The following is a 136060-nucleotide window of genomic DNA, read 5'->3' on the forward strand; positions in this document are numbered from 1 at the left end:
CTGGAAGCCACATCCCCAGGATCATCTGGTGAGACCCAAAGGGAAGGAATGATGGAAAACACAAATTGGAGAGGGGGCAGTGTTTTGAGCTGCTGGTATTAAGTAAGGACAGAGGAAGGATGGAGGGACACTTGTAATTATTACAGGTATCTAGATTTCCCTTGATCTTGAGTAATTCAATATAGCCCTATATGGGAATTAGTCCTTTAAGCCCAGTGGGCAAATCATACCACATGGGCATAACTTGCTTGATGACAGGTCACTTAGGCCCCTCCTCACCTCTGGGAAGAAGGGGTCCACCTCTGCTAGGACTATGGAATGAACAAGTCAGGGCTGCCTTCTCCCATAGTCCTGCAGCCCAGGGTTTCTAGAATTCTCAGAAGCACTTAGGCCATGATTCCCAAGTTGTCCCTCTCTACATCAAGGACAACAGCTCAAAGTAGTGACTGGCATTTCACAGGTACAGTTAGGATGGTTTCAGTTTGCAAGAAACAAATCTGACTCAACTGGCTTAAAACAATACAAGAAATGTATAGACCCACGTAATGGAAAGTCCGCAGGGAGGCCTTCCTTCAGTTGTTCAGCAATGTTACAGGATCTATTTCTATCCTTGGTTCTGCACTTTCTTGTTGCTAGCAGCATCTTGGTTGGATACCTGGGGCTGCTGCGTGCTTCCCTTTGCATTGTGGTGATAATCACACAGCAGAAATCCCCCCAAAAAGTCCTGAGATCCACTCTGATTAGACCACACTTGTTCACATGACCATCCTAGAAGAAAGCAGAATTGGCTTGTCTTCATTGGCCTAGAGCTGGAACCACTTATGTCCCCCGCAGAGATCTGGGGCTGCTGGGAAGGGGGAAAGGGAAGGAGGGAATGGCTACGGAGATGTCCTAAAGTATCCACTGCACCTCTTCCTGAAGGAACTGGAAGGGAAGCAGCCTGGAGCCTAGATCTTGAAATCTGGTGATAAATCTTTGTGTCATCGGAGGAAGTTTGCCTCCTAAATCTTAGATGGACCCATAACATCACTTGTCTTTATAAACATCCTTATAATATTTCCCAAGCTCACGATTCAAAAGCCCTTGTTCCCCCCAGTGTAAGGCTAAAGAAAGGCCCAGGAAATACATGTGACCTAATCAGGAACTAGAACCCCAACAGCAGGGAAGCCAGGTTCTCTCTCATGCCTATTCCAGCCAGTCCCTCAATAAAGGGCACATACAAGCTCTAAGTAAGGGGGCTGTGTGCAGTGTTTTGTGTCTTGGGACACAAGTTACAGAATGCATAAAGGGCCCTGGTGATGCAGGCTTGCCTGTTAATGGCCACTGTCCATCCTGAGGTACTTGGCTATTCTGTGGTTGCCAGGAGGGCTGCTCGGGGAGAACCAAGCAGGAAGCAAGCCCTAGTATTAGCCCAGCAGCCTCACAAAGGCAATTCCAGAAACAGCCTCTCTCTCTCTCTCTCGTTCCAAGCAGATTCTCATCTGCTTGTACCAGAAATTTTATATCAAGTAGGCCAGTGAACTCTGCCGTTTGACAGAAAGTTCTGCAAGGTGGGAGCTGGGAGTCCCCTCTTTCACGCAGGGTGTGGGCAAACTCAGGCTTGTCATGGCACCATCACAGTTTCCTCCTGCGGTCAGGGGAGACCAAGCTGCCATAGACCATGGGTTTGTAACAGGAAGGCCAGAGCTGCAGGCACCGCACCGCGTGCAGGAAATGGCAGCATTGTCTAGATGATTGTTAACTATTCTTACAAATCAGACTGTTTTAGTCCAACACTCCACCTTGGTTCATATGGTTGATATGGAAGACCTCATTAAGGGTACAAGACTCCAGGGGCACCTAGGTGGCTCAGTCAGTTGGGTGTGACTTTGGCTCAGGTCATGATCTCACGCTTCAGGCCCCACATGGGGCTCTGTGCTGACAGCTCAGAGCCTGGAGCCTGCTTTGGATTGTGTGTCTCCCTCTCTGCCCTCCCCTGCTCACGCTCTTTCTTGTTCTCAAAAATGAACGGACATTAGAGAGAGAGAGAAAAAAAAAATAGGGTACAAGACTCTAGCAATAAAACCCCAGAAGTGGGGAAGAGGCATCTCCATCTACCACCTACTAAGCCAACAACAACCTCACTGTTCTTCAGTTTTCTTCTTTCACTTATTTGTATGGGCTTGAGGACCCCGAAAGCACAGGTCACAGGTTTTAGTAAGGACTCTTTTCTCCAAGCACATGCAGAAGTCTCAGTGGCATTGCCTTTATGGTATCCAGATCTTCTGCTGGCTGCAATTTTCTGAAGGAGCTATTGCCAAAGCACACAGCCAACATTTCCACACTCCTTTACTCATTTTCTTAGCACTCCTCCACTGTAGGAGCAGTCCAACTGGCATCTAGTGGTCCATTGAGCTCAGATTTGGGAAGGCTCCCGCCTCACATGTTGAATCTATTCTTTGCGGGCCCCAGATTAAATGTCCCTTTTAACTTTCTCCATCACCATAATGTCACATTCCCTAGTGTACTGTGACCTTGGATTGTTTCCTAACCCTTAGAATGTCTTAGTCTTCTCATCTGTAATATGTAACTTCCTGAATTATTGTAATGAGTGAAAGCAAAATGAGTGCTAAATCAATGTGAGGTAGGACTAATTTTGTACTACCCTAATATTGATTTCCCCTTGAAAAAAATCTTCTAAAGATTATGACACAGAAAATCTAAATTGCATCTATTTCATAATTACATATTTAATTAGAAATTAAATATTCCAGGGGTGCCTGGGTGGCTGTTCAATTAAGCGTCTGACTTCGGCTCAGGTCATGATTTGCAGTTCGTGGGTTCGAGCCCCGCATCAGGCTCTGTGCTGACAGCTCGGAGCCTGGAGCCTGCTTCGGATTCTGTGCCTTCCTCTCTCTGCCCCTCCCCTGCTTGTGCTGTGTCAAAAATAAATAAGCATTAAAAATAAAAAAAAAAAAAATCAAATATTCTGGGGGCGCCTGGATGGCTCAGTTGGTTAAGTGTCCGACTTCAGCTCAGGTCATGATCTTGTGGTTCGTGAGTTCAAGCTCCGCATCAGGCTCTGTGCTGACAGCTTGGAGCCTGGAGCCTGCTTCGGATTCTGTGTCTCCCACTGTCTCTCTGCCCCCCCCTGCTCGCATTCTGTCTCTCAAAACTAAACAAAACATTGTAAAAAATAAATATTCTGTTATAGCAAGGACTAGAACAGAAATGGAAAAATGAAAATAGTAGATTAGAAGTCATGGGTAGTTGATTTTATAAATGTACTATTCGTAGAACATGAGAAAAGTGAACTCCAAACAGCAGTATTGAGTGGATTTAAAATTTTGAAATTCATTAAATATACATATTTGTCAATATCCACGTAGGGTAAGAAATGTCTTCCCTTCAGTTTCTATCTTAGCTGTAGCTCTGTGTATCTATTATTATGTAATAATGAACACAAGTAGTTAGTGGCTCTAAGTGGAACAAAGGGAAAACAATCCAGACCCTAGAACCTTTTTTTTTATTTTATTTATTTTTGAGAGAGAGAGAGAGAGGCAGAGAGAGAGGGACGCAGATAATCCCAAGCAGGCTCTGAGGTGTCTGCACAGAGCCCAATGTGGGGCTTGACCTCACAAACCATGAGACCATGACTTGAGCCAAAATCAAGAGTCAGATGCTTAACTGACTGGGCCACCCCGGCGCCTAAGGACCTGAACCTTAAGGTACACTGTGGGTAAAAAGTATTCATTATTTCATTCTTTACAGAACCTTTTCCATGTCTTAAATATTTCACATCAAACCTTAAAAGTTTTAAAGACCTACTTTATATTGAATATGTAGCACGTTGCTGGGGATGTGGCAAAGGCTCCATACACAGTAGCAACTTCTGTCATTTTTCCTCAGACATTCCACCCCTTATATGTACTCACCTTTGGGAGTCTCTCCTCGCCCCGTGCATAAGATACAAAAAAGGTGTTTCCGCTTTTATAGATGCTCAAATGAATTTGTGACTAAAGTCCTAAGAATCACTCTAAATCTGGTTGCCTGGATCTGGACTAGCCGTGTCAGGTTGGATTTTGACAACTTTAAAAAAAAAATTTTTTTTTTAACGTTTATTTGAGACAGAGACAGAGCATGAGCAGGGGAGGGTCAGAGAAAGAGGGAGACACAGAATCCGAAACAGGCTCCAGGCTCTGCGCTGTCAGCACAGAGCCTGACGCGGGGCTCGAACTCACGGACCGCGTGACCTGAGCAGAAGTCGAACTCTTAACCGACTGAGCCACCCAGGCGGCCCCCCCCTTTTTTTTTTTTTTTTAAGGAGAAAAGTCAAATTACAAATATACCACGTGATCAAATGCAAACAGTGGGCAGATTTTTGAAAGTGCTGATTTGAAAGCAAGGCATGCCAATACCTAGTTCAGTTCCTTCATTCTTGTCCAATGGAATGGAACAGAGAATACAAATTTATCCCATGTGACCAATTTAGGCTGCCTGTTTCAGAGCCCTCAACTCTAGAAGCACTTTGGAACCAACAGAGATTCTGATGACCAGGTCACACCTATACCTATGAAATCCCAAAATGCCCCTGGCTGGAACCCAGGCCTCACCTCTCCAGGCGAGTCCAAGGTACAGCTGTGGCTATGAACCACTGACCCATTTAGTCCTCTCAGGAGAATGAGGAATGACCCTGAAAACACCAGAGACTATGGGTGAATTCAGGCTGTTTCCCTCATCCTTCCATATGTAAAACACTAATTCCTTCTTATTTTTTCTGAAGCTTTTACAACTCAAGTCAATTATAGATTCAACTGCAGTATTAAGGCTGCTTAGGCCAGGAACTGTGACAGAGTGCTAGCTGCCTACACCGGTGTCTGTTCTATCCCAGCTCTTACTTAGTATTACAACTCCAGCTCTTAGCAGGGTATGTGGCCACCCAAATGAAAACCACATTTCCCAGGGAAAGTGATGAGGGAGAAGAGAAAGCTCTCCTTTACCAAAGAACACCAACTAATAAACACACAAGGAATGAGAAAAATAGAAAAATCACCATTTTACAACCATCTTAGTGATAACTGATGCCAAGATTCACCAGGGAATACTAAGGCAACTGGGTGAAAGACTGCTAGGGCACAAGACAGTCACACAATCTCACTTTCACTCCAGCGATCAGGTATTAATTCCAAAGATTCTTTTAAAATGGAGAAATCTGGGGTGCCTGGCTGGCTCAGTTGGTGAAGCATGCGACTCCTGATCTTGGGGTTGGAAGTTGGAGCCCCACGCTGGGTGTAGAAATTGCTTGAAAATCAAATCTAGAAAAAAATATTTTTAATAAAATCAAGTCAAATGGAGATATCTGGCAGGCACCCCTATGTTGGTTAAGCTCTCACACCTCAGAGCCTATAAGCTTTGTGGCGACACCAGGGCTGGGACTGGCCAGAAGGCATTTGTTTGCAGCTGCCTCCCTGTTGCAGTCTGTCACTAGCGGGGGCTGAGGAGACCACAGGCGAAGGAACCTACTTCTTGCTGGCTTCCTATTCCTGTGAAGGTCACCCTCACATTTCTTGACTACAACAGCAGCAGTTCCCTTCTGTACAGCAGCTGAATACTGTCTGCAGCTTTTCAGCCCTCACAGAATCCGCCTTTTCACATACCTTAGTCACTAAGCATGCCCTCCTCACTGGTGCAGACCTGGCACCAGCCAATAGCAACCCTTCCTCAGAGGTCGGAGTTTCAGCTTCACAAGGTCTCTTCTCCAAGCTTCTAAAAGTTTTAATAATTCCACCATCTTATCTTTATTGCCCCAGCCTCTGTAGGTGCTACTTCTACGATACCATAGTTGTTTTTTGCCATTTCAGTTGCAGGTTAACACTCTACACCTAGTTAACTCTTTTATTAAATTCTCTATTAAAGCACCCATGACTTCTTTCTTCTGACTGGATTCAGATGCAGAAACTAGAAGCAAGAGGGGGGCTTATAGCCCACCCTCCAGGATGTGCACATATCTTCCCTAAGGCATCTAAACTACTTGCTATTTCCTGCTCATCGGGACTGAGTGATCAAAATATTACCAATAATGAGAAAACTGATATGTTTGGGTCTTCAAGTCCTGAGGTAGTAATCACATGCTGAAGACGGGGCAGACAGAAAGAGTCTGTCTTTCTACCCTGATGACCATGATGCCACTGTAACAGTCCTTGGGCCTCTTTCACCTGGGAAAAAAATAAACTTTCTTCTCTGTTCTTAGGATTTCCTTTCATTCAGTTTAACCTATTCCCTTTTATACAGAGTCCTATATACTTTTCTTCAAAGACACTCCACCAGAATTAAATCCTTTATTTCAGACTTAAGAAATAAAGGGATAGTCAAGGAATATTGTCACACCAGTCAAGGAAAGGTATCTACAGAATTAATGTCAAGTTGAAAATTACCATGTCAAGAAAATTACATATGTTTATTTGGAGGATGAGATCAGTTAATAAACCCTATTTACAAAGTGCTTATGAAGTGCCAGGCATTGCACACTTCACATTGCATTATTTCATATAAATCTCATGAAAATCCTGTGACATAAGTACATTATCACCATCTTTAGACAAGGGAACTGAGGCTTAGAAACAGCCTCCAGGATACACACAACTAGCAAGTGCTAGAGCCGGGATTAGAACCCAGACAAATCTGGCTCAAATCTTATGTTCCTAACCACTATTCTATACTGTACACATGAGGCAATCAACTGTCTTTAAGATCTCTGATTCCAATGGAAACTTTGAATTTAAAGCCCTTCTCTATACTAGAGAGTGACTCTATACTAGAGAGTGAACTCTGCGAAAATCCAAAGATTCTAAACAGAAGTATCACATCAACTCTATACACACAAGCTGACAGTATTTCCAAAAAGCTGGCAAGGCCAACCATATTTGATGTCGACGGAGAGCCTGCCAGAGGCCGAGACCTTAGCTAAAAGAAAATTATCTCCCTTCCAAATCAATAAGGCACACAAGGCCCACCATAGGACCACTCAACTAATGGAAAATATGGACTAACACTTCCAGAACCTGCCCCGCCAAAAAAATTTTAATTGAAATTAAATTTAATAAAGGTTCCTAGATAAAGATACCATTAGGCACTAAGCTCTTATGGGCCGAAGTTTGATCTCTAATGGTACTTGTACACAGCATAAGCTCTTCCTGGAATTTCCAAAGGTCCATTATCCTTACAGCTAACATAAAAGTACCACTTTGCTTTAGGAACCAAACTGGCAACTCGGCTGCCAACTATTATTTTGCAAAGCAGGACACAGTTAGTTGAGAATTATATTTTTCCAATTAGCACAGTGGGAAACACTATTGAGGCATTCAGCCCAAGCCTGCAATTAGAGAACATTTGCTTGCTTCTAGAAATAGAATGAATGGGAAGTAGAAACCTGCTATCTAGGTCTTTAGCAATAATACTCTGGGAGGGAAACCTTGCTCTATCAGCAATCCCCAGAAAATAACCATCTTGTCCTTCTAATAAATAGCATTCTGCACCGCACAGTATGTTCAGATGAGAGAAATCCAGCATCATCTCTGAATGTAACAAAAGGGGTTTACACTACAGCCCAATCATTAGAAAGGCAAGGACTACTGCCAATGAGCAGCTCCAGTGTTTTGTTTTAGTAGTTATTTTTAAAAATCTATTCATAAGCTTTCAAAAGTCTCCATCTGTTACAAAAGGAATAGTTTGGTGTAAACACCTCAGCAACCTCCAGCTAGATGACCCTCTCGGCTTTTCAAATATCTGTGTCTCAGGTGAAACAATGGACAGAATTTACATCTCCCAAGTAGAGGTGAAGAGAAAGGCAGAGAACAGCTCTCCCTCACTCTCTGCCTCTCCCCTGCTCGTGCCCTCTCTCTCAAAATAAATAAATAAACTTAAAAACAAAAAAGAGAGAGAAAGAGAACAGTATTACAGAGAAACCAGTTTCATGTCATGGGTACAGCTCATAACCTTACCAAAACTGGGGCACTGATCAGAATTTTGGCGTCAGGCAAGGGAAAACAATGGGCAATTAAGGTGTATGAAAATCTTATGCACTGCACACAGTGGGAGACAGGGTTTTAACAGACCAGGCATCCTGACACCACATTTCACAGGGAACAAACACAACCCAGCTTTTAATGAGCAACAATCTTAACTTTGTCACCTTGTGTCTCTAAAGGTTTTATGTTGCCTGAAGGTGAAGGAGTGGGTGAGAACAAATCCTTTTATTTCCTACCAGTCAGGAAATGCACTGTTGAAAGCACTAGCTTAGCCTAAAGCTTAGCCCAGGTTGCAAAGGACACAGCAACTTGCCAGTAAACACAAGTAAATGATTGTGTAACATTTATCTAGTTCTCTGCACAACAGGTTAATCAGGTGACTCAACGTTGCCCTGTTTATTCTGTGAATGACACCATTTAACTTCTAGACACCAAGGGGGATTTACCAAGGAATAAACAGCTTCATGTCTCAAAAAAAAAAAAAAAAAAAAAAAAAAAAAGATTTTTCTTGTGCGCTCACACACACCTGCGCATATATGCATAGGCGAAATGCCTAAAATATGCAAGCCTTTGACAGTTAACTACAATTTACTGATATGCAAGCTGACAGTTACCTTTGGGTAATGGGACTGAGAAAGGGGAAAGCAAGTGAACTTCATTCTCTACCTTCTATGCTTAATTGTTCAGAATTCTTTTCAACTTAAACATTCCAATAAATTTTCCACTTTAAAAAAAGTATTGGGCACCTGGGTGGCTCAGTTGGTTGAGCGTCCGACTCTTGATTCCGGCTCAGGTCATGATCTCATGGTTCATGAATTCGAACTCCACATAAGACTCCAGGCTGACAGCGGAGCCTGCTTGGGATTCATTCTCATTCCCCCCTCTCACTCTCTCTCTCTCTCTGCCCCTCCCATGCTCTCTCCCTCTAAAATAAATAAACTTAAAAAAAAAAAAGAATTAAAGTATCAATGAGTCAAGAATTCCTAAGTAAACACAGACTGAAATATTAACCTTCATTCCCTCTGAAACACCACCAAAGTGGTAGTAAGGGACTACTGTTGGGACACACAACAGCCGTGATACAAAACCACAGAACTCGGCAGCTAGGCAGCAAAGGCAGCAAAGGGCAGACCTGAAAAGGCTGAAGCTAAGACGGCCACTAAAAAGCTAGGAAATTTGAGGAAATGGTACCTCCAGAAGAGACCATGGAAGAGAGGTTAAAAACAGAAAGACTAGGAGTCTAAGAAGCTGTTAGGGCACAATACGATAACATTTAAAAACAACAAAACACTATCTTTTAGGCATGTCCCCGAGTATTTCACAGGTAAGATGCTATGTTTGGGATTTGTTTTAAAACACTCCAGTAAAGGGGCACCTGGGTGGCTCAGTTGTTGAGCATCTGACTCTTGATTTCAGCTCAGGTCATGATCTCATGGTTGATCTTGAGATGGAGTCCCTACCCGTGTCAGGCTCTGCACTGGGCCCGGAGCCTTAAGATTCTCTCTCTCTCTTCCTCTGCCCCTCCCCCATTCATGTATTCCATTTGCTGAAATCCTCCCAACAACCTCCCCCATCTGGGGTGCCTGAGTAGCTCAGTCCTTCGAGCTTGGGTCCAACTCTTAGTATCAACTCAGGTCATGATCTCAGAGTCATGAGATTGAGCCCCATGTCCAGCTCTGGGCTGATTGTGGAGCCTCCTTGGGCTTCTCTGCCCCTGCCCTGCTCACACAGGTACTCTCTCTCTCAGAATAAACTTAAAAAGAAAGAAAAATTTTCACATTTTCATTCAAACCCCCAAGAGAATCTGGAGCATAACCAAACAGGAGTGCTAAAAGCTTAGGGTCTCTGCCACTGGGGGGAATCTTGTCCTCAGTGAGTAAACTAACAGATGAACAACAACCAATCACCAACAGACTTTGAAAGAAGTGATCTGGTAAGCCATTCATGGAGCTGCACATCTTTCTTTTGTAAATGTGATTTGTGGACTGAAGAACAAGCGTTCAAGTTTGTAACTTTATGCAATCACTCACAGTGAATATACCATGGCAACTGAAACTTGAACCATGTTGTAGGGGGACTGGTGTTATTTACCTAAACTGTGGTAACCAATTCGTACATAATTAAGCCACACAAAGCAAGGACTGCCTGTACTGGACACAGGATTAAAATACATAGTGAACTCTTACCCCAAGGAAGAGTCAGAACTTGGAGCAGTCAGGCCTTTACCTTTCTGATTCTCCTCTGGGATTCTCCCAAGGAAACTGTCTAACTAGACCAGCCTAGACCAGGACTTCTCAACCTCAGACTTTTGACATTTTAGGCCAGGTAATTCTTTGCTGTCGGGGGACACCCCTGTGACTGTAGAATGTTTATAGCAATATCCTTGGCCAGGAGCAACCCCCTACTTTGACAACAAAGAAAGTCTCTAAATATTGCCATATATTCCGGGGGGGTGGAAGAACCACTGCCCAAGACAAAGGCCACACAGTCTCACAAGGGCCACCTACACACCCAGAGCTTCCCACTGGCATCTTAGTATTTCACTCTTACAAATAGGAGATGACCAGAAATCACCAGGTTGCAGAGAAAAGCCACTTGGCATTAAGAGACTAGAGTGAAAAGCCAGAGTGAAAAATAGGTAGAAAAATATTTTAATTATCATTAATATCCTCAGAGATACTGATTGCATCCACTAGTAGGATGCTTTTAAGATTTTGGAAATTAAAAAGAAATTTTAATAGGATCAGACAACAAAGTTGAGGTCATCTCCCCCCAAAAAAGGACAAGGTCAGAGAAACAAAAATGTACTGAGCAAAACACTCAGAAATTAGGACTAGTTGGGTAGCTTAAAAAGCTCAAAACAAAAACTGCAAGAAGGATATCAAGGTAATTCAGGAAATTCCTAGAACTTAAAACTGTAATTTTCTGGACTTAAGAGTGAAGTACTCAGTTCACTGAAAAGCAAACCAACTCTTCACTGTCAGGTTTCTAACACTAAGAACTAAATATCCTAACAAACTTCCAGAAAGATGGGTCACACACACATCAGAAAGGCTTCAGACTTTTTCCACAGCAGCACTGAAAGCAATGCCTTCAATATTCTTAATGGAAATTATTTCAAACCTAGTTTTATATGCAAATTATCAACTAAATGTGAAGATATAATAAAAGAAAAAACACATTTCAGCCACGCAAAGTCCCCCCAAAATCCTCCCCAACACTCTTTCCAGGAAGTTGCTACAGGGTGTTCTCCATAAGAACAAGCGCATAAAGCATGAAAAACGAACACAGGACTACAGAAAATAGTAAACCTAACAACGGCAGTAAAGCTCCCAGAACGAAGAGGGAAATTTTAGGATGCAGATATGAAACTTGTCTAGATTGGAGCAGATAAGCTTTGAGAGGCTTCCCTAATAAATTAGTAACATTCCCAGTGCTTCCAGTAAGTCCTAGGAGGAAATCAGACAAGTGGTACTAAATGGATTAGTGACAAGAACCTAGAAAAGACCACTCCACAGAAAAACAAAAACTTGTACAGGAAAAGTGATTACAATATATTAACTGTAAGACTCGACTTTTAAATACTCTGAATATTATTCTTATCAAAATTAAGACCCAATTATACAGTTAAGGTGGGAGGTTAAGGTCTGTGTATGGTAAAAGTTGAAGACAAGTAGAACTACAAATCATTTTCCACTATGGGAAGTCAAGAACCGAAAGCTGGAAGGGCCAAGTGGTTACAGAAATGTGTACTACACACAAATACTCCAACAAAAGAACAGAGTGGAGTAGCATGAGGAAAGGGAGAGATGGTGGTTGGAATCCCATTTCTGTTACTAGCCTTGCTGAATCACGGGACTCCTTAATACGCACACATACAGCCTTGATTTTAAAAACTTTTAAGATTTCGGGGCACCTGGGTGGCTCAGTCAGTTAAGAGTCCGACTTCAGCTCAGGTCATGATCTCACAGCTCGTGGGTTCGAGCCCCGCATCAGGCTCCGTGCTGACAGCTCAGAGCCTGGAGCCTGTTTGGATTCTGTGTCTCCCTCTCCCTCTGCCCCTTTCCCACTCACTCTGGTCTCTTACTCTCAAAATAAATAAAATTGAAAAACAATTAAAGTTGGAAAAAAATTAAAAATCTTTTAAGATTTTATTTTTTTAAGTAATCTCTACATGCAGTGTGGGGCTCAAACTTACAACACCGAGATCAAGAGTTGCATGCTCGGGGCGCCTGGGTGGCTCAGTCGGTTAAGCGGCCGACTTCGGCTCAGGTCATGATCTCGCAGTCTGTGACTTCGAGCCCCGCGTTGGGCTCTGTGCTGACAGCTCAGAGCCTGGAGCCCTATAATGATTTGTAGTTCTACTTGTCTTCAGATTCTGTGTCTCCCTCTCGCTGACCCTCCCCTGTTCATGCTCTCTGTCTCAAAAATAAATAAAACGTTAAAAAAAAAATTTAAAAAAAAGTTGCATGCTCTACTGAGCCAGCCAGGCGCCCCTAAAAATTTTTTTTTTTTTTTTCAAAAAGGCAATGGAGCACCTGGGTGGTTCAGTCAGTTAAGCGTCTGACTTCAGCTCAGGTCGTGATCTCATGGTTGAGCTCCAGGCCCACATCGGGCTCTCTGCACAAAGCCCACTTGGGATCCTCTGTCCCCCTCTCAAAAATAAACATTAAAAAAAAAAAAAAGGCAACATTGGGGGCACCTGGGTGGTTCAGTCAGGTTAAGCATCCAACTCTTGGTTTTGGCTCAGGTCATGATCTTGCAGTTCATGAATTCGAGCCCCACGCTCTGTGCTGTGGAGGAGCCTGCTTGGGATTCTCTCTCCCTTTCTCTTTGCTCCTCCTGCTCCCTCTCAAAATAAACTAACTTTAAAAAAAAAAAAAAAAGGGAACATCAGGTGACTGGACAGCTCAGTCAGTTGGGCATTCTGACTCTTCATTTCAGCTCAGATCACGGGCATGCAGCCTGCCTGAGATTCTCTCTTCCCCTCTGCTCCTTCCCCACTAGCTCTCTCTTAAAAAAAAAAAAAAAGCCAACATCTATTCTCAAGAAACACAGGCCAAGGTTCTGTCAACCACATATCCCTGGCCCATATCAGACATTACTATACATGGAAATACAAACTCCCTCTGGTTTCTTCCTAGCTTTTGGGGTTCCTCTTCCCCAGACCTGGCTGCTCTTCCTAGAGAAGCACATTTTTGATTCAAGTATTTTTTCCGCTGTTCTCTCCTGAGCCAAGGTGAAATGCTGAGGAAGGTTACTATTCTCCATTTTATCACAGGGAAGATAGGATCTGGGCTTGTGTGAGGTCATATAGCGCCAGGAGAGGAAGCCAGTACCAAAACACAAGAGGGTCTCCTCCAAAACCTTCAGTTCAGAGATTAATGCTAGGTTCCCCTTTACCATACATAGCCTCCTCCCTCCTTCCTCAAACAAAAAGTTTCAAGACTACTTTCAGCCAGTCCCAAAGGCTAAACTGATGTTCATTCTCTACTAACATGTAATATTGGGAAAGATACGGTTCCCCGAACAGATTCTATCATCTGTGAAAGAATATTAAGACCTGTTTGAAGAAATCTTGAGGATTAAATGTATAAAAAGCTGAGCACAGTTCCCGACCTTAAATGGTGAACGCTGACTGAGCCATTCTATGGCATGTATCCAACCAGTGATCTAATCTCTTTCAGGCATAGGTCAAGCAGGCATAACTTCATCTGGTACAGTGTAGCTTCTCAAAAGCATCCTCCTAAAACTTAACTCTCAGGACAGTAACTATCTACCTAGTTTGCAAAGCAATGCACTTTTCACTAACTGTTCTGACCAAGGGTAAAAGAAAGGGTCAAGACTCAAGAACAGAGAGAATTTTTAAATAAGCTGAGCTACACACCACACCCCCCATCTGTCTTAGCATCCTTCATAATAGCAAAGCTAGGAATAAATATTTAGTAAAATAGTCCATCCAAACAGGAAAACAATGAGTAGATTTATACATGCTAACATCGAAGTGTCTAGGTTGTGCTATTGAAAGGAAAAATGGGGCACCTGGGTGGCTCAGTAGGTTAAGTGACCCACTCTTGATTTTGGCTCAGGTCATGATCTCAGTTTAGGAGTTTGAGCCTCGTGTCAGGCTCTGTGCTGACAGCCCAGAGCCTGCTTAGGATTCCTTCTGCCCCTCCCCCCACATGCGCTTGCAAACGCCCCCCCCCCAAAACAAATAAATAACCCTTTAAAAAAAAAAAAAAAAGGAGGAAAAAAAAAGGAAACATGTCAAATAGTTAAAACAGTGCCTATGGAGTTATGTCATGTATATTCTGGGATCCCAAGAAACTTAACAGGGAGGAGTGGGGAAGTTTAAGTTGGTCGGTAGTTCTCATTTACGATATCCACACTCTGCTAAGAATGGCATATGGCTAACTGATTTGGAGCCCAGATGCTTCAAATATGAACAAAAACCATGAGAACAAAATTTTCTAAAAACTGTAGGCTTTTTTTTATTCAGTTTAGAGGTAGACAGATGAACATGGAAGGCTGTCCATTTTACTTGCCCCAAAGTTCCTATTCCACTTCATTCAATCCATCCCACACTTGCACAGAACTCTTAAATAACCACAAACTGCCAGAAGGCTTTTTATTCCTACTTCTTTTTAGCAATAATAGTCAATGAATGCTTGCAAAGAAGTTACTACTAACTTAAATCTTCACCGTGTCCAAAGAACCTCGTCCCTATAAGAAGTTCCCACATATGCCAATGGAAACTGCCACTACCGGACAGGGAGGGCAGAGTACAAACGGCTCTATTTCTCTAAGAGGACTACAAGGGAAGCTTCAGTATGTTCTGTTGTTAAGTCCCTGTGCATGTTAGGGCAGAAGCTGGTGAAACCACCAATGCAGAGCACACTGTGTCAAATGGCTCTGAATGGGTTTAAAAAAAAAAAAAAAAAATCACAAGTTATCTTCAGAGACAACATTAAAACATAATGGAATTGAAGCCTGATACAAAAAGTAGAGAATTATGTACAGGAATTCACAGCCCAGAAGGAAAAGGGACCTTAATAGGAACCAGTGGAAACCTGGCTATTTTACATAGCTAATTTTGAGACAAGTCATATTTAGCACAAAAGCAATTATAGCACAAGTAACACTTCCCTCCCACAGCTCCCAAACTTTAAAAAGACTCTTGTCGGTCTTCTGTAACACTGTGATCATTCTTCAAAGGAGCAGGAATGTGTAAGGTGGCCCCAAACATTGACAGGAATTTTAATCTCAAACAGCTTCACGCTCAGAGGATGACATATTTGAAGACTGCCATAATAGCAGCACTGATAACGCCAGAAATGGGGACTGTAACAAACCAGGCCATAAAAATGTTGCGGAAGAGTCGCCAATCAACAGCCTTTTTGGATCGGAGCCAGCCAACAGATACAACAGAACCCACCTAGCAGAGAAAGGGATCAAGGAAACTGATTAGTAAAGGCCAATGGCATTTTGGTAACAGACACATAACCTTATTTATGTAGATAAGGAGCCCCAGACTGCTGGATGAGACTGATTCCATCAAAGATGGTTTGTATTAAGAAGATTACTAATAAGAAGATAAAAACAATATAAAAATCCAATCAAGTCTGTGCTAATTGGGGTAAAATAGGAGAACACTTCCTTTTTCTCTTCTGAGCTACTGGAATTTAATCAACTACTTTAATGAACTACTTTAATAATATTGAACCACTTGGGGTGCCTGGGTGGCTCAGCTGGTTAAGCATCCGACTCAATCTCAGCCTTGGGTCATGATCCTGCAGTTCGTGAGTTGCAGCACAGAGCCTGCTTGGGATTCTGTCCCCACCCCCCAAATAAATAAACTTAAAAAAATATATTGAACTACTTTAATAAGAAGTTATTTTAAGTTTTAGGTTTTCCAAATATCATTTCAGAGGGAGACAGATATTAGACCTCATAGCCAGTGACCTGGAGATATCCCGGAAAAAAAGGATAACTGACAGACTCCATCTTTTTAAGATCAACCAACTTAAATTGCCTTAAGGAAGCCAGTTTCTTCCTCTTCCCACAGTTAATGCATGGCCATCACGCAAAGTCTGAATTCAACAAGTTTCTTCATACTTCGATTCGGAGAGTCTCTGAATATATTCTTTCCATAAATAAACTGCCCTTCAATGTCCAATAAGCCTCAAAGACTTGCTAACCAATACAAAAAGGGCTTTTGCATCATTTGGGGAAAGCCTACATCATTTGCTTAAATAAGCATACTAGACCCAAAAATTGTAAAATGTAATAAGCCTTTACATTCTTACAGTCTCGTCCTAAACTTGTGAACTCTTCAAGACTCCAACTGTATAAAACTTTCTAAACCACAGTTTCACACTTAAAAACTCTCTCCATATTATTAGAGCCATTCAACAGACACAATATGTTTACTTACTTTACAATGCGTTGTACTGATGGGAAGACCAATATTTGATGCGATTACCACAGTGAGGGCAGATGCCAGTTCAATACTGAAGCCACTGTAAACATAGAAAGATTAGTTGTCAAGAATAGAAATTGATATTTTAATAAGCTAACATTATCTCAAAGTTAACACAATCTTACTGTGCTCTGATACTCGGTGACAAAACCTTCACTACCAATCTTTAATTCGCTATAGCTCCTGAAATATACTTTAAATCAAGCTCTCGGGGCACCTCAAGCCCCACATCAGGCGTGCTGTGCCAGCACAGAGCCCACTTTGGATCTTTTGTTCCCCCTCTCTCTGTTCCTCCCCCATTCACACTCTCACACTCAAATAAAACACTAAAAAAAATTAATAAATCAGGTTTAGGCGCCTGGGTGGCTCAGTTGATTAAGCATCCAACTTCGGCTCCGGTCATGATCTCACAGTCCGTGATTTCGAACCCCGCATCGGGCTCTGTGCTGACAGCTCAGAGCCTGGAGCCTGCTTTGGATTCTGTGTCTCCCTCTCTCTGACCCTCCCCTGTTCATGCTCTCTCTGTGTCTCAAAAATAAATAAACATTAAAAAAAAAATTTAAATAAATATATCAGGTTCTCTTCCCTCTTCTCTAATGTTTTGAGGTTTTAAAGTTTTCTGGAAGCTCATTATTAAAGTTTGCACTTTTATTTTGAAGAATTTAATAATCAGTCTCAGCTCCCAAGTAAAGACAAAGTATACATAGCTATTCACTCCACACACACCTTTCTCAGAAAAGCTGTACTGTTAAGAAACCACTGGAAATGAATATTTGACCAAAATTATGTTTAAGGGCCAGACAGTATGTAAAACCTAAAAGTTCACACAATGAGAGTAACATCAGGAACTTATATAAGCTTGGGTTACTTTAGATGAAGAGTTGTGTGGTAACACTACACAGTACTATGAACCTTAAGAAAATGAGCATTAATCTTTCTAAGACCTGCTTTGCCAACTTACCTAGAAGGTGTGATCGGTGTCAGATCTTTCCCCATGGTCTGGATAACTCTCCTTCCCCAAACCCACAGACCAATACAAATACCAACTCCACCATAGAGCAGAAGCCATATCGGTGTTGCCACTTTTGAAGAAACATCTCCTGTGTCATAAACCAGATATAAAGCAACCAGAGGACCGATGGCATTGCTGAAAGAAAAAAAGAGGATGAAGATGATTTTTCAGGCAGAACTAGAATTTCGCAAGATCCAGTTTGCTAAATGACCTACTAGATTATTCAAAGCAAAGCTGGCAAGCTCATCCAAAAGAAATAAATGAAACCCCAACATACACAGCAGAAGAAAATAAAAGCTGCTCTCAGAAGAATCCCATGCATTTGGTGGCCTATCTTCCAACAGGTAGCCTAAAAAAAACGCAGGTTCCAATGGCCAGTTTACAAACCACAAGACTAAGGCTAACAACTAAGTTATCACAACAGTGATTAAGTTTTTCATCTTACACTCAGAGAATTTACTATCAAAGAACTGGATCCTATCTCAATAGACAAGACCATTCTTTGTAATCTCTCTAAAGAAAAAAATTGTACTGCCTGTTTAATAAGTCAATAACTCCTCTGACCTCATCCTTTTTTTTTAAAAAAAAATTTTTTTTCCAACGTTTTTATTTATTTTTGGGACAGAGAGAAACAGAGCTTGAACGGGGGAGGGGGCAGAGAGAGAGGGAGACACAGAATCGGAAACAGGCTCCAGGCTCTGAGCCATCAGCCCAGAGCCTGACGCAGGGCTCGCAGGACTCGAACTCACGGACCGCGAGATCGTGACCTGGCTGAAGTCGGACGCTTAACTGACTGCGCCACGCAGGCGCCCCAGACCTCATCCTTTCTAGAGTATTTAGTGTCCCACGGGGTGGTATGAGCAGCACAACCACAAGCAGAGCCTTATAAAAGGGATAACGTGATATAAAAATAGAAAGTGTGGTGGGGGGCACTTGGGTGGCTCAGTAGGTTAAATGTTCAACTCCTTTTTAATTAAAAATTTTTAAACGTTTTTATTTTTGAAAGACAGAGCTCAAGCAGGGAGGGGCAGAGAGGGAGACCCAGAATCCGAAGCAGGCTCCAGGCTCTGAGCCGTGAGCACAGAGCCCAATGTGGGGCTGAAACTCACAAACTGTGAGATCATGACCTGAGCCAAAGTCAGATGCTTAACCAACTCAGCCACCTAGGCACCCTTAAGTGTCTGACTCTTGCTTTGGCTCAGGTCATGATCTTATAGTTCCTGAGTTCGAGTCCCATGTCAGGCTCTGTACACTAGCCAGGAGAAGCCTGCTTGGGATTCTCCCTCTCCCGGGCCCTCCCCTGCTTGTACTCGCTTCCAAAATAAATAAATAGGGGTGCCTGAGTGGCTCAGTCGGTTGAGCGTCCGACTTCAGCTCAGGTCATGATCTCATGGTTTGTGGGTTCGAGCCCTGCGTCGGGCTCTGTGCTGACAGCTCGGAGCCTGGAACCTGCTTCTGATTGTGTCTCCCTCTCTCTCTGCCCCTCCCCTGCTCATGCTCTGTCTCTGTCTCTCAAAAATAAATAAATGTAAAAAAATTTTTTTAAATAAACTTAAAAAAAGAAGAAGAAAAAAAAAAAGAAAAGAAAGCGTGAGGCTGAGATTCCAAGTCAACTGACCTGACATCATTTCCACCATGGGCAAATGACCCAAAGCAGGCTGTCAGGATCTGCAGGAACTGGAAGAGGAGAGATACCTCCGGTTTATCCTGGTCATACCATTCTTCTAGAGAGCTGCTACTTCCTTTTCTGTCACCCAGACCCATCTCTGCCTTGACACTCATGTCCATCTCAGATGCCGAGTGAATATCAGACACAGCATTGCAGTAACTGGTGTAACTATCCATTCGAATTCGCTTCTTGCTCTCCGCGTTAGGCCATGTCAGCTTCTCCATTTCTTCACCTTTCTGTTCACCTTCTTTGGCACGGAATGAATCCAGAGGCATGCCACAAATTGCCATGGTGTAGGAAGTATAGCTATTATTGCGCCTCAGGGGTTTGTCGCCAGAGTCTCCCATGCAGTCTCCCACCTTGGCGAGATGTAATTTATGCAGCAGCTCTTTGTATAAGCCAGAATCTTTATGCACGGTATGATACTGATAGTGGCCACTGGAGTTCATCTGGTTACTGACGGCTTGATTGAACTGAACAAGGTTCCCATTAGGCAACTGAACTGCTCCTGGCCAAGACCAAAACAGTCACATTAAATACAAAGACCCATCAGGTCCAAACAGTGAGCCCCCTCACCAGTACAGGTAACAAAGTAAAACCCTTATTTTCCCCACTAAGAAACCACTCACCATTCATGGCGCTGTCTATGCTGGTTTCCTCTTTCAGGTCCACACTGGGAAGCCTCTCTCGCTCTGGAGCTTCCTCCAAGTCTCCAAGTTTGAATGAGACCGTTCTCTCCTCCACCACAGCCCGGAGGGGCACAGTGGCAGATCCTACCTCAGAAACGGGACTCCTGGTTTCAATATCACTGACAGACAACTTTGTTTCTTCATGGTCTTCTTTCAAGCTATTCTTTTTTTCCATTAAGGGGCTTTCAGAAGGACTAGACTTTATTTCTCCTAGAAAAAACGGGGGATTTTTGTTTGGTTTGAACCAAACTAACTTGTTCCCCATCTCCCCTTTCCCCCCACCTCAAAAAAATCCATCTCAAAAATATATTTCAGTGAAAATTCTGGATAATATTCCTGTCTACTTCATTTGCCGTATCTCCTATCTTTCCTTTGCAAAGATATAGCAATGCTTCAGGGGTCACACGCTTTTTCAGTAAAGGGCCAGAATGTAAAATATTTTTTTAGGCTTTGTGGGCTCTGTTGTGTATTCCTGTCCTTCACAAGACAAAGATTGTTGTTTTACAAGGGTAAAAACCATTCTTAGTTCCCTGCTGACCCATTCTGAGGTGAAAGATACCTCAAAGCATGAGGCTGACAGACTGAAAGTTTAGACTGCATCTAGTTTATGTTCTTTTTAAAAAAGGAATGCCCCCAAATTTCAGTCCAGGAGTTCAAGCAAAGCAACAGAGCTCAATGCAGGCAACTAAAGATGACAACTTGAATTCCCACCTCCTGAAAGAGAGATGCGCCTTATGGTTCTACCTTATGGTTCTAAATGCCATGACTACACAGGAATATTTATTTTCTGCCCATCCTACCGATGCCCAGTATGTTTACATGTTCATTCAGGCATCACAACTAGGCTACAGACTAGGACCGAAAACATTATCAAGACTTGTATCATCTTCTCCCAGACTGGGGGGAAAACGAGGTCAGAAAGTGGTACAAGCCTCGTTCCCACTGTGCGCTCAGCACAACCAGACTAGCAAAGACCAGAGCCTCTCAGAGGCGTCTCAGTGCAGCTGCATGACGCAGCACTCTTCCTAAGGCCTCTGCAGTCTGTGCATCCGTCCACTTCCAAACAACAAACTTGAAATCACTAACCAAGCATTTGCAGATAGAAAGGGCTGAGAAGATTACTTTAAAAGCTCTCAGCCAGTAAGGAAATGAATACAAGGTTTAAATAAGACTGATGCTAACCAAAATTTATTGTATTTAATTATACTCTACTACCGTGTGATAGTAATGATCTAAATGATTCCTTCACATTAACACTGGAAAATGTCTACCTCTAGAATCTGTGCTATAATTCTGAGAATTAACCAAATCTAAAGTCAGATATAAAAATGTGACTTAGCTTTACAGGCCCAAATCTGAAATTACACACAGAAGTAGTTCAGATAAATGTTTCTTGAAAATATTTTGTATCTACTCCTTATTTTATATTAAGATATCCTCACACTTCCCAATTAATGTAAGCTACGTCTATATATTTCTGTCACCAGCAACTGATGTACGGTAAAAAAAAAAAAAAAAAATTACATTAAAGGCCCAGTTTGCCCCTAGCATATGTCAAAAATCTCTTTAACTAGGTCTCAGGTCATTTCAAGTCAATAAAAACAGTTTGGGCAGGGGCACCTGAGTGGCTAAGCCAATTAAGCGTCCAACTTCCACTCAAGTCATGATCTCACAGTTTGTGAGTTCAAGCCGTGCATCAAGCCCAGTGTCAGACTGCTTGGGATTCTCTCTCCCTGCTTCCCTTCGCCCACTTGCACGCGCTCTCTCTCTCAAAATAAAAAATTAAAAAACCTAGTCTCTCTCTCTCAAAAAAAAATTAATAAAAATTTAAAAACCTAGTTTAGAACAATAAACCCATATTCTGAAATCTCATTTAAATGTGTGACTTCGCCAATCTACCCAAATAGTGAGTTTTTGTACACAAGAAGTTAACAGACACATTGCCAGTTAAAACGATCTGCTACAATTTGTTACTTACGTTCAATTTTTCTCTTCATCCTGGGACATACAAAGAACCAGACGATAAGGGCACAGAAAACTGCACATCCCACCGAGATGAGGATGGTGCCCCACAGAGGAAGTTTGTCAAAGCCCAGCACTAGGAGATAAAATGGTGCATCTTGAAAACCCCAGGGCGACAGCCCCCTGCAACAACGTGTAAACCCTCCTCGGGGGGACTCTGGGGTTCCCCCCAAGCCAGCCCATCACCCTTTACAACTGCTGCCAGCCTTAGGTCCACAAGGTTTATTGTACTGACTATACAAATTCAGGAGAAAAATCCAATGGTCATCTGAAACCCACACCTCCACCTCTGGCCCACTCTCCACACCTGCTGGATTCAAGTCCCCCAAGTTCCTTCAAAAACTAGCTTTTTTTCCCTTTGTTTAGAAGATAAGGATTACTATACTTTGAGGATCTGCAACTAGCTATGAAAAAAAGGAAGCATTCCACTCCCTAGCCTCCACATGGTAGCTGCCACACATTATGTTTGCACATACAGATTTTAATGTTAAAAAGGGACTAAGATCACATTTGTCATACTGATAAAATTTTCTGTGGAAGTTATCGAATCCATTGTACTAACCTCCAGCAAAAACCTTTAACAAGATTATCTCTTAGGATACATTATCAAACTAAGATACAGAAAACCGGAATATTATCTATCAAAAGATAAGGATAGTTCAAAGGACCATCTTTCACAAAAATAGTTCAGTGGTAATTTCATTAACAAGGCATATCTTAGAGACATGCCTACTTTTCACATGGCTTTGGGATCATTAATATCAGTCCTCATGTGCTTACCCCTTAAATGCCAATAGGCTTCAAGCCTAGCCTATACTAAGGACAGAAGCAAAGCACTACAGAATTCTATTTAAGACTGTAAGATGTTATAATGATCTGTAGTTCATCCACAAATAGCTTGGCTACCTGCAGTTCTTTTGCTTTATTCTGATAGGAATAGATTACTTATAAAATGGAAAATCTATTGCCCCCCAATGATTAATATTTAAAAATCAGATGTAACCGTGGTCCTTTCAAAACTAAAGTTCTATAGTGACTACAAATCCTTCCATTTTAATTCCTATCAATTCTGACCATGTAGTCACACAAACTAAAATATACATGAAGCTTAATTAATCTCTATCACAGTTTAAATCTATGTTACAAGCCAAAAGGGGAAATGAGAAAGGGAAATTTTTCTTGTATATGATCCACAAAGAACAGAACAAAAATATCCCAAGTTCCTTTTTCAAAAATGATTGCAAGTTTAAGTTTCTAATTTCACTGAACTATGACCTTTGCCGCTACCAGATAAAACATCTGTGCTTAGAGTGTCACAGGAGACTTTAGTTTAGCATGAAGAACTCAATTTAAAACATAATTGGAAATGTAGCATGCAAGCTTTTCTTTGCCTGTACCATTTGGTGAGGAGTCTGGTATCCCCTAAGTAAGATCAATATTCTCATAAAGTTGTCCATTTTCTTCCCTAATTATTCCAAGAATAAAGACAAGGTTAAAAATACTTAGCTAATTCCATTTTTGGCCAGTGACTTACTACTTCAGTGAAGTTTAAGAACCAATTTACAATCCATTAATCAGAAACCAATTTAGTGGGCTCCAATGAGCATTAAAAAAAAGCTAAAGAGAAGTATCTGAAAACATGAGGACACAGCACATAGTAAGGGTAAGTAGCTTCTAAATACTATTCTAGTTTTCTTTCCCTCTCTCTCTGTCTCTACGTGCACATATGTCTTGGGCAGCAACGTACAGTGTATTTTTTCCAGTGGGTCACAGTCAAAAGATCAAAAGCCACTCGCCTGACCATCAAGTCAAAAGACCCTAGAGAGCGAACCTGAACTGATAAAAAGCAGGTACTGTCAAGTTACAAGTTAGTAATCTTTTTCAGTTGCTAAATTGAACATGGATCATATTTTTATCCATGCTTTGCCTTAGTCCCAAAATAAAAGTAATCATCTGAATCTTTATATCCTCACAAATTATTTTTCCTCTTAGCTGCATGAATTTCTTCTTCCAAGTGCACTTAGATCAGGTGTTTAAACATCCCAACTCTTCTCATTCAAGCAGATTCAGGGAAGTAAATTTAGTGCTTAGAAACAAAAGTAGCTCCATTTGGGAGAGAAAAAAGAGAATATCCAGCAAACCAGTCCTAAATGACTGATTATTGAAGACCAAATATAACTAATTACTCTTCAGCAGTTGAGGTATCAATTCCAGTTATTTTTAGCACAGAAAGGAGAAAGGGAGGGAGAAGATCATATTATCGGTGGATCCTGTGAAGACTATAAAGAGTAAAGGTCTGTAGTGATTTAGAATCTGAGCAGGTCTCTTTGGTTGAAAAACTATCTAGGTTAACTCAGCATACACTAGCCTGCAGCCTTCTGAAATGGGCGCAGGCCAGCCACCTTCTAGGAGATTTCAGCCCTGTAAAGCAAAAAGGGGTAAATTGGGCATTTAATGCAAGTCTTATAAACAACGTTAAATTCACATTTAAATATTTTGGTATGTACTTACAAGGTGCTCCAGTATACATGATGGAAAAGAGGTTTATTCCAACTGTGCAGGCATAGAAAACTGGCAAAGCTCGCAAACCATTAGGAACGGGATCTGTCTAAAAAAGATTATCAAGATCAGTATCTTGAAAGGTGTTATAAAATTATGTTAACTAACTTGAACTTAAATTTTAAAAAAGGGGGGGGGGGTTAAGTTAACTCATTTCCATAGAACTTTGTAAAAAGGGCAGGTTCAGGAATTACATAAGGCCAGTTAATGGTATCCATAGTAGTAGGAAAAGCCCAGTTGGCCTCACTCCTGAAAGTCTCCTTACCAAGGCTGATCTCATCTTTTACATCTACCTGAATTTAAATTTGTGTTTGTTTTAGGTTTTTTTGGGGGGGTGGAGGGTGGGGGGGGTGCTATTTCTAACAAAGTCACCTACACCAGTGACTGGTAATGCCTCAAATAATGTTTCAATACCCAGTGTCCTAAGGTACCCGATTGTCCAGATGTAAATCCGAGCATACACCTGAGATGTACTATACATTTGTAAAGGATATCAAGAAATAGACTATGAGATGTCAGGACATTTCTCACCATGCCTGCAAAGATTTCTTAAAATCAAAACATGTAGAATTACCTGCAACAACAATCTTATCTAGACATTAACAAATACACCACTATTAATGACTTACCAAAGAGCTAAGATAAAAATCAATTGTACACTAAGTTACCTCCTCATTCAACAGACTGTACCAAACACCATCCTGGGCACTAAAATATGGGAGTGAATGAGAAAGTTCCTGCCCTCAGAGAACTAACATTTACATTCTAATACAGAATAATGTAAAGTAGCAATAAATGCTATGAAGAAAATAAAGAAGGGTAAGGAAGAGGCAGTGATGGAAGGCAGAACACACTGGGAATTATCAGTGGAACAAAGACACAAGCCTGGTAAGTCAACAAGCCATGTACATACATGGGGGGGGGGGGGAGGTGGGACACAGAATATTGCAGACAGAGATAACAGCAAGTGTAAAAACCCTGAGGCAAAAACTCAGGAATTGCAAAGAGGCCAGTGTGACTGGAAATAAAAAGAGCTCCACTTAGAACAAATGTGTATTAATTCTACAGGAAAACACCCAGGTCAAACACTTAAAGAGAACACAAACTTGAATATATGGGAAGGCTAAACTATGAAGATGTTATCCTAAAGGTTTAATGCTGTCTGGATAGCAATCCAAAAGAAAATCTTGGGAAAGAGAAAGATCCAAAGTGCTTCTAAAGCTTCTAACTAGGATAATCAACAGTTGGGAAGAGGGAGATAGTGGCTGAAGACAAACACAACAGAAGAGAAAGGAAAGATGCCATTCAAAATCAGTAGAGATGGGCCCTCACTGAAACACACTTTGAATTTTAGCTTCCCATGAGGTGCCTGGGTGGTTCAGCTGGTGAAGCGTCAGGACTTTTGATATGGCTCCGGTCAGGTCGTGATCCTACCGGTGTTGAAATCAAGCCACAAGTTGGGCTCTGTTGGGAGCCTACTTGGGATTGGTCTCTCACTCTCTCTGTCCCTCTCTCCCACTCTCTCTCTCAAAATAAATATTTTTTTAAAAAAGTTGATTTTAGGGGCACCTGGGTGGCTCAGTTGGTTAAGGGTCCGACTTCAGCTCAGGTCATGACCTCACAGTTTGTGAGTTCGAGCCCCGCACTGGGCTCTGTGCTGGGCTCTGTGCTGACAGCTCGGAGCCTGAAGCCTACTTCAGATTCTGCGTCTCCCTCTCTCTGTTCCTCCCCCACTCACACTCTGTCTCTCTCAAAAATAAATAAAGATTAAAAAAAATTCAAAAACTTAGAAAAAAAAGTTAATTTTAGCTTCCCTATCCATACTTTAAATATATATAAACACATCAATAAATACACAAATAAATAAGTGCTACATATAGAGAAATAGCCAAAATAAAAATGATAGCCTATACCTAGAACTATTCAGCATCCTGGAATAACTCAACAGTGTGGGACACACTCCAAGGGCAATCAATAAGCTATCAATTCATAAGATCCCCCCAAAATCAAAACCCATTAGGGATCTATAAACATTATGTAGGGACTTCTCTTAACAGATTTTCAAATACAATTTGGTAATATGGTATCAAATCAAACTAATTAGAGTTGAGAAATAATAGGTTTTATTTTATTTTTCTGGGTTTTATTTTTCTGTACAGTCCAATTATGTATTCCCTGAGGTAACCAGTATTTAATTAGTAGCAGGGAAGGTAGTGAATGAATGATACTTGTGGTTTATTATGAAACACAAGCTCATCATCTTTTAAAAAAAGGCAAAGTTCATAAATCTAGGAACTTTTACTCCCTCCAGACTCGTCTCGGTCACTCGCAAGAGATAACCAAGGCTAACAACTTTATAAGATTTGTATTACTGTATGACCCATCTAACTACACACTTGGAACTTTATCTGGAAATAATGTAAATATCTCATCATCCAGTCATGTGAGATGGGAGGGGGGGGGGGGGAGTCTTGGTAACTCCCCATCCCCAACCAGAATAGTTCATTGTTTACATACTGGATGTTCTGATAAGCCTCTAAAGAAAAAGGCTCCTCTGAGTTTGAAAAGATGTCCTAGATTTAATGTGATTCCTAACAAAAGGGAGACTGCTCAAAGACCCATTTTTCTCTGACTAGCATTTAAATAATAGGATAACTTTCCCTTTTCCCCCATTCCTTTATTGCCCTAGCCTTTAAGGAGAAGTACCTCATCTCCACTCTGGATTTTCCTACTAGACTACCCAACACCCTTGGCACAGACATCAGAAAACAGAAAATTTTAAAAAAGCAATTTTAATGTTAATTTCCAAAACAGAATCTTAAGTTGAAAAGCAGCTTAATGGTCAAATATTCAGACTTTAACAGCCAGTACCCCCAAAGGTTACCAGCATAAGGATGTTTTGAGATTTAAAATCGAACAGTAACCACAACTATTCACATTCATCACCCAAAAACTCATTAGCAGATTGGACACAAGACTATGGGTCACAGGGAGGACAGGGGAGTTTGGAGGTAAAAAAAAAAAAAGTCCTCAAAGTCAATACTGCTAAACACTATTCCAATCATTCTTGATCATGCTCTTATCCTCATACCTACTAAAGAATATATTGTTACAAAGGGAATATATTTAACTCCAGCTCTCAACTGTGGGTAGAAAAATACCTGCCATGCAGTTCTCAAATGAGAGATACTGAACAACCTAAAAATCCCTCTTTGCACCTCAGAGCACCACCATTTCCCCTCCAAGAAAGAAGACAAGTTTTATCTTGAGACATACAAAGCCTCTCCAGAATCAGAACAATCTGCTTCCCAATAAATAATCAACAAAGACCCAGTGTAAAGTTTCATAAAGCAGGAATCCATAATACAGGATCCTATGTATTCTCCTTGTTCTCTGGTATGGAGTAATCTATATGGCTCTAATAAAAATACTGAAAAATCTGATCTGTCACTACCAGTAAGCCTTGAACCTAAGCATCATGTTATCTATCATATGCTACAACAATTCTGGGGATCCGGCGGGTAGCTCATCAAATCTGCTTGCTAAATAAAACGATATCAAACTTCAAGTCCATTAGTAGTAACAACGAACTATTTACTCTCAAATTCTAACCAATCTATAAATATTTCAATTTTCCAAGTATTCAACTGCTATATTCTGGCAGACTCAGGTGATAGGAAAGAACAATTAATGAATCAATTTACCATAGTGTTTCTACAAAGGCCCAAAACCTTCCCTACAAAAGCTTACAACTAGACCGAACAAGTGGGTCTGAATATATTCTTACCCCTTGGGACTAAGCTACCTATCTCTCTTCACTCAGATGTCTACAGTTTAGGAGCATTTTACAAACTTACAATGGGCCGTTAAGAGGCATTCACCTCAGAAAAAGGACAACTTTGTTTCCTCAGAAAAATGCATTTATTCTTACCAAGTAATTCAGTCCAGTGACAACACCTTGTCGTCTACATTTATTTTGGAGCCAGCATCAGACTTCTTGATAAAAGAAATGCTATTGGGTCCCTCAAAAGGGATTTTCAATTGGACAGGAAATTAAATGACTGTCTGGAATTTTTTTTTTTTTTTTTGAGGGCCAAGGGAAAAAACAAAAAAACACCTTTACGGGCTTTTTTACCCCATCTGGGAAATTAGAGTCAAGTCACTGTGAAAGATAAGAGTCCCCACCCTGAAGCTTATAACCTGGTTATGCTAATCAGCACGACAAAAGTTAACTGCGTGGAAACCCAAACTACTCAATTTAACTGTCGACTAAAAAAACATTATGTCAAGACACATTACGACTTACGAACCCCAAGCTCATAAGTCAAAATGGTCCAAAAAAAAAAATAATAAGTCAAAATGGTCCATATACGTTGCTGATTTAGAGAAAACAGTATCTACAAACACCTGTACAAAATCACCCTGAATAAATTTCCTTATTTTTTCATTCCCAGCTTCTCCTCTATTTCTTGGCACACCATATATTCATTCAATTTTTCCTTCCTGAATGCATTCTGGACTATCGAAAACTTGACTTTTTCAGAGAGCTCAGCAACATACAAGAGATGTACTGAACACAGATGTATTTTTTAACTTCCCAAGGCCACACTAATCACATCTACAAGAAGGCTAGCAGTCTGAATACCATTGGGTAATACCAAAGGTCATAAAAGAAAGATTACCTTACGGAGGATGAATGCACGAACAAGGAAGAATAAAATTCCAGACATAATACCAGAAAGCAGTGGAGAGATGAACCAAGACATCACTGGAACAGAACACATTGAAAAGAAAAATGTCAACTAATGAAAATCAGGAACCAAAAAAACTTTAAATTTTAGTATTCCATCTTCAAAACTTTCCATCCCTCCATTTTACACCATTTATTTCATACAATGCCATGGCAGCACATGACAAGAATAAAAATTTTTAAAAAAGCCATTTAAAATTAAACATACCAATTTTTATCAGTTCAGACCACTTGACACCCTCCTGCCCCTTTGCCACAAGGGAGAAACCGATGGTTGCACCAACAATACAATGGGTTCCAGAAATGGGAAGCTTCAAAAACGAAGCCACTAGTTGCCACACAGCAGAACCTGAAACACAGGCAAGTTTTATTAAATGGCAAAATTCTCAGGAATGCAGTGCCTTCCGAAGAAGAAAACCTGAAAGGGAGAGCCCAAGTATGGAACCACCCACTTGCTCACCGCCACCAAGGGGGAATACATAAAAAGAACTTACCAAACATAGCACTGACAGAGCCGGCCATCAACAGCTGTTGGGTCGAGTTGTACATCTCCACGTCGATCAAGCCCTTCCTGATTGTTTCGCTCACTTTGGCTCCCAGAAGGACGGAGCCCACGGTTTCAAAAATACTAGCTAGGATGCAGGCTTGCTTGAGGGTCACTACACCTGAGCCCACAGCTGTACCAAACGAATTTGCTACATCATTGGCTCCCACGGAGAATGCCAAGACAAATGCAATAATGAAGCCCAGGATCAGCATCCATAGGTAGTCCATCAATGGACCAGAAGCAGCAGTAGCAGCAATAGTACTGGTAGTCAGCGTTGCCCCGGTAAATGCCATTCTCTAGACTAGTGGTTTTTATTAATTGTAAGAGAATTACTGAGCGGCTTTCAAGATGTGTAAACAGAATATGAGGTATCAAAAATGCTATAATAAATAATATATATTATATAAAATTAAATACTGTAAACTACGGCACAGAAACCGAGCTGGGGAGTTACTGCTATACGCTGCGTATGAGCATCTGTTGTCTGGGGTTTCTTTGGCTCTGGAGGGCTAAAGCAAGGAGAATTCCATGGCGGAGAAGAGAAAGGACGCAGTTCATCTGGGGGGGGGGAGGAGAAAATAAAAATAGGAGCGGTTGGGGGGAAAAACTTGAGGAGAAAAAACGAGGATGGGGGATAAGGAATTGTATATGAAGAAGAGGAAAAGAGAAGGAGAGAGAAGAGGGTGGATGGGGGGTGGGCACGTGGCGCGGGGACCTCCTCGTCAGCGCTCGCCCAGCCGGAATCCCCCACCCCCACCGCCCGCCGCCGGCCCGCGCGCGCCCTCCCCGCGAAAACCGGAAAAGGGCCGTTCCCGCGCGCGCCGCCCGAGGACCGCCAAAAAGGCCCGCGGGCGGGCGGGATGGGGGAGGGAGGCGAACGGTAAGGAAGCCAGAATCCCAGTCCGCCGCCCACGCCGGCCCACCAGACCGCCTCCCGCTCGACGGCGTCGGCGCCTGGTCCCGCCGGGAAAGAAAGCCTTTCCAAGGTGGCGCCACCACTCACCAGAGGAAACCAAGGGCCGAGCGGAAGACCAGACGCGCAGGCTGCGGCGGCGGCACGGACGCACGCACCTGTGGTCGGTGAGCAGACGGCCTGGGGCGGAGGCTCGGGGATGGATCGACAGGGCTGGCGACCCACCCAATGAAGCACCCGCGGCGCCTCAGCGGCAGAGAAGAGAAAGCACGCAGCGCGCGCCGGCAGCCATCACTCTGGCGGCACACGCCGCCGGCCGCCACTTATAGCCGGCGCCGCGACCCGCGTGACCCGCAGCGCCTCGCCCCGGCTCCGGAGCCCCGCCCCCGGGGTGGTGCAGCCCACGCCTGCCCGGCGTGCCCAATCGGGTGAGCCCTTCGGCGGCGCTCATTGGCCAGACCCGCGCCCGCGGCCACGCCCCCGGCGGGGAGCTTGTCCACGTGGGGAGGGCCGACCCCCTTTCTGCAGCCTCGCCCTAGCGTCCGTGTAGCGTCTCGCCGCTCGGGTTAGTTACTGGTGGAGGCCGTAGGGGACCCTAGCTGTGCCGCCAGAGGTCGTCGGGCCGACTTATAGGGGCGGCGACCAAGGTCATTCCTAGTTTCCCTTTTGCGGGCCCCATTTCGTATTGCTGACCGCTTCTCAAGCCTTCTTTTCAGCTTACTTAATGACCTGCCGCGTCCAGAGGCCACACCTGGCCGAGTTCCCTCCCGCCCGTCCAGTGACGCTGCGGGGGAGCTCGAGCCCTCTGGCTCTGGATCCAGTCTTGGCACGTTGTCGCACCTGTGACTTGCCCTTGGCCAGACAGGCACGGGGGGAGGGGGGGAAAGCTCACGTGGTCGCTTTGCTCCCGCAGTCATGCACTTGGGAGAAAACGGAAAGAGTGAAGAGTCACGAGAACCAGGTTGTCTCCCCGATTATAGCGCAGAGCCTCAGGAAGGCTGTGGGTCATTAATTTCCCTCTAGTGGACCTGTGTTTTCTGCGTGGTGGCTGTGGCGCTGGGAGGAAGGACAGTGCTTCAGATTCAAATCCTGACTTCTGCTGCAGTGTGTCACCTTGAGTAAATTCCAGATCTTTCAGACTGCATCGTCACGAATGTAAAACGTTAACAATCAGTACCTACCTTGTGGCAGGATTTAAATGAGTTAACGTGGGCGAATGAGACCAGAGCTGTGTAGGCACCGAACTCTAATTTCCGGTTTGCTCTTAATGTAAAAATGCCTGTTTTAGGATGTAGGAAAGGGTGAAAGGGGATGTTCTCTTTGCATCCCGAAGCTTTCCTATTCTTTTGACATAAAAATTGATTTCTGGTCTCCTACAGGGTATATAATGTAGTTTTGACATTAATAAGATTTGCTGTGCACATTTGAGGGCATTCTGTCGTGCAGCTTAAGATCAAAAGTAATCATGCCTGGAGATTAAAGTCGTGGTTTCTTGTCAGGGTTGTAGTGAGATTGAAGAATTTCACCAGAAATACTTAACAGGCTTAGAATGTTCTGGAGCCCTCCCCACCTTTTTGCCATCTCTAGCAGCAGGGCACTGAATAGCAGAAACAAAGATGCTGTAAATCATTGCTATGTCTGGGACATCTATGGAGGCTTGAACTACACATGAGTATCCTCTGACCTACCTCGAACATCTGATGGAGTTCTATGAGTAACAAAGTTACAGAGTTACAAAGCTCTTGGTCCCAAGGTCGTGTCTGAAAAAGAAAAGTGCATGTCCGGGTGCAATGACCCTACAATGCAATTCTGATGTAATTCTGGCACCTTAAAATGTACTCCTCCCTCAACCTTCAGTTCATTTCAAGGTTAAAAAAAAATTGAATAAAAGGACTGATCTGTTAAAGGTGCTTAGTGTTCTGCCATTTAAAACAATAATTTGGGGGGGGGTGTGTGAAGTAGTTGAAGGGGATTAATAGTACACTTATGATGAGCCCTGAGTAAATGTGTTAAATTGTTGAATCATCATACACCTGAAGCTAATGTAACACTGTATGTCAATTGTACTTGAATTTAAAAAATAAATAATAAAAATTTTAAAACAATTTTCAAAGCAGTTATTTGTAAGGGAATTGTTTCACAGTATGTTTTTTGTTTTGGGTTTTTTGTTGTTGTTGTTGTTTTGTTTTGTTTTCATTTTGTCCATGGGCGTACTTTTGCTCATCTGTGGTATTTAGCCCTTCAAGTTGGCAAATACTTGCTAGACAACCTCTTTGCGGGGAGGGGGGGGGTGGGGGGGTGGGGGGTGGCAGCCAGAGTGAGTAGTCATCAATGAGAGAGCACAGTCCAGGCCCTTTGGGATGGGCTTGCAGAGAATGGGAGAGCCCTGGGGCAGAGACTCAGAGAATTCGTCATTACAGATGAATTCTGCCAACATCTTTAAGCTGGTCCTATCCTTCTTCCTTAGGACAACAGAGCGCCTCTGCCAACCAGACTGTAAGAAGAGAGAGATGGGAGATTAGGGTGGGTCCTGGCCACCTCATCAGGGGAGAGAGCATCAGTGGAGTACGGCCCTTAGAGACCTGGACTTGTCTTGGTCCTGATAATCTTCATCCTCCCATAGGGGAGAAGAGGTAAGGCTCTGCCTATGAGAGAAGTTACAGTGCCTTGATAATGGAAAGAGGAGGTAAGAGGACCGCCAGTTGACACACAAATGGCACTGGTTCTGACCTTATCGCTGGACGTGGGAAAGAGGGCAGAGAGCATTTGGTCTAGTGGTTAAACAGACCGTAAAGCCATACTATTTGCTCTGCTCTTCACTAGTCCTGTGACCATAGGCAAATTAATTCTCTGCCTTTGTCATCTGTAAAGGGGAGATGTTGAGAGTCCCTACTGTTACAGGGCCATTATGAGGCCTCAAGTTATGTAGAGCCCTTCTAAAGTTTTCGCACATGGATGGTCCTCTCTCGGCATTCATGTTCTTCTTAAACTAGCTGAAGGCCTGGGGTGTGTGTGTGTGTGTGTGTGTGTGTGTGTGTGTGTGTGAGAGAGAGAGGTGTCAGAGCTGCCATCTGGGCCAAGCTTTTTCACACTTCTCCCACTGCTCAAAAGAAAATGAGGGGCCACAAAAACCTGGGACCTTCTGCCACAGGGGGAGGAGCAGTGTGTAGCAGAGGACACATCGTGGGCTCACTGGCCTGGTGGTGGGAGGCCTGGGCCTGGCCCCGGCCCTGACTGCCCACAGGATCTTTGGTAGATCAGAGTTACTCCCACTAAGCTCACAAACCCAAGGGTCCCCCACCCATCCTCATCCTCAAAGAGCACAAAGCAATACAACCTACCACATGCTGCTAAACACCAACCTGGGCACTGCAGGTTTGGAGTTTTCTTGGAGGTGTTTCCATCTCTCACTCACTTGGTGGAGGCTAAGCTTTTGAGATCTGGGAAAGCAGACCCACCACCCCCTGCAGGCCTGCAGAAGTGGGACAAGAGGAGGACGCAACACCACTTCTGCACTTTCAGAGCCCGAGAGACTTGCAGTCAAGGAAATGCTTCTGAGGTCATTGTTCAATGAGCATGAAGTAAGCATCCCGGAAATAGTCTGCTTGGAGGGGACGAACTGCAGTGGAATGGGAACATTGTGGAACAAGACCAGGTTCAAAGGCAATTTCAGAGGCTGTCCATTAGGATTTGGATGGAGCAGGGAAGAGAAGGCAGGAGCCTTTGAATAAATGGAAACTGCCTCCGCTCTACCCACAACTCCCACTTGGTTATGCTTACACATGAATGAGGTAGGAATTACTGTGATTGCGACGGATGGTTTACAACTTGCCAAGCACTGTTTCAGGTGCTCTGTGTGTATCATATCATGCAACACTCTCAATAAACTTTAGGTTGATGCACCTTGTTTTGCAGACTAAGAAACTGAGGCCCAGAGAATGAAGCAACAGTTAAAAGAGCGAAGCACTTAACAAACTTCAAGTCCGTAGGTGCCTTTTCTCCGGCTATCAGTAAGTGCAGAGGCAACTATGATGCCCTAGGGTGTTAACTGTTGGTTGTTTGCACTTAACACATTTACTTCCCCCCTTCTTTCTTTCTTATTTTTATTAACTCTGTTGCTTTTACAGCCAGCATGTTAAGCTTCCTCAAACCCTGTTGGAATAGAAAGGGCACATCTAGGAGAGCTGACTCCAAGATTGTCCCCAGTTTCTCCAGCACAAGAAGAGGCAGGAAGTCAGGGGCACATGGTCTCTCCAAAAATAAAGTTGATAAAGTAGCCTGACCATGTCTCAGAGTTACTGAAAACTCTGTTCTCTTGAGACTTCTCAAGAAAGGAAGTCTGTCTTCCACACACCTGTAGTCAATTCCTATCGGCAATAGGTTCAGAATTAATTAATAAAAATAATAAGAACCACACATCACCATCACCACCTCCACTTTCCTACCTGCTGTGGATGTGGCTGGCCTCTGCCTTCAAACATTTCCTCACTTCCCATCAAATAGGACTGGGCACCCAGTATCCACAGCTCTGCCCTCACCAGGTCCAGGAAAAGTTCCAGACAAAGAGGGAATGTTTAGGGAGGGTGTTTTCAAGCACCCAGAAAGCCAAGCTCTGATGTGGAGACACTGGTTGAGACTGGTCTCAGGCCAGTGTCCCATAGCAATAAGGAGCTGGATTTTGGTTGCATCAGGCAAATGGGTCAGTCCATTCCTCTGCCCACCCAAGGAGTGGGGGACAGGGCCACCCACTCCACACTTTATGTGGTTCCTCCCTGACTGCTCATCGCCTGGTCTCTTTCCTTTGGTTTTAAGTTCACATGTTTGGGCGTGATGTGGCTTAGGACCCAGACAGGGAGCAGAAGGACAGTTCCTAGAGTTTAAATGGTCCTGAAGTCTCTGGTTTTCCCTTGAGCCAGCTTCAGGACAGCCCGGTGTTTTTGAACACTTGTTCAGAAAGACCTCTCTGGAGACCTAAACTGGGTCTCCCATTTTCTCCAAGGCCCACATTTCTCAGCTCTTACCCAGGAAGCAAGGAGGAAGGGCAACTTGCTGGAAACTTAGGAACTGTGTACAATGAAGATCCTGTGGCAGACAGGGAGGGTTGGGAGGGGAAGGTCAGCTCACTGCCACCACACCCCAGGACATGTGGTTTTAGGCTAAGAAAGTGAGTGGGCAGCAGGACGTGAGTCATTCACACAGCCATCCCAAGGACAAGGTAGAGGGAAAGGGCTTTAGGCACTGCATTGCTCCCCCTAGCTCTTCATTTATTCATTCACTCAACAGTCTGCTATAGATCTGGCAGATCAGCAAGCTTGACCAGCCCATGCCTTCACGAAACACAAACTCCTTAGATCTAGAACTTCATGCTGAGGCCCGGCCATGAACGTAACAGCCAAGGAAGCAAAGTCAACCTTCTACTCCCCACCCCCCCCCCGCCCCCACCATGCACACCTCCCACTACTGTACTCTCATGGTTTATTTTCCAGTACACCCTTATTATCGTTCATTCTCTCACCAAACATTTCCAGAGTACAAGAGAGTGCCAGGCCACTCATCCCAGAGTCTACCCCACACGGCATAGCCTCCTGCTCTCCATAGGCTCCCTGCTCAGCTGGCCCAGAGCCCCCTCAGTCTTCTGATTGCTTCAGCAAGAGAAAGCTCTCCAAGAACTCCACAGGGCCCCATGGGTAAAGCTGAAGGAAAAAGCTGTCTGACTTGGGGGAGAGATCAGAGCCTGGGCAGGCCCAGAAATTCAGGTGTTTGGAGCCTCAAAGTGGGACTTTAGCTGTTGGAAGCGGCTTCATGGGACACTGAGGTTCTGAGCAGAACCCAGTTTCTTCATTTTCAGTGGGCAAATCCTTTTCTAATGATGGGCACCTTCTTGCCCTCTGCCCAGAGCCTGGCTCCTTAAAGTGTGGTCTGCAGACTAGGAGCAAAGGGGAAGATGCATGGTCTCAGGCCCCACCCAGACCTACTGAATCAGAATCTGCATTTTAACAAGGTCACCATGTGATTCATATGTACATTACAGCTTGAGAAGCAATTACGGGAAGAATAATGATTCTTGTTACCTGGTAAGTTTAGAAACAGTATGTTAACACATTCTTTTTCAGTTGGATATTCAAAGGCCACCCCTTTTTTCTATATTAAGTCCTACTTTCCTGAGCATGCGCTCCTACCGCTTCAGCTGAGCAGTCCGTTCAGCACACAGGCTCTGAGGTCAGACTATCTGAAATTAGAATCCTGGCTCTACCATTTCCCTGCGATGACCTTGGGCAAATCACTTCACTTCTCTGTGCCTCACGTTTCTCCTCTGTAAAGTAGAGATAATAGGGTTGTTATGGGGATCAAATAACTAAAGTGTTTGCATGGCACCCTGCATTTAGCAAGCACGCAATACATTTGGATACTAATTGGATTTGGGTGTCTCCAAATTTCCAACACACAACATTTGCTGTCTTTTAGGATGAAATGCTTCTGGAGTTGATGGTCTCATCTATTATGCACAGATTCTTTCCCATTTTCCAAAAGTGACTTTATTTCCTGAGGGCAATTTCCTGTTACCCCAAAATACATCCATTTCGGGACTGTCCATTTAATTTATTCCATACTTGCCATCTGCAGGGAACTGAACTTTTTTTTTTCCATGTTTTTTTTTTTTTATTTCCAGTATAATTAACATACAGTGTTATATTAGTGTCAGGTGTACAATATAGCAGTCCAACAATTCTATACATCACTCAGTGCTCATCATAATAAGGGTACTCTTAATCCCCTTCAGCTGTTTCACCCAATCCCCACCCACCTCCCCTCTAGTAACCACCAGTTTGTTCTCTATAGTTAAGAGTGGGGCACCTGGCCGGCTCAGTTGGTTAAGTGTTCGGCTCTTGATTTCAGCCCAGGTCATAATCTCATGATCTGAACTACTTGGGATTCTCCCTAGCCCCCTCCCCAGTTCATCTCTCTCTCTCTCTCTCTCTCTCTCTCTCAAAATAAATAAATCAACATTAAAAAAAAAAATACTGTCTTGTGGGGCACCTGGGTGGCTCAGTTGGTTAAGTGTCCAGCTGTAGCTCAGGTCATGATCTGATGGTTCGTGGGTTCAAGTCCCAGATTGGGCTCTGTGCTGACACCAGTTTGCATTCCCACCCACAGTGCACAAGGTTCCTTTTTCTCCACATCTTTGCCAACACTTGTTGTTTCTTGTGTTTTTTATTTTAGCCATTCTGACAGGTGTGAGGTGATATCTCATTGTGGTTTTAATTTGTATTTCCCTGATGATGAGTGACATGGAGCATCTTTTCATGTGTCTGTTGGCCATCTGTGTGTCTTATTTGGAGAAATGTCTGTTCATGTCTTTTGCCCTTTTTTAATTGGATTATTTGGTTTTTTTGGTATTGAGTTGTATAAGTTTTTATATTTTGGATACTAACTGCAGGAAATTGAACTCTCCTGGGGGGAATTGAACTTTTTTGCGGGGGAGATTTTTAAGATTTTTTTAAGATTTTACTTTTAAGTGATCTGTACAGTTAACGTGGGGCTCAAACTCACAACTCTGAGATCAGGAGTTGCACAGTCCCCAAACTGAGCCAGCCAGATGCCCTGGGAATCAAACATTTTTTTTTGTTTGTTTTTTTAGTTAGTTAATATACAGAGCAATATTGGTCTCAGAAGTAGAACTCAGTGATTTATCATTACCTACAAAACCCAGTGCTCATCACAACGGGTGCCCTTCGTAACACCATCAACCATCTAGCCCATCCCCCACCCATCTCCCTCCATAAACCCTCAGTTTGTTCTCTACCATTGAGAGTCTCTTGTGGTGGGAATTTAATTTTTTACCTGTGACCTTGGATAATGCCCAACCATGATTTATAAAAACTTCAAATTTGTATGTAGGGCCCTTACCCTCCTGGTTCCAGATACCTTCAAAAGCATTGTTTCATTTCATCTTTATATCTGTGTATAGGTGTTGGTGAAAACCAACTTCTGTGCTTCGCAGCAAAGATGGAGTTTGGAACAAAGAGGAAGGATAATATCTTTATTGCTTTGCAGGCAGCAGCTCTGGCCTTCAAAGACTGCAAGCCTGCCCTGAGGAAGGGTGGGCGGGGGGGGGGGGAGAAGTGGGGGCGTGGGAGTTACAGGGTAATATAGGATCTAGCCAGTTTTCACAGGAATGGTGCATGCGCTGCCCAGGCTCCTTAGTCAGATTTTCAGGATGTTACCAGATTCCTGAAAGAAAAGGCTCAGAAGGGAGGAGGGAGGTTTTCGGAAGAGAGAAGGTTTACTTTAAAATCAAGCTTCGCTGAAGCATTAGTGCAGCCATTTTTATTTTAGTTCAGCTTTGCTTTTAGGAGGGTTCATAGGCAGAGCAAGTATCATTACCCTATCTTACAGGGATACGAAAGACCGAGAGCCCACAGCCAGATAGTAAGTAGGAGAGTAGGGCTGGAACATGGCAAGGTGGGCCCTGGCAGGCATTCAATGAATGAATAACTCAAAGGCCAATGTTCTTCCCTCTAGATTTAAACCAGAGAAGCTGTTTACAGGAGTGAGGCTTTCAGGCAGATAAGGGAGAGAAGAAAAAGTTACTTCACTTTCTAGGATGACCTCAATTAGAAAATATTTTATTCCATTGTCCCCATAAAAATTCATATTTGTCAGCCTTATGTTCTGACTAGTTCATAAATTGTGGTCACTGAAACTATCAAGCTGAACAATAGGCGCTCCTATTAAAAACCACACCATGCAAAAACAAAAACAAAAACAAACAAAAAACACACCATGCAGATACTAAAAAAAGAAAATCCACGCCCAAAATGGAGTCACTTATGCTAGGCCAAGTCACCAAACTGGGGCTTAATCCTTAACCTAATGGCATTTATAACTTTCCCCAGAAATGTAGTCTTAACCAGTTAGTCAGGAATTTTCTGGTAAGCGCCAATGAGGTCATCTGTCACATGGGCCCTCTCTATCCCCCAAAGGAAGATGAGGTAATCCACCTAATAAGACCCTTGCTCTTACCCCAAGGGAAGATGACCTTGCTTCACAATATCCTTTCTTTTCTTTTGCTAATTGTTCCACACACCCTCACCCCAACACAATCCTTCCACCCTGTTTCTGCCTATAAAATCCTTCTATAGTAAAACCTTGGATTGAGAGTAACTTGTTCTGCAAGTGTTCCACACAAGCAAAATTTCTAATAAATTTTAACTTGATAATGAGCAATGTCTTGCAGTTCGTGATGCGGAACGTCACATGAACACAACTGAGCCAATGGTTCTTGACATTCCCTCTGACATACAAGTGCTTTAGATTACAAGCATATTTCTGGAACGATTTATATTCACAAACCAAGGCTTTACTATATTTTGTGCAGCTCCTTGGAGCTCCTTTCTATTTGCTAAATGTGATGCAGCCCAACTCATGAATTGTTGAACAAAGCCAGTTTGATCTTTACATTTATTTGGATGAATTTTTTAATGTTTATTTAGTGAGAAAGAGAGCACAAGTGGAGGAGGGGCAGAGAGAGAGAGAGAGAGAGAGAGAGAGAGAGAGGAAGAGAGAGAATCCCAAGCAGGCTCCACACTGTCAGTACAGAGCCTGATGCTGGGATGGAACCACGAACTGTGAGATCATGACCCTGAGCTGAAATCAAGAGTCAGATGCTTAACTGACTGAGCCACTGGCACCCCAGGTGAATATTTTTTTAAGTTTATTTTTTTAGTAATCTCTACACCCAATATGGGGCTCAAACTCACAACCCCAAGATCAGAGATCAAGAATTGCATGCTCTTCTGACTGAACCAGCCAGGGTGCACCCCAACTATGGGAGGGGTGATATGAATTTTGTGGGTTTTTTAACATTTTTATTTATTCATTTATTTACTTATTTATTTTGTGTTTATTTATTTGGGGAAGGGGGGCAGAGAGAGGGGGAACAGAGGATCCGAAGCGAGCTCTGTATGGCAGGTGCCCCTGAATTTTGTTTTTTAACACAGAAGACTATCAAGTTAAAAGTGCCCCTCCTGGGGGCACCCGGCGGCTCAGTCAGTTGAGTGTCTGACTTCAGTTCAGGTCAGGATCTCGTGGTTCATGAGTTTGAGCCCTGCGTTGGGCTCACTGCTCTCATCATGGAACCTGCTTCAGATCCTCTGTCCCCTTCTCTCTCTGCCCCTCCCCCAGTTGTGTGCGCACTTTCTCTCTCTCTCTCTCTCTCTCTCAAAAATAAATAAAACATTTTTTAAAAAGTGCCCCTCTTAGGACCCCAATTTTCTAATCAACCCTCAAAATAACTACTATTACCAGTTCCTTCTGAATCAAAGTTGGATCATTAAATATGTACAGCTTTTTGTAGATCAGTCATACTTCAATAAGTCATTTTTTTTAAAAACATTCCTGGGGTGCCTGGGTGGCTCAGTGGTTAAACGTCCAGCTTCCGCCCAGGTCATGATCTCATGGTTCATGAGTTCGAGCCCCGCATCGGGTTGTCGCTGTCAGCACAGAACCTGCTTCAGATCCTCTGTCCCCTCTCTCTCTGCCCCTTCCCTACTCACACACTCTGTCTTTCTCAAAATAATAAAATTTTTTAATTCCTTGTGATACACACAAACATGTAAGATATTTATATTTTCTATAATATATAATATACATCATTGTTCTTCTTTAATCAAATAAAATACTACCATGCACATTATACAACTTGTTCTTTTCACTTAACATTGTCTTAGATACCTTTGCATGTCATTTTGCTCTTTTAATATCTTTTATTTATTATTTTTTAATTAACTTGTTTTTTTTTTTTTATTTTTTAATGTTTATTTAGTTTTGAGACAGAGAGACACAAAGCATGAACAGGGGAGGGGCAGAGAGAGAGGGAGATACAGAATCCGAAGTAGGCTCCAGGCTCTGAGCTATCAGCGCAGAGCCCGACATGGGGCTCGAACTCACAGACTGTGAGATCATGACCTGAGCCGAAGTCAGACGCTTAACCGACTGAGCCACCCAGGCGCCCCAACTTATTTGTTTTTTGAGAGAGAGAGAAAGCAGGGAAGGGGCAGAGAGAGAGGACCAAGCAGGCTCCACATTGTCAGCGCAGAGCCCAATGCAAGGCTAGAACTCACAAACCATGAGATCATGACCTGAGACTAAGTCGGATGCTCAACCAATTGAGCCACCGAGGTGCTCTCTTTTAATATCTTTTAATATGTGTGTCTTAGTGTGGGTAGAATAAGCTGAGTCATAGGCTATGTGAATGTTTCTTTTTTTCTTTCTTTTTTTTTTTTAAGGAGATAGAAGTTTATTGAATACAGATACAGGCAAGAGAGCAGCGGGCAGGACAACAGAGGAGAGGCTGTCTGCCTTCATTTTCTATGATGTTGCCAAACTATACCAGGTAGATGCCCAACCCAGCATATAAGAGAACATGCCAGTTTCAAGGCTCAGGATGTTTTAAATCTCCTTCAGATGACACGTCCCCAGATCACCATCAACACAACCTCCCTCTTAATGCTCAGTCAGAATGAAACCTTTCGATTCAGCCCCAGCAATGGGCTTTTCCCCCTTCCACTTTAGCCCCCCTCCTTTGGGCATCGGCTTCTTGTCCCTTCACACCATCCCTCCCAGCCGAGATCTGTCTGTCTTCCCAGCCTGCACTCTCCAGAACAGTTCCCCCCACAGCCCAGCAGGGAGCAAGCCCCTCCTTCCCCTCGGGGTGTGTGTTTGCTTTTCTGGTGAGGTCATCCCCACAGCCACCTCCTTGCTTTGTGATGCTCCTACCCTCCAACCAGGGCCTGCTGGCTTGGTGGTTGTTTTGTGCTCGGCGTAGGTGACCAGACTCTGAAGGGACACGACTTTGCCGCTAAAAGCTTTCAATCTGTAGTTACTCACCATTTCAGCAAAGGCTGGCTGGGAGCTTGCGGCCAAGAATTCTGATGGATTAACCCAGTCCTCGCCCCCTCTTCCTCGTGGTTACCCCACTTTCACTTCCCGTCTGCCTGCTGGTGCCTACGCACCTAAAACAGGGGCCAGAGGCTTCACTACTCTGTACAGCCCTCTGGGATGGCATCCAGCTACGAGGTCTGCCAGGGCCCTGTGCTAGAGAAAAGAGAGGGAATCCATGGCAGAAGGGGAAAGGGTAACTGCTGGTGCTTTGGGTCCCAGTCCCGAGGGAAGAACCCCTCACCATCCCTAGAGAGTATCCAGTCTGGCCCCACCGACTTCTGTCTGCTGCCTAACCACAAGAATGTGGACCATGGACAGTGGAGGGGTCCCAGGACCTGGCACAAGATTGAGGGACAAGGACACGCAGTACGTTGCAAAATCCAAGATGAGCATCTCTGTCTAACCTCCTCCACCTCTCCTGGGTCCTGTCTTCATTCTAGCCTTTCCCCTTGAGGGACTCAGTACCCGTTCTCACCTCTATCTCCTTCCTTCTTCTTCTTTTTTCTTTTTTAAGTTTACTTATTTATTTTGAGACAGAGAGAGAAAGAGCACAGGCATGAGTGGGGGAGGGGCAGAGAGAGAGGGAGAGAGAAAGTCCCGAGCAGGCTCCATCCTGTCAGTGCAGAGCCCGACTCAGGGCTTGAACTCACAAACCGCAAGATCATGACCTAAGCCGAAATCAAGAATCAGAGGCCTAACCAACTGAGCTACCCAGGCACCCCACCTCTGTCACCTCTGTCTCCTGGATTTCCTTTTGCTCCTACGGTGACTTCTATCTGCTACATACTCCTTGACATAATGGTTTACACCTGCTACCTTCCTCTCCACCAGGTCTCCTTGACCCTGAAATAGGTCACCCCCCTTCTCCACAGCAGCAGAAATCCCTGTCACCTCCTAGCTTCAACCTCCCGGCTTTTTCTGCTCTGTTCTTCCTGAGCTCCACTGCGGATATTACTAACGACCTCGATCTTCGCTTGTCTTCTCTGCCCACACCTGTGTACTCTCCAACTCTCCAATCCCACTTTAGTCTCCTTCTCTGGTTTCTCTTCTGCCACTCTCCCCACCCTGCCCCACCTCATCTCCCTCAGGAGTCCCATCTAATCCACTGCAGCCCTAAATCACCACCTCCATCTCCTGGTCCTAAATGCCAGCTGCATATTTCTTTCATCAATGTAACACATTTAAAACCAAAATTTCTGTCAGCTTCTCACACCCCACCCAAGCAGCTGCCTTCTTGTGACTTCCCTCTCAGTGACTAGAGCAGCATCTCTAAGATGCTCTGAAGCTTGAAGCCTGGCACCCTGTGGATCCTTCAACTCCCACTCTGCGCCAGTATTTACATCTTCAAGATTACTCCCCAGTTCAGCTCCCACCCACATTACCTTTCCTGGATCGTCTTGTGCCTTCATCATCACTGCCCTGTGCAAACACCTCAGAGGTCCCGTGCTGCCTGCGCACCTTCTCCAGCTGACCTCCCCTGGCCTGTCCCCATCTGGGGAGCATCCCTATCTCATCTCCATTGAGACCTCTCTCTTCCAACAAGTTGCCCCTGACTTCTACACACCCTTTTCTTATGACCTCCGTGGGAAAAGATCTCTTATGTAGACACAACTCCAAAATACAGGTGTCTGCCCCACACACTGGGTCTGGCAGGCTCAGCCTCTTGGCCTGTGTATTTGTCTTGTTTTCCCAGCAATACAAAGCTCCCAGAACATCTTTGTATTCTTTGTGCCTTCTAGGATGGGGTTGATAAATTCATAAGCTCAGGGGGAGACTAAGAAGGCAAATATATGAGGTAGAGAGGGAGAAAAGGGGGAGTATAACATAAAAGAGAGTGGGAGGGGCCTGAGTTGGCCAAAGAAACCCATATGCAGGGTAAAAAGACCTGTGGGTCACCAGTTTGAGATCCTCAACCAGGTGCCTTGTCCTGGCCACTCTTCCATGAATACTTCTTTTTTGGTTTGTTTGTTTGTTGTTTGTTTGTTTTGAGAGAGAGAACACGCATACATGCACACAAGTGGGGGAGGGGCAAAGAAAGAGGGAGAGAGAGAATCCCAAGCGTCTCCACACCCAGCACAGAGCCCTACATGGGGCTCGATCTCACAACCGTGAGATCAGAACGTGGGGCTCGATCTCACAACCGTGAGATCAGAACCTGAGCGGAAATCAAGAGTCAGACATTTAACAGTCTGAGCCCCCAGGCACCCCATTCTACAAATACTTCTTTTTTAATGTTTATTTGTTTTTGAGAGAGAGAGAATGCAAGCAGTGGAGGGGTAGAGATGGAGACACAGAATCTGAAGCAGGCTCCAGGCCCTGAGCTGTCAGCACAGAGCCTGACGCGGGGCTCGAACTTCCATACCACAAGATCATGAGCTGAACCAAAGTCCCGCGCCTAGCAGACGGATCCCCCAGGTGCTCCGTTCCATGACTACTTTGTGGTTGATTCCCCAACGGCAGCAGTGGGTCCCTCAGTGTCTGGCAAGCAAACAGGGTGACCTGATTTCCTTGGCCTGGAGTAGAAGGAGCAACGGGCCCCAGCAGCCCTAGGGGGTCACCTCTCTTCTCACCCACCCAGCTGTCCTGCACTTGATGTCAGGTGCTGTCACTTGGCTCTAGCTTCCTGTGAGGTCTAACCTGCAGCGGCTTTTCTCACTCCCATACTAAAGAAAAAGCAGGCCTGCCCTCCCTGCTCATGACCCAATCAATGCCCACCAGACCAGCTGTACCCAGGGAGGCCCACCGGGCAGCATCTTTATCATCTGAAGCATTTGCTGAGCCTCATTTGCCTGCCTCCTTAGGTGGTGGAAGGACACAGGGCTGATAAGGGGTGGGGGTAGGGGTGGTGACAGAAGGACCAGGAGCAGAGGGCAAAGACTGGGAGAAAGAAGCAGTGGAGGAAACATCCGGAGCATGCAGAGACCCCATTTTGACAACTCCTAGGGCTTGCCTCTCATACCTGCTGCCCCTTCCTCTCTCAGCCTTCTAAGTCCAGCTGCTCACCCCTAACCCAGCCTCCAGCCTCACTCAACTTCCAAGCAGACTTTAGGCCAGAAGAATCAGCTAAACCATTACTTTTATGAAGTCTTTCACCTGCTCTCACTGCCTGCAGAACAAAATGCAGCCGGTTCCAGCTGGCTGAGGTTTTCCATGACAGGGCCCTCTAACCATCGGCTTTATTTTCCACGGATTGACAAAGGGAAAACCCTACTCTGCCCAGTCTGACTCATCACCTCCATCTCCCTTCTGTGCACTGAAGCCAGTGTGCTTGTATGGTCACCTCACAACGTTACCAGCTTCAGGGTGCCTGGGTGGTTCAGTCAGTTAAGCGTCTGACTCTTGATTTTGGCTCCAGTCATGATCTTGCGGTTCGTGGGTTTGAGCTCCGTGTTGGGCTCTGCGCTGACAGTGCAGAGTCTGCTTAGGATTCCCTCTCTCCTCTCTCTGCTCTTCCCCAGTTTGTGCATGCAAGCTCTCTCTCTCTCTCCCTCCTCTCTCTCTCTCTCTCTCTCTCTCAAATAAATAAATAAGGGGCACCTGGGTCGCTCAGTTGGTTAAGCATCTCACTCTTGATCTCAGCTCAGGTCATGATCTCGCGATTTGTGGATTCGAGCCCCACATCGTGCTCTGTGCTGATGGCACAGAGCCTGCTTGGGATTCTGTCTCTACCTCTCTCCTCTCTCTCCCTCCCCCACTTGTGCTCTCTCTCTCTCTGAAATAAACTTAAACCAGTAAGTAAACTTAAAGAAAAACTTCAAAAATTATTAGCTTCATGAATGTTAGCTGTTGCCACGTATATCCCCCTCCTTCCCTCCTCACAGAGGCTTGGGGAACAGTATAGTTATCCACATTCTACAGATAAGAAGAAACTGGGTTCAGGAGTCCCTTCCCAAGACCACAGGGCTTGTGAATAAAGGTCTGAGCTCTGACCTTTGTCCTCTGCAGGCCAAGGCTTCTCACTTTACCTTGGTTACGAGGAAGAGGTAAGCTCCGGGGAATAAGGGCCAGGTTCTCTTTCCCGTGTGACAAATAATGCTCACAGTGGGTTACAGCTGGGGTGCATAACAGAAAGCAGAACTAGGCAAATAGTAAGAGGAATTTGTCTTTGTTTAGTTTTTAACCTACAGAGTTGCTCAAATCCTTTTACAAGTTAAACTTCTTCCCTTGTGGTAGACATCACAATGCTATCCTGCTAGAAGGCATTCAATAAAGTTGAAAGAAACAAAGACACAAAGGGAATGGGGCCCTGATGCAAGCAGAGACCGGCTGGAATGTTCTGGAATCAGATTCCAGGTTCCTTTCTGAGGTGTTGGTGTCTCTACAGAAGAGAGCTCTCGATGTTTGTTTTTTCTTTCTTTGTGAAAGTGTGGTCACAGCTATCGTAGAACAAGCAGAACAATAACTTATGTTTCCCAATGTCATGTTGTGATTTATGTGCTATTGATGTTTCATGATCTGTGTCATTTCCGACAGTTACAAGAAAATTTTCCACCAGGACTATTAGCATGTTGGTATGACAGGGTTGGGGAGACACAACATTCACCACCCTCCTTCCCTGTATTCTGCTTACTCGCTCAGGATGAGAGGCACAGCAGAGAAGAGGCCGAAGCTCCAAGGCCCTAGGGTTGTATTAACTAGTGGGGGAGGGACTTCCATCACCTTTGGGCTCTCGATGCCCAGCCCTGAGTTGGTTGCCACCTGCCACTTAATTAGTTTTTTTTTTTTAATGTTTATTTTGAGAGAGAGAGAGAGAGAGAGCCCGCACACAAGCAGGGGAGGGGCAGAGAGAAAGGGGACAGAGGATCCATAGCAGGCTTTGCGCTGATGCAGGGCTCGAACTCAAGAACTGTAGACCATGACCTGAGATGAAATTGGAGGCTCAGCCGACTGAGCCACCCAGGCGCCCCTCTAATTATTAGTTCTTTAGCAACTGCAGTCCCAGGAGCCTGCTTTCGAGTGCCAAAGTTCACCCTGAAGCTCAGGTTTATCGTCTTCATTTCTTAAATTATGGGGTTTCTATCCAAAGTGAAGAGATAACTGAGTTTTGTAAATTCCCTGTTGAATCCCAGCCACTGCTTCCTGCCTCTGGGCAGTACCTGCCCGTCCTGCTCCAAAGTGGCTTGCCCTGGCCTGCTTCTCCCTCCTCAGCCCACGGCACCCCCTGACCCAGGCCACAATCTGGAAGAGATGGGTGCCTGCAGACCCCAAGAGAGAGCAGACATTCGTCTCTTCTCAATGCACCAAACCCTTGTTGACAGGGTTCCCCAGGCCAGGCTCCCTCCAGGAATTCAGTTGAGCGGCCAGCCACGTCAAAAAGACTTGCAATACGGTCTGGCGCGGTAACAGCAGTCACAGAGGTATGCACAAAATACAGCTGGGGCAGCAAGTGCAATGCGAGGAATTCTTGCAAGGTGGGGATGGCCGTGTTCAGGAATGAAGGAAAGCTAGGAGGGACTGAACAGGAAAGCTGCCAAGGGCCGTTGGTGCCCCAAGCTGAGGTCCATCACATGGTCAATAAAGCCCACCTAGCCCTCTGCTTCATGATACGGCTGAGACCCTTATGGCCCGCACATCAGAGCTGGCTGAGGCCCTCATTTGTTTACAGCTTATCCTAATCAGATCCTGGTTTGGAAGGGAAGCTCTTCTCCTTTTAGCTTTACCAGCTTCTCTTTATACTTTAGGACTGCGGCTTTCTACCTGAGGTCCCAATGAGCACTTAAAAAAAAGAGAGAAATAAAAGAGAAAATATCAGAGTGCATCCAACATAGTAAGTATTATTTCTCGAACCTTCTGTTTCGGTTAGGTATGTGTGTGTGAGAGTCTGTGTAAACAGGGTCATGGTGTGAAAAGTATTTCCTACCGAGAGCTGTGGCTAAAAAGTGTATGAAACATTGTTTTAAGGGAAATATCCATTCCTCAAATATTAAACGAACACTATCAAAAACCGTATCTTGTTCTAGTAAAGAAAAAAAGCAAGACTTGGGTCCCACACTTAAGAGGCTCTGAGCCCGGCGGTGGGAAGACACACATGTCACCAGGACAGGATGTGCAAACCACACTGACAGAAGGGTGTGCACCCCCCCTCCCAGTTCAGAGGAGGGAGCCACCGCTTCGCCTCAGGGCCCCATCTAGGAGATGGTGTGTGGCTGGTCCTGAAGAGCGGCTTCTGGGGGAGGAGAAGGGAAGTGGTGTTCCCGATTGGGGGAGGGTGTGAACACAGAGCAGCGAGAGGGGCTGGTGTGGCCCTCGCCCAGGCTTGGGTGTGGGTGCAGGGAAGGGAACGGGGCAATGGTGACAGACAGCAATGAGAAGATCAGAAGGGGCTGGATGATGACTTTATCCTCTGAGAGACGTGGGATTAGTTCTGTTGTTTCAAAAGGGTACGGAGGGCAGCAATTTGAAAGCCACTGTTCAAGGATTTTTCAGGCTTATCTGAATATTGGTGCTGATGAAGACCCTGGAGGCAGTTAACCAACCGATAGTCTGATAAAAATGTCCATATTTTGATTTTCTTCCTGTTTCTGCTTCGCTGGCCAGCTAGAGCTCAGCATCGGTGTCTGCCCACCAGACTCAGCCTGCTTCCCTCCCTCCTCCTCTTCTTGCTCTTGCTTTCTCCTCTCATTTCCTCTCATTATCCCTGCTGAGCACTAAACCCTCCAGCTGGGGAGGGGACAGGAAGGGGAAGAAGTGCTTTCCCTCGACACCTCTCCTGGCACAGCCTGGGGGCTGCCCGCAAGTTGGCTTTAGACAGATCTGCAAGGCTACTGTCTGACTTTCAGCTCAGCCAAGGAACAGGGAGTGGCTCCTCTTTCTGCTTGTAAATCTCCGCTGAGAAAGTAGACACAGAGGAGAAGAGCAAAAGCAACCAAAGGAGCTAGCATTTTATTTCCCCTTAATGCAAAAAGAGTTTTTAATCTGTAGATCCAGCATATAGTGTCTATCTTTTCCGGTAATCTCTCTGAGCCCAGTAACCAGAAAGGGATGAGACAGATATCAAATATCAATATGCAGCTATGTACAAAAGGACTAACGTTTAGGGCCTGGGTATTCACCGACCTCATCCCAACCTCATTGTGGACACCTTACTCTCTTGATGTTCACCTTGACTTTGAACTCCAGCAGATCTCCAAGAAAGTTATGTATGTGCCCGTCTATGTTGTCCATTCTTCTGCAAAAGCTGGTCTTCTTGGCTCGCCACACACCAAGCCCCTTTCTGCACCTCTGCCCCCGGTGGGTTCTGTTGCCTGGAATTCCTTTGCCCCTTTTCCACACCTACCTGAGTCCTACCTATGAGGTTTGGTTCAAATCCCACACACATCCTCCAAGGAGCCAACCCACAAGGAATGCTCAGAATCCCTGAAACCTTTATGGCCCTTAAATCTTTGTGAATGATAAGGGACTCATTCATTTCCCTATTTTTATAGCCTCGTGGTGTTAAATGTTTATCACGAATGTTGTAGATTCTTGGAACCCAGGGGCTCTAACTCATACTTCTGTGCCTGGCACAGAGCTGAGTATATAATATGATCTCAGAACTGAGACCTCATACAAATCTGATACAAAATCTGAATTCAAGTCCCTGGGACCTTGGCAGCTCCCTGAATCCCAGTGAAGCATGACTTCCTCCCTTGTAAAACTAGGAGAGTAATAGTACCTACCACTTAGAGATGTTGCAGAGATTAAGTGAATTGCAGGGAAATGTTTAACACATTGTAAGGGATTAATTATTTTTAGTAGAATCAAAGGAAATCGAAAGGAAATCAAAATTTCTTATTTGCTTATTTCTAAGTATATTCAGTTTTAGCGTTTTCCACATCCTTGTGAGTTTTGTTTTCATTTATTTTGAGATGGAAAACATTAAAATGGTTCCAAAAGCCAAGTCAGAACAAGAAGATATTTCAGAGACCTGTCATCGGCCTTGTTCCCTCTGGCCTTTCCAACCTGTTCCATCCTCTGCCCTCCAGCTAACTAATGTCACTAGTTGGTGTTTTTTACTTTTTCTCTACGTTTCCCTTGAATACATAGGTATATGCCCTTATTTCCTCCTCTCAATATTATTTTTTTAAGTTTTATTTGAGAGAAAGAGAGAGACGGGGGGGGGGGGGGAGAGAGAGAGAGAGAGAGCAAATCCCAAGCAGACTCAGCACTGTCAGTGCAGAGCCCAATGCAGGGCTCGAACTCACTAACTGCAAGCCCATGCATGACCTGACCCAAAATCAAGGGTCAGACACTTAACCAGACTGAGCCACCCAGACGTCCCTCAAATGGTATTCTTTTTATTAAAAAACATTTTTTAATGTTTATTATTGAGAGGGGGAGAGAGAGAGAGAGCAGGGGAGGGGCAGAGAGAGAGGGAGACACAGAAGTCGGAAGCAGGCTCCAGGCTCTGAGCTGTCAGCACAGAGCCCGAGGCGGGGCTCGAACTCACAAACTGAGATCATGACCTGAGCCAAAGTCAACGCCAACTGACTGAGCCACCCAGGCGCCCCAAATGATACTCTTGAGACACTGTTCTTTTGAGATGGCATTCTCAGGACCGTAGTCACCTTTTGTACAGCTGCTTGGGGGGTGCTGCAAGTGGGGTGCTCCCTGACAGAGGGGATGGTCGTTCCTGCTCCTCACCTGGATTATCAGGGAGAGAATGTTGGTGCTCCTCACATGACTGCCTCTATCAAATACTTGCCCCAGGACCCAAAGGTGTCTTTACGACTGGTAATGGGGCCACAGCCCCATTCCTGTGACTCAGGAGACTGAGCCCTAACGCAGCATCCCCACCAAACCTGCCAATTCTCTTGGACAGGGTGACAGTGCCAGCTTGCCTGAGTAGAGCATACGATTGTATAAGACTGGATTTTAAAAAAGTTTTCTAATGTTTATTCATTTTTGAGAGACAGAGTGTGAGCGGGGGAGGAGCAGAGAGAGAGGGAGACACAGAAATCAGAAGCAAACTCCAGGCTCTGAGCTGTCAGCACAGAGCCCAGTGCAGGGCTTGAACTCATGCACTGTGAAACCATGACCCGAGCCGAAGTCAGGCCCTTAACCGACTGAGCCACCCAGGCGCCCCTCCCGGTCCCCTGCTTCACACAATATGGGAAAACAACATTTTATGCTTCCAGTCATTACTGCTCAGGGAGATTGGGGGAATCAGGGTTGAAAGTCTCTTGGGTACTTCTCCATAGGACCTCATTTCAAGGAGGAAAAAAACCTGAGTAAATAAAAGTTCCCGGCAGTAGGGAGGTGGCCAGAGGAAGTGGAGCGCCACAGCTGGAGGTATTCATTGGAAAAAGCAGTGGGAGGGAAGGATTCTGTCTTGGAGTCAAGCTTTCCGCAAGTCAGCTCAGAGGCTGTGACTCACTGCGAGGAAAAGGAGGGCCCTGTATCTGGGGGAGGCTACTTTCTCCAAACAGGAGATGGTGGCCACAGGAGGGAAATGAAGTAATCCAACATGAAGCAGCCGCAGGGCAGACAGAGCTGGAAGTCTAAGTCATCCTCAACTGTTGAGCTTGATATTACCACGTGTCCCCACGGTGCAAACAACACAGAAGGGACCAGGATGGGGAGAAAGGGAATCGGGCCCTATCTCACCCAAGTCTTTTTCCCTTCCTGGACCTCAGTTTCTCATATTTTTTTAAGAGGAAAGGGAGACCTGGCAGCCGCGTCCCAGCTCAGCGAGTGGCCAGGTTTTCTGTTCCTCTCAGTGAGAAACCCAGTGAACCTAGGCGCTCTGGCACAGGTCTGTCTCCAGTTCACACAGCCCCTGTCACCCCCCACCGGCCTCATCCTGAGTCCATGAGACACATGTAGGCTCCCTGCCTGCCTTTGAAGTTATTTAAAATGGTAACTCCCAGACAAGCAGCTCCCAAGTCTCTTCCAGCTCGCCTCAGAAAAAGACAGATTTTGAACAGTGAGTAGAAACGGGGCAAGCAGCCTGCCCTGGGATGAGAAGGAAATGATCCTTCGTCCCAGGACCCTTGAGAGGGTGAATGTGGCAGAGTGCCAGAGCCGAGCATCTGCCGGGCAGAACAGACACAGCTTAGAATTGAAAACAGCCTTTTTTTTTTTTTTCTTTTGGTACAGCTTCCTGGTGCATCCTGTTTCTCTGGGGCTGCTGCTGCCAGCTCATGGGCATCATGCCCAAGCCTCAGTGGGCAGTGAGGGGGCTAGGTACCCATCTGTCCAGTTTCCTAAGCAGGTGGCTAGGAAAGTGGGGGCCGGGCTCTGGCTGCCCTCTGCTGGGCAAGTACAAACACTGCTGTGGGGTCAGAGGCAACAGAAAGATCCAGAGGGGAAAGAGGGGCTCCTCTCCTAGAGTCTGTGCACCTGTGAAGGGCAAAAGGCATCATCGAGGAGGTGTTCCGCTGTTCTGACACTTTCCCAGGGAAGGCTTGGTCTTCTTGGGTATCAGGGTCTCTTAATAGTTCTCCAGTAAGACAGTCTCAGGTCATATAAGTGTTCTGTATTTAGTCAAATCAAATGATATTCTGACATGGGGTCTGGTACAATGATAAATATTTTTTGTAATTTATTTTAAAATTTAAAATTTAAATTCATAATTTTTTAATTTTTTAAATTAATTTGTTTATTTTTGAGAAAGAGTGCACGAGCAGTGGAGGGGCAGACAGAGAGAGAGAGAGAGAGAGTCCCAAGCAGGCTGCACTGTTAGTAGAGCCCAGCGTAGGGCTCGATCCCATGAACCTATGAGATCATGACCTGAGCCGAAATCAAGAGTCAGATGCTTTACCGACTGAGCCACACAGGCGCCCCCTGATAAATATTATTGAATAAATAATTAGGTCAGCAGTCACCTAGAAGGCAGGTAGAGACTGCTCCTGGCTTTGTTCAGGAGAACATTTATAGTTTATTGTCTCTCTTTCCGAAATTCTTCTAACAGACCTCTTGTCTGGATCTCCCAGTTCCAAGAGATCCTACCTAGTGATCTTAGTGATCCTACCTGGGCTTCCTCCTTTGGTCTCAGGGACCTCTAATTCCTTAACCTCACTCCGGTGCCCCAGCCCAGGCTGCTTACCAATCATGTGAGACCTAGTGCATAACTTTCTCTCCTTTCTCTCTAAGTATTTCTTTCTGTCTCCTTTCTCCACACCTGCATTCACATTTGGACTTTAGTTCATTGGACTTAGAGATATTCTCTCCTTCCAGAAGCAGCCACAGGCAATCTCTCTTTTCTCAATTAACTACTGGCTGTTACTTGACACTTGCAGCTAAGATGGGTGGGTGGGAAGGGCTAGAAACTTCTGGTTTCCAGGAGGGACCTCTGGGAACCATCCGGATTAGTTTGGGGCAAGGCCAGGCTCAGGGAAGGGTTGAGGTGGGGCCTCAGGTCCAGGCCATGTGGCAGGATGCTCAGTAAGCACTGAGCTTTTCTTCAGGCCTGTCTGGGGCATTCTCACGCAGCCTCACGCATTGATCTAACCATACCTAGTGTGTATGTGGTCCTTGTGGTTTTCGCCATTTTGCCTATTTCTCTTACAACTTGATTTTCTTAATCAATAATAGGAATCTAGGGGCACCCGTCTGGCTCAGTTGTTAGAGCATGCAACTCTTGATCTCAGGGTCATGAGTTCAAGCCCCACATTGGGTGCAGAGTTTACTTAAAAAAATAATAATAATAGGGATCTAACTTATTTTTGGTTAGCTATGTAAAATATATAGTTTTAAAAGATAAACTGAGGCACATTAAAAATTAAGTGTTTATTTGAGCAAAAATCAACTAGAATCGGGAGACCCAGACAAGAGGTCTGTTAGAAGAATTTCAGAAAGAGAGACAATAAACTATAAATGTTCTCCTGAACAAAGCCAGGAGCAGTCTCTACCTGCCTTCAATCTAACATGTAGAAAAGAAGCTCCGAGGAGCTATACAAAATGAAAGCCTTTTTTTTTTAATTTTTATTTATTTTTGAGAGAGAGAGAGAACACGCAAGTGGGGGAGGGACAGAGATGGGGGGGTGGGCAGAGGATCTAAGCAGGCTCCAAGAGGGCAGCAATGGGTCTGATATGGGGCTCGAACTCACAAACTGCAAGACCATGACCTGAGCCGAAGTCAAATGCTCAACCAACTAAGCCCCCAGGTACCCCAAAAATGAAAGACTTCTATAGCCAGATGGGAGCAGGAACAAGGATGAAAGTCATAGTAGGCAAAAAAAAAAGTGGATTGGGTAGTGCAAGGTTATTTTCCCTTAGGGGATGATGGGGTCTCCCAGGCAGACAGTTTAGTGCTGACCGGGTGACTCCTGACTGGTTTAGTATTTCCTTTCTGGGAGAGGTGACAGTCCATCTAATCTTGGTTTCGTGACACAGCGCTCAGCATGAACAACTTTATTTGGGGACTATTGTGTTGTATCTAACAATTGGTAGCAAAAATTCAAAGGCGAACCAGAGTCAGTGAAAATTATGCTCACTTCCACTTTTTCCCATTTCCCTTACCCACAGAAAGTCTGCTGCCATTTTCTTGTGGATCCTTATAGACATAGTATTATGGGGGTGCCTGGATGACTCAGTTAAGCATCCGACTTCGGCTCTGGTAGTGATCTCGCAATTTGTGAGTTCCAGCCCTAAGTCAGGCTCTGTGCTGACAGATCAGAGCCTGGAGCCTGCTTTGGATTCTGTGTCTCCCTCTCTCTCTGCCCCTTCCTCTCTTTCTCTCTCTCTCTCAAGAATAAACATTAAAAAAATTAAAATAAAAGAAATAGTACTATGAGCATTCAGATGCATGTGTACGATCATTCATTGAACAGTACTTATTGAGCACCTGCTATGATCCATGCATTGCTCTTGCCCAAAACACACAAAAATTCTTGCTCTGGGAACTTACGCTCTGAAGAGGGGCAAAGGAGTCGGACAATAAATGAGACAAATCAGTCAAATCTGTGATATGTTAGATGCTGATATGGGCAATGGGAAACACTTTAGTAGGGGCTGGGGCGTGATCCCAAATGCCTTTCCTCTCTGCTGCCTCAGCTGCACCCTGAAAACCTGGGGCTGCTCCCTGCCCACTGAATCATGCCTCCACTGTGCTTCCTGGGGGGGGGGGGGGGGGGGGGGGGGGGAGGAGATTGCCCCGCGTGACTAGGAGGGGCTGTGGCAGGCCCTTGGGGTCAGATGGGGAGCATCCAAGGCAGGTGTTGGCACATGGGCTGCTCATCTTCATTTATCCTGGGTCAAAGTTTATGAATATTTTTCTGGCTTTAATTAAATATTACCAGAATACTCTACATCAGTAGTTCTCAAAGTGTGGTCTGTGGACCAGCAGCATCAGGATCAGCATCATCTGGGAACTTGTCAGAAATGCAAATTATTTGGCTCCACCCCAATTCTACTGGATCGTAAACTAAGAGTAGAGTCCAGAAATCAGTGTTTTAGCTAGTCTTAATAGCTAAAGAAATGCTTTACCAACTCACATTCCTACAAGCTATGGTTACAGCACACATTTTCTACAGTCTTAAGACTTTAAAAAATCTTTTCCAAATTAAATCCTAGACTAGGGGTACAGATTAGATGTTAAGTAAAAAGGTATTTTAAAAAACTTATTTAATGTTTATTTATTTTTGAGAGAGAGAGGCAGGAAGAGAGGAAAATACAGAATCCGAAGCAGGCTCCAAGCTCTCAGCTGTCAGCACAGAACTCGATGTGGGGCTGGAACTCACGGACCGTGAGATCATGACATGAACCAAAGTCAGATGCTTAACCGACTGGGCCACCCAGGTGCCCCAAAGATATTTTTTAAAAGAAGTAAAAGATAACTCTTACAGCTCAATTATTTGAAAATAAGGATCAAATCATCTGATTCTCTGGGCCTTAGTATCCAGTCTGTCATATAAGAATATCCATTCAACCTGATGATTGACCTAGTCCTAAATTTCTATCCCTAGATTCTATGTTGTTAAGAAACAACAAAAATTGGAAATAAATGAGAAATAATTAAAATGCATAAAGTGAGCTATTAAAATACTGATAGTCATACATATTTCTATTCTTCTTTACATTTTCCAGAAGAAGTAGAAGCCGATAGTATTGACGGATGTTAGGCTGTATTCTAGGCAGCGTGTAAAGCACTTGGTGTGTAATCTTATCACATCAGCACAAACAAGAAACAATCAGAAGAATATTTTTGGCTTTAATTTATGGATGAGCAAACAGGCTCAGGGAGTTTAAGGATTTTGCCCAATATACGCCTAGCAAAAGAGAGGATATACGCCTAGCAAAAGAGAGGATCAGGAATCAGGTGCTTTAATCTCAGTCTGTGCTCATTTTCCTGAAAGCCACATTTGTAGATACGGGTGCTTATCTGGGCCTAATCCCTGGAATACTGTGATTCTTTGGAGAGAGGATTAGAGGTCAGTATGAGGATAAGTGTTGGCCAGAGTCCATCTCACAGAAGGTCAAGTGGGATCCCAGACACACCGTGTGGTTATTTTGCCAGCCTTCCTTCCCTTACCAGAGGAATAGGTCTATTATGGTAAGAATGGCCAAATTCCTGCCTTGAACAGGCCTCCTATAGCCAAGATAATACCTAAGAATTCTGTGCTTGTGGAACAGTGCAGAAATGAGTTCCATAAAGATTTGAAAGAGGCAGGACTAATGATTTTTACCGCATATGCATTTACCTCCCGTTTGGTGAGTGTAAAAGGCAAATGGTGGTGGGGAATGAAGGCAAGGGAACACAAACATATTCTGGGTGTGGATTTGCCTACGTGCCCACAGCACTTCTGTTAACACTGCTGTTCATAGACTTACAAACGCTTATTCAATTACAGTGGTGTCTCACAAATTATTTGGCCATGGGATACTAATTTATGACAAAAAATGTGGGCAGTAGGCCCAAATCACGAAATTCCCTGATGTTACCACATGCCATATCTCCTAGAAGCAGACAGCTTCCCAGAATGGTGTGACCGCCTACTGGAGTCTCAGCTGTAGTGGCAGTGTGAACACAATGACTTTAGGGTGCAGAGTAGACCTGTGGGTACCTCCCCAAATCCCCCATCAGGACCAAGGTGGTCAATCCTCAAGCTGCCAGGGTTTTAACTGCTGGTAGCTCAGTGCTGAGTCCCCTTCCAAGAATGACCTTGGCCCACGGGCACAATTTCACCCCGGGTCATGCACCCTCAATGGTGTGGGGACACGCAGCGTTTCAAGCGTGTGTAGAACTTCTCTTGATGGTAAGAAGCCCTGTGGGGAAAACGCTACAGTGAAGACAGGGCCAGGGGGAGCAGTACCCATGCGGGACCCACCAGGCGCCCCAGCCCAGGCCGGTGGTGTGGGTGAGGTAGTGCAGGACATGGGGAAGAGACCACCGCACTGACGGAAGAGCTGACACAGGCAGGAGTGCTTCTGACCACCTTCCTGTGGGCTGTCCACCCTGCCCTCCCCCTCTGACCAGTTAGTCCCAGTAAGCCTTTGAAACTATAAAAGTCAGTGACTAACTGCTCTGCTGACTAGAGCCTCCAGGCATCAAACGAGTCAGATTGTTGCATAAAAATGTGGCCAGACATCCCCAGATGCGGCAATCCCAGAGGGAAAGTTTGGGCCAGCGCCTCCAGCTTCTTGGGGGCACTAGTCCACCAAGGTCTCTGAGGATGCCTGGGCCTGGTTCACAGATGGATCAGCCAAGTTAAAGACCAGTGGAATGTGCTTGGCCCCTGCAGCTGTGCAGCCACAGAAAACAGCTGTTTAAAACTTTGCACGAAAAAGAGAACTCTTCCCAGTGAACAGAGTTGGAATCAGGCGTGCTTGTCCTGAGTAAACCCTCCAAAATGTACCTTGCTATATCTTTATTGATTCATGGACAGTAGCCAATGGATTGCTGGATATACCAATCCCGTGACCATGAAAGGAGAGCAACCACCTGGGCTGGTGGGAAGGAATACCTTAGACCTCTTGGTTCCTGCCCGCAGAACACCTGGTTTGTTCTGTCATCTTGGAGTAACCTTTGTACCACATGGTCCCCACTGCCTGTGCCCTAACTGCAGGACACCCATTCTAGTGGACATCTTAAGTTATAAAAGTAGAGAATCTTTGCCCAACACATCAAAAAAATTAATTTTCAGGACACTTATGGTTCTACTTAGGCTTATCTTATTATTGCTGATCTCCCTCTTCCACCTAAATACACACACACACACACACACACACACACACACACTTCCCTTGGATTGCTGAATCTGTCTCACCCTCTTGACCCTGCTGATAGATGCTTGAGAGTTCCTTCTTTGAACACTTTGGAAGTATTCTTCTAGAAAGTATTCTCTCTTATAGGTTCTTTCTGGTACTTAAATTTCCTTTACATGGCTAATCCCAACCCCCAGTCTTTTTTTTTTTTTTAACATTTATTTATTATTTTTTGGAGAGAGCAAGGGAAAGGGGCAGAGAGAGGGGGACAGAGGTTCTGAAGTGGGCTTTGCACTGACAGCAGAGAGCCTGATGTGGGGTTTGAGCTCTCGAACCATGAGATCATGACCTGAGCTGGAGGACACCCAACCTGCCACCTAGGTGCCCCTCCCAACCCCCCGGTCTTGCAAGAATTAGACCTTGACCTCACATAAGTAAAATGCTGCTGCTGAGATGACTCAAACCTTCTATTAGCAGAATCTAAGTAACCATGGGCAGGACACAGTATTGAGGTTGGGCTGGGCTACGATAGCTAATATACCTTTGCCCCAAGTGAATAGTACTGTTCACAGTTAATATCAGGTATATAATCACCTGCCACTCATAAACAGTCCAAACTATCCAGTGTCAGTGGTGATGGATGATCACATTGCCTGCATTTTCTGCTGACCAGTCAAGTCAGGGTATGTGTAATAACCAACACCTCTTCTGGCACTGAAATTAATGACATGTTAAATTAGCCTGGGCCTGGAAGGGAAGCCTGGTTGCAATCCATCTTCTTGTAAGTCAGCCTGGTTGTCCTACGAGGAGTTACGGAGGTGGCCATTCTCATTCATTGTTGCCTAAAGTAAGGAAAAAGGATTTGGTCTAAGCTCTTATCAGTACAACTAACTATAGTATTTGATGGCGTGGTTTATATTTCTCTTTTTTTTATTTTGTTTTGTAAGTAACCTCTACACCCAGTGTGGGGCTCAAACTCAGAACCCCAAGATCAAGAGTTGCATGCTCCCTGACTGAGCCAGCCAGGAGTCCCTAAAAAGAATTCTTAGCCATGATATATGGAGGTCCAGAGGTGGTAAGGTAAAACATCTCCACTATCGTGCCCCGGCAACCTTGCATGTCTCCACATAGGCCACGTAGGCAAGACTAAACCGAAGTCTGATGCATGTCGTGGAGGAACACCTTCTAACCCCCTAAACTATGGCAAGATAGGCAGTCTTCTGAGGAGCTGTCATGAGACAGTTTATCATCTGCCTCCCTGGTTCCAGAGAGGCATGGGGCTTTAGGTCTCACCCTCCTATGAGGACCACCACAGACTATAAAACACTGGCTATAGTTTATAGAGTTGGCACCAACATTCAAGGGGTGAGGATTAGACAGGACATTATGGCAGGGGGTGGGAATCTTGGAGGCCACCTTCAAATTCTGCCTACCACCGCTCTTGCCACATCACGCATCCTTAGCCGCAGTCTGGCACAGTGCCATCCATCATCCACATTGCTGTCATCTGGCCTCTTTTGTTTTGGTGTCACCCTGCACAAGGGCCATAGGGATCTGGCACTTCTGACTGCTCACACTTTCACTCTCTATATAAGTAATAAAGTGCCCAATCTGAAAAAGTAGCTCATTGTTTCTTTGCCCGCTAAACCCGTCAGCCAGGCCTTACCTTGTCTTGATCCCTCCCAGCTGGAGCAACCACACTGCAGTCCTCTTGGCCACAGCGGGAAGACAGCAGGCCTACCAAGTGGGAGAAGGAATCGAACACCAGTGGAACTGCAGGACATGGCCAGTGAGTCCAGCAGGAGTTGGAGAATTGACATGGGACTGGATTCTCCTTGTGTTGCATCAAGGGAGGCAAACCATGAAGTTGGATGAAGGAGAGTGGATTGAATTGGGAGCACTGCTATGTGGTACAGGATGTAACACCCTGGCAAGGAGCAGGCAGTGGTATTAATGCTCTACTTGGTTGGCTCATGGAAGCTTAGAAAAAGCAATGGCTTGCACTAAATGAAACAGAACTGCCAGCACTGCCATGGCAAATAGTGGGTGAAGGGATCAAAAGACTCAGAGAAATGGGCATGCTGGTGTAGACAGGCTAATGAGGACAGAAAACCCTCCACCAGGCGGCTGTGGTCCACAGGATGACCTGAAGAACATTCTATTTTTCCCAAATGATAAGGAATGTGCTAGTGAATATGGCCACCAGCATGGGTAAAAAGTCCAGTGGCTGCTCCTCTCTAGGCCAGGGCTGATGGGAGATGCCCGTGCAGAAAGAAGTACGCTTCTAATTCTGATGAGGATGACAGAATCTCAAAATAATAGAGGCCAGTGATGGCACGCCACTGCCAGCAGCAAGGTGGGTAAGATTACTATAATACATGACAAGAACAGTTGTAATTCACAGCAGCCAGAGGAGTCTGTTCCCATAGAGAATTATGGAGATGGTATTAGAACATAGTATTCCTAGGGGGCAAGATATAGCTTAATTTATACAACTAAAGGGAATCAGATGGATGATAAAGGCTCAAGGCAGCCATCCCAGTAAAAAATTATGATCAGTTGCCCATCAGACCTCTGACTGAAGGGAGGCTGAGCTGCATAAGGAAGGATCCTACAATGTCATGGCAAATGTATATGGTAGTGATGGTCCCTCTCCAAATGGACCTCTAAAGGGACCTCAGAAGAAAGGAGAATAACCAGATATTTCAAGGCCTGTCGGACACAGGATGAGTTAACACTGAGAAGCAGAGACCTGAAGTATCATCATTATGGAGCCCAGCTCATACATGGCATCCTGGGCCAGGCCAAGTCATAGTGGACCCACTGTGCCCATAGATCCACCGGATGCTCATTTCCCTGATCCACAAATAGATCACTGGAATGGACATGTTTCCCAATCAGAATAACCCCATATGGTCCTCAGCCTGTGGGGAAGAACCACTGTAGGGGGAAAAGTCAAGTGGAAGCCTCTGAAACTGCCTCCCCGACCAAAATAGTATGTCAAAAACCATATTCCATCCCAGGGGGGACTGGCCTAACAAATTAGCGTCACCCATAAAGATGCAAGAATGTGCAGGTGGAGGTGCCTATCATACCCCCTTTTAAATCACATCTGGTTCCTGCACAAACCAGATGTATCCTAGCAGAAGGCAAGTAGACAACTGTGAACAGAACCAAAGGGTAGCCCCAGTGGTTGGTTATCACGGCTTTGCCTGAGAGGTATCCAGAAGATGTTTCTTGGTTGAGCTTAACAGGCTATCAGGAATGCAGTACGCAGTCTGATCTGGCAAATGGCTGTTTTGCATCCCGATCAGGGGCCATTTACAATCTTGCCCCAGGGTATAACTCTCCCAACCTCTGGTTGTTGTCAAAAATGCCTTGGGGTGGAATTAGGACCCCTGAGAGCAAGTCTGGGTTAGGTTAAAAAAAAAAATCTTGTAGGGTGAAGAGCAGGAGTAGACCAACTAAAAGTGTTTACAGAGAATTGCAGTCATATGCAACATAATGTTGAGCTCCCTTTTGGAACACAAGCTCTGGGAATCTGTACTCATTTCTGGTACTCCTTTCCTCCCTCAGGATGGACTGGGGCAAGAGACCTTGGAAGCAACGAAAGGGGTTACTTCCACAAGCCTCCTAGCCTCTCTCCAAGACCGACTTGGCCCACTTTTTGACCCCGTCCTGCAGATTTTGCATTTATTGTACCTTCCTTCCCAGCCATTCCAAACAAGAGACTTGCTCTTTCTCACCTAAAACTAAGCAGGGACCTCCAACTTCTTCCACCTGTTGACCCTTAAACTCCACTAGCTGCATCACAGGTATCTTAGGAATCCTTGACCCTCAGCCTCTAAGGCTCTCAGCCTGTGCCTCCCACAATTGACCTGTGAGTCCAGCAGACCCCACAGGTGCCTCAGAGCTGCCCAAGTTCCTCTAAAATAATTTTTTGTATGTATATATGTATTGATGTATTGTATTTAAAAAAAATTTTTTTTTCACTGTTTATTTTTGAGAGGCAGAGAGACAGAGCACAAGCAGGGAGGGGCAGAGGGAGAGGGAGACACAGAATCCGAAGCAGCTCCAGGCTCTGAGCTGTCAGCACAGAGCACGACACGGGGCTTGGACTCACGAACCATGAGATCATGACCTGAGCCAAAGTTGGACGCTTAACCAACTCAGCCACCAGGTGCCCCTATTTATGTGTTGTAAAGAATCTTTCTTCCTGGAGAAAGCTTCAATTCCAGGCCCGAGTAATCCTTCAGGCAGCCTGGGTCACAAGTTATGATGAACAGGAACATCTCTGGGTATTTAACATTCTAAGGCCTCTTCTTGTAGAATCCCTTCCTTCACCATTTTTGGGCAAGTATTTGAGTTCCCACCGTATGACAGCCACTGTGCTTGAGCTGAGAGTATCAGAATAGCATCTAGACTTTCAGCTGACTTCTCACCAGCAAGATCGGAAGCCAGAAAATGATGGAATATACCCAGTGTTCTGAGGTGAAATGACGGTGTGTCAGGGCTCCTTCAGGTTCAGCAATTCACCAGGAGGTCTCACAGGACTCAGCGTATAGTCGGACTCATTCATTATAGTAAAGAGACATAAAGCAAAACAAAAAACAAGCAAACAAACAAACAAAAACAAACAACAAAAAAGGAAATGGTGCGTGGGGCACAGTCCAAAGGAAACCAGGTGCAAGCTTCCAAGAGCCCTCTCCCAGGGGAGTCACACAGGACACGCTCGATTCTTCCAGCAGAGTTGTGACAACATGTGTAAAATGTTGTCCACCAGGGAAGCTCATTAGAGGCTCGGGGCGTAAGATTTGTACTGGGAACTGGGAACGTAGGCACCTCTGTCTAGCACAGATCAAAATTCCAGACTCCCAGTAGGAGAGCAGATGTTCAACATAGACCATATGGTACAGTTTCGACACAGTAAGCCATTCTTGTCAGTCAGGGAATGATGGGAACACTTCTGAAATCCAAGGGCCCACATGCCAGCCGCGGGCCATCCTTGTAAGCAGTCCTTTCTAAAGATAGCGGTCTTGAGCCACCCTGTTAATGCTTTTTTTTTTTTTTTTCACAGACTGTCAACTTGGAACTTTGTAATCAATAAAAGTACCCTTGAAGAATGAAAGCAAAATGAAGACATTCCAAGCTAACAAAGTAGAGGGTCTGCCTCCAACAGAGCTGCAGTACAGATGGAAAGCAATCCAGAAAAAAGATCGAAGGAAAGAATGAAGAACACTTGTGGTGCAAAACATAATAAAAATGTCTGCCAGGCTTAAAATAACAAGATGAACAACAAAATAAGGGGGAGAGGATGTGAGGTTAGTGTATTCAAATATCCTTGCATGATGTGAAGGATGGTAAAGCTATTCACTAATTTTGGACTTTAATAAGTTAATTGTGAATGTCAAAATACCTAAGGTAAAAATTATTAGACTAGAAATAGAAATCCCACACTTGTACAAAGGAAAAAAAAAAGGAATTCTATAACAGTATTTCACCAGTACAAAAGAAGCCAAAGATGAATAGAACTAGAAGAAAAGGCAAAATATAAAGCACAAAAGATGACCAAAGTATTCCAAACGGGTCACTGATTATCATGTAAATTATAATAGAATATACATAATATAAATAACTGAAAATTTTCACTTAAAAGATTTATAGTAAAGGAATGCAAAAGGATGTATTTAGACAAACTAAGGAAAAGAAAGCAGATGTGGCTATGCTATTATCAGACCAAATAGAATTTAAGGCAAAAAAGCATTACTAGAGATAAAGAGGATCACTCCATTATGATAAAAGGTTTAATTCACCAGAACATGAAATAAATACAAACTTCTGTGAACCTAACTGAATAGCATAAAATACTGTATATAAATAAAAAATGGGCCGAACTACAAGCAGGAATTCACAATGCTACTATCTATGGGATATTTTACACATCACTTTCTGTAATATTTTGATCAAGATGTTACTATATTGACTAAACTTGGCAGCCAAAGGCATTATCTTTGGGGCAAAAATGGAACAACAGTTGTGGAGCACACATTGTTTTGAATTTCACATCGAGCTTTTACAAAAAAAGATCCCACGTAACATTGTTCACCAAATCTCAAAGGATTGGTGTCACTCCTTGACCATAATTCAATTAAGTTAGAAAGTGTTAACCAAAAGAAAAGTAGAAAAACACCATATTTGCAAATTCATGAAATAACTTCTATTTTATTTATTTTTAAGTATGCTCCATGTTCAACGTGGGGCTCAAACTCACCACCCTGAGATCAAGTCACAGACTCTACCCCCTAAGCCAGCCAGGCATATCCTCATGAAGTAACTTCTCAATATTCATGTGTCAAAGAAGAAGTGGAAATCACTTAGGATGCAGAAATGAAAAACAATGATAATGCTACCATATCACAAACACTGTCTAGATATTATAGCCCTAAATGCTCATGTTAGAGAAAAATAAAGGCTAAAAGTGAAAGATCCATGTAAGTAACTTAAGTTACAAAAAGGACAAAATACATGAATTTCTAGACGATGAACTGCTGCATTAAAGTTACTGGTATTTTTCTTGGTTGTATTAAATCTTGCAGACATGCTTTCCCAGTTTATACTCCTAGTAGCTCTGGTTGGAGCAAAATTTCTTACACTCTCACCAACTTTTTTTTTTAATTTTTAATTTTTTTTTTAACGTTTTATTTATTTTTGAGACAGAGAGAGACAGAGCATGAACAGGGCAGGGGCAGAGAGAGAGGGAGACACAGAACCGGAAGCAGGCTCCAGGCTCTGAGCCATCAGCCCAGAGCCCGATGCGGGGCTTGAACTCACAGACCGCAAGATCGTGACCTGAGCTGAAGTCGGATGCTTAACCGACTGAGCCACCCAGGCACCCCTCTCACCAACTTTTAAAAGAAATAACTTGCTAAATTAAGTTCTAGGATAGGAGTACAAATGTATTTTCAAAATGTAAGTTAAATTGTATGGCTCATTGTGTGAAAATAAGGAGCAGATCATCTATATTCTCTGGGTCTAAGTATCTAAAATCTCAAGGGGAGTTTGTACCAGCTCAAATCTACTTTCAAGAAATATTATGGGGGCGCCTGGGTGGCGCAGTCGGTTAAGCGTCCGACTTCAGCCAGGTCACGATCTCGCGGTCCGTGAGTTCGAGCCCCGCGTCAGGCTCTGGGCTGATGGCTCAGAGCCTGGAGCCTGTTTCCGATTCTGTGTCTCCCTCTCTCTCTGCCCCTCCCCCGTTCATGCTCTGTCTCTCTCTGTCCCAAAAATAAATAAACGTTGAAAAAAAAATTAAGAAATATTATGAATAATTAAGTGATGTAAAACCTTTGAAATTAAATTAGAAAAATGAAAATGCTATAGAATGTAAGTTATCAAAATATTGATGAAGGAATGATAACAACTCAGGTTTGCACTCTCCTTCCAAAACAAGTAAATGGGGGAGCCTGGGTGGCTCAGTTGGTTAAAGTGTCTGACTCTTGATTTCAGCTCAGGTCATGATCTCACAGTTGGCGAGTTCGAGCCCCATATCAGGCTCCATACTGACAGTGCAGAGCCTGCTTGGGATTCTCTCTCTCTCCCTCTATCTCTACCTCTCCGGCTCTCTCACTCTCTCTCTCTCAAAATATAAACTTAAAAACACATTTAAAAAAAAGAAGTAAATGGTATTCATGGTCATTAGACTACATTCTAGGCAGCACTTAAAACACTTGATGTAAGTGGTCTTGCCATATCCTCACAACAATCTGATGAGTATTTTTAGCTCCATCTTACTGATAAGCAAACAGGCTCAGAGAGCTTAAAAACCTTGCCTCTTCTCCTCCTCCCCTTGCCCTCCCCACTCCCCCCCAAAAAAAAACTGGAAAAAAGTGAGGCCAAGAATCAGATTCTGGTCATTTTTAAAGCTGTGCTCATCCCACTAGCTGCCATATTGTGGATATTGCCTCATATCTGAACCTAATCTTTGGAAAGCCTAAGTGCCCCATCATCCAATGGAAAGGAAAAGAGCTTATGGAGATCAGCAGATAGAGTTTTGGCTGAAGTCCATCTCACAGTGGGCCAGCTGAGACCTTGAACTAATCTTGTGGTTATTTCCCCAGTCACATCAGATATATTTCCCAGCTGGTGAAATCCCCACATTTCTTTCCTGACCCAAAGAATAAAGCCTATTGTGATGGGACAGGCCAAGTGAAAGATTCTAGAACTGCTCCTCCCCACCTCTACCTTAAATACTCAACCAAAAATCAATGCCCTATCCCTGGGGGAATCCCTATCTCTTGCTACCACCATCCAGAACCACCACCATCCAAAGCTCAAAAGATGCAGACCTGGTGATCCCCAACATATTTTCATTTAACTTATATGTTTGGCCTGCACAAAATTCAAATGATAGATTTTCACAAATTTAATCAGGTGGTGATGCCAATGCTCAATAGGCCCATGTACAAGTGAGAAGAGTGTACATGGAATAGTCCATGTATGAGATGGCTTGGCCATAGTGGGTAATGGAGTCCATGCCTGGGTTCAACAGAATGGCTTTTCCCTCACAAAGGCTGGTATGCTATGACATTGATGAGTATCCAATCTGCCATCAGAGGAGGCCAACACTGAGCTATGGGAATTCAGAAATATGGTTTAGTCTAGCCAAGCTGACATACTACAAAAACATCACAGTGACCAAACTGCCTTACTAAGGTATTTAGACAAGGAGGAGATGAGAGAGGTAGAGTCTGAAATCTTTGTGAGTTGATTTCCGAGGAGAGTGTTTCAAAGCTCAACAATACCAGAAGCCTGTGGATGATAGAGAGCATATAGATTCATTGAATACTTGGACTCTCAGTCCCTTGTTGGGTGGCTTTGCAGGCTTTGTTACAAAAGGTGCACCACTGTCAACCTGCAAATGATCCAGAAAGCCAAATACATGATAGTCTGGTTTCAAACACCACAATGGTATGCCTAGAGTCAGCTAATGAGACTGGACCAGCAACATCATAACCTAAAAAAGTGTAACAATGGTGAAGCACTGTTGGAAGCCAAAAAAAACGAGAGTCAAAGGTCCAATGTAGGCAGTCCATCAAGAATGGGTACAGCCAATGCCCCTGTCCTGTGGATTCCTTCACTGTTAAATAAAGGGGCCAACTTTTGGCAGAAGTCACAAGTCTTGCATGTAGTGGAGGCTTCTGCATCAGAAGCAGGGTCCTCAACTTTGTGTCCAATATAGGATGGTGGATGTAGTGCCATGTTCAGTATGACTGTGGGTTCAGGAGGCAATGTGGACCACACAGGGTGGACCAGCACCTTGACTCCAATCAGTCTCCTCAGAGAAAGGGTCCTTACTATGTGTCCAGTATGCTGAATCATTAACTACAATTTGTTCTCAGTCTGCAGCCCAAAGAGTCAGTAGTTTTCTAAGTAACAGAACCGATGGCTAATCCACTGGGGACAGGCCAAGAGTCAGAAAAAACATGACTTAGAATATCATCTAAAGCAATGGTTCTTCCCTTGTGCATGTTGGGTAGAAATCTAAATTGGCGTTGCCACTGTGGAAAACAGTATGGAGGCTCCTCAATAATTAGAAATACTATGTGATCCAATAATTCCACTATTGGGTATTTATCCAAAGAAAACAAAAAAGACCCATTAGAAGAGATATAATATGCACCCTGTATTTACTGCAGTATTATTTACAGTAGCAAAGATATGGAAACAACCTAGGTGTCCACTGAGAGATGAATGAATAAATAAGATGTGGTATAGGGACACCTAGGGGGTTCAGTTGGTTGAGCATCCGACTCTTGATTTCGGCTCAGGTCATGATCTCACAGTCTGTGGGTTCGAGCCCCACATTGGGCTCTATGCTGACAGTGTGGAGCCAGCTTGGGATCCTCTCTGCCTCTCTCCTGCTCGCTTGCTCACTCTCTCTCTCAAAATAAATAAAATAAACATTAAAAATTTTTTAAAAAGATGTTATACACAATGAAATGTTACTCAACCATAAAAAATAATGAGATCTTACTATTTGTGACAACACGGATGGATGTAGAAGGTATTGTGCTAAGTGAAATAAGTCAAACAAAGAAAGACAAATACCATATGATTTCACCTATATGTGGAATCTAAAAAAAAAAAAAAACAAAACAAAACAAAGCAGAAACAAACTCATAAGTACAGAAAAAAAACTGATGGTTGCCAGAGCTGAGGGGGTGGGGAGATGGGCAAAATGGAGGAAGGGGGGTGGGAGGTACAGACTTCCAGTTATGGAATAAGTCGGGGATGAAAAGTACAGCATAGAAAATGTAGTCAATGGTATTGTAATAGCAATGCCTGGTGACACACGGGAGCTACACTGTGGTGAGCACAGCATAATGTATAAAACTGTTGAATCACTATGTCATACACCTGAAACTAATGTAACATTGTGTGTCAACTATACTTCAATCAAGAAAATAGTAATACATTAATTTTAAAAATAAAGTGATGGTTCTTAACCAAGAGTGATTTTTTTCGTCCAGGAGACATATGACAACGTCTGGAGACATTTTTGATTTCCATGACTGAGGGTTGGGATGCCACTGGTTATCTAGTGGGTAGATGCCAGGATGGTGATAAACACATTACAGTGCCTGGGACTTCCCCACGCCCCTGCAAAGAATTATAGTGCCTAAAGTGTCCATTGTGATGAGGTTGAGAACCTTGGTGAAAGGCCCTTCAGCCCTTATTGCAATTGGTCTTCCAGAGTTGTCACTGGGGCTGGATGGGTGTTCCCCATTCTAGCCTACCTTTGTATTTGTTTTAAATTCTCCATAATGAGGGTGCCTGGGTGGCTCAGTTGGTTAAGAGTCCAATTTCAGCTCAGGTCATGATCTCACCATTTGTGAGTTTGAGCCCTGCATCAGGCTCTGAGCCCTGCATCTGAGCTCTGAGCAGCCTGGAGCCCGCTTCAGATTCTGCATCTCCCTCTCTCTCCTTGCCTCCCCTACTCACATTCTATCTCTCTCTCAAAAATAAATAAACATTAAAAAAATTTTTTAAATACATTCTCTGTAATGAAAAGTGTAATTAAATGTAGAGGCCTAAGGAACCAGAATTCTGGGCAATCTCCATTCTTATTCAGACTTTCCAGAGATTCCCATGCTTTCTGAAGTCTGAGAACATGACTATAATTGTCAGGAACGCTAGGAGGATTGTTTTTGTTTTTTGTTTTTGTTTTTTTCTGGGCCCAACAGAGACTCAACAGAGACTCTGTTATGAAATTTCCCTCCAATTTTTGACAACACACTTACTTGCAAACATTTTACTTCTTCCAGATCCTCTTTCTAACACTTGAACTAAAATTTTCTGCTCGTGCTCTCTTCTAATTTATCACCTTCACAAGGGCCGGGAATTTTGTCTGTTTTGTTCACTGATACAGGTAATCCCAGCACTTAAAACACTACCTAGCACTTTATAGATGCTCAATAAACGTCTGACTGACAGACTGAATGGATGAAGGAGGGAACGAGCTAGCTTTTTAAAATTTGTGAGGTTTTTTTTTTTTTTTAATGTTTATTTATTTTTGAGAGAGAGAGACAGAGCATGAGCAGGGGAGGGACAGAGAGAGAGGGACTCACAGAATCCAAAGCAGGCTCCAGGCTCTGAGCGGTCAGCACAGAGCCTGATGCGGGGCTTGAACTCATAACTGCGAAATCATGACCTGAGCCAAAGTCAGTCACTTAACCGACTGAGCCACCCAGGCACCCCAAAATTTGTGGACTTTTTTTTTTTTTTTAACGTTTATTTATTTTTGAGACAGAGAGAGACAGAGCATGAACGGGGGAGGGTCAGAGAGAGGGAGACACAGAATCCGAAACAGGCTCCAGGCTCTGAGCTGTCAGCACAGAGCCCGACGCGGGGCTCGAACTCAGGACCGCGAGATCGTGACCTGAGCGAAGTCGGCCGCTTAACCGACTGAGCCACCCAGGCGCCCCTCACCCCTTGTTATTTACGGCTGAATAATATTCCATCAGACAGAGATAGTTCGTTCTGTTTGTCTATTCATCAGTTGATAAATACTTGGGTTTTTCCCACTGTTGCGCTATTATGAATAATGTTGTTATGAACACTCTCGCACAAACTTTTGTGTGAACATGTGTTTTAAACTCTTTCGGGTGGGGGCGCCTGGGTGGCGCAGTCGGTTAAGCGTCCGACTTCAGCCAGGTCACGATCTCGCCGTCTGTGAGTTCGAGCCCCGCGTCAGGCTCTGGGCTGATGACTCAGAGCCTGGAGCCTGTTTCCGATTCTGTGTCTCCCTCTCTCTCTGCCCCTCCCCCGTTCATGCTCTGTCTCTCTCTGTCCCAAAAATAAATAAACGTTGAAAAAAAAAAACAAAAAAAAAACAAAACTCTTTCGGGTGGAATATACCTAGGAGGGGAATTGCTGGGTCATATGGTAACTCCATGTTTAATTTTCTGAGGAAGTGCCAGGCTGTTTTCTGAATCAGTGGCACCATTTTACATTCCCACCAGAAATGTATGATACCGTGACTACCATGGGTTCTTGCATAACAATGTATTTCACAAGAGTGAAAAGCACCCACTTAGCACCCAGTTTCTTGCTTCTTCTCAAATTCAGTAAAAATCCTGATTTTAACAAGTCAGGGATTTTGCTGAAATGAAGGCAAAAAATAATATAACAAAATATTTAATAAATCTGAATTCTACTTGTCTTGATTTTATTATTCCTCCAACCATCATCAATCACCCAGACATGAGCAGTAAATGTTAAATGGAGTCACCTATGATATGCTGTCAACTTTTATCGTCTATAGCCACAGCTTTATACATTGGGGTGTTTTTTTTTTTTTTAATGTTTATTTATTTTAGAGAGAGAGAGGAAGTGCATTAACCTACATGTGACCTGAGGAGGAGCAAAGATAGAGGAAGACAGAGGATCCAAAGCTGGCTCTGTGCGAGAGCCCCATGAGGGGCTTGAACTCATGAACCATGAGATCATGACCTGAGCTGAAGTCGGATGCTTAAGTGACTGAGTCACCCAGGCACCCTATACATGTTTTTTGATTCTGTTAATGTAAATATGTGTTTATCATGGGAGGAGGATAAGACATATTTCATTTAGCATCTTGTCACTTTGACTTTGTAAATATTGGATGTATTGGTGCAGGGCCTCCGTTACACTCTTGCCTTGGTTGCGAATGTTGGGGGCCAGCTGGTAGCTGCCTAACTCTGCTTTGTGATCTAAGCAATTAATCTCTTTTTTTTCCCCTTGCCAAATCTGGTAGGTAGAAATGCTGGATAAGACCTATGGTTTATTTTGTATTAAAAAAGAATTTTTTTTAACAATTTATTTATTTTGAGAGACTGGGAGACAGAGCATGAGCAGGAGAGGGGCAGAGAAAGAGGGAGACACATAATCCGAGGCAGGCTCCAGCTCTGAGCTGTCAGCATAGAGCCTGATGCAGGGCTCAAACTCACGAACTGTGAGATCATGACCTGGGCTGATGTCAGACGCTTAATGGACTGAGTCACCCAGTGCCTCAGGATCTATGGTTTAAATGGGAAGTAAGAGAACAGCTCTCCCAAAGGAAGTTAATGAGACCAGGTCACTATCTGCTCAAGTTGAGGTGGACTTTCAGCCTCTCCTCAGGGCTGGGGACATTACCAAGACAATGAGTTTAAAGTGGTTTAAAAACAATAGGCAGACTTACTCTTCTGGAAATCTGACCCCTTTATGTGAAAATGCGGGTGGGGGGAAGGCCATGTTGCTCTGTGCAGCTATTACCAAGCCTGTTTCAAGTGATTCCACTTGGTGTTATTCTCCATGAACACAGATTATGAGATGTCTTCTCCATGAACTGAAATTTTCTTGGACTTCAATCAAATGTAGACAAGTAGAATGAAAGCATGGCCCAGCTGATGCTTCCACCTCTGGCATTTCTCCAAACCAAGGTGGCCTTGATGCCTAGGAAGCCCCATGCACATGGCAGCCTGGGGAGCAGGGGCAGGAAAGGCATCTCCCCATGAGGAAGAACATCCACATAATTTTTTCCTGTGTATGATGTGAATCCATAAATTCATGAGAGACAAAAACCAACATCCTCTAATGAAAATTTCGGACTTAGAGGACATTAATAAAATGCTGCCATAAAATTCCCAAATTCTCAAGGAACACTTAAAGGTTAAATTAAGATCTGTCACAGGTACATACATGCAATTGAATAGAGGACAGGCATCTGATCAGAAAAAGCGGAAATATAAAATTTTAATTTGGTGGGTAAAAAAAAATGTGGTATTTCTGTCCTCCTATTATCATGCCTTCCCCCTTTCCTATCTTGTTGGGAAAGAAGGTTGAATTCTCCATTCAGTGCTATGGCAGTCAAGGGGTGGGGAGTGGGTAATCCCTTCACAACAAAAAGAAGAAAACCAACTCTCTTCTTCACACGCAATGGTTCAGGAAACTGTAGGGGTGAACTGCAAGGAATTAAAAGCCTGAAGGATGCAACCAGTGTGCAGAGCTCATAAACATGACATGATGTAAGCTACAGGATCTGCATCTGAGTAAATGGTTGCATATGCAGAAAATGGGAACCGTGTGAGGGATCACAGCAAGGGTGAAGCATTGTCCCTCCCCAGACAAGACTAGCACAAGATTAACAGAGTCCTTGTTTCATCTTTAAAATGAGCAAAACGAGGGGCGCCTGGGTGGCTCAGTCGGTTGAGCGTCCGACTTCGACTCAGGTCATGATCTCACACTCATGGGTTTGAGTCCCGCGTCGGGCTCTGTGCTGGCAGCTCAGAGCCTGGAGCCTGCTTCCGATTCTGTGTCCCCTCTCTCTCTGCCCCTCCCCCACTCACTCTCTCCCTCTGTCTCTCTCTCTGTGTCTCTCAAAATAAACATAATAATAAAATAAATAATAAGTAAAATAAAATGAACAAAAGGGGAATTGTATACAGTCAAGGCTTAAGACACTGGGCAGCAACAATAATGCCACCAATCTTTTTCCTTTTAATTTCTTTTGAAAGACAAATGTGTGAGTGGTACTTGGCCAAGTAGAGAGTTGGAATATTTGATTAAGAAATGATGTTATCCAGAGTTTGTAAGGCTACTGGATTGCAGTGATGTTGAGCCATTTAAGTTAAGGTGTTATCAGTTGGATTGTACTTTATATTATGTCTTAGATTTTTTTTTTCTTTCTCTTTTTCTTTTTTTTTTAGAAAAAGCAATTTTTCTGGACTGTAGCTAAAAACAAAGAGGATGATAGGGGCGACTGGGTGGTTCAGTCGGTTAAGCCTCTGACTCTTGGTTTCAGCTCAAGTCATGATCTCACGTTTCGTGAGTTTGAGCCCCGCATTGGGCTCCACACTGACAGTGCCGAGTCTGCTTAGGATTCTCTCCCTCTCCCTGTCCCCCTTGCTCTCTGCCCTTCTCCCCCTCGAAATGAATAAATAAACTGAAAAAAAAAAAAAAAAAAAAAAGAGGATGATGATGGCCTGAACAACAGTCATCAAGAAGTTCTTCTCCAACGCTTCTTGTACTTTATGTGATCACTCATTTCCCCCCAACTTTTTATTTTGGAAAATTTCAAACCTACAAAATGCTGCAAGGACAGTAAAGCATACCCTTCACCTTGATTCATCAATTCTCAGCCTTTTTCCGTATTTGTTCTTTCTAGACAGATATAGCTGTAGATACCTGTTTATATGTAACATGTATATATACATGTACTTATGTATAAATATACATGTATATGAAGGATAGGTATAGGCACATATCTAAACTTAGATATAGGTATAGGGATATATAAACACACATTTTTTTCCTGAACTGCTTGAGAGTAAGTTATGAGACTTCAACCCTATACACTTCAACATGTATCTCCTAAGAAGGACATTCTTCTATGTTAACTCAATATCATTATCAAACCCAAGACACTTAACATTTCTTCAATACTTTTATCCAATATCCAATCCTTATTCAAATGTCCCCAGCTGTCCAAATAATGGCTTTGAGAGACTGCCCGCACAAGGGTAATATCTCTTCAGTCTCTTTTAATCAAGCACTGTTCCGTGGGTATTTTCTTTCATGATACTGATGTTTTTGAAGAGTCCAAAACAGTCACTTCACATGGTATCTCTCAACCCAGATCTGGCTGATGTTTCCTTTTTCAAGGGAGGTCACGAATGAGAGGTTTAGGTATTGCTATGAAAACACACAGAAATGGAATCTGGGCCTGTGAAGAGGGCAGGGACAGGGAAGACTCTGAGGGGCTCTGGACTGACTGAGCTCAGGTCTGAATGATGAGTAGCAATTAACTGAGCACACTGAAGCCATCGAGAGCAAAAGCACCCGGGCCCAGGGTCCACGACGCTGTAGCAAAAGAGAGCGTGGCGGCCAAGGGAAATTACAAGCTTGGGAAGACAGCTTGGGGCTGAGTGTTCCCGTCAAGAAATCTAAGAAAAAAAAAAAAAGAAATCTAAGGAAAAGTCTATGCAGTCAAGTGAAAGCCCACGGCAGGGGCCTGGGCTAGTGATAACTATCTACGAGCCAATGATTTAATATGCTCTATAATGAATGAGATCACTGCAGAGAGTAGAGAATAGAAGAGATGGGGTTTAGGCCCTTGAAAAATACCACCACATGATGGCTGGGTGGGAGAAGGAGGAGGAACAGCCAGAGAAGGAGGAGGAGACCTGCAGAGTGAAGAAAGACAAAGGAAGAAGGGGTTCAAGAAAGTAGTAGGGCAGTTAAAGAAAAGATCATCTGACGCTTGTTAAAACAGTAAGGAAGACTTTATTTGGGCTATTGCAATAGGGATATGGCAACCGGGGAGCAAGATCTGGCTCAACTCTGAATCCAAGGCCAAGTGGGGATGTGCAGCCAACAGAGTGTCGGTGGATGGAAAATTACTAAGAGGGGACATCAACAATTCTTGCCTTTACCAAGAATCAAAGGTAGGGCGTGAGGAATTTGAGTAGATATCAAAGGTGGGAGATTCTCACTAAACCGACTTCGTAGAATTCTTTGCTGAGACTGGGCTGGGAAGGCCAGACACAGGATGGGGGGTCAAAGCTGAGATTTAGTCAAAGAGAGGCCCAGAGGAACCTGATTAAAATTTGATCAAGGAGAGAGTCCTTGTCAGGGGTCAGCCGTCCAGAGCTGCAGGGATGAGGACGGAAAAAGTATAACCACATGGACGTCATTTGACTTCTGCAAGAGCTATGAAGTTTGAGGATACCTTTTATACAGTTCTATGTAAAATACTTATTTTTAAAAGTAATTCCTTTTGTATATCCATATGTGGAATATGATGAAGCCATAAAAAGAACGAGAGAATATTTATGTAGTGATATGGAATGGTGCCAAGTTAATCTTTAAGTGATAAAAGGAAGGTGCAGAAGAACATGTGTAGTAAGTAGCATTTGTATAAAAAAGGGGGCAATAAAAATACACAGACATATATAGGGGGAGTGTGCCCCCATATAAATGCGTTTGCTGGTGTATGTGTAAGATGTTTTGCAAGGAGATACAAGCAACTGGTAGCACTAGGTGCCTGCAAAGACAGGAACTCAGTGACCCAAAGCACGAGCAAAGACTGTGCAATGCACAGCCTTTTGTACCTTTGGAATTTGGGACCACATGCAAGTATTACTTATTTTTAAAATTGGTGTATGAATATTCTGAGATATTATAATTTGCATTTCGCTAGACATATGTTCAAATGATAATATAAGGAGATCTATCTTCATTTCTAAATTATTATATGTATCCCATTTTATAGACAAACCATTATTTGTCCAATGTTTCCAACTATTCATTATTAAAAACTATACTGCAAGGTCTTTCCTGTACATTCATGTTTGTACGCACGTTTCTGTTGCATAAATTCCGATAGATGGAGCAAGACAGTTCCACATTCCCTTCCAGAAAGGCTGCTCTAGGCCACACATCTCCTTCATCCACACCAGTGGATGCCCCTTGCTCCATGTGTTTCGCACTGAGTATCCGCCCCGAATTGTGCAAGGTCTCTAGTGTGGCAGAGACGAGGCCAAGTGCTCACTCACTTTTCCTCTGGAGCACACAGGTAGGCCACATTTCCCAGCATGCCTTGCGCTGAAGCAGGGCTGAGTTCTGGTTGATGGCAGTAGTGATGTACAGCAGCACGGCTAGAGCTGGCCCCTAAAAACTCTCCCTGTGGTCCTCAAGCTCTCTCTCTTCCTTCATCTGCTCAATGGGTACAGAAGGTCACATGGAGGACTCTGAGCTCTAGAGCATTACTTGTCGAGCAGAGAAATAAACTTACCATATCCCATTGCTGCCTCCCCCCCTCCTAACTAGGATTTGACCCCACACCCAGGACCTGTCACCAAGTCCTTTGCTCAAATGTCATCTTCTCGGGGCACCTGGGTGGCTCAGTCAGTTACGCATCCAACTTCAGCACAGGTCTTAATCTCAGGGTTCCTGAGTTCGAGCCCCACATTGGGCTCTCTGCTGCCAGTGGAAAGCCTGCTTTGGAGCCTCTGTGCCCCGCACCCCTCCTCCCCCCGCCGCCCTCTGCCTCTGCCCCTCCTCATCCCTCGCAAAAATAAACATTTAAAAAACAAACAAACGTCATCTTCTCAAAGGGCATTCTCGGGGCGCCTGGGTGGCGCAGTCGGTTAAGCGTCCGACTTCAGCCAGGTCACGATCTCGCGGTCCGTGAGTTCGAGCCCCGCGTCGGGCTCTGGGCTGATGGCTCAGAGCCTGGAGCCTGCTTCCGATTCTGTGTCTCCCTCTCTCTCTGCCCCTCCCCCGTTCATGCTCTGTCTCTCTCTGTCCCAAAAATAAATAAACTTAAAAAAAAAAAAAAAAAAAAAAAAAAGGCATTCTCTACCACCCAACCTAGCACAACCTTCTGCCATCACTCCGCTTATCTGACCACCTTTGAGGGATCTGATTGTCTTCTAATACTTATATTTCCTCGAACCTTCTTCCCCAGACAATGCTGCAACCTGATCAACCTGGCTAGCACCATTTAGGGCAGGAGGTGAGACATAGCTGCAGGTGACCACTAGGCCCCTGACTCAGCCCGCCATCACCACTCTTGGGGAACCCTGTACCTCACGACAACTAACAGCTGCACTTCCCAGATATAATCCGAACAGAGATGGTGACCACCTTCTTCATTCATTCTAAAACACATTGAGCACCTACTATGTACTAGACCTATTCTAAATGCATTGAATATACCAGGACAAATGAGACAAAAATTCTTGCCCCATTTGGTGGACAGACAGACAATAAACAGTAAGCCCAATAAATAAGTGCCTTATATGAAAAGAGGGGGGGGTTGAAGAAGTTCAGGGTATAAGAGGTAGGTGTCTATGCTAAGTCGGATGGAAAGAAGGTGACATCTGAGAAAAGACCTAGAGGTGACAGTCACATGTTTATCTGGGAGAAGTTTTCCAGTGAAACAATTATGCAAAGTCCCTGAGGCAGGGCCAAGTCTGCAGTGTTCAAAGAGCAGGAAGAATTCCATGTGGCCGGGAACCTGGAAGGAAACGAGGTCAGAAGTAATGATGAGGAGGGTGCCCAGATCACACAGGTTTTAGAGGTGAGTGTAAGGACTTTGGCTTTTGCTCTGAGTAACATGACATGCCTTGGCAGTTTTAAAGAAGTGACATCTATTCTGACTTACATATTTTAAAGCAATTTTTTTAACGTTTATTTATTTTTGAGAGAGAGAGTGTGCATGCGTGCATGGGGGAGCAGAGAGAGGGGGGACAGAGGATCTGAAGTTCTGTGCTGAAAGTACAGAGCCCGACGTGGGGCTCAGACTCACAAACCTTGAGATAATGACCTGAGCCGAAGTCAGAAGGTCAACTGACTGAGCCACCCAGGCGCCCCCATTCTGACTTACATATTCAAAGGGATCCCTCTGGTCATCGTACTAAGAACCTGCCCAGGGGTGGGAGCTGAGTAGAAATTGGGAGAGCAGGGAGGAGGCTGCTGCAGAAACCCAGGGAGAGTGACAGTGGCTGGTGCTGGATTTGGTAACAGGAAGTGTGGCTCTGTTTGAAGATGGGGCCAACAGGATCTCCTACCGCACTGGCTGCTGAGAAAACAGGAATCAAGGAGCCTTCCAAGCCGGCCTGAAGAGCTGGAAGAATGGAACCACATGAATTAGGGAAGGCTGAAGGTGGAGTGGTTCTAGGAGCAGCATCGGGGGCTCAGGTCTGAACTTGGTAAGGCTGAGAAGTTTCAAGACATCAAAATAGAGACACTGGGTAGACAGTTGATTGCAAGCGTGGAGTTTGGGAGAAAAGTCTGAGTGGAGACTGAACTTCAGAAGTTGACTACTTTCCATAGTTGCTGTTGCTGTCCCCACCCCCACCCCACCCCTGCTCTATATTTTGTGACTCAAAATAATGAATCATGCATGGCCACATCACTCTGAATGATGGGACTTATGTGTGCAGCTGAGGAGCACTGTAGTTGTGTGTTAATAGTCTTTTTTTTTTTAATGTGTATTTATCTTTCAGAGAGAGAGAGAGAGAGCGTGTGCACGTGTGGAGAGGGGCAGAGAGAGAGAGGGAGAGAAAGAATCAATCTCAAGAAGGCTTTGCACTGTCAATGCAGAGCCAGATGCCAGGCCCAATCCCACAAACCTTGAGATCATGACCTGAGCTGAAATCAAGAGTCAGACGCCCAAGCAATGGAGCCCCCCAGGTGCGCCAACAGTTTGTCTTCGACTGTGGGTTAACTGTTGTGCTCTCTAGAGAGACCACACTAGTCTAACTTTTAGCACTTTGAGTAGCGTGACTCTGTTTTCTAGGAGTTCAGACAATGAAAATGAGAATGATTATGTAATAACACCAGCATGACATAGATGTCACTGAAACACAGATCCGGTGATTGAGGCAGGTGAATGACAAATGGGAGGATGCGGATAACTGGATTAGGAAAGCAACTGCGCAGAAAGGAATGTGAGCTCGCGCACGGTGAGCAGACATGAAAGCACCCACGGAGACTGAATCTCACAAGTTCAGGATAAGACAGGCGAGGACTTCTAAATCTATCAAAAATGGGGGCTTTTCGGTCTCCCCCAAAGACACCAATGCTTAGTGGAAACTAGCCGCCACTGAACTGGGGTGGGCACACCACACAAACAAGCAGGCATTATCATACAGTATCCTTCCCTTAAGGATTCAGATATTGCACATTTCCAGATTCAGATAGTGCAGCTCAAATGTCCTGTGGGCTAACAAAAGGGGGAAATTCTGGAAACAGATGTGTTGGCCCCTGAGGGTGCAAAACCGATTCTGTCAGGTCTTCCTGTAGTTAGTTATTCATGCTATAGTTAGTCTTCCTATAGTTAGTCCACTGCAGCGTGGCAGCAACAACAAATGTGCCCCCTAGCTCTCAGGCACTTCGATTCGAAAAATGGAGTTTCAATCAACTTTCTCAACTCCTATGACTACTGCAATGCAATCACAGAAGACGTAGAAGATTGCTGATCCTTTATCCAAAGACAAACTAGACTTTCCTTATTTCTCTGCATATTTGGCGGGCATGCAACCCATCCCATTCAGTCTCTGTTTCTTAGCAAGGAAAATGAAAAGACCTTACTTGTCAGACATCCTAGACATCTTCTGTACAACATTGCTAAAACAGAGATGTAATTTACTTACCTGTGACATCAAGGTGTTCATAATGTGCATTTTGGTCACATTTCCATTTCCTCAAAATTCACAGAAGCATTTAATGAGATTTTTTTTTACTTGATCGCTTTTACTTCATTACGTAAAATCTGCTTTGACGCGCGGCTCAGCAAGCCCACATAGCACTAATTCCTGGTGTCAGTCCAATGTGATGACATCAAGCTCAGTATCCTCTTGACAAAAGCACTGATCATGGAATAATTAGGATTTTCGGTTTCACCACCACATAGAAGAAAAGAAGGGTGTCCTCAAGACTGCAGGCAGTTTAGAGAATTCTTACTGTAAAAGGAAAGAGAAAAAGCAAACTTACCGTGTTGTCAGAAGAAAAAAATATGTCGTTATTTTTTCTTCAACCTAGATAATTTGCTTTTTAATCAGTACTATTGGGTTTACATTCTCTTTTTTAAAGTCTTTCATTTAAAGGGGTGCCTGGGTGGCTTAGTCAGTTAAGTGTCCACGTCTTGATTTTGGCTCAGGTCATATCTCATGATTCATGGGAGTGAGCCCCAAACTCAACTCATATTGAACCCTCTGTCAGCACAGGGCCCGCTTGGGATTCTCTCTCTCTCCCTCCCCCACTCATGCTCATGTGTACTCTCTCTCTCTCTCAAAATAAATGAACATTCATTTATGTATCTTAAGAACATACACGTTTGCCTGGGCCTGGTTCCATGGGACTTGTGCTCTGCTGGGTACAGATGCTTGGGGTTGTTCTGGTCTTCATTTTCTGGTCTGCATTTACCCCTTTTTCTCAACAGCACCGTGCACTGCTCCTCCACAGTCCTGGTGTTATTCTCAGTGGCTTCTCCTGGAAAGTACGAGATTTGCCTTGGACTAGACTATCTGCCCACACTCTGCAGCAAGAGCAGCTCCATCAACCGTCCAGGCATCTGCCCTTGGGAGCCTCAGGAGGGCAGATCCCTTTGTTACACAATCTTGTCCATGTCCTTGGCATTTTTTATTTATTTATTTTTTTTTATTCTTGAGAGAGAGAGAGAGAGAGAGACAGAGTATGAGTGGGGGAGGAGCAGAGCAAGAGAGGGACACAGAATCTGAGGCAGGCTCCAGGCTCCAAGCTGTCAGCGCAAATCTCGATGTGGGGCTCAAACTCACAAGCCGTGAGATCATGACCTGAGCTGAAGTCGGCCACACAACCGACTGAGCCACCCAGGTGCCCCACATCCTTGACGCTTTTGGCCGCTTCTTAATACTTTTCAAAAGTGACACTCTTTCCTTCTGTCCAGCTGACCTGACATACCATGCATCCCATAATGTCTGGCCCATCAGAGAAGGAAGAAGGGATTCAAATTATTGGGTCTGACCTTGTTTCACGTCACCACCTCACTGGCAAATATTTATTGGGTTAAAAAAGAAAGACTACTGTGACACTCGTCAGCTCTCTGTGTCATCAGGGCTTCCAGATAGGCTCAACAGCTTTCAAACCTTAATTCCAAGCACGTTAATATTATAGAACACAGTCAACCAAAATTGAGAAATTCCACTAGGACAGCACTTCTCATCCTTGCCTGCACATTGAAATAGATTTTCAAATCAGTATATACATTTTTTTAAAGTAGGCTCCATGCCCACATGGGGCTTGAATCCATACCCAGAGATCAAGAGTCACATGCTCTACTGATTGAGCCAGCCAGTGCCCCTTGGTATATATTTTTTAATACCAAAGTCCTGGGTCTCACCCTAAGACATTCTGATTTAATTGCTGTAGGGTGTGGGCTCAGACTTTTTAAAAGCAGCATACTTTATGGTAGAAGCCAGCTGGCTTTTTTTTTTTCTTTCTTTCTTCTTTTTTTTTTAAAGCTTTATGCCCAACATGGGTTTGAACCCATGACCTTGAAGATCAGAGTCACATGCTTTACCAACTGAGCCAGCCAGGTGCCCTGCCAACTTGCTTTCTTTCAGGGTTATAAACTTCCTTAGAGAATCTGGTTCTATTTGTGCATATCCTGACTGAAAGCTTTTCACAGCATAAATAAGGTGCTTGCTTGCCCACTGAAGGGAAGTACTGACTGAAACACTTCTTATTCTGATGACTTTATCAACAAAGTCAGTATATTCGAAGGCAAGCACAGATCCTCAGTTCAACCACCAAGGTGAAATGGAGATTGCTGAACATCTGCTTTCTGCTTAACAAACCCTACCTCCTCACCTCTGCACTCCCTTGACTGCCATTTTCTGCCTCCTCAGAATCCTGAGGGTCATCGGCTCACTCAGCCACTTCAGCATCTGCACACGTCCCCATACACCGCCACCTGTCCCTCCCCACACTGTTCTCAATACTCCCTCAGCCTTCATGCCCACCACTTCTAGGTGGCCTACTTGGTTGAAGGTAGTCATTCTTTGTGAACTGAGTCAAGCATTTTGAAAGCATTCCTGTTATTGCAATACCTCCACCAATGGCAATTGTGACAGGATGCAGTGACGGATGGCAGCAGCAGCGACAGGCAGCAAAGGAAGTTGAGATGATGGTGGCTGCTGTTAAGGCAGCCGTGACAGGCTGGGGCAATGGCGGCTGTGGCAATGGGTGGTGGCCATTGTAATGAATGGCCACAGGGTGGCTACCACTGAAGTGAACTGCACTGAGGCAGCTGCTCTTTGCTAGAGAGCTTTCTCTCCACCAAAGTCCACTCTGCCTCTGTAACTGACAAACAGGAAGCAGCAGGGAATTTGAAACTCCAGTCCCCTAAGTGACCCTGAACTAAATGACTGATGGGGGTTAGTGTATAAATACCCCCCACCTCTTGAGTGGGAAGGTATGTTCTCCACTGTTTCCCAGAGTTCCCCAGAGAATTAAGCTGTTGCCCAGTGATAATCTGCTTGATAATGCAGCCTTGATGTACTGCTTTCCCTTCCTGTTTCACTTCCCTCAGCCTTACCAGTGCTTTCTGGGGTCATCTCCCAATGCCTTGCCTCAAAGTCTATTTCTGGGGGAACCCAACCTAAGATAGTGCATCATGAACCAAGGATTATGATCCAAGCACAGATGGCACATTAACAAAAGCTGACCCTATGCCAAGCCATAAAGTCTCAACATATTTCAAAAGATTGAAACCATATAAAATGTGTTCCCAGCCCAATTGCAATTAGGCAAGATAACTAGAAAAATCCCCATATGCTTAGGAATTTAAAAATACAGTTTTAAATTTCTAAATAAGCTGGGATCAATGAAAATGCAAAACAGAAAGGCTTGCTTTGTGGGAAATTTAAATACATACATTAGAAAAGAAGAAAGATGAGGTGCCTGGGTGGCTCAGTTGGTTAAGCATCTAACTTCGGCTTAGGTCATGATCTCACCGTTCGTGATTTCGAGCCCCGCATTGGGCTCTGTGCTGACAGCTCAGAGCCTGGAGCCTGCTTCAGATTCTGTGTCTTTCTCTCTCTGTCCCTCCCCCACTTGTACTCTCTCTCAAAAATAAACATTAAAGAAAAAAAAGGCTAAAATTCAGTGAGCTAAGCTTCCATTTCAAAAAGGTAGAAAACAGGGGTGCCTGGATGGCTCAGTCAGATAAGTGACTGACTCCTGATTTCAGCCCAGGTCATAATGTCACCATTCATGAGCCCCACATTGGGCTCAGTGCTGAAAGTGCAGAGCCTGCTTGGGATTCTCTCTCTCTCTGCCCCTCCCTCATTTGCTCTGTGTGTGTGTGTGTGTGTGTGTGTGTGTGCATGCGTGTGTTCGTGCGCACACACGTACTCTCCCTCTCAGAAAGATAAACTTTAAAAGGTAGAAAACAAAATTAAATCCAAAAAAGGTAATTATAAAGAAGATAATTAAATTAAAAACAAATACACAACACAAAGAACATCGACGAAGCCAAAAGTAAATTCTGTGTAGATTAAAATTGGTAAACTAATCAAGACTGAATAAGTAGAAAACAAAGAGGGTACAAATAACCAATGTCAGAAATGAGAAAGCAGCTTTCACTGCAGATTCTGTAGACATTAAAAAGATTATATGAGGCTATTATGAACTTTATGGCAGTTTGAAATTTTAGATCATGTGAAAAATTCCTAAACGCAATTCACCACAGGAATAGAAACTATTAAAGTTCCTATGGTAGTTTAAATGTGGGCAAAATTCCTTGCAGCCAAATGCCATCAAGAGGTGGAGTCTCCTACCCCTTTAACCTGGGTTGACCTTGTGACTTGCACTGACCAACAGAAAGTGGTAAAAACGGACTTTGACGGTTCCGTTTTTGCTCTCTTGGACCCTTGATACCACCAGATAAGGAAGCTGGTCTAGCCTATTGGGAGAGAGGCCACTTTGAGAGGTTCTACATAGTCTCGACCTGTTTTGTCTGTTCTTATCACAGTTCCTTTAGCTACATGGAGCAGAACCCCACTCAAGCTTACCCAGGCAAAGTGGGGTTGGCTGAATACAAAGAATCTGAGGACTCAATCCACAGCCCAAGAAAACTGGAGCTGCGAACAGAAAGCCACCAGGACCCAAGCAGCCCTTTTAGGGACCACAGAAGCTAATCACAGTCCTCCCTCTACCTGGGTTTTCCCTGCTTTGGGCTTCCTGGCATCTGTTAGCTCTTGCAATCCTGATGGCAGGACTTCTACCTCAGCTCCCAAGCCAAGTGACAACTTTGTCTTAATGATCAAATCCTGAGGAGACACTCTGGCTCATTTTTCCAAGCCAGAGCACAAGACTTAGGCTTCAAATAGTCAGTCCAGTCATCACTGGTCAGTCACTTCTAATTTCTGGAAGTCGGGAGTCACCCACAGGGGGAAGCGACATGTCTGAATGAATCTGGCTGCAGGTCCTGGGCACACGAACTAGGCACCTGGGGTTCATTCTCCTACATACGTGTCTGTCTGCCTTCTGTCCTTTAGGACATGCCCCTGCTGGGGAGCGTGTAATCAAATAGCTGGGCCCAGAGAACACGGACTCCTGAGGAGAAATGCTCAGGAGCTGCAGCAGCCATTGCTGGTCCCTGCCCACATCCACTCAGCATTCTTCTGGGCCCTGAATGCTTACTTGATTCTCCACTACTCTCCGCTCAGGGCTCTTTTGATGGCAGGGCACATGACAACACATGGGGCAGGCAGAGGTGCTAGATGGTCAACACCCATGGCAACAGCCCCAATGACAGATGGGGAGTTGATGATCTATAGCCCAACTTCCTTGCCCCTTGGATTGAGCCCACTGACCACGGTGGTGACTGGCCTGATAATGCACCTTTTATTGGCTGCCTTCCTGTCTCACCTCCCCATTCCCTTCCAAACGCTTCTGGAATCACACATTCCAAATATACTATCTGCTCTCCGGTTCTCAGGGTTGGACTCTGGAAGAACACAAACAAAGGCAGAAGTCCAGGGCAGCAGACTCTAAGCCACATTCCACAATGCAGCCGTTTTCAATAATAAAGCCAGTATTTTTAGCCCCATCGCCTAGTGTGCATGTCTATCACACAACTGGCTCAAAACTCAGAAGGAAAAGAAGTGTGATATTTATTGCCCTCCAAGCCTCAGGTAAACACTCAATAAAGACTTGGTAAATGCTAAAGTGGAAGGGAGAGAGAGCCTTTTCCCATGTCTGTGCAGGAGACAGGAAGTGGCCGCTGGCAGAATTAACAAGGGAAGAAGAGGAGTCAGCTTAACCCTGGTGAACACGTCCTTCTTTGGCACACTAAGTGAAGCTGGGGAACAGAGGAGCAGGGTTTCTGCCCAGCCAGCTCTCCAGGGGCCCCTCAGGTGCTGAAGGCAGGAATCAAAGCCCGGTATATAGAGTCTTTATTTATTGTAAGTCCTGCTGTCCAGAGAAGCAAGACCCACATCCAGGGTCCTCATGACTTCACCTGGCCACTCTTCAGGGGTGGGGGCATCAAGTGGCCACTCACGTCTAGTTTTCCTATGGCTCAAAGAGTCCTCAGGAGGCAGGAAGCGGCTGTGCCTATAGAAAAAACACATCAACATCTACTAGCACCTACTTTGTGCCCGGCCCTGGGACCACCACCGGGGAGATTGCAGCAGAGGCTGCCCTTGCCAAGTCCACAGTCTGGAGGGGGGAAGTATTAAGTGAGGACCATGCCATCTGCCATGTGAACGCGTGAGACACAGTGAATTGTCGCTGGGAGCAGGGAAGGCTCCATTTACTATATTTACTGAGCACCTCCTCTGTAACGTTGTTACAGGGCACTGAATGAAGCAGGCACAAATCTCTAACTCGAGGAAGAGACAGACAACAAACAAACAAACAACTAAAAATACGTCAACTGGGTAAGTTCTAGGAAGAAAAGTAAATCAGGGTGTGTGGAGGGGGAGGTAGAGGTAGCACTTCTGTCAGCTACATGAACATAAGACGTCCTTATATCATGTTTTCTGAGATGAGACTGGCTACATGTTTGCCACTTTGCAGAGCAGAGAATAGAGACTGGCATCTCGCTGCCCGCAATCAGGTGGGGAAAGCTGCACCTGGGATGCCATTACCCAGAAGGAGGAAGATGGGGAGGAGGAGCAGGTGTGGTGGTAATTATTCTGAGTGCACTGAGGAGCTATGACAAGGCTGTAAAGGGGAGAGATGTGACCTAATTGCCATTTTTACAAGTTCCTCTGGCTGCCAGGGGAGAGTAGACTTGTGGGGCGGGGCAGGATGGCCACAGGGAAGACCAGGGAGAGGCTGGCTGCTTATGTAGGGAGGGAACAACTAGCCCTAAGATGGGAAGGTGAGGTCTTTACTGTTCACATGCCCAAACAACTCGGAAAAAAAAAAAAAAAAAAAAAAAAAAAAACCAATGCTAACGTATGACCAACATATAGACTAAGAAACTATGTGAACGGTATGAAATTACTAAATATTTTCTAAGAATTAAAAGTCCTGATAAAGAAGATGTGGTTTATATATACGATGGAATACTACTTGGCAATGAGAAATAATGAAATCCTGCCATTGGCAGCAACGTGGATGGAACTGGAAGGTATTATGCTGAGTGAAATAAGTCAGAGAAGGACAGATATCGTATGTTTTCACTCATATGTGGATCTTGAGAAACTGAACAGAAGACCATGGGGGAAGGGGACAAAAAAATAGTTACAAACACAGAGGGAGGGAGGCAAACCAGAAGAGACTCTTAAATACAGAGAACAACTGAAGAAGGGTGGGAGTGTGGGGGAGAGGGAAAGCAGGTGATGGGCAATAAGGAGGGCACTTGTTGGGATGAGCACTGGGTGTTGTATAGAAGCCAATTTGACAATAATTATTATCATTAAAAAAAAAACAATTAAAAGTCGTGCTAGTGTCGGCTGTTAGGCCTGAACTTTTCATTTATTGCTGCCTTACCAAAATGAAACAAAACAAAACAAGGACTACAGGGCCTGTCAGAAAGGTATCTCAACCTTTAGCCAAGAACTTCTCTGCAACAGGCAATAGGAATGAAGCAGTGACAAGGCAGTAAGATATAAGCCATGATGGAGGGAGCTCAGAGACCATGGGTGCCTGGGGATGGGGATAGGCCAGCATGGGAGATTTCCAGAGGGAGGTGATATCTAAGTTGGAATAGCAAGTAGCCAGGTGGCCTAGAAGGGCAATCCAGGCAGAAGGAAACAGTTGGGTAACAGCCTGCCAGCAGGACAGACATGCATGCACTCGAATAATGCACGTTCACTGGGGCTGGAACGCAGAGCTTGAGATGGAAAGTAGGGAGTGGTGGGGCCAGAGTCCACACCATGCAGGGACCTATAAGCTGTTCCAGAACTGAGATCTGGCCTGGTGGAAATGAGGAGTCATGGAAAAGTTTTTTAAGGGAAGCAGAACATGGTCAGATTTCCTCTGGGACTGCTCTGGAATCATCAGAGAGAATAGATTAAAAGGGATAATACAGAGCCATGGAGGCCCAAATGAGAGGGTGTTAAGAGGGAGGTGGTACAAAATGTGTCTTTGGTCTTAGGAGCTCACAGTCCATCCAGTGGGGGGAAACAGTGAACATCTAAAGTAGTGTTTCTCAACTTTGTTTTTTTAAACATATATTTATTTTTGAGAGAGAGAGAGAGAGAGAGAGAGAGAGAACAGGGAAGGGGCAGAGAGAGAGGGAGATACAGAATCTGAAGCAGGCTCCAGGCTCCAAGCTGTCACCACAGAGCCTGATGCAGGGCTCAAACTCACAAACCGCATGATCATGACCTGAGCTGAAGTTGGATGCGTAACCAACTAAGCCACCCAGGCACCCCTCAACTTTGTTTTTATTACTGCTCCCCATGAGGTCTTTATAGACATTTTTTTTTAAAAATTGCAGTCACCCACAAAATTTTAATACCATAGTTATACTGCATATCTGTTTATGTACTATATTCATTAAAGAGAGTAAGACTTACCCCCCTCACCCCCATCCCAGTAGAGCTGAGGGGCAGTGAGGAAGGGAACAGACAGCAGGTAAGGAAGCCTGAGGAAGAACACAGAGAACCCAGCAAGGACCTGGGATTTTGTTCTCAATGTGAATGGGAAGCTATTGAAAAGCTCTAAGCAAACATGTAATGTGATTCATTTTTAGTTCCTCTATGCTCTCTCTGGCCACTGTATGGAGGCAAGTAAGACGAGATTCAGGGAGACCAAGGAAAAGGCTGGAGCAGGGATCCTAGAGGTGAACAGGTCAGGAAAGTGGCTGGACTAAAGCAGGGGCTATGGGAAGGGGCAAGAAATGATCCTGTTCTGGATTCTGGATGCACACAGTGCAGGTCTGTGTGGGGGTAGGGTGGGGCTGGGGATAACTCCCAGGTCTTTAGTCAGAGCAACTAGAACTGATAAGCCCCTGCCTCACCTCCACATTCGAGGGTGAGCGTGGTGGCTGCACCTGGTCAGCACACTGCAGGAAGCGGCGCACGTGCTCTGCACAGTTGCCCACTGCTGCCTCATTCTGTCGAAGACACTCCTCAAAGGCCTCAAAAGGCTCAGCACAGGCCTGGCGGATCTGCCGGATGATTGGGCTGTGGAGGTAGGGCATTTCAGGCATTCAGACTTCCATTCCACTGCCCACCTCGCCCCCTGCCTCCCGCCACACATTGTCTCATACTTGCCCACACTCACTGGGAGGATGTGCATTGAGCGATACTCATCTTAAGGTGGTGGCAGTCCCGCTGCCATGACTCAGGCTTGGCCGCCACACACTGGCCATATTGCTCCAGCTCCCGGCCACAGTAGCGAGCAGTGACCTCCAGGGCCGCCTGCCTGTGGAACATAATGGGCTGAGGATAATTCCAGGCAACAGACAAGAAAGGGAGTTCTGGTCTGGGTTGGAGGTGGAAGCAGAAACACTAGGGAGTCTGAAGGATCCTGGGATAGGGTCAGGGAAGTGGAGGGAGAGGTAAGGCATGAGCCCTGGGGAATGTGGAACAGGTTGGAGGGCTTCTGGGAAGATAGTGGAGATCTTTTCCAAAAAAGACCTAATTATTCAAAGGCAAGCCTTGGGATCGTGCAAGAAGGGTCTTGGGAGTCCAGGCATCCCTCAACAGGGCCCTAACTATACTGAATTCTAGGGGAAAAAAAACCTGGGAACCCTAAAGGATTTGGAGGTCCTAAAAAGAGGTTTGTAAGCCCATGTGGTGAGATCTTGGGTTCTGGGGAAGCGTCTCTTGACCAGAGAGTCTTCAAGATTAGGCCTGAGGACAGGGTTACTGGAGGTGAGACTTGAGGCCCTGGGGTAGGTTTGGGGATCCTGGGGTGGGTCTCAGAGTTCTAGAGATGTGGAAGTCCTGGATAAGGATGGGGCTCTGGGACAGCTCTGGAGGGTCCTAGAAGTAAGCTCTTGGGAACAAGATCTAGAAATCCAGAGCGGAATCAGAGGTCTAAGAAAAAGTCTGCGGGCACTACAAGGCAGGTCTGGGGTACTGCACAGATCTGCAGGTTCAAAAAGGTATGGTCAGGTGATCTAGGGGGACGAGCCCGCAGCTCTAAGAACGGGTATAAAAACCGTAAAAGTCCTGAGACAATCCTGAAGTCTGCAGGGTGAGGGACCAGACCTTAGATCCTGGGGGCAGGGACTGGGTGTTAGGGATGGGCCTGAAAGTCCTCAGTTACTACGAGAAACAGGGGCGGAGCCTAAAAGTTCAGAGGGCGGGACCTCCCTCTCTCTTCCACGCGGAGATGGAGCTTGTAATAGACGGCGCTGGGCCCTAAGGGTAGGTTCTCCGAGGAACAAAGAGGCCAATCCTTCTTCCCGGAGTGCGGGCCTAGGTTTAGGTCACTGGGGAAGGGAAGGCGCGAAGCGGCAGATCGGAGGTAGGCGCTCCCACTACTCACATCTCGAGGCCGGTGCCGGAGGGAAATCAGTCAGGGAGAAGAGCCCCGCCTTTTCCGGTGCAGGCTGTCATGGCGGCGCCCAGGTCAGCTGTCCCTGCCTCGTTTTTTTCCGGTTACAGAACCGGCAAGTTGCCTCGTCCCCTTTAGGACCAACCTGTCATGGCGGCGCCCTGTGTCTCCTTCCGGTCCCGCCTGTATTGGCAGCGCCTGCGCAGCCACCGCGGGCTCCCAGTCTGACTCGGTTGTTGTACCTCTTTCTACTTCCGGATTGCGGGGGCGGTGCCGCAATGCACCGGAAGTAAGGCGTGGCCGCTACTGCGAGCGCTCTTAGCCACCCACTGGGATTTGGTGGCAAGTGGTTACTGCAGTCTATCAGCGTGGCCCCGTTGGTGGCTAGGTTGGGCACCGTGGCTGCGGGCTGCTGGGCGCTGGGAGTCTGATGCATAGCGCCGCGATGCCACCATCTGTTTTGCGCAAGCGCTCCCTGTCCCCTCGGGGTGCTGGTTCGTGCGCGCGCACGGAGCGGCGGGAAGAGGGGTCGCAAGAGTGGGACCAGCCGGCCTGGACGTCCCACCAGCTGTACCTGGGTTACCCAGACCAGATCCCCTCCTTCTAGGTATAAGCCCAGGAGCCAGGCCGGACTTGATTTTATTTTTTTTCTTAATTTTTTTTTAACGTTTATTTTTTGAGATAGAGAGAGACAGAGAATGAATGGGGAAGGGTCAGAGAGAGGGAGACACAGAATCCGAAACAGGCTCCAGGCTCTGAGCTGTCAGCACAGAGCCCGATGCGGGGCTCGAACTCACGGACCGCGAGATCATGACCTGAGCCGAAGTCGGACGCTTAACCGACTGAGCCAGCCAGGCGCCCCCGGACTTGATTTTAATAATGTCTCCACGTGATTATGGGCATGCGTAATTGTTTTATTTTTATTTTTTTTTTATTTTTTAATGTTTATTTTTGAGAGAGAGAGAGTGTGAACAGGGGAGGGGCAGAGAGAGAGACACACACACACACAGAATCCAAAGCAGGTTCCAGGCTCTGAGCTGTCAGCACAGAGCCCGATGCGGGGCTCAAACACACGAACCGTGAGATCATGACCTGAGCTGAAGTCGGTCACTTCACGGACAGAGCCACCCAGGCAACCCTTCTTTCTTTTTTAATTTTTTTTTTTTTTTAATGCGCAATTCTTTCTGATTTCTCCTGGCAGGGTATTGTTTCCACCTCCTGTCCTGTCCTCCAGTGTGAGGCCTGATGGTATGTTTCCCCACCTGTGAGGTTGGGCGCAAGTATCCCTTGGGCAGAGACTAAGCATCAGCCCAGCAGTCTAATATGTAGGGGTCTTCCCAGACTCTGGCCAAAATGAACATAAAATGCACTTCATCTTGGTGTTTGAGGAGCAAGAGCTACTTGTGAGCAAATGACAATTACTTGGAGTATTGTGTCCTTGCTCATCTGTAAAGTAGGGATGATGATAGTGACATCTTTTACATAGAGCATAGTGCATGTGAACAGTTTAGGGCACAGCCTGGACCCTCAGGAGTTGTGGATAAGTGAGAGCTGTTGGAGGAGGCTATTACAATTTTGCTGCTCTTGGTTGGCCCTTGGTATAAGATTGTGCCACTGGCCATCTGAACCTGCCTCAGACGACAGGGACAGGTTTGGAGCCATGGGCATGGGAGGAAAGCTTTTCACCCAAAGCCCTCCTTCTTACTTGCAAAAACTTCCAAGTGTATTTCTGATAGGAGAGAAGGGGAGGAAACCCCATAAATGACAGAATATTTTGGCTTCAAATGTGGACTGAATCCTCACGTTTCACATTTAAGTGAAATCTTAACCTGTCCCTTGCCACTTCTCGAGTCTAATCTCAAAGTCTGGGTAATGTGCTTCCTCAAGGGAAGGGGTTCAAAGATCTGGGTTCATAAGTAGAGAAGATGAAGACCCCAGCAAGAGATACATTCTGGGGAGTGTGACACCTATGCCCCCAAGCTTCTAGGTTGTTTTTGGCCTATAGCACAAGAGTGTAACTAAATTTCTCTCTAGGGATCAAATGTCAGGCAGACCTAAGTGACGATGGGGTTTGGCGTGAAGCAGACCTGGGTTTGAATCAGAGATCTTGGACAGAATCTTTCTGCTCTCTGGGTTTCAGTTTCCTCCAGAACAGCTGCTTCAGGATACCCTTGTGAGCAGAAACCGAAGTGGCATCTGCAGAGCAGATGGTATGGAGCACTTTGTACTTTCCCTTTCTAGCCTTATCAGAATTTGTTAGTATTGTAATTGTTTTCTTTTTTTCTGCCTGCTTTAAGACCCTGGAACTTTACAAGGGAAGGGGCCTTGTATCTATCTTATGGTCACCGCTGGATTTCCTCCCACACACCCACCCATAGCATGGGGTCTGGCAGAGTAGTGATGGAATGAATGAAACCATATGCTCACAGGATTGCGTGAGGATAAGATGAGACCCAGTCATTGACTCGAATGATACTTATTAAGTGCTGCTTTATGTGCCAGGAACTGTTTTAGCTGTTGGGGAAACAGCAGCGACTAAAATAGACAAAAATTTATACTGTTAAAAAAGGAATGGGGCGCCTGGGTGGCTCAGTCGGTTAAGTGTCTGACTCTTGATTTCAGCTCAGGTCATGATCTCACAGTTCGTGAGTTCAAGCCCTGCATTGCGCTCTACACTGACAGTATAGAGCCTGCTTAGGATTCTCTCTCTCCCTCTCTCTCTGCCCCTTCCCTGCTTGCTTGCTCTCTCTCAAAAAAAACTAAACTAAAAAAAAAGGGGGGTATATGGTGTGATGTTTTGATATACGTAGACATTGTGAAATGATTACTGCAGTCAAGCTGATTAACATATCCATCAGCTCATGTAGTTACCATTTCTTTTTTTTTTTTTTTAATTTTTTTTTCAACGTTTATTTATTTTTGGGACAGAGAGAGACAGAGCATGAACGGGGGAGGGGCAGAGAGAGAGGGAGACACAGAATTGGAAACAGGCTCCAGGCTCTGAGCCATCAGCCCAGAGCCTGACGCGGGACTCGAACTCCCGGACCGCGAGATCGTGACCTGGCTGAAGTCGGACGCTTAACCGACTGCGCCACCCAGGCGCCCCTGTAGTTACCATTTCTTAAGTGTGATGAGAACATTTGAGATCTGATCTCTTACCAGATTTCAAGTGAGGTCTCCAGAACTTGACTCATCTTACAACTGAGTTTATACCCTTTGACCAACATCTCCCCATTTCCCCCACACCCCAGGCCTGGCAGTTACCATTCTGTTTCCATGAGTTCAGCTGTTTCAAGTTCCACATGTAAGTGAGATCACGTGGTGTTTGTCTTTCTGTGTATGTCACTGAGGATATAGTCCTCCAGATAGGGCACGTCAGATTTGATGAGAGGCAGGGAGTGTGATGGGTGGGTACCGGGTGGTGGATGGGAGCGTGCACTTGTTGAATGTGACTGACTTGGAAGGAGTTGTTCAGTGCTTTGATCCCTGGCCAGAGTAAGAGCCACCACTAATGGCAGCACAGAAAACAGCTTTGACCAGATGATCTGTGAGCTGGCAACAAAGTGAGTCCTGACCCTTGATCCCCCGAGGGGCCCACGTGGCAGGAAGGGATGGTGCCTGAGTGTGTCAGTGATTTCCTAATGGAGTTATGAGAAGAGCACTGTAATTAGGAGAGGGTCTCCTGGACTCCTGAGAGCTCCTTCTGTCCCCTCAGGTGGCTTTACTGCCACCTTCATCTTCTGGGCTTTTCTATTTTGCCTTTTCTAGAAGCTCTCCCTCTTGATCTTAAGTTTATAGGACATGATGGGTGGGAGGCAGATCCTGACAAGCCCAATACATGTGAAATCTCCAAGCTGAGCACGGCAGTGAGCAGTCACGCTCTTCCAGCCACATTACATCTTTTCTCACTGGTCAGGTGGCTAGTGACGTAGAGCTTCAGGACCACTCCTCCTCTGGAAATAGTGGCACAGGTAATTGTTAGAGGAAACCATATACTCTGAATCGGGGTGAGGGGTGTCTCCTGGCCTCTTTTCTCCATATTTTTAAAAATAACTTCAGGGTTTTTTTTTTAAGGTCTATTTATTTATTTTGAGAAGAGAGAGCAGGGGAGGGGCAGAGAGAGAAAGACAGAGTCCCAGGCAGGCTCCTCACTGTCAGCGCAGACCCTGATGAAAACTGAGACCGTGACCTGAGCTGAAATCAAGAGTCAGACGCTTAACCGGCTGAGCCACCCAGGCGCCACTTAAGCTCCTTAGTTTAAAAAAAAAAAAAAAAAAAAGATGGAGAAAAAGGAATGCTTTCCTTGAAGCTTAACTTTCACTTCACCAGTGTCTCCTGGATCCCATGTCTCCCAGGTTTTTTCTTCCAGAGCCCAAAGCCTTAGGATTCCTGGGAACTGCAATGAATTCCATCCCTGCCTCTTGCTTCTGGATTCCAGCCATTTGTCACTTCTATGGAGTGGCCAGTGAGGCTTGGAAGAGGGTCCACTTGTTGGGTCCTGCCGTGCTCCACACAGGCCTGTATTAAGGGTGTTGGGTGAGGGAGGGTTTGGGAAGAGGTGAAAGTCATGGCTCTGTCCTAGAGAAACTGACAAGCACTAGCTTAACAACCTAGGTGATGATGGGTGTGCTGCAGAACAGAGGGTGTGGTGCCCTCGTGGTGAGGTCTGCTGGGCTCTGTTCTGCCTCCTGGGGACTGGTCTTAGGCAAGACCTTGACCGCTCACTCAGGGCAATTCTTTCCTCCTGCCCTGGGCTGCTGCCTGGTGCTGGGGTTCCCAGTGGGCCTGGCCACCTCCTCAGCACTGCCTGTGCCTTCCTCATCCACTGCAGATTCATGGGGTTTGAGGCATAGGAGATAACAGATTCAGAAGCTGCAGCTGATGAATGGATCCCAGTGACGATCTCTTCCAGGTCCTCCAGAGCTGTGGGCCACAGGCTGAAAGGGAGGTGTACAGAAACCCATCCTAGATTAGAGAACATTGCCCTCACTTCTTGGCTTTGCCTTCAAGAAGTGGTATTTAAGGGGTGCCTGGGTGGCTCTCTGTTGAGCATCTGACTCGATTTCAGCTCAGGTCATGATCGCAGGATCATTGGATCAAGTCCTACATCAGGCCCTGTGCTGAGTGAGGAGCCTGTTTGGGATTCTCTCTCTCTCTCTCTCTCTCCCTTAAAAAAAAAAAAAAAAAGTGGTATTTGATGTTTCAAGTAAGACCCTACACCACTTGGGAAGGAAAAGGAAGCATGGAAAGGGTTAATTAAGTGGTTTGGTTCCCTTACAGCTAGTCTGGGCTTCCTCACCAATCTCTGTCCACATGGAGGCACCCTGGGAAATTGCACACTTAGAACTCATGCCATCTAACCTGTGCTCCATAGGGAGCTGAGCCTCAGCAGGATTAGATTCCTGAGGTTGCTATAACAAACTACCACAAACCTGGTGGATTAAAACAACAGAAATGCATTTTCACGTTCAGGAAGCAGGAAGTCCAAAATCAAGGTGCTGGCTGGCAGTTGATCTCCTTCTGGAGGCTCTGAAGAATCTGTTTTATGCCTGTCTCTCAGCTTCTGGTGGTCGCAGGCAGTCCTTGGAGTTCCTTGGCTAGTAGATGCATTATTCCCATCTCTGCCTCCACTCGCATCACCTGGGTGTCTCTGTCCTCTCCTCTTAGGACACCAAGGCCAAAAACCCAGGGGGCACTTTAACCTACATCCCTTTGCCACAGGCTGCCCTCTGTATCATTGTCAGTAATTAATACTTGCAGTTTTGTCAAAAGACTTACTGAGACTGATCAGAGGCCGAGGGCAGTGTGGACAGCCTGTGGGAATGTGTGAAGCACTCCTGCCTGTACCAGCTCTTCCATCAGTGCGGTGGTCTCTTCCCCAGTCCTGTACTGCCTTACCCACACCACAGGGCTGGGCTGGGGCACCTGGTGGGTCCTACATGGGTACTGCTCCCACTGACACTGTCCTCATTGTAACATTTTCCCAACAGGAACGCTTCTTACCATCAAAAGATGTACTAAACATACTTGAAACCTTTTTTATAAATAGATCTTGTAGTACCTGTTACAACCACTTGGGTGTATGGCATGTCCATTAAATAAAACTCAGGTTACTTTCAAAGACCACAGCAGGGCAATTCATTTTTGTTATATCAACATTCTTGACAGAGACAAATAATTTACTTCATCTTGTGTATAGCTCTTTGATTAAAAATTCACTTTTGGGGGGGGCACCTGGGGTGGCTCAGTTGGTTAAGTATCTTGACTCAGCTCAGATCATGACCTCACCGTTCGTGGGTTCAAGCCCCACTCGGGCTCTGCGCGGACAATGTGGAACCTGCTTGGGATTCTCTCTCCCTCTCTCTGCCCCTCCCCAACTCATGCTTTCTCTCTTTCTCAAAATGAATGAACTTTTTAACTAAATATTAATCTTGAAAAAAAAAAAGACATTTGTTTTATAACAACATTCCATTCATATGTGTATCTTGCCTATACCTGTATCCTTTCACTGCATATAGTGATTTGTGTTGTACCAACCCAACATTGCAAGAGATACAGAATATATCACCCAATCCTCTGGCACAAAAAAAAAAAAAAAAAAAAAAAATCTTGATCTGAACCTCACATCTTCTACAAAAACTCAAAATGGATAAATGGATCATAGATTTAAATGTAAAGCATAAAACTGTAAAATGTTTAGAAGGTAACATAGGAGAACATCTTTAGGGTTGAAGAGTTCTTAGGACACCAAAAAGCATGATCCACCAAAACCCAAAAGCAAATGATGAACTGTGCTCCATATCATGGAATGCTGAGTGGCAGTAAGAAGGAATAAACTGACAGACACATGCAACAACTTGAATGGATCTCAGGGGAATTGCATTGACTGTTAACAGCCAATTTCAAAAGGTCCCATACTGTGCGATTCCAATTATGCAATATATTTTTTTCTGATATTCTTGAAATAACTAAATTCTAGAGATGGAGAACAGATTAGTGGTGGCCAGGGGTTAAAGATGGGGGACAGAGGTAGGTAGTTATAAAGTAAAAGCCTGAAAGAGCCTTGTGATAGAATAGTTGTGTGTCTTATGTTGGTGGTTACACCAATCTACACATGAATAAAACGGAACAAAACTGTATACACAGATACAAATGAATGCATGTAAAACTGGTGAAATATGTCTAAGCTCTATGAATTGCCCCAATGTCAGTTTTAGTGATGAATCTAAAAAGTTTAGCTGGGATACTAACAGTAGGTGGAAGTATCAGCCAGTAGGTACAATGTATTTTTCCTTATTTTTTTCCAGCAGTCTCATGAAGCAAAGCCAGGATATCCTTTGAATGGATATTCTTCTCAGTCTAGCCCGATCTTACAGTTAGTGATAAACACCTAAAGCCAGACTCAAGAAAGAATTATTAGTGAAGTTTAACATCAAAGAGCATGCATTCACAAGTGAATACAACAAAGTTACGTATTGCAAACACTGTTTATAATAGCCAAAGAATGGAACTTTCCAAATACCCATCAACAGGGGACGACAGTATATCCATGCACTGAAATACTGTACACAGGAAAAACAGCCACTGGATTTGAGACTGGTATGAAAAAAGAATGTAAAATATCTCAATAAATTTGTTTATTACATATGGAAATGGCATTTTGACGATATTACATTAAATATAGTATATGAACATTATTTCTGAGATACGGAAACATCCTAAATGTCCATTGAGAGATGAACAGATAAAATGTGCTATATACATACAATGGAATATTATTCAGAAAAAAAAAATTCTGCCACATGCGACACAAGTAAACCTGAAGGACATTATGCTAAGTGAAATGAGCCAGTCACAGAGGCACAAACTCTGCCATAATCTCACTCATACGAGGTATCTAGTCACTCACAGAAACTAGAATGATGGCCCGAGGAAAACGGGCAGTTGCTGTTGAACGGGTGTCAGATTCCACTTAACACAAGACGAGTGAATTCTAGATACCTGTACAACGTTGTGCCTGTCATTAACAATACTACCATGTACACATAAACATCTGTTAAGAGGATGGATGTCAGGGTAGACGTCAAGTTCAGTGTTTTTACCAAAAACGAACACACACGACTCCAAAGGGCACAAGGAATCTTCTGGAAGTGGCGTTTATTACCTTGATTACAATCATTTCACAGGTGTATGCATGTGTTCAAACCCATCAGATTGTATACATTAAATACGTGCAGTTTTGTAGAACAACTACATTTCAATAGAGCCACCTTTTGTTTTTACTTTAATGGAGATATAAGAAAATATAAAATTACATCTATGGCTTGCATTGTATTTGTATTGGACTGCTCTGCTCTAGCCAGAGAAATGTTTGATGGTCACTGCCTGCTGAAAATAGGATATAAAGAACCTAGGGTTGGAAAGACTTCCCTGTATATCCGTCTACTTACCAGTGTATCATTTTTTGAACATAATGTATTAAAAATCAACTTCAGAAGTTCTTATACTGGATAGACTCAGAAATCCTGAATTCTCAGTTGCTAGGTCTTGGTTGAAAACTCTAACACCCTTGGAAAAACTCCACAGTAACCAAGTAATATCTTCACTAAACTAAAGTTACTTACATCTTATTTTAATCTGATAGTTTTCCTAACCCAAAAGGCCACATCAGGTTAAATGACATCCAATTTCACTTTGATGTTCATAGCTGCCAGTTCGGCTACAAAATACCGGAAAACGTAAGGCACAGAAACAGTGTCAATAGTATCGCTGCGATTACATAAAGTACAGTTGTACTTTCTGTTGCGCATGGCAGACCAAGAAGGCGGTGGCTTCTCCAAGAGTGGAGAGAGTAAACTACCACACTCCACGCACACGTGGGCTACCGATCGATCCGAACAGTTGAAGAGGCGGTCATGAAGGAGAAAAGATGTACCGTGGGCTAAAAGAGCATCCCGCTCCATTTCCCCAAAACGGATTCCACCCTGGACGTTTCTTCCCCCAATAGGCTGGTTAGTGACTTTGTCTCTGGCTCCCGTCGTTCTAACCTGGAATTTGTCTGAGACCATGTGGCGTAAACGTTGATAATAAACCACGCCTATGAAGATGTCTGCTTCCAGTTCTATCCCACTGATGCCACTATACAGCCTCTCGGTGCCATAGAAGTTGTAGCCAGCAGCTTTCAACATCTCACCGAAGTATTCTAAGGCTGAGTTCTCCTCTGAAAAGGTGAAGGGTGTAGCATCGTGGCAGAGACCGTGCAAAGCAGCAGACTTCCCCGCCATACTCTCAATTAACATACCAATGGTCATGCGGGAGGGAAAACCATGAGGATTGAACAAAATGTCTGGGACCATCCCACTCTCAGAAAATGGCATGTCCTCAGCTGGCCACAACCGGCTCAAGATGCCCTTCTGCCCATGACGACTGGCAAATTTATCTCCGATAGTTGGGTTCCGAGGGACTCTCATCGTGATGCAAATACACTTGAATTTCCCACTGCCGGTGTCATTACTGCACACTTTGATGTTATCCACAATGCAATTTTCTTTACTCCTAGGAAAAAATAAGCAGACGGGAGGTCAAACTATGTTCTTTAAACTTACAAAGACACTTAAGTGTTATTGATATAATTAGTGCGTCATATAGGATATTTGCAAAACTTATTCCTACCTCTACTCTCCAGTACAAATAGATATGGTGTCCCTACGAGTATTTACGAACAGGGCTACTGATTACGTTCACTACACAACTATGCCCATCTGAAAGAATGGCGACAGAGGCAACTGAAAAACTATGATGAAGACCTACTATTGAAACAATTTTCTGGATGTAAAATAAGCTAAAAAATTTTTAATTTTAATAAAAGGCACAGTGAACTTGACATTTTAGCTAGGAAAATTCCTAACAACATGCCTGAGAGAGATGATCAAGTTTGAATAATACAGTTTTGAAATCAATCACAGGTAACTTATCAAACTATGAGACTGACAAGAGAAGTAGAAAAACAAAGGCCATACAACAGACACAGAACTTTGTCTCATTTAAGAAACGTCACTTCAGGGGCGCCTGGGTGGCGCAGTCGGTTAAGCGTCCGACTTCAGCCAGGTCACGATCTTGCGGTCCGTGAGTTCGAGCCCCGTGTCGGGCTCTGGGCTGATGGCTCAGAGCCTGGAGCCTGTTTCTGATTCTGTGTCTCCCTCTCTCTCTGCCCCTCCCCCATTCATGCTCTGTCTCTCTCTGTCCCAAAAATAAATAAACGTTGAGAAAAAAAAAAAAAGAAACGTCACTTCAGTTATGACTGAGTCAGTGACTAAAACCATCACTTCTGTCTTCTCCAGAATTCTCCTGTTAAAAGATAACATTCACTGACCACCAGCAATTTCATTGAGAAACAGCCTTCACAAAGTAGTATTGGGTATCCGAACTTACTTATAGTAGATCACAAAGTTTTCCCCGGTGTTGAGGTTCAGGTAGCCATAATACGGATCTCCATACTGCAACTGTGCTCCGATAAATGGCAAGCCATCATCATCTAACTTCTGCAAAACCCGTGGGTCACCAGGTTTGACTCCGAACACCAGACTATCATCTCCTTGTTTAATTTTTTCAGAGAGATCTATGAACTCAGACTTGTAGACACTTCCATGGGCAAAGCCCCGTTCCCAAGAGGCCTTATTCACAATCTGTGAGGTCAAAAAAATCATTAATTTAAGAGACTGAGGCCAAATGGGGATTTTCAAAATTAAAACTAGTTAGAATTAAAATACTGGGTTTATGATAACTGCCATTCTAATTTTAAAACTCCAAATTTTCCAAGTCACCTACACTAATAAAACCCAGACACTTGTAAATGGCTTAAGACCTAATCATACATAAATATAAATGATAGGGGCACTTTGGTGGCTCAGTCAGTTAAGCATCTGACTCTTGATTTCAGCTCAGGTTGTGATCTCACAGTTCATGAGATCAAGCCCCACATCGGGCTCTGTGCTGACAGCACAGAGACTGCTTGGGATTCTCTCTCTCTCTCTCTCTCTCTTTGCCCCTCCCCCGCTCACATATGTGTGCACTCCCTCGCTTAAAATAAATAAACTTAAAAATAAATAAATATGAAATGTAGACCTATCCAAGACCTTATTCACTCAGCATCTACTCACACATGCACTCAAATATCCATGATATATGCATATTTGAATATTTAGTGAATATCCCTCAAGGCTTGCCATTTTCTTTCTTTTTTTTTTTTTTTTTTTTAATGTTTGTTTATTTTTGACAGAGAGAAAGAGTATGAGCAGGAGAGGGGCAGAGAGAGAGGAAGACACAGAATCCGAAGCAGGCTCCAGGCTCTGAGCTGTCAGCACAGAGACCGACGTGGGGCTCAAACTCACAAACTGCGAGATCATGACCTGAGCCGAAGTCGGACGCTCAACCGACTGCGCCACCCAGGCGCCCCAAGGCTTGCCATTTTCAATGGAGACTAGGAATTCATCATTTAACAGAACACTCTGGTGCCAGGACATGAAAATATTCCTTCAGTAATCCCACAGTAAACAAAAAAGTTAAAATGAAAAGAAATGAGGGGTGCCTGGGTGGCTCAGTCAGTTAAGCATCCGACTTCAGCTCCGGTCATGATCTTGCGGTTTGTTGAGTTTGAACCCCACGTCGGGGTCTGTGCTGACAGCTCAGAGCCTGGAGCCTGCTTCGGATTCTGTGTCTCCTCCTCTCTCTGCCCCTCCCATGCTCATGTTCTGTCTCTGTCTGTCTCTCAATAATATAAACGTTAAAAAAAATTTTTTTTAAAAAAGAAAAGAAATGAAACTACATTCTCTTGGCAGAACTCACCATGGCATCTTCCATATCGTAGCCAGTGTAAGAAATAACAGCAACAATGGCATTTGTCCCAATTGGATAGTTATCCATATCATAATAATCATACATGTATGGTCTCACTAAAGGGCTTTGTGGAGTCTGAAGACGATACAGTTTATTATCTGATCGAGCTTGGTAAGTGAGAAGTGGAAAGCCCATAGTTTGCTTCCCTACAAAGGAAAAAAAACCCTTAGCATCGTTTTCCCCTTGACTATAAAGGTCATATATAAAATTGGTAACAATAAAACATTCATCATCAGGGAATGAATAAATCAATCGTGGTGGTTCTGCTCACTACAGACTAATACACAGCATGAAAATGAAGAAGACCATGTGTATCTATGTAGCCAGACCATGAAAACGATGCTGAGAGGGAAGAAGCACAGAATGACATTTAATATTATACAATTTAGGTACACATCCCAGATAATTCCACTCCTAGTTTATGGACATGTGTATAATGTAAGAAAAGCATAAAAAGGATGCATATAAATTATAGGATATTACTAGTTGGGGGACAGACGGGGTGAAAAGCAGACAGTAACTATTATCTATCTACTTAGATTACTTCCTTACACACACACAGAACACAATGTCAGTATCTGCTAATTCTGGGTGTGGGGTACAGAGGGTAGGGAAGTAAGACTCTTCTTTGTACTACTTCACATTACAGAGAATCAACCTGAAACAAAATGATTTGTAAGACCATATGTGTATGCATACATACACAGTGAATTTTAAAATCTAGAAAAGGAGACTTCCAGCTTCCAGTAAGAGAAAGCTACACCTCAGCACATTAAGATCCAGAACAATGCAAAACAAAAACCACCCCCCCCCCCCCAAACACATGCAGTATGAAAGCACTGGAGTCAGAAACTGGAGAGGAATTCACACTTGGACAAAAGAAACAGTACAGAGGGAACTACTAGCTTTTTCAGTTTTTAATGTTTTTGCCTGATGGTTCAGTCACTGTAGTGGCTACAACTTGGATAGAAACCTACAGTCTTACCAGCCTACAGAACCACGGAACAGAGTTCAGAACACAACAGCAACTGGAAAGTAAGGGGGTAGATTTTAGAAAGGAAAGAACCATGAAGAGCCTTAAACTCTGCAAATAAACGGAGTCCAAATCCTTGGCGGACTAAACTATGCCTATGACAGATCCAAGCAGGCCACCTGAGGCTAAAAGACCATACTTCAACTACTGTGTTCAGCTATCTACCAATTAAATCTAAAAACCCATCTTTTTGAAGGACCATAATAGAACCGACAGTCTTTAAAATCTATCATTCACGATGTCATGGATACAATCCAATATTACTAGAAATGCAAGGAAATAGGAAAACACAACCCATACTTTAAGAAAAGTGTAATCAATGCAGATGGATCCTGAGATGACCCAGATGTTAGAACCAGAAGACGGTGATTTTTAAAAACCTGTAATAACAATGCTCAAAAACATAAAGGAAAATATGTTCACAATGAAGACAACAACCTCAGAGAAAATAGAAACTATAAAAAAGAAACAAACAGAAATGCTAGGCTAAAAAAAAACTAAATATCTGACATAGAATGAAAAATCAGTGAAATTAACAACAGATCAACAAAATGATCCAACCCGAAGAGGAAAAAAAAGATAGAAAAGGAGATTATAAACCAATGGCTTACAGAACGATACCTAGAGTTTTAATATACATGACACATAAGTGAAATCTCAGGAGAGGTATGAGAGAATGGGGCAGAAGCAGTGTTTTTACAATTAATGGCAAAAACTAAAAATTTAATTACATCTTTTATTTTTTTATTTATTTTTTGACAGAGAGCGTGGTAGCAGGGAGAGGGGGTAGGCGGGGGGAGGGAGACAGAGAGAGAGAATCTTAAGCAGGCTCCATGTCTAGCAGGGAGCCCAAGGCTGTGGGGCTCATTCTCAGGACCCTGAGATGACCTGAGCCAAAATCAAGAGTTGGATGCTTAATCGACGGAGCCACCCAGGCGCCCCGATTGACTCTTTAAAACCAGATTTAAGGGGCGCCTGGGTGGCGCAGTCGGTTAAGCGTCCGACTTCAGCCAGGTCACGATCTCGCGGTCCGTGAGTTCTAGCCCCGCGTCAGGCTCTGGGCTGATGGCTCAGAGCCTGGAGCCTGTTTCCGATTCTGTGTCTCCCTCTCTCTCTGCCCCTCCCCCGTTCATGCTCTGCCTCTCTCTGTCCCAAAAATAAATAAACGTTGAAAAAAAAAAACAAAAAACCAGATTTAAGAAGACCAATACACTCCAAGCACAAAGAACATCATATCTAGGCATATCATACTCAATCTGCTACAAATCAAATATAAAGTAAAAATCTTAAGGACAGGGGAGGGTGGGGGGCTGGGGGAGGAACACATTATCTACAAGCAATCAACCATAAATGTAACCACTGACTTCTAGTAAAAATGAGAGACCAAGAAGAGACAGTTCGATACCTTTTAAGTGCTGAACAAACTAACTCTCAATTCAGAAATGTACATCTATTTCCTTCAAGTGAAGATCAGACAAAGACATTTTCAGAGAAATAAAAACTAAGAGGATTTGTAGCCAGCCACCTAAACTATAAAAAATGCTAAAGGAAGCTTTTCAGGCTCAAGAGATAGTACTTGGAGGTATTCAACGGAACACGGAATCATCAGGTAGGAAAGAAGAATATTGCAAGGGATAAGATGTGGGTGACTACATGGTTTGTATTCTTCAAAAGTCAAATCACAAGACCTCAAACAAATCCAAATTGACAAACGTTGTACAAAATAAATTACCTTTTGGTTCAAAAACATCAATGTCAAAAGTGACAAAGGCTAAGGATCTGTTCTAATTTAAAAGACTAAAGAGACATGACAACTAAATGCAACTTGTTATCCTGGACTAGGTGCTACGCAGAAAAAAAAAAAAAAACTGCCACAAGCCATATTTTTGGGACAATCAGTCAAAATTTGAGTAAGGACTATAAAATAGTATAACAACATCAATGTTAAATTTCCTGATTTAAACGCTTGCCCCTGGTTACGTAAGCGAACATCCTTGCTGTTAGGAAATACACAATGAAATATTTAGGGGTAAAGGGGCATCGTGTCTATAACTTCCCTTCAAATGGAAAGCAGGGCAGATGAGACAAAATGTTAACAGAATCTAGATAAAGGGTTTATAGGAAATCTTTGTACCATTCTTGCAAGTTTTCTCTGAGCTTGAAAGTATTTCAAAATAAAAAAGTTACAAGCGCTTTTCTTCTGTGTGAATACCACCACCACTCTCTACCCCCTCTTACCCATCTGGCACTGGTACATGTTCCGAGGACTCTGGTTGTGATCAGAGAAAGGGATGAAGTTGGCGATCACACTCAGCAGGCTGTGAGGGAAGAGCTCCTGGTGGGTGGTAACTCCGGCCAAAACCTCATCCTCGAAGATGGCAATGTTCATGAAGATCTGGAAAAAAGGAAGGGCGAGAAGTTCAAGGCACAAAATAACTGACTGCTAGCATATTAACTCATCTTATCTCTCAGAGTTTAGGACTCAAAGCCTTGAACGAAAACCTTCCCCACTCAACATCATGAACACGGACAGGATCCACTGGGAAGCACGGGGAAGCTTCCAGTTAGAAATATCGCTTACCTGACCCGTGTCACTCTAAATCCACCCTGGTTCAACTGTGGAAGATTGGAAGAAAGAAATTTTTTGGTAGCACAAAGCCCACAGTTTCCCAACTGCAAAGATGGAGGCAAAGGCGGTGAGTGAGTCTAATGGAATGTTCCCACCTCACACCTGAGGCAGAGTCAGGTGCATAGGAGCTGGGCAGGATGGGAAGGCAGGTAACATGACCATCAACCCTCTCTCTCGATAGGTGAGCGGAGGGAGGAAATGTGAAAACGGCTTTGTGTTCATCATAGAGGAGACAGAGGTAAGTTCTGATTTTCTCTCAAACTCCTGATGGTTATCAAACAGCGCTAACATTTTTAAAAAGTAGCAGTGATTAAGTCTTCAGAAGTCATATACCACACAAGTAGGTTCAGGCACCAACACAATGCTTTGTGTACCTGTTCCATAGTTCCAATTAGTTCTTCTTTGCCTAATTCCAAGTTCTGCACAGGCCGCACAAGTCTACAAGGAGTGGTAAACAGGAATAACCCTGGGTATAAACTTGGTTTTCCCGTCATGGGGATAAGGGCCACTTCCATCCAGGGAGGAATTCTTTTTTCTCTCAACACCTGTTTTCAACAAAAAGAGTTCAATTAAGAAGTGATGTAGGGGGGCGCCTGGGTGGCTCAGTGGGTTAAGCGTCCAACTTCGGCTCAGGTCATGTTCTCGCGGTCCGTGGGTTCGAGCCCCGTGTCGGGCTCTGTGCTGACAGCTCAGAGCCTGGAGCCTGTTTCAGATTCTGTGTCTCCCTCTTTCTCTGACCCTCCCCTGTTCATGCTCTCTCTCTGTCTCAAAAATAAATAAATGTTAAAAAAATTAAAAAAAAAAAAAAAAAAGAAGTGATGTAGGGGTGGGCACTTGGGGGTCATGATCTCATGATTTGTGGGTTCGAGCCCCTGCGTGAGGCTCTGTGCTGACAGCCTGGAGCCTGCTTCAGATTCTGTCTCTGTCTCTCTCTGCCCCTCTCCTGCTCATGCTCTCTCTTACTCTCAATTGAGCCACCAGCCAGGCTCCCCTAAATGGATTAAATTCTTAACACAAAGGCCAAAAAACAAAACAAAACAAAACAAAAAAAACCACACACACAAAAAGATAAAACCTGAAATTAATACTGAAAAAGGTTCAAGGCAATAAATCAAAATTCTGCATTCTCTCAAATACCCACTGCTTAACCTAACCAAGAAAAAAAGCTGGCGGGGGGGGGGGTGGGGGACAAATGCACGGAGTAAGAAATGAAAAAAAAAAACAACCCAGTGAAACTAAAATTTAAAATCATGGGTCTAGTCTAAGAAATCAAGATGAAATGGATAAAATGCAGGTTACCAAAACAGACCTCAACAGAGGTAGAAAGCCTTTTTAAAGATGATCGAGTTCCATATTAGAAATAAACATATCTAGAAACTATCCCCAAAGAAAGCACTAGAGCCAGATGGTTTCATAGGGGAATTCTAGCAGACTTAGGACCAGATAACCCAATTTCTACAAACTGTTCCAGGGCACTGAAAACAAAGGAAAACTTTCTAATTCTTTTTATAAAGCAGAAATGTATCTATTAAGAAAAAAATAAATCTTTACTATTTAACTGGTATTTCTTAAATATTAAGAAAATGATACACCATGACCAAGTGGGATTTATCCCAGGAATTGAGGGTTCATTATTCATCACTAGTACTAGAGAATGATGATCAGGGAATAAATTAATATAATACACTTAGTATATCTAAAAGAAAATACTACAGATTTCCCCCAGAACACATCAAAGAATGAAATACAGAATTACCGTATGATCCAGCAATTCTAATTCTAGGCATACACGCCAAAGGACTGAAAGCAGGAACTCAAACAGGTACTTGTATATCCATGTTCACAGCAGCATTATTCGTGGTAGCCAAAAGGTAGGAGCAACCTGGGGCACCTAGGTGGCTCAGTTGGTTAAGCATCTGACTCTTGATTTCGGCTCAGGTTATGATCTCACAGTTTGTGGGATCAGGTCCTGCATTGGGCTCCGCGCTTCCAGCACGGAGCCTGCTTGGAATTTTCTCTCTCCCATTTTTGTCCCTCAGCCCTGTCACTCAAAATAAATAAGCTTAAAAAAAAACAACAACAACACAAACGGTGGAAGCAAGCTAAGTATCCATCAATGAACGAATGGATAAGCAAAATGTGGTAGTATACCCAATGGAATATTCTTCAGTCTTAAAAAAAGGAATGCAATTATTTTTACGTTTATTTATACATGTAATCTTTACAGCCAACGTAAGGTTCAAACTCATGACTGTGACATCAAGAGTCACATGCTCTTTCAACTGAGCCAGCCAGGTGCTCCAAAAAGGAATGAAATTCTGACACAGGCTGCAACAGGGATGAACTTGAAACATTACGCTAAGCGAAATAAGCCAGACACAAAGGGACAAATCCTGTATGATTCCACTTACATGAGGTACCTAGCAAAGTCAAAGTTCATGAAGAAAAGTAGAACAGTGGCAACCAGGGAAGGAGGAAATGGGGAGCTCCTGTTGAATGAGTACAGACTTCCAGTCTGGGATGATGGAAGACTTCAGGAGATGGATAGGGTGGTGGTTGCACAACAACCTGAACATACTTAATGCCACTGGACTAGAAGCTTAAAAATGGTTACAATGGTAAATTTTGTTATATGCATTTATGAACAAAACAAAACCACAGGGACCTCTGGAAAAAGTGAAATCATACAATTTGAGCATCAAAATAAGCAACAGCAACAGAAGACTCATGAAATAAAACAGGCATCTGTAAATCTATGCTGCTGTGAATAAAAAAACAAATAAATGGAAGAGAAAGGAAAACTCTACCTTACAAAATAGCAACTCACAAACACAGAAGGAATGATAGAGCTAGGAAACAATCACGGGGCAGCCATCACAATAATCATTCCCTCAGGAAAGAATCATCAATGGGAGAGTAATAATTCTGCAAAGAGTTCGCCAACTTGCAGGTAAAAACTTGATGAGGCTTTCACATAGCTTCTTCCAAATATCTCTCCACAAATTACTAATTACCCAGAAAATTAGCAACAGCACAGTGCATCAACCTAGAGAACACAACCTTACCGCGATCATAATTAGCGTCACTAGTTGTGGGACAAGTCAACATCATGTGCCTCTTTTTTTTTCATTTTTTAAATGCTTATTTATTTGAGAGAGAAAGAGAGAGAGAGAGAAAGATTGAGAATGAGTGGGGGAGGGGCAGAGAGAGACACACACAGAACCTGAAGCAGGCTCCAGGCTCTGAGCTGTCAGCACAGAGCCCGATGTGGGGCTTGAACTCACAAACCGTGAGATCATGACCTGAGCTAAAGTTGGCCGCTTAACCGACTGAGCCGCCCAGGGGCCCCAAGATCATGTGCCTCTTGAAAGGATATCCTGAATTTCATCATCAGAAAGCTACACACCAACATAAATAAAGGATAGCTATATAATAACTGGCCTGTAGTTTTTAAAAAAGTCAAGACACAAAGAGCTGAAGGGCCGTTCATGATTAAAGGAGACTAAAGAAACACGATAATTACATGTAATACATGATGCTGGACTGGGTCCCAAACGAGGATAGAGAAAAAATTGCTGTCGAAGACATTCCTGAGACAACTGGCATAATCTGAGTGTCAGCTGTGGACTCCACCACCCTGACCTTCCCTGATGTTGAAAAGTGTACTGGGATTATTGAGGAGGAAAAGCCCTTGTTCTCAGGAAGAATACACTTGATGGTGGCAATCTTCATGGAAAAGGGGATTGGTCTGTATACCACCCTCAAATGGTTCAGAAGAAAAAACTATACAGGCTTATAAAGGGCATACAAATGGATAAAGCATGTGGGGCAAAACCTAACAACTGGTGGATCTAGGTAATGGGCAGATGGGAGTTCTCTGTGGTGTTCGAACACCTTTACATTTAAAATTGTATTGAACAGGGGCACCTGGGTGGCTCAGTCGGTTGAGCGACCGACTTCGGCTCAGGTCATGATCTCACGGTTTGGGAGTTCGAGCCCCGCGTCGGGCTCTGTGCCGACAGCTCGGAGCCTGGAGCCTCCTTCGGATTCTGTGTCTCCTCCTCTCTCTGCCCCTCCCCCACTTGTGCTCTGTCTCTCTCTGTCTCTCAAAAAATAAATAAATGTAAAAAAAAATTAAAAAAAAATTGTATTGAACAATTTGAAAACTAAAAATACCGAAAACTGAACCAGAGTACAGTTTGAAATAAACCACAGCACGAACTATAATTCATCCTGTTGCCAAAGAACAATTCTTCGATGCCCATTGTCTCATACCAAAACTCTTGTTAGGAAAATTCCAACTATAAGTTAGTCAAAGAATGTTATTCTACTTTTTTTTGTTAATGTTTTACTTATTTTTGAAAGAGAGAGACAGAGCACAAGTGGGGGAGGGGCAGAGAGAGAGGGAGACACAGAATCGGGAGCAGGCTCCACGGCTTTGAACTGTCAGCACGGAGCCCGGTATGGGGCTTGAATTCACGAGCTGTGAGATCATGACCTGAGCCGAAGTTGGATGCTTAACCAACTGAGCCACCCAGGCGCCCATACCCGACTTTTTAAAAACACACTTTCATGGGGCGCCTGGGTGGCTCAGTCGGTTAAGCGTTCGACTCTTGGTTTTGGCTCAGTCATGACCTCACGGTTTGTGAGTTCGAGCCCCACATCAGGCTCTGTGCTGAGAATGCAGAGTCCGCTTGGGATCCTTTCTCTTCCTCTCTGCCCCTCCCCCTCCCTGTGTCTCTCAAAAATAAACTTAAAAAAATTGTTTAATAATAATAAAAAATAAATAAATAGAAATCCACTTTTAAGACCCAGAAGGTAACAGGGTGTGACTTATACCTTGCATATCTTCAACATTACTTGAAATATAAAGGACGTATTTTGAGGCCCCCTGTATGCCACTAGTATTAACAAAACAAAAAAAGTTAAAAATTTGTAAGATTAGCAGACTAGGGCCTCAATGAAACTACCAAAAAAATGCATGCAGGTCAAAGAATCTGTCACTGACCCTAACCTCTGAAGCCAGCACAAGACAAGACTGTGACACTACAGGGGATGTGGAGGCACTTTCAGAATCAGCTTCTGACCTCCAGAACCCCTGGCCAGTCTACGCTGCCCTGGGGCTACCTCGACAACGAGAAAAGGACAGACAACCTAGGAGTAAGGGACAGAACAGTTCACAAAGACATAAGATCACCTTAAAGTGTCGAAGAGAATCTGCAACACCAGGAGCAAGGTCCTTATCCACCCAGCCAACCATGACGCCGTCCAGCAGGACAGGGTAGCACTCACTGTACGGCCGGTGTGGAGCTCCATCAACTGGAGTGACCCCTGGGGAAGTGAACAGACCAAATGCTCACAGCAGAGTGCTTTCTCCTACGTTAAAAAGTCCCTCCAGATAGGCTCGACAACCGCTTCATCATTTTAGAGATCTTGCCTCCAAACCAGAACATTTTTATATTGCTTACATGTTTCCAAGCCCTTTCAGCAAGGATACACAAGAAACTGGTGACTCGGACTGTCTTTGGGGAGAGCAGCTGGGGGACAAGGGTATAAGAGAGGCTTTCCTATGTATATCTTCTATGTTTTGATTAGAACCATGTAAATAGATAAACTTTTCCCCAAAACCTCAACTGCACTTGATCCTCCTTATTTGCGGATTCCACATCTGTGAATTTGCCTACTTGCTAAAATTTATCTGTAACCCCAGCATCAAGACTAGTGGTGCTTTTGTGTTTATTCCAGGACATTCAGCCAAAGTAGAGATAGCAGCTTTGAGTCCCCCAGAACAAAGGCTCTGTCTCTTATGACATCAGGGTACAGACTACTAGACAACCTCTTTTTAATGGTCTTCCTGCAAACTGACACTGTTTCCTACTTAAAGATGCAGTGGTCGAGTCACCAGATACAGGGAGTGACCCAAAATGTTATTTCTGATATTGTTGAATGTTAATGCATTAACGATAATGCTGAATGCTGGTGTATTTGAAATGTTTTGACATTTTTATTTTTGCAAAAAATAAAATAAGGGGCGCCTGGGTGGCGCAGTCGGTTGAGCGTCCGACTTCAGCCAGGTCACGATCTCGCGGTCCGTGAGTTCGAGCCCCGCGTCAGGCTCTGGGCTGATGGCTCAGAGCCTGGAGCCTGTTTCTGATTCTGTGTCTCCCTCTCTCTCTGCCCCTCCCCCGTTCATGCTTTGTCTCTCTCTGTCCCAAAAATAAATAAACGTTGAAAAAAAAAATTTTTTTTTAAATAAAATAAAACTATAGCATTTAATTTCTCCCTCACTCATTCTCAAAAAAATGCACCTGACCTACAGACAAGCCAGGAAACCAGACCGACTCCTGCACACAAGAGTAAACAGAATTCTTGCAGGAATTCCCTGCTTAGTTCCCAAAGAAGCATAACTTGACAGTTTGCACCTGTTAAAACCCCCACACCCAAACAAGACTGTTTATCACTGTCCATCACATACCCAAGCTGCAGAGCAAAGCCGGAATAGATGCTGTATACACAAACTGTGTGACGACCTCACACACGGCAGTCAGGTGGTTCATCAGGCCACAGGGCTCCCCATCTGGGGTGTGCACAGGACAAAGGAAACCCCAGGACTCCGGCAGCAGCCTGCGTACTGTGGTGGTCCTCATCTTAGCAAAATCAGCCCCTCTGTGCACACAGCGGAAATGGGAGAGATAGCGTATGAAGTTCAGCTTATCAGCCACAACACAAAGTCCAGAATCTTGCAGGAAGCCAAGACCTTAATAAAACAAAAGTCATTCAAAAACAGGCTAAACTTAATAGAATAGAAACCCCAGAACTAGACCCACAAACATATGGCCAACTCATCTTTGACAAAGCAGGAAAGAACATCCAATGGAAAAAAGACAGCCTCTTTAACAAATGGTGCTGGGAGAACTGGACAGCAACATGCAGAAGGTTGAAACTAGACCACTTTCTCACACCATTTACAAAAATAAACTCAAAATGGATAAAGGACCTAAATGTGAGACAGGAAACCATCAGAACCTTAGAGGAGAAAGCAGGAAAAGACCTCTCTGACCTCAGCCGTAGCAATCTCTTACTCGACACATCCCCAAAGGCAAGGGAATTAAAAGCAAAAGTGAATTACTGGGACCTTATGAAGATAAAAAGCTTCTGCACAGCAAAGGAAACAACCAACAAAACTAAAAGGCAACCAACGGAATGGGAAAAGATATTTGCAAATGACATATCGGACAAAGGGCTAGTATCTAAAATCTATAAAGAGCTCACCAAACTCCACACACGAAAAACAAATAACCCAGTGAAGAAATGGGCAGAAAACATGAATAGACACTTCTCTAAAGAAGACATCCAGATGGCCAACAGGCACATGAAAAGATGTTCAGCGTCGCTCCTTATCAGGGAAATACAAATCAAAACCACACTCAGGTATCACCTCACGCCAGTCAGAGTGGCCAAAATGAACAAATCAGGAGACTATAGATGCTGGAGAGGATGTGGAGAAACGGGAACCCTCTTGCACTGTTGGTGGGAATGCAAATTGGTGCAGCCGCTCTGGAAAGCAGTGTGGAGGTTCCTCAGAAAATTAAAAATAGACCTACCCTATGACCCAGCAATAGCACTGCTAGGAATCTACCCAAGGGATACAGGAGTACTGATGCATAGGGGCACTTGTACCCCAATGTTCATAGCAGCACTCTCAACAATAGCCAAATTATGGAAAGAGCCTAAATGTCCATCAACTGATGAATGGATAAAGAAATTGTGGTTTATATACACAATGGAATACTACGTGGCAATGAGAAAAAATGAAATATGGCCTTTTGTAGCAACGTGGATGGAACTGGAGAGTGTGATGCTAAGTGAAATAAGCCATACAGAGAAAGACAGATACCATATGGTTTCACTCTTATGTGGATCCTGAGAAACTTAACAGGAACCCATGGGGGAGGGGAAGGAAAAAAAAAAAAAAAAAAAAAAAAGGACGTTAGAGTGGGAGAGAGCCAAAGCATAAGAGACTGTTAAAAACTGAGAACAAACTGAGGGTTGATGGGGGGTGGGAGGGAGGGGAGGGTGGGTGATGGGTATTGAGGAGGGCACCTTTTGGGATGAGCACTGGGTGTTGTATGGAAACCAATTTGTCAATAAACTTCATAAAAAAAAAAAAAAAAAAAAAAAAACAGGCTAAACTTAAAAAACAAGTGTATTTCGATGCGAGGCTCTGAGGACAAAACCTCAGAGCACACTATAAATCAGAGTGAGTTATAAAGTTTATTAGCGCTGACGAGTGGGAGGGATTTACAAAATTAGTAGTAAAAAGGCAGTAACCCCCCCCCAGATTCCCCAAGTTATATTAGCCCCACTGGTTCCCTCTCTCCTTCTACTACTACCTCCTTTGTGGGAAATGTTAAATGAGTGTGAAACAGCAAGTAACTAAATGGGATTCATCAGAGAGGGATGGAAAATATGTAAGAGGTTGTCAGTCGTAAAAAAAAATCTGCATTGGTACTATCTGTGTAAAAAAAAGTCAACAGTATTACTTCTGGGCCCTCAATGACTACTTAAGTTTTTCAGGCCTTTCTGATGCACCTGGTTTAGGTGATGCACCCCCACCCCCGCCCCAGACTACCTGTAACGGTTCCTCACAGATCTAAGCTATCTTTAGAATTCTAGAAGGAGGCACAGAGATGCATGTGATGATAAGAAGTGGATTTAAGCTCTAAAGATGCCTTGTCTCAAGCCCTTCAGATTGATGCACACTGATGAACACTTGTCAAATTTACAACATGAAATCCGTCTTTAGTGAAAGGGACAAATGCACTTTTTTAAAGGCCTTTTTTCTTTTTTTTTTTTTTTAAGTAGGCTTCACACCCAGCACAGAGCTCAACATGGGTCTTGAACTCATGCCCCGAGATCAAGACCTGAGCTGAGATCAAGAGTCTGACGCTTAACCAACTTAACCACCCAGGTGCCCCAAGGGATGAGTTCACTTTTAAAGAGAAACTCTCTCAGCAATATATAAATCCATATTGATCAAATAACTTTAAAACTGTACCTAAAATGAAGTCTATCTATTTTTATTTTTTATTTTTATTTTTTTAATTTACATCCAAGTTAGTTAGCATGTAGGCAACAATGATTTCAGGAATAGATTCCTTAATGCCCCTTCCCCATTTAGCCCATCCCCCCTCCCACAACCCCTGAAGCCAATCTATTTAATTTCACCTGTTTTAGAACGCAGATTCCCAGTAGCAAGAAGATATTCAAATGGTTTTGTAAGGTCTGTTCCCATATTAAAAATCTTCATCAAATTTTCAGTGTTTATGGACACATTGGCCTTCTGAGCCCTCTTGTCTAGAGCAATTTTTATAGACACTAACCAAGCTTCCATTTTTTCCTGAAATAAAAAAAAATTGAAACTATTACATTTAAATGACTCACATTTCATACTTACTCCCACATAATAATCCCATGTCCATAACAAAGGCCCACTAATTTATACATTTGACATGGAGAACGTCTGGCCTATAAGCCTGAAAAACAGTCTTTCGTCACACTATTCCCGTTCAGGCAGAAGCCACAAACTCCTGCATATCAAGGTTTCTCAACCTCAGCACCACTGACATTTTGGCTAGATAGTTCTTTGTAGTGAGGGGCCAGGCCCTGCATGCAGCATATTTAGCGCTATCCCTGGCCCTGACCCACGGGATGCCAGTAGCATCCTGCAAGCTGTGACAACCAAAAATGTTTCCAGGCACAGTCAAATGTCCCTTGGAGTGAGGCAAAAACTGCTCCTAGTAAAGATTATCCACATTCACGAAAAGAATCAAAAGTTTGCTCTGGGAGGAAGCGCCTGGGTGGCTCAGTCACTTGAGTGTCAGAGTCTTGATTTTGGCTCAGGTCATGATCTCAGGGTTGTGGGATCAAGCCCCGCGTTGGGCTCTGCTTGAGATTCATTCGTTCATTCATTCATTCATTCATTCATCCTCTCTCTCTCCCTCCCCCACCCCCACTCGTGCACACACTCTCTCAAATTAAAAAATAAAATTAAAACAAAAACAAAAATCACATTTGCTTTGGCTTTAGAAAAGTTTTTCATTAAAATGCTCTCATCAAGAAGTCAGAACAGCTTCAACCCCAGAAACAGGCAACGAGTGCAAAGCTTTAAAGCAGCAGCCACTCTCTTAACAGTAAAAACAACTAAGAAGAGTCCAAGTCCCCAAATGACACCCAACACACAAGACAGCTGACAAACTGGTAGGAAAGAGTGACACTCTCTTCTCCTGTAAGTCTGAAGCAAAATGGAAAAGAAGTGAGATAGCAGAGTCAGAAAACAGGAAAGAAAAGCCACAGACCTGAGGACCAGAGACCCAGGTAGCAGCTCTGTGACCTGAGACAGGAGACCGGAGGAATGAGGACCGAAACGGTCTCTCCCTGGTAAGAGGTCTGCCTATTGTCACTTTGTAGTTAACTTGCTAAGGTGAGCAACTAGCATGGGGCACATACTGTAAGCTGGCACCCTGCATATTTATTTAAGCCTCACAACAAACTTTTCTTCAAAGAGCAGTGCATTATAGGACGACCTGGGCCCAATTTATTTCTGTCTTAAGAATTTTCCAGACTTTACAAAGGTAGCAGGTACAAAAACTCATTATGAAGACTGAGGTGCCGGCTTGTAATCAAACACATTTCTACGAAGAGACAAACAAACTATCACACTAAGTAGAATAAATGAAAATTATAAATAGCCTCCCGTCAGTGCAGGTCAGGTTCTCCCACCAACTCGCATTTTTGGAGTTCTAGCACTTTTTGACTTTAGAAATGCAGTCGAGTGACTGGAGACCTGTATGTAAGGCCTGCATACAACAGTGCAAGAGAAGTGAGAAGAGGCCTCTAAGAAGCCTTCCTATGAGGTCCCCAGCCTTTCTGGTAAAAGGTTCAGGGGTATAAAGCTGAGCAGACAGTGCCTCTGGCAGGGAGGGCAGACACCACAAAGGACGATGAACAGCGTTCACCAGAGCTGTTCTAAAGTTCAGAGAGGGCAGCTCTTCAGTATCTCTCGCTCCCTCACTATTAAGAAGCCCTCAGAACCAAGCACGGAAATCACAGGACACCTCAATCTCCGCTGTGATATTCAGTGAAATGGCTACTGAAGTCTGTAGTTCAGATGATGTCACTGTCCTGTACCTTCCTGAAGATTCTTACTGTGTCCCAGAGTCAGGGGTTCAGAAGCTTAAAACAAAGCTGGTATAAAAGTATGGAAATCTGGGGCGCCTGGGTGGCTCAGTCGGTTAACCATCTGACTTCGGCTCAGGTCATGATTTCACAGTTCGTGAGTTCGAGCCCTACGTCGGGCTCCGTGCTGACAGCTCACAGCCTGGAGCCTGCTTTGGATTCTGCGTCTCCCTCTCTCTCTGCCCCTCTCCTGCTTGCTCTCTCTCTCTTTCTCTCTCAAAAATAAATAACATTAAAAAAAAAAGTATGGAAATCACACACATTTGGCTAGTTACATGTTATCATTAATGTTATGACCGAGACTTGATGTTGCCTTTAACCTCTTAGAAATATTAAAGAAGTTTCTGAATTTGGTATAAACTTAAGATCTTGGATTAAATCCCTTACTGCCGAACAAACAAAAAATTAAAAAGGCAGGCTAACGTAAAGTGCCGAAACTACAAATTGCAAACACGCAGAAAACAGTGCTACCGGAAACCGTCTCACCATTCCACAAGAGGGCCGACTGGCCCAAGGGTGAAAGCAGCAAGCGTTTACCTTCAGAAACATAAGGAAGAGCTGACCAGGTGTAAGGACTTCTTGATTCACTAAACTGTCAGGATTCTCCTCCATGCACTCTCCTTTGGCTAAAGCAAAGAGCTTCCGGGTCATGAGACAAAGCATGTAAAACTTTTCAGTACTGGATTTCAAGTGGATACAGATGCACTGGCTGTGTCAAAACAGAAAGCGAAGCTTAAAACGACTGAGCTGCTACTAGAACTTGATGTCCTACGAACCCAGGTTCCCGATTCCCATTTACTTAAAAGTTCTTACTCATTTTTATTTTTTATTTAATTTTTTTTTTTTTTAATTTTTTTTTTTAACGTTTATTTATTTTTGGGACAGAGAGAGACAGAGCATGAACGGCGGAGGGGCAGAGAGAGAGGGAGACACAGAATCGGAAACAGGCTCCAGGCTCTGAGCCATCAGCCCAGAGCCTGACGCGGGGCTCGAACTCACGGACCGCGAGATCGTGACCTGGCTGAAGTCGGACGCTTAACCGACTGCGCCACCCAGGCGCCCCCTTACTCATTTTTAAAGGCAACTGCTTTTCCTCTTTACTGGCAACATTAGCAAAAGGACAGTACATACTCACAGGGTCTAGAGCTGTGCTGGACCACATGGCATGACATGCAGAATGTGGCTATTTAAATGTAAATTAATTACAACTAAATAAAATTAAGAATTCAGTTTCTCAGTGGCACTGGCCATTCAGGTGTTCAACATGTGACCTGTGCCTACATACTAATTTACACGCTAGTAACTGTACATGGTTATATAACAGAGTCCTTGCCTTGGAGAAATAAAGGGACAGGATGCCTACAACTTTCAAATGTTACAGGAAGAAAAATGCTGACCTACGTAAAGAGAAATCAAGAGAGCAAACGTAATAAAAATGGTAACAACTAGTGAATGTGAAGTGTCCATGGTACTATTTTTGCAGCAATTCTGGAAGTCTGGAGTTGTTTCAAAATAAAAGTTTAAAAGCACAATAAAATAAAACGAAACTACTATAGAAAGAAAGGTGTGGATGGCCAGAGGAACAGAGCTGGGCCCTGCTTCCTTAGACCAGAATGCTACCCCTAGGTCCATTCTGATTCCCAGATGACTCATAGCCCTAACTACAACCTCCCGCCCCACAGACAACCGTTTAGGCAAAAGCACGTACTTAAACAGAAACTCTGCAGCCTGTTCATTTGGGTACCAGTCAGGGAGACTGAGCTTCACTCTGAAGCATTCACCTAGATAATTAAGGACCTGTTTTTGTGTGGAACAACCCTCTTCCGTTACGATCCTTAACATCTGAGAAATGGAGTTCCTAAAGAAAGAGTCCTCCTCTTTGCCTTTGATGAGCTCCTGAAAAATCTGGTAATCGGAGAAGTTGACAAGTGCCTAGAATAGAAGAAAAAAACAAAAAACAAAAAACCAAGGTTTTCTTTTTAATCGCTAGTCATAACTAAACAATTTTAGCCATTCTATTTCCCTAGGAAGATTTAGCACTCCACTACTGGCAAATCCAAATGAACTCTCCAAAACAAGGCATGGCTTGTATGGTAAGACAGCAAGATGGCCCCATCATCATCCTTGCCTTCTGGTATTCACAGCCTTGTAGAGTCTCCGCTCACACTAAGTCAGCACTGGCCTGTGTGACCAAGACAACATAGTAAAAAAGTTGATGTGTGATTCTCAAGGTCAGGTCCCAAAAGGGACTGTGGCTTCGGCCTCACTCTCCTGGCTAACCCTCTCGGGGAAGACAGCCGCTTCCAGCAGCCTGTGGAAAGGCCCACGTGCACAGGAACCAGGACCTGCTGCCACCAGCCTGCAATGACCTGCCAGCCATGAGTGACCACCTTGGAAGTGGATCCTCCGGCCCTACTGGCCTTCTAAATGACTGCAGCCCCTGCTGACATCTCACTGCTACCTCCAGAGACCTTGAGGCACAAGTGCCCCAAATCCCAGCCACTTCCAAATTCCTGACCACAGAAATAGTGAGAGAGGAATGGTTGTTGATATTTTGAGCCACTGCATTTTGGGTAATTTGTTTTGGAGCAGTGCACAGCTGATACAGCCATCAATTCCACTCGGGAGAACCTATCCATTCTGCACAGAATGTGACCTCCACTGAACCTCTTCATAGCAAAAGAAACACATTCGTTAAGTCACACCTTCAGTGCAAATCCCAAAGGAAGGAAAAATAGTTCTTTCCGGTAAATAAAGTTCAACATAACCGTGCCATTTTCCAGGTAGTGAAGGTTCATGTTGACAGCAGAATGTTCTTCCCTTACACAGTGCATTGAAACTCCTATAGAAACAAAGCAAAAAGTCAAAAACTCAGTAATACTGTAACTGCTTTGATAATTACTTTTTTCCCTAAATTATTTTTAACCCTCTTAAAAATAGAGCCAAATCACTAAGGTTAGCCAAGACTGGCAACCAAAAATGTCTCCAGACCTTGCCAAATCCCCTAGGGCACACAATCTCCCTAGGCTGAAAACCACTACAAGTAACTGAAACTACAAATTTAATGAAACTTCAAAGTTTCCTTGTAGAGCTGGGTCCGTGTGTTATAACACATTATATCGCGAGCACCTTGCAGAGCCTCATCATACAGCACTTTATATCCCCTGTACTCTGTGGAATCTGATCAAGAGAAAATGGCTTCATCCAAGAGTCCAAATGGAGAAAAGCAGAATTTTAGATTTTGTTTCAGCTTTAACAAAGACTGGAACGGCATTCCACATCAGCGATGCAAAAGAATAAACGACTAGCCGTTTTGACTTGCTGAGATGCTATTATTCTAGGGATAGTATATATGGCTATCATTAGAGGCTGATTTTTAGCTCAATTATAAAAACAAGTTATTCACTTGCAGGGTTACCAAAGAATGAAAATGTTGTCTTATGAAGCCAGGCTCTGTCACAGTGAGCACTCAGAGGCCAGGTGGCTGTCAGCCAGGGACTCCAAGAGGAATGCCATGGAAGAGGAAACCTACAAGGAGACTTCTGAGGCCCATACCCCCCCTCTGGTTGAGTCAGGCCAGCCTTCGTCTCCATAAATAAGAACATCAGTACATGCATTCTTTCTTTCTTTGTTGTTAAATGTTTATTATTCTTCCGAGAGCAGGAGACAAAGGATCCAAAGCAGGCTCTGGGCTGACAGCAGAGAGCCCAATATGAGGCTTGAACCCACAAACTGCGAGATTATGACCTGAAATGAAGTCAGATGCTTAACCGACTGAGCCACCCAGGCGACCCATACATGTGTTCTTTCAATGTGAAAAAAATTAAACATAATAAAAGTAGGCTTCCTGCTATAACATGCTTACTAACTTAACAGAAATGCTTGCTAGAAAAACAAAACTTTTCTAAAAGAACATTCCAAAGGTCACTACAACTTACCATACTGAGTATAGCCAGGCCCTCTGGTTTTCCATTTTGGTCTTACCATTGCAATGGGGAAATTTCTCCGAGGCATAATTAACATTCGGATGACTTTTTCAATGCCATTGATTATAAAATAGCCTCCCATTTCCTGCCGAACAGATGAATTATAATTTGTTAAACAAAGATACACTGTCAACATGAAGATAACTGCCAGACGCAGTGCAACGTGCAGAAGAGGCATGCAGAGGCGAAAGGGTCTACAGGTCCCCTGGAAACTTCATGGAAACTGTCAGTGTGTGAATTAAGTCTTCTCTCAAGTGCACTAAAAAGGTTCTAGGGACCTGGCAGAAAAGTATGGAAGGATCAGGATACTTTCCTCTACTAGACAGACTCGAACTAACTTGCCTTTCTGTCCCCCTAAAATGATTTCATGATTTAGTCTTCAAATGATATTTAAAAAAAAGAAAAAAAAAACCTTACTTGAAAGAGATAAGAGATAATAGCCATTTTGCTTCCAGGTGAATATGGTTCCCAAATAAGTTAAAAAATTCTGACTGTACAAAAACTCTGGAAACCAGAAATTCAGATTAGCTAAAGAGGAAACTGTTTTTCATAGTTCTGGTATCACATTTTTTTTTTTAACTAAAAAAAATTTTTTTCATGCTTATTTATTTATTTTTGAGACAGAGAGACACAGAGAGAGAAAGAGAGAGAGACAGACAGAACAGGGGCAGGGGAGGGGCAGACAGAGAGGAGAGAGAATCCCAAGCAGGCTCTGCACTGTCAGCACAGAGTCTGACGTGGGGCTCAAACTCACAAACCGTGAGATCATGACCTGAGCTGAAACCAAGAGTTGGACACTTAACTGACTGAGCCACCCAGGTGCCCCTCTGGTATCATAGTTCTATAATAAATAAAAAGCTACTACACATTGATACTATGAAGCAGGTATATCATGCTGGGTGCTCTATGTTACCAGCCCGTTAATCCTCATAACAATAAGTGGCACAGTTATTATGCCCAGAAGAGGAAACTGAGGCGCAGAAAGATGAAAATTCCCATGGGGCGCCTGGGTGGCTCAGTCGGTTAAGCGTCCAACTTCAGCTCAGGTCACGATCTCGCGGTCCGTGAGTTCGAGCCCCGCATTGGGCTCTGGGCTGATGGCTCAGAGCCTGGAGCCTGCTTCCGATTCTGTGTCTCCCTCTCTCTCTGCCCCTCCCCCCGTTCATGCTCTGTCTCTCTCTGTCTCAAAAATAAATAAACGTTAAAAAAAAAAAAATTAAAAAAAAAAAAAAAAAAGAAAATTCCCAAAGCCACATAACTGGTAAGTGGAGCACTTGGGTGTCAAACCCAGATCTGACACCATAACCCTCAATCCATCACAAAACACAGTCTCCCTACTGCCAGCGGAGTCTATATGTCTTGAGTACTTCAACTCAATACCACAAAACCATGTATCGCAGATGAAAACAATGCCGAAGGAGAGATACGGGAAGCAATTCAATATGCTCACAGAATCTTACTGTTGGTAAAGCAAGCATCTCATATGGAAAGTGTATCATGCAGGAAATTAGGGAACAACCTATCAATACTTCCCCCATAATAATATTCTCTAACTGTGCGGCCACTTTTCACACACGGTCTCATCTGAGACTCATTCTGAGCCTACGAAGTATGCAGCACACAAGATACCAAGCCCCATTTTACCTATCCAGAACTTGGAAGCGGAGAAAGAAAAACTGACTCTCACTGGCAAGTTTCTATCTTCTCACCCCCATCTCAGGCCTTTTCTACCATCACCTGGATGCCTGCAATTACCTCTGCTTCCTCATGGTGCTCAATGAGGGCTTTTGGAGGAAGGTTGTATAAGTTGCAAAGCTTAGACTTCACCATGATGGGAACATAGCCAAGAAACTGTTTAATGACTCCTTTTGAGATGCCATTCACTGCCCAGCTGATATCAGCCTAAATGAAAATGAGAGAAGAAAATTACTTAATAATAAAAAGAAACTACCTGGATCTACCAAAGCAAGTAAGTATTTTAAAAGAGTAAAGAAGAAGACCATCAGGTAAATGATTTTATCCTTTGGATTTAAAAGATAGCATCTTTAAATGACAGTACTAAGAAAGCAGAATTCTGGTAGAATTTTTATTAGGCACCAGCCTTATTCTCAAAAACATACAACCTAAGAGTCACACGCTGTCACTTGTACTCACTGTCAACTTGCCCCGGTAGGTACTCCTCCGGCCCCGACATTCTGCGGGATAAATGTTGAGCTCTTTGCAGATGTTTCCTTTTGGAACCATCGGTGGACTGATGACAGCATCCACAATAGTAAGAGAGATCCGCTCATCTTTGAAAGCAAATTCAAAGGGAGGTATAGCCTGAAATACAATCCACACGATGAACTGCTTGCATTTCCAAGGCCCTCTTTCTCCAAGATTCTTCCAAAGCTCACGTGTTCTACAAGCACTGATGCCCAAAATGCCAAACATGACATATCTAAAAAGACGGTTAAAACTACATCCGGTCTACTCATACCTACTCATACCCTCTGCAACTACAATGAACTAATTCAGCTTGTGAGTGTCTGCAACACGTCACATTTGTAGTAGGCTCTAGGGTACAGTTGTGTTCAGAACAAAACTGTTCTGTGAACCAAGTGCCTGACTTCTCTATTGTACGTGGTACCTGCAACGTGCACAGCAAGACAAATGGGACTGCTCCTAACAGGAGAGGATACGGAAACATCCTCCTGATTTAGGACCGGACACTCTAATGCCATCATTCTTTACGCTGATATTTGTACATTTCATTCCATGGTGGCCGCATACTGAACCCAGAGCCTCACAGGTGGTGGCCACGGTGGTTCTTCCCGTTGCACAACAGCTGCTTCTCTGCACCACTCCCTGGGGAAGCTCTCCTGTTCCGAGGAAGGGGCATCGCTGAGCTCTCCTACATATTAACTAGGAACAACCTCCTAGCCTTAGCGTTAGAACAAGAATGCCAGAAATGGAGCCAAGAATATAGAGAAGGTTCTCTACCCCCATGTCAGTTCAACTGACCTTGTCTCCATTTTCAAATGTTATCTAAAGCTGGCATTGTTTTAGGATTTTTTTGTTTTAGGATTTTATTCTAACATAAAATTTTCATGTATTTTTTATTTAAGGATGAAGCATCAGGGGCGCCTGGGTGGTGCAGTCGGTTAAGCGTCCGACTTCAGCCAGGTCACGATCTCGCGGTCCGTGAGTTCGAGCCCCGCGTCGGGCTCTGGGCTGATGGCTCAGAGCCTGGAGCCTGTTTCCGATTCTGTGTCTCCCTCTCTCTCTGCCCCTCCCCCGTTCATGCTCTGTCTCTCTCTGTCCCAAAAATAAATAAACTTTGAAAAAAAAAATTTAAAAAAAAAAAAAGGATGAAGCATCAATTTTCAAAAGGGAGATCAGAAGATTTTCTTTCTCAAGTCGCAGCTACACTATCTATATCACAATACAATCTTGTTATTTGAGATAGTTAAGGTCTATAAAGTTGCCACAAACACTGAATTGTTCTTAGGGGAAAGTTACGTTCCTGTCTCTGATCACACTTTTGTCAACTGATCAATACATAAGCTTGTTTCATGTACATTTCTATTTAAAGACACCTTACTTAATATATATCGTTTATTCATTAACACTGAACTCACAGCCAACAGCACTAACTCATGACTGAACAAAGGTTATTTAACACATATTTCTCTTAAGGGGTACATCACAGCCTTTTTGCACTTAGAACATGAGATAGCACTTCAGCACTATGCTTGAGGGCTATTTTAAAGAGTGAAACCACCAACAAAAAGCACCAGAAGGAGAAAAATTGGACAGATTTAGAAAAGGATACTTGTTTATAGTATGGAACTTGAAACAAGAAATAGAGCATCACCTTCTTGGACCTCAGTTGAAATGGTGCGCACTGGGCAATTCAAAATTTTCACCATTCTGCATGTGGTGGTATGTACTGATTTGTGGGCTATGAATAGATTTTAATGAGTAGGCAATTCACAAAGACGAATTCCTGAATAATGAGATCGAATGTATTCTGAAAAGATGACTGTGAGATTTATCAATTTAGACTCACAGAATGAAGAAATATATCCCCCCCCCCATATTGGGCAAAACTGTAAATAAACCAAAATATGACAAAGGCTATCTTTCCCTTGACTTTATAAATGTTAGTCGTTTACTTTACTGTTTTATGTAACAACATTTTCCATACAGTATTCTGGTACTAATACTAAGTTGCAGCATCACTATCTGTGCTGACCACACTTTCTACATGTACTTAATCAAAATAACTTATCACAAGAGGCTGAATACAGAAGCAGAAATGCAAATCCAGCTGTGTTCTAATAAGCCAGACATTCAAAAGACAGGAAAAATATCATTTACCTATTAATTTTTCTGCTCTAGAAAAAAAACATTTTTAATGTTTATTTTTGAGAGAGAGACAGAGTGCAAGTCGGGGAGGGGCAGAGAGAGACGGAGACACAGAATCCGAAGCAGGCTCCAGGCTCCGAGCTGTCAGCACAGAGCCCAACGCAGGGCTCGAACTCAAGCTGTGAGATCATGACCTGAGCCCAAGTCGGACGCCCAACTGACTGAGCCACAAAGACGCCCCTAGGAAAAATTTTTTTAACCATACCACTGTTTTATTAGGGATTTATTCAGGTTAAGTCTCTAGAAATAAGGGAGTCACTTAGGGGGCACAAAGCTGACGAAGCTTCCTCAGATCTCATAACAAACCACCAGCTTAGCAGGCTCTTTGGCTATATCACTGCCTTGTTCCACCTACAAATTATTTTAAGGATACTGTTTTGGCCCCACAGACTAGTAGGTGGGGTAGGTTTCCCCAACCCAAAACATGAACAGCATAAAGGCCATGAAGCCCAAGAAGTGCTTACACATGAGATTCCAGGAAACAGGCGTGGGGGGATGTGCCCGCACGGTTCCTGATATACATGTCAAGGCCCCAGTGCATCGGTTCACCCCAGTTCAACCTCAGGTCTGGGTGGTCCCAGTCAGACCATGGATCCCTCTCCTGTTGCAAGCCATCAGGAAGCTTCCAGTAGTTGCCTTACCCCATGCCATCACCTGGATGTGGTTGGTAGGTAGTCTTCCACCCACATATTATCCTTCTTGGCAACGGCAGCCTGTTCTTCTGGGATCTTGGGATAGTGCCCTGGAGCATGTCCTTGGTAATGTGGGAGGCTCTCTGTGCACCTAATGGCACCAGGGTCCCAGCTGCCCTTTGAGCCATCGGACTACCAGGACCTGTGCCCCCTGGTCACTGCCATCTTCACCCCCCCCCAATTTTTTTTTTAATGTTAATTTATTTTGAGAGAGAGAGAAAGAGAGAGAGAGCGCGAGCAGGGGAGGAGCAGAGAGAGAGGGAGACTCAGAATCTGAAGCAGGTTCCAGGCTCTGTGCTGACAGCGGGGCTCAAACTCACGGACCTCAGATCATGATCTGAGCCGAAGTTGGAGGCTTAACTGAGTCACCCAGGCACCCCTCTCCAAAAATATTTTTAATAAAAATGTTAATATATCATTGGTTTATCTTTTAAATGAATTCATATTTTAAAATTTTCTCAATTTTAATTTCTAATAGAGTAAATACTGATAAACAAAGCTCTTTAGGACCCCTCAAAAATTTTAAGAGTGGAAGGGGGTCCTGGGACCAAAAAGTTTGAGAACTTCCAGTCTATGTATTACTGGCACCCTCAGAGCCCACTGCCTGGGAGACGCTGGCGATGCTAACCAAATGAGACCTTCCCCCACCATCTTCATTTGAACTCTGCTACCGTATCCTTTAGATCAATCAAATCACTTAATGTTGAATAAGTGTCACTACTACTCAGTCTCGCTTTCAGGGCTCATTTATATCTTCCTCAACACCCACCTAATTCAGAGCAGGTGCCCAGTAGTTTCTCCCTTTAAAGCTAAGAAGAACACCGTGGAAGGATGACCTCACATGTGGAGTCTATGTACAAATAGGTTCAGAACCTTTTCAGGTAAGTTTCGGAGAGGTAAAACTTCAGTGACATGAAAGCATGTGCGGTGTGAATGGCACACCCACCATAGCATAGCGCCTTCCTCACTCTCAGGCATGCAGACATTGGCTAGAAAACACTAAGGTTCCAACCACGAAGAAATCCAGAAATCACAAATACATCTAGTACTCCCCCAGTCGACTAGACTACAAGTGCCAGGCCCCCCGCCGAGCCTGGCACGATCTGGGAGAACTATTTGGGAGTATACTGTGATCTCCCAGCCATCTCTCTGGGAACCCTACCCAAGGCCACTGCCCCACTTACCCCAGCATCTTGGATCTATCCCGCACCCCTCCCACACAAGCATCCTCCCACCCACCCCCCTCGTCCAGCCCGCGGGGTCCTTCTCCTGTGCCCGCCTCGAGTTTCGCCTCATCTGGGGCCTCGTCGGAGCAAGTGGCACCGGAGATCGCAGAGCGACTGCAGCCTGGAAGGACGCCGCGCTCACCTGCACCGCGTGGCTGAGGCCCTCGCGCACAGCGTAGTTGAAGGACTCGACATGCGCCCGCGTCAGTTCCTGCAACGCTGGCTTTTGGTGCTCCCGCGGGATCCCATAAGACGGGTCAGTCAAATGCTTTAAGCTGGGTCCCTTGGGCAGGCTCTGCCACCGGCCGGCGGGATCCATGCGTCCTCCTGCACACCGGGCGCCAGCGGCTGCTCCGCACGCGCCGGGAAGAACGGCAGGCGCCCCGGTGCCCACGGCCTGCTGGGAAACGTAGTTCTTCTGGTTCCGCCGGCCTTGGCCCTTCGATTTTCCTCCGCCGGCTTGAAACCTAAACCTTGGAGTGAACGGGCCGGGATAAAGCTGTACGGAGCCAAAATGTGGTCTCCCCACCCATTTCCCCTTCCGCGGGAAGGAAGGCAGAAGCCAGCTTCACGCTACCTCTGAGCCCAATTCAGCGTGTGATCTGTTCAACGTAAATTCGCACTGATGATTAGGCCCGGAGGAGAGCTGTCATCAGAGATTCATTCCCTTCCTGTTCTCCTTGATCGTTTTCTGAGGCTGATGCCTGATGCTGACCTTGGCTTCAGGAAAAAAGCAGATGTTGGGCACCAGACTGCTGTCTCTACCCAACTCTGAAGTCGTGAAGACTCTTCACAGTGAATGGGAAGGAATGCTCTGCCCTCTCTACCCCCTCTCCACATCTAGATCCGAGGCCTGGGGGGAGGAGGAGGCCGTACATCCAAGGGGAGGTCCAAGGAGACGTCCAGCTTTAAGTTTCTGTGAGTGCTATGAATCCCTTACCAGCCCAGAATATGGGGTTATCAAGGAATGCCTGCAGTTGTTTCTCAACTTTGTGTGTGTGTGTGTGTGTGTGTGTGTGTGTGTGTGTGTGTAACAGTTGTATTCTGTATTGCGACACAATTGACATAAAATACATTTCAAGTGTAAACGTTAAGTTTTGACCTATGTGTACAACCCATGAGGCCATTACGATAGAAGATAGGATTCAGTAAGCGGAAAGGGAAAGATTAGGGCCTGAGGTCCCTCGGTGGGGAAAAACACATATTTTGGAACAATGCTGGGAGTGTCTGACCACAGCAACACCCTCAGGCATGAGGTTCCTCTTAAGAAAAGTAACAGAGCCTACCTACTCCCCCTCAGGTTTCCCTCAGGAATTTGACAAAAGACCTAAGTATGGCCATAGACCACCCCTCATACAATGTAGAGGAGCCAATCAGGAATGGACAACCCAGCACCTAGACCTATGAAGCCAATAAGGGTAGAATCTGAGAAGGAACAAGAGGGAAGGGAAAGCACTCAACCGAGTGAGCCACCCAGGCACCCCTCCACCTCTTCATTCTTCAAAGCGGCAGGACAATGAATCCTGGGTATTGTGGTAAAAAATCCTGCAATACCATCACAATTAAGATAATGAATTAATCCACCTCCTAAAAATGTCCTCCTGCCCCTTGGGAATCCATCCCTCCTGTCCATTTCACCTTTACCTAGGTCAGCTGGTTGTTTTCATTCCTATACCACTTTTAAGTTACCATTTAGGGCACCTGCGTGGCTCAGTTGGTTGAGCATCTGACTTTGGCTTAGGTCATGATCTTGAAGTTTGTGAGTTCGAGCCCCGCATCTGGCTCTGTGCTGACAGCTCAGAACCTGGAGCCTGCTTTGGATTCTGTGTCTCCCTCTCTCTCTGCCCCTTCCCCGCTCAGGCTCTGTCTCTCAAAAATGAATAAACGTTAAAAAAAAAGTTTTGTTTTTTTTTAAGTTACCTTCTTTTTCTATGTTGACACCATTAAACCTACCAAGATGTGTGCAGCTGTAACCTAAGTTCTGTCTTCTCCCCCTTTACTATCTCTGCTCCTTTTAAGGAAAACTCTCCTTTATTTCCTCTCCCCTAGTCAAGGGCTCCTAGAAGGCCAGAGAAGGAGGAGATTATTGCTGGGGCAACCATTTGCATCAGCATACAAATTTGTTGGAAAAGCTGTTACACAAAACAAAACAACAAAATAACTCACTGATCACGTGTCTCTCTTCAACTACCAAGTCTCTTTAGAATACAAGTTTTAAAAGGGTTGATCATCCTATCTCTCCACTGCTTTCAAGGATTATCCACGTTACAGCACCTTTCAATACTTCATTTCTTTCATGACTAAGAATCCATTGTATGGATGCATTACATTTTTAACACTTAGAATTCAACACTGAAGCTGTTACTGGGCTTTTCTCTATGAAAAGATTTATTATTATTAATTCAATCTACTTGTTAGGTCTGTTCAGATTTTATCTTCTTGAGTCAGGTTCATCAGTTTTGTGTCTTTTTAGAAATGTGTGCATTTCATGTAGGTTATCTATTTGTTGGCATAAAATCATTCATAGATCCTCCTAATCCCTTTTTATTTATGCTTTAGGAATGTCTCCTTTTTGTTCCTTATTTTAGTAATCTGAGTTCATTATTTTTTTTTTCTTGGTCAGTCTAGCTAATGCTTTGTCAATTTTGTTGATCTTTTTGAAGGACCATCTTCAAAGTTTGTGCTTTTGGTCTCATCCATTTTCATTTGTTTTGAAAAGGTCTCATTTGTTTTTCTATTCTCTATATCATTTAATTCTACTCTCATCTTTATTATTGCTTTGTATTTAAACTCTTCTTTTTCTAATTTCTTTCTTTTTCTTTTTCTAATTTCTTAAGGTAGAAGTTAGTTTATTGAGAATTCCAAGCAGGTTCCACACCACCAGCTCAAGCCCCACTTGGGGCTCAACCTTACAAACTGTGAGATCATGACCTGAGCCGAAATCAAGAGTTGCACACCTAACCGACTGAGCCACCCAGGTCCCTGAGACATATCTTTTTTTTTTTTTTTTAATGTTTATTTATTTTTGATAGAGAGTGGAGTAGGGGCAGAAACAGAAGGGGACAGAGGCTCCAAATTGGGCTCTGTGTTGACAGCAGAGAGCCAGATGTGGAGCTTGAACTCACCAACTGTAAGATTATGACTTGAGCCAAAGTTGGACACTTAACGTACTGAGCCACCCAGGTGCCCCGATTTGAGATATATTTTTTTAGTTTTATTTTTTTTTAATTTACATCCAAATTAGTTAGCATACATATAGTGCAACAACGATTTCAGGAGTAGATTCCTTAATGCCCCTTACCCATTTAGACAATCCCTCCTCCCACAACCCCTCCAGTAGCCTTCTGTTTGTTCTCCATGTTTAAGAGTCTCTTATGTTTTGTCCCCCTCCCTGTTTTTATATTATTTTTGCTTCCCTTCCCTATGTTCATCTGTTCTGTCTTAAAGTCCTCATATGAGTGAAGTCATATGATATTTGTCTTTCTCTGACAAATGCCCTCTCTAGCATAATACCCTCTAGTTCCATCCATGTAGTTGCAAATGGCAGGATTTCATTCTTTTTTATTGCCAAATAATACTCCATTGTATATATATACCACCTCTTCTTTATCCATTCATCCATCGATGGACACTTGGGCTCTTTCCATACTTTGGCTATTGTTGATAGTGCTGCTATAAACATTTGGGTGCATGTGCCCCTTCGAAACAGGATACCTGTATCCCTTGGATAAATGCCTAGTAGTACAATTGCTGGGTCATAGGGTAGTTCTATTTTTAATTTTTTGAGGAACGTCCATACTTTTTTCCAGAGTGGCTGCACCAGTTTGCATTCCCACTAGCAATGCAGAAGAGATCCTCTTTTTCTGCATCCCGATTTGAAATATTTTTTAAATATGGTCATTAAAAAATATAAATCCCCCTTTAGGCATGACTTTAGCTGAGTTTCATAAGTATTAGTATGTTGTGTTTCCATTTTCATTTATCTCAAAGTACTTTTTAATTTTCCTTGTTACTTCTTTGATCCATGGTTACTTAGGACTGTTTTTAATTCCCACATATTTGTGATTTCCCCAAATTTCTTTGTTAACGATTTCTAATTTTATTCCATTGTAGTCAGAGAACATATGTATTATTTCAATAATTTTTATTTTTCTTAAAATTTTTCTTAAAAGCAATATCTACATCCAAAGTGTGACTCAAACCCATTATCCCAAGATCAAGAGTAGCACATTCCACTGACTGAGCTAGACAGGGCCCCTAATTTCAACAATTTTTTAATTTACTGAGGCTTTATGGTATACCATATGGTTTATTCCAGAGAATGTTCCATGTGCACTTGAGAAGAATGTGTATTTTACTTTGTTGGGTGGAATTATCATCTATAGATATTTCTTAGATCTAGTTGGTTTACAGTGTTTTCTATTTCCTTGGTGATCTTCTGACTTGCTTTTCAGTTACTGAAAATGAGGGGCTGAAAATTCCAACTATTGTTGGAACTATTCCAACTATTCCAAATATTGTTGAACTATTTCTCTCTTCAATTCTGCCAGTTTTTGCTTCATGTTTCTTGGGGTTCTGTTGCTAGGTGCATATTTTTATAACTGTTATACCTGCTTGATGGATTGATCTCTTAACCATTATAAATGTCCTTCTTTGCCTGTAGTAACAATTTTTTTCCTTAAAGTCTATTTTGTCTAATATTACTATGGTCACTCAAGCTCTCTTTGAGCTACTATTTGCATAATTCCCATGCAAAAAACATAGTTCCCATATTTTTACTTTCACTTATTTGTATCTTTGCATCTAAACTGTGTCTCTTGTAGATAATATAAAGTTGGATTATGGTTGATTTGTTATTTATTTTGCCAGTCTCTGCTTTTTTGGTCATAGTATTTAATCCATTTATATTTAATGAAATTACTGAGAAGGTAGGATTTATGTCTGTAATTTTGCTATTTGTTTTCTATATGCTCTATATCTACTTCCCCTATTTCTTCATTATTGCCTTTTTTGTTAAATAGATATTTTCTAGGGTACGTTTTAGGTCCCTTGTCTCTTTTACTGTATATTTAAAGTTATTTTCTCAGTGGTTGATGTGTCTTGGTGTAGATCTCTTTGAGTCTGTCCCACTTAGAGTTTGTTGGACTTCTTGGATGCATTTAAAATTTTTTTTATTTATTTTTTATTTGAGAGAGAGCGAGCACATATATGAATGGGGGACAGGGGCAGAGGGAGAGGGACAGAGTCTTAAGCGGGCTCCTCAGTTAGCATGGAGCCCAATGTGGGGCTTGATCCCATGACCCTGAGATCATGACCCAAGCCAAAATCAAGAGTTGGACACTTGGGGGGCACCTGGGTGGCTCAGTTGGTTAAGCATCCAACTTCAGCTCAGGTCATGATCTCATGGTTCATGAGTTTGAGCCCCATGTCAGGCTCTGTGCTGACAACTCAGAGCCTGGATCCTATTTCAGATTCTGTGTCTCCGTCTCTCTCTGACCCTACCCTGCCCGCCTTTGTCTCCTCTCTCTCAAAAATAAACATTTAAAAATTAAAAAAAAAAAAGTTAAGACACTCGGCTGACTGAGCCACCCAGGCGTTCATTCTTGGATGCATTTAATGTTTTTCATCAAAGTGGAAAGTTTTGGGCTGCAATTTCTTTCGATATGATTTCTGCCTCTTTCTCTCCTCTCTTCTAGGATTCTTGTTATATATATGTTGGTAAACATATACATATCTGGAGCACTGTTCCTTTTTCTTCATTCTTTTCGTTCCTCAGACTGGATGATCTTGATTGATTTCAGATTCACTGATTCTTCCTTTTGCCAGCTCAAACCTGCCTTTGAACACCTCCACTGAATTTTTCATTTGCACTAATGTACTCTTTAATGTCAAAATTCCTACCAGGTTCTATTTAAAAAACAATTTGTATCTCTTTAATGATATTCTCTCTCTGCTGACACATCATTCTCATCATTCTTTCAATTCTTTAAACATTTTAGATAGTCTTGTGTATAAGACCAATGCCTGGGCTTCCTCAGGGATGGTTTCTACTGATTGCCTTTTCCTTCCATGGGCCATACTTTCTTATTTCTTTGCATGCCCCATAATTTGGGTTGAATATCAGAAAATTTTAATAATATAATGGGGCAACTTTGGAAGCCAGATACTCTATCCTCTGCAGGGTTTATAGTTGCTGTTTATTCTTTAGAGTTTCCTGAAATAATTCTGTAAAGGCTATATTCTTTGATGTGTGGCCAGTGAAGTCTCTGCTGTTAGCTTAGTGGTTAACCAATGATTGACAGATTTCCTTAAACACTTGGACTAGTAAGTCTCCCAGCCTTTGCCAAGGGGTTGTGTGTGTGTGTGTGTGTGTGTGTGTGTGTGTGTGTGTATGTGTGTGTGTGTGTGTATTGGGCATGCCTTCATGCCCAGGAAGGCAGTTTACAGCTCTGCATTAATCCTTCCTGCTTCTGAAGAGCCTCCTGGTCACATAAGCTGAGGCAATTTAGGTCTCCCCAGGCATGCACAGAGCCCTATACATGTGTGTGGCCTTCTATAGTCTTCAGAAACTTTTCACAACTTCCAATGGACATCTCATTCCTCACCTTTTCCTTCTAAGTTTTTTGGTCGGCTTGTTGTTCGTTCCAACTCATGTAGTCTACTCAGGAAATTGAGGTGCTAAATAAACAATTGCTGCTGATTATTTTTAACAAACTCACTCAGGGAAAAGGTTGTTTACACTGGGCACACTTTGAGAAATGTCAAAGACAAGCCCTGAGATAAGGACTTAGATGGAACTGCCAGACAGGTCAAATAATGACAATTCACTGGGAAAGGGGTTTTGGAGGAGCTCCAACCCCACTCTGTACCCTCCCATGGTTGCTAAACTCCTGGATTTCACCATGATTGTAGGGCTTTTCATTTCCAAGGCTACCATGAAGCTAGGAAAAGGGGGATGAAAATAGAGCAATTTAAAACATCACAAAACTTGCTGTTCTTACCAAAGTGCAACCATTTTTCTTTAATAAATATTTCTGGATTGTTGCAAACCTTTGGTTAACTTCCACACAGTTTTTGTAAGTGTTCCCATTGCTTTCATGGAGAGACAATTTTCAGAGGACACCAACACTCAATCTGCCTTTGGGGATGCTTTGGGGAAGACATCTTTAAAATATCACTGAACCTCTGGGGCTAATGGGATAACCCCATCTTCTTTAAGGAGAAGGGGCAGCTACTGACAGCAAGCAGGACCAGCCTCCAAGAGAAGTCCTCCACAAGCTTTGAACCTGTCCACTCTCAGGATCCTAAATAGTTTCCTGCTCCGGTCCATGTGTACTTGTCCTTGCACCCTGCCTGTGCAATCTACATGGTGTCTAGTGGGTATGTGTTATATAGCATATCAGAAACTTGTTTGGAGTGCTTAACCAGCCAGGGTTTGCATTTATGGAAGGCCCTTTCTCTGTGTCAGAAGTGTGTTTATGGAGTGAAAGCAGCCATATATGGGAAAGATGTCCAGAGCATTCAGCCTCATCATGCATGAAGTCACAAGTTAACTATAGTTTACATAAATGACACTAACTGCCAGAGGTGTGCAAGACTTACCATCTACCTGGCCTTAGTAAAGTCTTAGTAAAGACTTCATGGCCTTCTGGCTGATTGTAGAATCCTTTCAGAAAGCCCCTCTACCTCCTCCCTTCTCACAACCATGGGACCCATCTGGCAATCTGCATCATGATTCAGACAATATACAAGACATGTAAGACATGGACTGGATTTTGGCTGTGGAAATTGTTCCAATGCTTCACCCTAGAGGAGCTCATTACACTTTCAAAAGACAATCTGTTGGCTTATGTATTCAGTAACATGCTGGGGTCAGCAAACAACGGCCACATCTGGCTTGTGTTTGTGTGTACTAAAAAAAAAGAAATAAAAATAAAAATAATTTAAAAGTAGGCTCCATGACCAGCATGTAGCCCAATGCGGGGCTTGAACTCATGACCCCGAGATCAAGACCTGAGTTGAGATCAAGAGTCAGACGCTTACCCATCTGAGCTACCCAGATGCCTCTGTTTTAAATTTTTAAAGAGTTGGTTAGGGGCGCCTGGGTGGCGCAGTCGGTTGAGCGTCCGACTTCAGCCAGGTCACGATCTCGCGGTCCGTGAGTTCGAGCCCCGCGTCGGGCTCTGGGCTGATGGCTCGGAGCCTGGAGCCTGTTTCCGATTCTGTGTCTCCCTCTCTCTCTGCCCCTCCCCCGTTCATGCTC

At 44.1% G+C, this 136060-nt stretch overlaps 3 protein-coding genes, 3 long non-coding RNA genes and 1 pseudogene across 8 annotated transcripts; 3 read left to right on the forward strand and 4 right to left on the reverse strand.

The window, feature by feature from the left end:
* Window positions 1-14472: 14472 nt before the first annotated feature.
* On the reverse strand, window positions 14473-30291 carry SLC20A1 (solute carrier family 20 member 1). The gene is made up of 10 exons (XM_030311125.2): window positions 29681-30291; window positions 29395-29535; window positions 29119-29204; window positions 24389-24485; window positions 21834-21953; window positions 19796-20065; window positions 19116-19674; window positions 17447-17632; window positions 16441-16525; window positions 14473-15441 (listed from the first exon to the last, which is right to left on the reverse strand). The coding sequence occupies exons 1-10, from the start codon at window positions 30024-30026 to the stop codon at window positions 15286-15288; spliced, it is 2046 nt and encodes a 681-aa protein (XP_030166985.1). The 5' UTR covers window positions 30027-30291; the 3' UTR covers window positions 14473-15285.
* Window positions 30292-33123: 2832 nt separating this feature from the next.
* On the forward strand, window positions 33124-48316 carry LOC115510845. Its single transcript, XR_003967857.1, has 3 exons — window positions 33124-33279; window positions 34562-34656; window positions 48271-48316. It is a non-coding gene; the product is annotated as an uncharacterized LOC115510845 (long non-coding RNA).
* Window positions 48317-64277, forward strand: LOC115510843. The gene is made up of 3 exons (XR_003967854.1): window positions 48317-48356; window positions 60401-60503; window positions 63792-64277. It is a non-coding gene; the product is annotated as an uncharacterized LOC115510843 (long non-coding RNA).
* On the reverse strand, window positions 59053-90880 carry CHCHD5 (coiled-coil-helix-coiled-coil-helix domain containing 5). Of its 3 annotated transcripts, none has more exons than XR_003967853.2 (5): window positions 90680-90878; window positions 89468-89608; window positions 89202-89367; window positions 80395-80703; window positions 59053-59556 (listed from the first exon to the last, which is right to left on the reverse strand). XR_003967853.2 is itself a non-coding variant. In XM_030311126.1 (3 exons), exons 1-3 carry the CDS (start codon window positions 89617-89619, stop codon window positions 86318-86320), a joined length of 342 nt encoding a protein of 113 aa, XP_030166986.1. In that variant the 3' UTR covers window positions 85883-86317. The 3 variants fall into 3 exon arrangements, 1 of the variants encoding a protein (XP_030166986.1); XR_004343433.1 differs by lacking the exon at window positions 59053-59556 and adding an exon at window positions 81074-81232 and having other exon boundaries at window positions 79352-80703; window positions 90680-90880; XM_030311126.1 differs by lacking the exons at window positions 59053-59556; window positions 80395-80703; window positions 90680-90878 and adding an exon at window positions 85883-86341 and having other exon boundaries at window positions 89468-89619.
* LOC115510844 lies at window positions 90500-94054 on the forward strand. The gene is made up of 4 exons (XR_003967855.1): window positions 90500-90558; window positions 91890-91936; window positions 92829-92898; window positions 93940-94054. It is a non-coding gene; the product is annotated as an uncharacterized LOC115510844 (long non-coding RNA).
* Window positions 94055-98308: 4254 nt separating this feature from the next.
* Window positions 98309-128170, reverse strand: POLR1B (RNA polymerase I subunit B). Its single transcript, XM_030311124.2, has 15 exons — window positions 127940-128170; window positions 123624-123791; window positions 123225-123371; window positions 121422-121554; window positions 120189-120325; window positions 119192-119415; window positions 118021-118192; window positions 115474-115645; window positions 112721-113002; window positions 111443-111576; window positions 106620-106790; window positions 105855-106011; window positions 102533-102729; window positions 101120-101373; window positions 98309-100243 (listed from the first exon to the last, which is right to left on the reverse strand). Exons 1-15 carry the CDS (start codon window positions 128114-128116, stop codon window positions 99361-99363), a joined length of 3408 nt encoding a protein of 1135 aa, XP_030166984.1. The 5' UTR covers window positions 128117-128170; the 3' UTR covers window positions 98309-99360.
* On the reverse strand, window positions 126030-126764 carry LOC115510840 (annotated as a pseudogene).
* Window positions 128171-136060: the final 7890 nt, after the last annotated feature.

Source organism: Lynx canadensis, chromosome A3 (assembly GCF_007474595.2).
Source record: "Lynx canadensis isolate LIC74 chromosome A3, mLynCan4.pri.v2, whole genome shotgun sequence".
Taxonomy (NCBI): domain Eukaryota; kingdom Metazoa; phylum Chordata; class Mammalia; order Carnivora; family Felidae; genus Lynx; species Lynx canadensis.

Bases quoted from the DNA above. Each gene is read 5' to 3' on its own strand.
- POLR1B (XM_030311124.2), bottom strand. From the start codon at position 128,116: ATGGATCCCGCCGGCCGGTGGCAGAGCCTGCCCAAGGGACCCAGCTTA. The intron at 123,792-127,939 runs GTGAGCGCGGCG...ATTGTATTTCAG, and splicing joins GCCTCAGCCACGCGGTGCAG to GCTATACCTCCCTTTGAATT. The intron at 120,326-121,421 runs GTAAGTTGTAGT...TTGTTTCTATAG, and splicing joins GCCTGGCTATACTCAGTATG to GAGTTTCAATGCACTGTGTA.
- SLC20A1 (XM_030311125.2), bottom strand. From the start codon at position 30,026: ATGGCATTTACCGGGGCAACGCTGACTACCAGTACTATTGCTGCTACT. The intron at 21,954-24,388 runs GTAAGTACATAC...TTTATCTCCTAG, and splicing joins CATGTATACTGGAGCACCTT to TGCTGGGCTTTGACAAACTT. The intron at 20,066-21,833 runs GTAAGTAACAAA...CGTTTTTTCTAG, and splicing joins GATGAAGAGAAAAATTGAAC to GAGAAATAAAGTCTAGTCCT.
- CHCHD5 (XM_030311126.1), bottom strand. From the start codon at position 89,619: ATGTTCCACAGGCAGGCGGCCCTGGAGGTCACTGCTCGCTACTGTGGC. The intron at 89,368-89,467 runs GTGAGTGTGGGC...CTACCTCCACAG, and splicing joins GCTCAATGCACATCCTCCCA to CCCAATCATCCGGCAGATCC. The intron at 86,342-89,201 runs GTGAGGCAGGGG...TTTTTTCTATAG, and splicing joins GCTCACCCTCGAATGTGGAG to GCACAGCCGCTTCCTGCCTC.